At 39.7% G+C, this 144,179-nt stretch overlaps 3 protein-coding genes across 4 annotated transcripts in view; 1 reads left to right on the forward strand and 2 right to left on the reverse strand.

Annotated features, from left to right (window-relative positions):
* Positions 1 to 5,161: 5,161 nt before the first annotated feature.
* PRDM6 (PR/SET domain 6) lies at positions 5,162 to 80,223 on the reverse strand. The gene is made up of 8 exons (XM_069001197.1): positions 80,078 to 80,223; positions 78,897 to 79,430; positions 69,469 to 69,776; positions 30,279 to 30,406; positions 26,547 to 26,671; positions 23,088 to 23,430; positions 13,593 to 13,769; positions 5,162 to 6,646 (listed from the first exon to the last, which is right to left on the reverse strand). The coding sequence occupies exons 2-8, from the start codon at positions 79,420 to 79,422 to the stop codon at positions 6,532 to 6,534; spliced, it is 1,722 nt and encodes a 573-aa protein (XP_068857298.1). The 5' UTR covers positions 79,423 to 79,430; positions 80,078 to 80,223; the 3' UTR covers positions 5,162 to 6,531.
* Positions 80,224 to 111,912: 31,689 nt separating this feature from the next.
* Positions 111,913 to 120,425, forward strand: PPIC (peptidylprolyl isomerase C). Its single transcript, XM_069002082.1, has 5 exons — positions 111,913 to 112,047; positions 116,095 to 116,208; positions 116,694 to 116,787; positions 118,448 to 118,632; positions 119,860 to 120,425. Exons 1-5 carry the CDS (start codon positions 111,949 to 111,951, stop codon positions 119,986 to 119,988), a joined length of 621 nt encoding a protein of 206 aa, XP_068858183.1. The 5' UTR covers positions 111,913 to 111,948; the 3' UTR covers positions 119,989 to 120,425.
* Positions 120,426 to 122,020: 1,595 nt separating this feature from the next.
* Positions 122,021 to 144,179, reverse strand: part of SNX24 (sorting nexin 24) — an 88,998-nt gene continuing 66,839 nt past the window's right edge. For both annotated transcript variants that reach the window (XM_069002133.1, XM_069002134.1), the window contains exons 4-7: positions 129,613 to 129,707; positions 128,455 to 128,487; positions 127,525 to 127,589; positions 122,021 to 122,880 (exon numbers count right to left, since the gene is read on the reverse strand). In XM_069002133.1, the coding sequence (XP_068858234.1) occupies positions 122,810 to 122,880; positions 127,525 to 127,589; positions 128,455 to 128,487; positions 129,613 to 129,707 (264 nt within the window). In that variant the 3' untranslated portion in view covers positions 122,021 to 122,809. The remainder of the gene's footprint in view (positions 122,881 to 127,524; positions 127,590 to 128,454; positions 128,488 to 129,612; positions 129,708 to 144,179) is intronic.

Here is a 144,179-nt window from a genome sequence, read left to right on the forward strand (position 1 = left end):
TGCAGTAATGTCAGAGGGGAAAAGAAAAATAGAAGTAAAATAGATGAAAATTATAACAGGCAAAATGGGAGGGGGGAGAAGACTAAAGACTGGAAAAAGTTTAAATCCATGGAGAAGTATTAGTAACATTCATCTGCTGTGGTTGTTGGAGAAGACAACATTGGGGAGAAAGATAGTGATACAACTACAGTTATAATGGATGGCCTAGGCTTCACTAATATCCCTTTACAAGACTGTGGTTGTCCCTGAGGTTATGTTATCTGTAATAAAAATAGAAAAAATAACTTAAGTTTTGTCAATGTTTTTTTCAAAGATGAGACACAGTGAGTGCAAAGACTTTGATTTCTTTTGTGATAGACTCTATGTTCCTTTTCCCTCCCCGTGTCCTTGGACCAGTTCCAATTATATTTGGTTGTCTAGATCTTCTACACCTTTAGTTTTCTGATGTCCTTACTTACATGAATAGGAAAGCATCGGTGGCTGTGTTCAGGTATCTGTGGTCCTTGTTTTATGCCTACATAAGTGATTCAGATTTAGAGCAAAGAAGCTACCTGTGGTTATCCCTTGACTAGCTGGTCAGGGATCAACCTCAGGGTGGCCATCAGAAAATACTGAGAAGAAAAAGAAAACCCCCATCTGATGCACTGGTTTGTAGCACATCTAATTTTTAGGGACCTAATTTTTGTTGTACAATAGTTGGTGTCGTACTAGACATTTGGGTATGTTAAGTACCACCAGACATCTGGGTATGTTAAGTACCCGGCATTATATTGATTAGTCCAAAAGGCTGTCAGATCCCCTGCAGCCATGGAACATGAGGGTGGCCAATTTTGCTCTCAAAATGTTTTGCTGATTGTCTTTTAGCAAGTATGAAAAGAAGTCTGAGGATGGGGAAATTGATATTCAGTACACGGAGGTCAGGGTGCAACTTCAACATCTGTCTGTCATCACAGTGTAGCTTGGCTTTGTGGTGTTAAGAAGTCATTGGACTTGTTTTAACCTGCAGATGCCTCTTAGTGCCAAGGAGGCTACCTAAGTAGTGTTTGCAGTGACTTGGATGCTGCTGATGTCTTGTCTATATGTTTGGGAGCAAATGTCTTCTTTAGTTGGACAAAAAACCCAACAACAAAACATTAAAAACCAAAACATTAAAACTGATGCTATCTTGCTTTCACAGTCTTCTGCACTGTAATATTGGATTCATTCCTCCCCAGGTCTCAGTGAACACATTCAGAGACAAATGAAGGAAGCAGCACACTGCTGGTCCTCAGTGCCACTAAAAAAGTTCAGTAAATGAGTTAAAAGAAAAATATTAGCAGACCTGAGTCTCACCCCTTCTAAATCATGCACCCAAAGAGTTGCAAGATGGTGGACCCCAGGACTTTTTTATATCATGGGCTGGGCTGCCAGCCAAAGGACTCCTCCACCCGCCACCCCCTTTAGACATTTGTGTCTCATTAGCTCATGACAGATTATGTGGGCTGGGTGATATAATCTCATATAGCATGACTCAATTCAATTCTTGTTGGAAAGAACTTTCCTCGGATGTATAGAAACTTGCCTTGAATGATTGACTATCCCTGCTACTTGCAAATCAGCAGGCAGTCTGCTGGCCGATTTACCTGAGTATTTTCTCAAATACAGTAGTTTTGCACAATTATTCTACCATGGTGTTTCTTGCGCTTATGTAAAAGGTCATATAACATGAAAAATGACAGAAACTGACATATTTTTCACATACCCAAGTGATATTTTTTCAAGTGGAACAAGGGGTGACTTAGCAAACTAATTGCTGCTCTTTGACACACACAATGGCAGTGAAATAATGCTGAAAAAGGCACTGAAGGTCCTTTTGCAGTAGAACATGGTTACTGCTTTTAGATTGGCTTTGGAGTGACTTCTGAAGAATGAGTTCAGAGTTCACATTAACTGGAATTTTGAACTTCTTAGTCCACTAGATGGTGATCCTTTTAATCCGGATTCAGATAACCAAACATGACTCAAGCCATCAACCATAAAAAAAAAACCAAACTCGAGTAGGCAGAGTAGAAAAACTTGGTTATGATATGGCATGATTTACATAATAACCTATAGAAAAGTATTACAAAACATGGCTGAGAAATTGCTTGAGCACATGACTGTAGCATGCCTTCAGCAATATATCAATAGGAATTGTGAGACTCAGTGTTCAAGAAATCTAAACTTGATCTCACTGTCTTCTGACTGCAAGAGTTTGCAACTTCCAAGCTGCAAGCACCTTTTGGAAGCTGGTAATGACAACTACAGCCAGGTGTGTTGATTATTTGAGGCTGCCTTCAATGCACAATCATTCAAGCATATTTGATTTTCTGCAAAACACACACAAAATTCCATAAATAATATTAACATAAGACAAAGGCTTAGGGTACAGTAATAGAAATGTTTTATTAATCAAATATATTTACATTTCTTCATCTTCTTTTTAAATGTGTGCCTGTTATTTTCATTTAAACACAATGTAATCTTTACATTTGATATCACAAGAATACAGCTACATGCATGACTTAATTGGTCCTTTACCGTAAAAAAGAGGCAATTTTATGAAGTTTAAAAAATGCAAGCAAACTGTTGATCTTTCTAATAACAGTGTCATTATTATTTTTATTACAACACAGGACCCCTTCAGCATAATCTACATCTATAGGGTGGATTTATGGACTTTTTTAGATTGACTTGATGATGTCAAAACTTCCAAAATCAAGGAATAAAAAGAAATTTCACGCAGTCCCAGAATGTTTTATTTTCTGGAATCTTATCCACGGGAAGGACTTGCGTGGAACAGCATAGCATTCTAATTGTAATTTCTAAAAAAATTCAAAGCAAATTAACTACTCTTAAAAACAATGAGGACTTAATTTTGGACATTCACCTATTTATTTGTTTGAAATCACACCATTTTTTTCAGATATAAGACAACATCACATAATGCAATGGCACCATACAAAAAATAAATATGAATTTAAAGAACAGATGATGGTACCAAAAGTAAAAGATACACACATAATTTCTTCTAAGTTTCTAGTATGTAATGTGCTGTAATTTTTATATTATTCCAAATTCAGGTTTCTTTCATGGGAAGAAAATCAAATTGTATTTAAAACTATCATCTTTAGGGGCTATAACTGTAGGTTTATAAAGGACCTAAAGTCTTTCTGAAAGGCATAACTCCATGAACATATAAAATTTAATTCCACACTGAAAAAGAATCAGAACTAGGCACAGTTGTTAAATATGATTTCCAACATGTTCAGGGTTGGACAAAAACAATTCAAAACCCAAAAGCTTGTATTTTTTTACCAGACTACAAAACAGAGATGCCAAGTGCTTCAGAAATTCTGAAATGGCAGGCACATAATCACTACATTTAAAGATAATTGTATTACACTTACTGCTTTAGATTACTGTGTGCAAACACATATTGTATGCAGAATAGACCTAAATGTACATTGTTCTGCTGATAAACGAACTGAAACTCATTCAGCATTTGGGAAGTGTAGACAGGAACTGGATTCTGTTTAGTCCAAACTTAGAATATATTTTAGCTTGTTCATGTTGGTTTTGCATTTGTCGTACTGTAACAGAATGCCAAATGTCATATTTGAGAAAACACCACTCTGAAATCATGGGTTTTCACTGTATTGATTTTGTATACTACCAAAACTGTTGTAAAAATGCAATGTATAAAATAATACAATAATTGAAATTGTGTTTAGGCATAGGGAAGGACAGAGTGATTTACACTAGAAAGAATTATTTGGAAGGAAAATAAAATAATGTCTGCAGACATACTACTCTAGTGCGTTTTTTAAAAAATCCAGTACATTCTTGAAGTAATTGATCTTTACTTCACACCCATTCAGCAGAATATTTAGACATGTTTAAATGAAAACATACAAGTAAGCCTACCTGTAGTCAGCAGGGAACTTGCAATATCTGTAAGCACATACTTAGGTACTATTTGCACTACAGGATTTGAATACAGTGGAGTGCTCTTCACTGCCACTAACCTTGTCCCTGAACACCAGGGCATGGTTAGATAATGCAACAGCACAACTCACTGATCTAACAGAGCTCATGTTTGCTTTTCATGACACTTTCCCACTTACTCTATTTATAAATTTTCTGCTCTTTTGTTCTTTTTTTAACTGTTTGCTTGCAGAAATGATCTATAGATGCTGTTCGAATGTTAACTAAAAGTTGGTGCCTCCCCAGAATGTTACTTTACATTAAGTCACTTAAATAAGGGAAGATGTGAACTACCAGGCATGAGTGTCTGAAAGGTTTAGGATTCTTTTTGGTTTCTTCTGTTTCATTAGCCTTGCTAGGAACAAAACAATGTTCAAATAGTCACGTTTAAGTTAAAAGTCTTCCTACCCAGCTTCCCATGCTTTGAACCTAAAAACAAACAAACAAACACATTTATATAGTAGCAAAGAGTTTCTCATAGTTTTGAGGATAGAATCAGGCAGGTGACAGAATTGCTCACTCCCCATATCTCTGCACTGAGAAATAGAGCTGAAAACTCATAGGGATGAAGCTTCTGTATGAGATAATCTGGTACTTGCTAGAACAATGATAAAAAAATCTTTTTTTCCCAAGATGTTTTTTACATTTTAATGGCCAAACACAAATACTCCTGAAGTGATTCCCTGCAAAGTTTTGGAAACTCCAGATTCTGCAGTGTATTTTCTGCAATATAATAAATGAACATGATGCAGTACGGATGTCTTAGCTTTTAAACTCCTTTTAAATGCATTTGAATTTTATTGTAAGCTCTTCTTCTGCTTGAGCTCTTTGCAGAATTCATAAATGGTCTGAACCTGGTATTAAATTTGTAGCTGATTCTGTCTAGCCCTTTACAGAACTGGATACTTTATTCTCTACCTATTTAAAATCATCCCCATAAATGTGTTTAAAATATTTAATATAATCAACTGAGCCCTTATGAGCCACTCAGCACTTCAGTTTTGGTGCAAAACTGAATTATTCTGTTTTAATCCCCATAATCTCCACAATTTTATTTTGCAGTTTTACCTTATGATAAAGCATGACCTCAGACTGCTTAGGTTTTGCTTCTTGGTGATCGTGGTTTTCTTTCTTTTATTTTAATTTCTTTTTTTTTTTTTTTCTGTTTTTTTTTTTCCTTTTTTTTAAACATTTTTATCAATCTACAGCTCTAGCATTGAGACAACCAATATATAAACAAACACTGCTGGTCTCTAAAAGTGAAAACATAATTTGATTAGACAAAATCATGAAATCTGAAATACATCATGGATAAAAGCATGAAAAAAAGCCAATGCGGAAACTGTTAAATCAAACCACTGTAATGACATCTGAGCTTTTTACATTGATGTTGGGAATATTTTTGCTTTCTTCATTCACTGTACCAAGCAAATTTCCATTAAGTGAATACTATGAAGCCTCCAAGAAATTTACAAAGAATCTGTGTTCAGATTTATCTTTTGTTTTGAAACACAGCACCACTGTATTGAAAGCTTCATCTAATACAGGAGCACTTCCAATTTGATCCAAATAACCGACTAAAAATATTAATGGACTATAGCTTGGATTTCTGATTGGTTTTCCTAGAAATCAACATGATGTTAAATGAGTTACCCAAACTAAAAGTATCTTCTTGGTTTTCTGCTCTACATAATATGATTTACACATGGACTGGAATATTTAGTGTTTAAAATACTTTCTACCACCTCTGTCTTTCATAGCTATTAGACTGAATTTGAAAGCTCTATTAGTTTAACATAGTTTTCCTACTTGTTTCTTTATATAATGTATATTTGCAGATATGCAACATTCCATTTTTTTTTACTATTTTTTCTTTTTGTTTTTGTTTTGTGGTTTTTTATCACAGAATGCCAATGCCAATGCAAACTACTTGCATGAAAAAGTGCACACAGTGTGAGGCATGAGACTATGGAAATGGAATGCCCTTTGGTCTGAGGTGACTGACACTGACCCAGGTGTAGCTCTTGATCACTTCCCATCCCACACAGCAACTTCTATTACAGACATGTCAAGATCGACTTAGCCCAGCCCAGCCAACTGTACAGATTACATCTGGGTCCTTGGAGTCATGCTACAAAAAAAGGTGCAACAATAAACAAGTCCATGTGCATTCTCAGTCATAACTATGAGCAGAAGAACCCTTGAGATTCCTCACTTTGGCATTAAATAACAATTATAAAGGCTTTTAGAATTAAAGCAATACATGGAGGGACTTGAAATGTTAACAGCCCCAAGTAACTTGTCAATTGAAATAAGACTCATCCCTAGTCATAAATAAATAATCTCTTTCCTGGTCTCACTTCCATGCCAGGATCAATATCTTTTAACATCTTACTTATTTTATTACTGCTTTTGGTTTTCTGGGACTGATTGAAAGTTGCTCAGAGGAAATCTTTGGTTTTGCTTAAGTGTCCGTGACATTTAATCATGACTTTCCTTGCAGTTTAATTCCAACCAGTCAATCAGTTAATCCACTTCAATTGATTCTGTGCTCTCTGTTATTGGCTTGCACTCATTGGGCATCCTCTGGTGTCGACTCAGCTGGGTGGCTTGTGTGAAGCTCCTCTCACACCTCTCGCACCTGGTGAAGGCAAGAAAGAAAATTGAGACCAGGGAGCTGCTTTAGGGGGGGTGATGGGCTTTGTCTCATCCTGCCTAATCAGAACAGACACTCAAAAGTGGCTTCAGATTTTACTGGCTCAAGAGGTTTAATTGGTGGCTACTTCCAAGGCCTTGATGCCTATGATGGGACAAGGCCTGTCTGATTCAGAACAGAGGAATCTGTCAATAGACAGGGGGAAGGTGATTTCTCCAGGGGGGCCTGTCCTGCTGTAGCTCTGATCACTGTCAGTTCAAATAGATAAAGAACAAAAAGAGATTTTTAGGAGTGAGCCATCAAAGAAGCAGCTTGTCTGCAGTTTTCTGCTCTGTAACCCCTAAGAGAAATTGATGACAAATAGAATTTCACCTTCTGCTTTTTTAAAATCCAGGATTGCCTATTGGAGGATGAGAAATCACAAAGCAGTAATCATTCAGTCCTAGAAAAGAGAGAACTCTTTGTTTATCTGATCTATGTAGTGGGATTCATTTTAAATAGCAACATAAAGATAGTAGTTACTTAATTATCTGCGAACATCCACACTATTTGAGAAATCTGTGGGTTGAGCAAGAACTCGTAAGAGCCATCAGTGTTGCTTCACTGCCTTTTATATTGTCTCTGTCTCTAGGCTGTCCTCTCCTAGAGAACCATAATCTTCGAGAAAAATACTGTGTGAATGAATGAACAAAGCCATGGAATTTTGGAGAGGACAGACTAGGGGCTATTGTTACCTTGGAATTAATCCCTTATCCCTGCTCTTAAAGACAAACTACTGTATTTAATCTCCCAAATGCTGCCTCCTTGATTTGCATTCTGAACACTAGAGAGGGTTGTTTGATGAGTCACAAACATGGATGGAGCAGATCCTTCTTGTATGTTGCTCGTTCCAAAAGCCATCTTTGGTTTAACGGTACCCTGTGATGTTTTATCTTCAAATAAGATTATCATAAAAGTATCACTACAATGAATTCTTCACCTTCAAAGGAGATGTGAGGAAAACACAGGACTCAGCTAATTAATTTTAATCTTTCTCTCTTCATTGATGTGCATGATAGAAAGTGAACTGTCAGTGATCCGCTTATAAAAAAAAATATTTACACATACCCATAATTGTGGGTATTCTTCACATTAGTAATTTTTAGTGATAAAGTTCTGCTTCAGGACTATTTAGCACAGACATTAGAGAGTCATTCATCCAGGTTACCATACCAATCTAAAATGTCAACACTTTTAAGTTGTATTTCCTTGATTGTCTTTCATGGAATATTTTTAGCATCCTATGCCACTGTTAAAAACTGCACTGTGATCTTGACAAATGTAAAATGTCAGCTTTAATGTATCAGACCTATCAGCTCAATGAAAATAACTCAGAAGTATTGATTACTTAATGATTTTTGGGGTATTCATTAACGTCTATGTGCAGATCATCCACTCTCCAGAGCTCCTGAAGTGCTGATGACACATTAGTGTACTGCTGATTGTTTATTAGAAAACTGATTACTTACTGGATTAGTGTGTCAAAATATACTACCTTTCATTGCTTGACAAACTTGCAAATTATTGTATTATTTTTATATACATACATATATATCTATCACAGAGGCATTATAATCAATTTTAAGGCTGGGGGGTTAACTTAGTCTGTGTGAGATATTACTGTCTGCTTGAACTTGATAGTTTTGTTATTTTGATGTTTACAAAGACAAGTACTTTGCTCGCTGAGTAATAGGAGGCTTGGATCCTTGCCTAACTAAGCTGTAAGTGATACAGTTGCAAAATGACCTATAAAATCAGGTATGGGAGTGGGCAAGTAAATGAAATACAGGGTAACAGGATGCCTAGGTACCTGTAGTGACTTAGGCTATAAAGTGATCAAAAGACAATGTCACCCACTAAAATCATTTGCTGTGGCAGGCCTCCTTACCATTTCTGGAAGTTGTCTGGGAGGCTAGAACTGGGTACTGCATTCACTCAGCACCTTGCATTGCTCATGAAAGTGCAGAGCAAGGTTTACCATATTTCTTTAAAATGTAACTTCCCATCCTTTATCCACAAGATTCTTCTGTTGTGGGAGTGCTCTACCTTCCCAGATACAGGCTGATGCACTAACATAAAGGCATAGTAAAGAAGGATGCTAGAGAGAGAACAGAAAAAGAATAAATCTCTTACTACAAGAATCTACCCTTTGAACAGGAGGGCTGTGGATGCCATGTGTTGCTGCTGGTCAAACTGTGATGTCTGCATTTATACAGCCCTTGGGCAAAAGTCAGAATAAAGCTTCTGGCAAGGCACTTAATTCCCCTATCTTCCCCTTGTACCTGGATAATCTTCAGATAGTACCCAAGGTGCCTAGGATTTTTTAGGCACTTCCAAATGATGTGGCTTTTGGGACCATCGTTTTGGGTATATAAGTACCTGGCTTATGGGCAGAGAGATCTGTATTCGGCTCCTGATTCCTCTTTTCATTGTGTTCCAGAGAAGTTGTTACTGGATACAAACTGATAGAAAAGGTGAAGATAATAGTGTCACAGCAGTCAGGATTACTGTCTCACAGTAGGTAGGAATGGGAGGAAGGGCAGGAATATTTTTCTTCTGAGTTGTAATGTACTCTCTGTAGTCTCTCCTTCTATCAACCATTCTTTCCCAGACCATCATAGCAGAATAACCACTCCCATAAGCTCTCTCCATGAGTGACCATGTGTGTGTTTTTGTGTGCACATTCCTGTACCATAACCCATACATGTTTAATGTTGTGGTGGAAAGCTGAACAGTAGTCAAAAATGTCAGAAAGGAAAAAGAGTCCATATCCCTTGTGACCACCCGCCAAGCAACCATGGGGCTGAGCCCAAGCCTGACTGCTAGACATACCAAATTTTGGCTAAACCAATACTGTAGATACATGTATTGGCAATAATGACACTTACTAACTGAGATAAAATTTAATTTCCACTTAGGGCCATCTGATGGCATTCGAATGGAATTTAAGCAGCTCCAGACACATATAGGTCTCCAAAGCAATCTCAAAGTCCTCAAACAAGTAGACACCATCAGTGAAAACCGGATCCATATTATCTTCTTTTACAATGTGTGTGTACACTCTAATTGTAAGGAACAATATATTATAGCATTCAATCTACTCAGTCTCAAGACTTCACTCTACCACAGGGTTTCCTGGTATGATTTGCTTGGGTTGAGGTGGTAAGCAGAATTGTTCTTGAGTTCACAAAGTGCACCGATAGTTTAAGGATATTTCTACCATACTGGGGTTTCTGATTTTGTTTAGATAGCCCTCATTGTTACTGGTCTGCTTGTTTGCTTCACAGTGCTTTCAAAACATTGACATTGAGGATTATAGAGAGGATTGGTTTAATTTGCACATTTATATCAACCTCTGTGAAAGGCTTTGGGTGGAGAAAATGCTGAGGGTCTATTTTAGAGAAAAATATATTGATTTGATACTTTCAAAATAAACATTTTAAGATTTCATTCAACAAGTACATTTAACACTACATTTTAAACTCCTTTGAAAGGGTAACAAAAATCCAAGAAAAACAACCAACCAAAAAAAAACGCACTTGACAACACTGAGACATCACTGCAAGTACAACATATATATTCAACCTGAAATGAATGCACCTCAGTTTTGCATTTCAGTAAGAAACAGTGTAAAACATGTGAGCTACTGCAAGCTGAAAGAATCTTTCCTCTTAATTCTTTTGGGTTGATTCCTAAATATTAGATCTTCGCATAACCCCTATTCTGCAGGCAAGTCCCCTTAGCATTTTTTTTTTATTTTGCTGAAATGGAAGCAGGAAGAGGGTGAGAAAAATTTAAGGGAAGAGAGGTGACAAATAATTTTCCTTTTTTTCCTACATTTTAATTTACTTAAGAGCTTTGTTCCCAGACTACCAGCCATAGTGGAGTCTTCAGTAAGATAAGAATACACAAAAACTTTACAGTGGTGAGGCTGGCTTGATAGCTTGTGATGACATGAAAAGAAATCCCTCCTAACTGGACCTGCAGTCCAGGCAATTCAGCTAAAGCTTTGGCTACAGATAACCTCACTTAGCATTGTTATCTTAATGAAAAGCAAATAGAAAAGTCTTCCACCGTACATTCAAAGTTACATAGGACCTACAAAGAAAATGCCTTCTCACAGAAAACGCTTTTTAACCAATCCCAAACTTCCTCTTACAATTAATTTGAAATATTTTTTAAAATGCTGTCCTTGTGTGTTCATCATTTTAAAAACCAAGTTCTGGAAATAATATGCATACAAACATACTTAGTGTTTAACACTGCTGACTTAATCAATGCTCACTGTAATTTATCTGTATACCACTTATGAACAGAGTTGCCTTATTGCACTAGAAATCATGAGATTGCATTCACAGCAGAAGCACATTTAAAACTGAACTTAGTAACATATTCAAAATTATACCTGTTTTTTTTTAAATAAATTAGCTATAATTTGAGTAACTTATCACTATCTATGCATGACATTTCTTTATAATATTAAAAATATTAGTTAAATGAAGTGTGTACATCACCACAAATACCAGCTTCTCTGAGGTACAGAAACACCATCTCAGTGGACTTTTCCATCATACTTTTTTTTTTTTTTTATGTTAAGTTTAGATTCAAAATTGCTTCATAAACAAACATTTTAAACCTAAATTGTATGATCAAGATACAGATATCCTGTTTGTTCTCTTTATGGTTCTTGCTTACTAGAATTTGTTTAGAATCCTAAACTTTCTTAATATTGGATCTTGTGCAGCCCTTTTCCAAAGGAGGATCTAAATGGTGATGAGACATCAAGATGAGCTGCAGCTATCTCTTTTTTCTCCAGCAGAGATAGTAGATTGATTTCTGGATAAGTTTTCTGCCCCTCCTCTCTCAAATGCAAGCAGCCCTGTGTAAAAGACAAATCTGCCCTTTTGAACAGCTTGCAGGATCAAGGCTTATGTGTCCTCTTATCTGACTAGCAGGGATGGGAAGATCTGCAGCTCCAGTTTTAGCTTCATGTGAAGTTCCTAGTCAGCTTACTGCAAATACTTCAACAAGCCTTCCAGAGAGAATATGGTACTACTCTTTCTAAGGCTTAAGGAAGAAACTGAAGAAACATCTTGCAAGATTGAAATTAGGCCATACATCATAAAGAACCAGTACAAAGCATACACATTTTTTTTTGTTGCTCTGTCCTGCAACTTAAGGAATAGTCAGACACATCCTGGAATACTTAAATGCTTCCACATGATCAGGGCAAAACAAAAAATCCAACCAAACAAATCCCAGATCACTGGTTAGTTGTAGTACATACCTTAAGCTCTTTCACAAATGAAATTGTGCTGTAATCAAGCCCATTTTGGAAAAGGGGAAAAAAATTAGTAAACCAAAGGGGAAAAATAATGACTCTAAATGGGGCAAAATAGCAGATCTATTGGAAACATGACAAAAACAGGATGTTAACGAAAAAAATTAAGTGGAGTCAACAAGGTTACACATAAGTAACACCTTAACATTAAACGAAATCTATTTTCCATTTTGACCTGGAAACCTCTTCCATTAATTACTAAAATCTATTTACACAGCAGCTAGATAAAATCAATCTGATTGCTCACACCATTTTTGGCTCACTTTCTATAGGCTTTGAGCATTCAACAGAGGGGCTCAAGAGAAGCCAATATTTAGATGTTCTCAGTTTCCGTGTTTTGCCTCCTACAACATTATCCTAGCCATTATTTCTGGTATGCAAGTTCTTCTGTACTGGATATGCAGCATTTTGTTCCTGGCTCTGTCCCCTCACCCACAGCAAAGACATGTATGGAGGCCATGCTTCCTTCCAACCTTATATGGAGGCAAAGTGGGTTCACCAGTATCTCTGTCGGGCTTGTTATGAGGGGTCCTGACAGGCCCCAAGGCTGAGCTCTCTTACATTAACCAGATCAAAAGCAGAGTTTGGCAAAAGTAGAAAAAAAAGGCAAATAGAGAAAAGCAGAGAACAGACAGTACTCCTAGAACTGAGACACAAACCTTCTTCTACCCTTACTCCTCTTCCTCCTAGGAACACCCAGGAAGCTTCCAAAACAAGTGATATCAACACATTAGGTGGACTTGTTCCAGTTGCAACATATGTATACTCTGAGCCTGCCAGTTCAGCCAAGACAAAGACACAAGTATGGGAAATAGTTCTTCTGCCTTGGAGAACACTTCCTGTTAGGTAGGCAGTGTCTTGCACAACAGAAGGTAATATATACCTGGATCAGCTGTACTATGGCTGGAAATGGGCACTGCTGGAAGATTTCTGAGACAGGTATGTGCTTAGCTTTAATATCAGTAATTAGAAACCTCAGAAATTAACAAAGTCTGTTTAATGCAAAATCATCTTTATCTGATTACTTATTTTTTTCTTATATCTTGGCCAACTTAACACTCTCAATTTATTATTATGATCTTTCAAAACTTATGCTACAAGCCAGGGTTACATTTTCTATCCAGTGATTCTGAGACTAAAAGAAGGTGCATATTTCTCCCCCATATTTAACCAGAACCAAATTAGCTTTTAGATGAAGCTCCATCTACCTCAGCATATAGACATCAAAGAATTATATTAACGTTCTTACAGCATGGCCTGTCCCAGTCTTGATCATATTTTCAGCTATGGTTCTCTGGCAGCAGCTTGCCGCTTAATTAAAACAATCAAGATATCATTAGAGAACAGAAAATTGTACAAGGCTTTCAAGAAACCCAAAAACCAAACCCTTATAAATTCTGATTTTAACAGCACCACTAACTGTTTTACCTGATGGTCTGACCTTGGCTTTTAAGGGAACCTCTGCCGTGTGCTGGTGATGCTAGTGAGCAGCAGCAATGCATTTCTCCCTCTAATCACAGCTGGCAAAAGCTGTTGGCTTTAAGTACTTACTTGAAGGGCTTTTCCCCCGTGTGTGTCCGGATGTGATTGTTGAGTGTTGTGGCACCAGCAAAGGCACGCCCGCAGTAGCCACACTTGAAAGGCCTGTCGCTGGAGTGCGTAACGACGTGGTTCCTCAGCTCTGAGGGCTGGGAGAAAGACTGGGAGCAGTGACCGCACTGGTAGGGCCTGCAATGGGAAACAGAAACAGCATGCCATCAGTGCTTTCTGTTGGCATGAGCAGGAAACCATACGGGAGGAAGCCCTGATCTTCCTAGTGATTTCCAAAGAGAACTGTGGGTGGAGTTCTCTGGGTCTTTCTTGGGAGACGCATACCCAAAACTTCGTGACCTCTTTAACAAATGTGAAATTCTTGGGCAGGAATTAACTGAGAGTCTATGGGGCCCACAAACCACAATTCAGCAAACTCATGATCCTGCACTGCACATCATATGCCTACCTTAATTCTCTCAAACTCAATACAGTGCTACTTAGTCAAAAAAAACCAGATCCACACACATTGGAGGTAAGGGACTCACGAAATCCCCTGTCTGTCGGTGCCAGCTACAGTCTTACCTACAAAAGCATGTCTGATGGTTATGTGTATATCTTAGCTGTATCCTGCAGCTATTCACAATTAAACTCCTCATAATGCTTTGGAGGCTTTTAGAGATCACCTATTTCAATAAGAGACTTGGAAAAAATGACCACCGTATTACAATTATCTTTCGATTTTCTCACTTCTGTTGAAAATTTTTGCATTTTATTAACATTTTTCTCCCATCCAGATTGAAAACACCTTTTTTGTGGATCTTGAAAGGAAACCCAGAACTCAGCTTTTCAACAGCACATTTTGTTAAAAGTAAACATAACAAACAAACACACAAAACTGACCAATATGTTACAAATTCAGAATCATAACAAGCAGACTGCAAACACAGAAAAAAAAAAAGGATACAAGACAGCAATGTGAGACTAGTCTGCTGAAATACTAACTAAAATAAAATGCCAAGAAACCATGTCTGTATATTTCTCTTTGGTAAAAGTGACTTAATATCAACATCCTATGGGGGGATTTTCCATTTCATATTTGTTTTAAGTTACTGGCAGATTACTAAATGCTCATTAGACTTTTTGTTAAGAAAATTAAGATTTTTTTTTCTGGAGGGATAATAATGATTTTTACCCTACACAACATTTTAACTCTTGGTGTCTGCGTTTCCAGCACCAATGGCCAGCACAACCTAATTGCTCTCTCTGTAATAAATGTATATGTTTAAATGGCTAGAAACCAAAACTAAAGGGAAAGAGACAATGGTGACCAGGCATGTACAATTCAATTAAGTGCAAAATAAAGTGAACTATCTCATTTGTCAAGTGAACTGCTTAATTGTGGCTACTTGCATCACTGAACACAAATACTATTATTTTACGGTGCTTCAGAGCACTGAACCCTGATTGTAGAATTTTTTAGCTTGATTAATAGCTCAGTATTCATCAATAACTCAATACCTTACAATTTTAATTACTTGCATTTGAAAATCTAACTACTCTCCAACAAGTCTGAAAGTAATATATAAAAGCTCTAGAAAGGTAATTTAGATTATGTGTCCCTTAAAGATACACAGATATATGTAAAACAATATTTTAAAAAACCGAAAAAACAACAAACTGATTATCTATGTCTCTTACTGGAAGACAAGTAGTAACATGTTCACTTTTCTTGGAGTCCAAATTTAATTTGCATAGAAAATATTTATCAAATTTGGCATGAAATTTCAAGAGTTGGTAAAACAGAGATGATTGGTGAATGCAGACTTGCATGGATATTCTCAAATCAAACATTTTTAAGCAAAATAATGCGATAATATATGCTGTATCCAAGAAACATTGATTTTTTTAATAGTGAAGGAGGCCATTAACATCTATTAGCCTCTGGTTATCTATTTTTAACAGTGACCACGAAAAATGATACAATGCTACATAAAACCAATTAATCTTTTATCTTTTTAACAGTCAATGTGATTAATTTAATGCAGTGAAAATACACACTGTAACTTGTCTGTAAACAGTCAAAATTTCAAACCAGATATGAGTGAATATTGTGATACCAAAAAATATGGGTTCACCCCTTACACTGACTCAAAATAAATATCTTCTTCACAAAGTACTCAAAATATATTTCACTGGCTTATGCTGAAGAAAATAAGCCCTGTAAAGACCACCTATTGTTAGATCACTTTGACTGCATTTTTTTGATTCATCCACATCTTGGGAGAAAAACTATTAAAGGAGTAACCCTTCTCTTTGCAAAGGATGCGTTTATCCAGTTTATACCCAGGTAATTCTGATTAATACTAAAATGTGTAATTTTTTATAAAAGCTTAGATACATGACACACATTAAGCAAAATTAATTTTAAAAAGAGAGCCTAAAAATGCATTCAAATACTGTAACGGCTTTAAAAAGCTGTAGTTTGGAGAATTACAGATTTAAATATGCCAGCTTCTGACAACTTTGGATACTACTACGCTTCAAAGAGCAAAAAAAAATTGCATTCAATAAGTACAAAAGTTATCATTCTGTTCTCTGGTAACCATTTTACTGCGCTCAGAATTTTTTTCTTGGAATAAAATCAATATGTTATTTTTCAAAAAAAATGAAAGTGGTGCTGAAGTACTGAACACAAGCAATGCTCGGTTCAGTGAGTACATTGACATGAGCAGAGCACGCCTGCCTTTGATGTAGCAGTTATGTCTTCTGCCAGCACTTTTGTCTGCACTGGCACAATGAATTAAGATGGTGACCTCACTATAACAGAGTTTTGCAGGCAGAAGGAACAGGGACAAAGTGACAGAAGTGTTGGCCTTCATAGGCTGTACTTTCAAAAATCCACTGCTGGGCTGAATGCACTCCCAGCTCAGAAAAACTCATTTCCTTGGAATAACCAATATTGTACCTTCTTGAGCTTCACAGTATCCATGTGAATCAAAATCTTACCAGATTGTAATTTTTCACTACAGTTAAGAACAGCTAAACTGTTTACAGAAATGTACAGATGAGAATGATGTTCTGACAGCCATCAAAAGCAGTTCTAATATTTTTTATTAAACACCTAGTTATATGGGGGATTTTAGCTCCACATCTTTCTTTTTGGGCTCAAAGAAAGGAAATCTACTTACTCAGAAGAAAATTTTCCTGTTGGAAAAATTACGCTGTTGTCATTAATCACATGCATCATTGATAAGGTATCTAGGTTTACTGACACGTAGAATCCACTTTTTGGAGAGACCCTAATCCTACAGTCTCTGACTGCATGATGGCTCGCTATAGGAACACAGACCATCTAAAGAAACTCAGAGAGCAGATCTAATGTAATAGTTTTCAGGTTTCGTGGTAATTTATATTTTGAGCTTTTCCAAGTTGTGCAAGTCACATTTTTCAAAACAAAAACGCTGAGGAATAAATTTTGCTCTCTAAGCTAGACAATCTCTTAAATGATTTTGCTCTTTGGTGATGTCTTTTCCCATCTTAAAAATTTCTTACTTTTGCAGCTGATACTTTTCTGTGTGAAAATACATCATGTATGGGACCAGTTCAAAACTCATGTTCTGCTATAAGGCCTACTGAACCCCACCAAAGCTCATGCTTTGTGCAGGGGACGTAAAACCCTTAATGTGTACAAAGCATGTTAAGAGAATAGAAAAATCCATACCCTTTCATCTGGAATAGCTACTGACAGACAACTGTACATTTAGATTGATTCTTTTTAGATTTTCATTTAACAAAATTGACATAGCTTTATTTGTCTTTCACTATTCCTCTGCTATAACAATATATTTTCCAAATTCTTACTCCTAAGTATACCTAAGCCTTATAAATTTATTTTCTACATCTTAAATTATTAACTCTTTGAATTATTAGAATCTTGAAAAATCCAATCATTATTATCCAATGCATTTTTAAATTATTTCCATTATGATGAATAGGTTTTTAGTGTGGCCTCTTTGGAAGTGAATTTGCTCTTTTCAAGGGGCATATGGAATTCTAGTGCAATTCTTAAAAGAGAAATTCCTTGTGAGCTCCCAAATACTAGTAACTCTATCAGTGAAACACTCTCATCCCAGAGAGACAAAACAGCACAGCACAGTAATTCTTTTCCCTTAGAAAGAACTAGAAAACCACCAGTTGAAAGGAGAGGCTGGCATGTGGTTGAAAGTGCTTTTTTTCCTGTTGAGGACTAAGGAGTAGAAAACCAACATGATCATGGAATTACAGAATGGTCTGTGTTGAAAGGGGCCTTAAAGACCAGCTTGTTTCCATCTCCCTGCTATGGACAGGGACACCTTCCACTCAAGGCCCCATCCTATTTGGCCTTGATTATTCCCAGGATGGGGCATCAACAGCTTCTCTGGGAAAATTTCCAGTCTGTCTCACCACCCTCACACCAAAAAATTTCTTATGTCCAATCTAAGTTTACCCTCTTTAGGTTTAAAGCCATTTTCCCTTGTTCTATCACTAAATGTCCTCACAAAAAGTCTCTGTCTAGCTTTCTTGCAGGCCTCTGTGGGTACTGGGAGACTCATATATGATCTTCTACAGCGGGCAGTTTTTTGTTCTCTCAGTCCCTGCCTTTGGCTTCTGTGACATGGTGGTGTGACTGGAATACTTGCCAGTGAATTTATTGACTAGCTCAGTCAATAAATGCCCCGGGTCACCAGGCCTTCTGCTTCCTTTTAGAGAGGGTCCACGTTTTCCCTAGTCTTCCTTTTATCACCAATGTAACAACAGAAGCTTTTGTTGTCCTAGATGTCCCTGCCCACATTTAATCCTATCAGGGCTTTAGCTCTCCTAAAGAGATCTCTGACTGCTTAGAGAATCTGTCTGTATATCTCCCAGACTACCTGTCTGTGCTTCCATCCTTGATGGGCTTCCTTTTTGCCTTTGAATTCATCCAGGAATTCCCCATTCATCCATGCAGGCCTCCTGGTGATTTTGCCTGACTTCCTCTTTGCTCCTGAGCTTGGAAGACGTGATGGATCTCATGGTCTCGAAGAGTGGAACACAGGGCTCCCTTGAACCTAGGACAGCTTTCGACATTGTTATAGCAGAGAGGCTGCCCAACACAACCTCTGCATGGAACTCCAAAAGCAGGGCAGGTTGAAGTGGGGCCAGCATCAGCTTTCAGGACCAGGCCTTTGTACAATGCACATCTTTAAGAGCACAGCTGCAGTCAGAGGAGTTAGGTCACAGTTGTGCTCATAGGATGGTATTTTTGAGGAATGCCTTCTTCTAGCAAGTTGAATTAAGACTGGAGAACAAAGTGACGCTTCAGGATACTGCTAACTTGCACACAGAAACATCCCTGGCAGAGCCATGGGTGGCTACCTTCACTGCCTCTGAGCTCCACATCCCCTGCTGCCTCGGTGTTCCCCTTAGGCAGCACAGCTGCTCTTCCAAGCACCTCGGGCACCATGCAGCAGCAGGGATGGCAGAGACCTGCTGGGAGTTCTGCAATCATCTGTTACAAATGTTTGTGCAGAAACTAGCAAAAGCAGAAAGCCAGCACACTTGGAGCATCTGCAAGCTTCTCAAGCTGACAGGGAGAGCTGCTGCTCTGTACACCCATTATTGTTATTAGCTCTGAGTCCTGGATACTTGCAAACCTTTATGAAAAGGTTATGCACAAACCAGCATTAAATTCAGCATGAAGTTTATTTTAACTGAGCAATACTCAATAAACAGAAATAGACAATTCTTGTTCGACACACATACTTTTTCTAAGTCTGTTTTGGAGAGATTCAAATCAATTAGTGGACTTGGGGAGAGCATCAAGATCAAAGACACAGAACCTATAAAGAAAATATGAGTAGAAAATGGACTAAGCCATGATCTTAGAGAAAAAGATCTATTAATTTGGTAACTTCAACTTCCTGTTAAGAAAAACAAAACAAAACAAAACTTACTATTTAATATTGAGGTGATACAGCAAAACATGAGTAAAATAGTATCTTTTGAGTAAACAAGAATTGTGAGTGCCAGATCACACCCATAATCTATCATCCATGAACACATTTATGGAGTGTGCTTTCCCTCAGATTATCAACTTGAATACCTGGAAATCAATGAGAATATATATCACACAGATGTACAGGTTGTACATGAAAATATGCCACACAAAACTCTTGAGAACTGAAAACTTCTGCCTTCCCTCAACACCAATGTATCCTTAATCTGGTGATCATAGTGAGGTGGAACAGCGATGTCATTAAAAAAGACTGTGTCATTATCAGAAAAGTGGTTATGGTTAAAAAAACCCCAAACCAACTTCTCTAAAAATTGTTCACTATAACAAAGAGTTTTGGTTAGACCCTTTCTTTAGCCTTCCAATAGGATTTTTGGGAATTTCTGCAGCAGAAGGGAGGAAATAACTAAAAAACGAAATTTAAGAAAAATTCAACAAAACAAACAGAAAAACCTCAAAAAAATAGACTTTCAACTCTTGCTTACAGAAATATTTTCTCAAACAGCTTCCGTCTGGTCAAGGCTTGAAAAAGTCTCAAAGACTCAGAAGGTCCCAGAATTCAAGATTTTATGGATTTAAATTTCCACCTCCCACACCCACTTCAACCCCAATTACCATTAACTTCAAAGAGAAGCCCTAGAAAATGTAACAAGCTAAAAAAAAATTCAGGGGAAAGGGAGAAGTAAAATACAAGTAAACCAGTAATTAATTAAAAGTCAATTTAAATTAAAATCTTAAAATAAAACAAGAAACCCAGGAGATTATTTTAATAATTTCTCCTATTTGACATTCATAGTATTTTAAAATTATTTTTGTTTATTAAGTGATCTGTCCATTCAATAGGATCATTTATTTCTTACTACTTCATGGAATTATGTCTATTATGGCCTGTTTTATGTCTGCTCTCATTTAGATGTTCTCTTAATCTCAGTTGTTGTATTATCTTTGTTTGGATTTCTCAAGCTTCGAGTAGTCTGCTTTTCTCAAATTTCAGAGCATGAATTGGACTCCTGTATGGATTCAAAGGTGTTTTCCCTGCACAGCATATCTGAAAAACAAATACTAAACCAGAACAGATAGACTAAAGTCCATTTCCTAGAGATGACAGGCCCTCCTGCTTCAGTCACATCAAAGATGCAGTGACCGGTGTGCTCACAAATTGCTGACAACAAATGAAGAGCTGTTTATCAGCTGGAGAGGTGCTGCAGATGTCATTGAGAAAATAAAAACCAGAGAGTTGCATCCAGTACTTTGGGCTGGTATTCCTTCACAAATCATACCTTACTTTCATGTCTCCTGGAAATTTTGTACAACATTTCAAAAATTTTTCATCTAGAGATACACAGTATGTTTAAGAAACCAAAGGCAACATTTTCTAGATACTGTATCGCAAAATAACTGGTACCTGCTAAAAGACAAAAAGTTGCCTGTGATGTAAGCTCAAACTGTAATGATTTCTAAGCAGGGATATGAGAACCCTGGTCCCAGGGCAGTAACTGTTATTTATGATAATTTCAAACATAGAATGAATTGCAATGACCTTAAACATAGCAAGATGATTTCCTACTATACTCTAGGGTATTCTGAGCTGACAGTGCTCCACACTTTCCTGTGGAAGCTACTAGTTAGGTAGGCACAGGAGAGACTGAGAGGTGAGACATCATGAATCAGCCCCCTACTAATGAGGATGTTCGCTTTAAGAGTGAAGACCTGAAATCCAGTCTGTGTTTCAGAGAATATTTGACAGAAACTGCTTAAGAGAAAATAAATAAAAATAAATAAAAGTAAATAAAATTAATTTTAAAAACTGAATATCTAACCTCTGAAATTAAAGATCTAATGGTAAGACAAACTTATTTTCTTTCTCTGACAAAATGAGTATTTAACTGTCACCCAGAGTGCAGAATAGTACCATTAAAAAAGACTCTTCTTCATTAACTATTATCTGCAACTTGCTTCTTCATAAAGGGAGAGGGGTTCAAGTAAAGGATGAAATCTAGGTGTCACACCTGATTGGATCAATCACTGAAAAAGTATGTGGAACACCTCACAATGTGCCTTTTCTAGTCTCTAGGCTCTTCCAGACTGGTGCACCATTTTATGCTTTACAATATGCTTAGGGTGTTTTAACACTGTAAACATGAAAGTCCATGATATTTAGGAGCAGATGTTTCAGGACCAGTATTCTACACTGTGACACTTAAATGGCCAGTTGAGTCCTACAGCTTCCTTAGCAAGGCATATGCTTCTGCTAAAGCCAGCCTAAAATCCTGAAAATGTTGAAAGGGCTTGTTTTCTTTCACAATATTATAAATTCTTTAATTTCTATGGAGATTTGCTTAGAATCTAGTTAGCCCCTAGCATGTTTGACATTTCTTCTGGAAAAATGGACTTATTCTCTAATATCTCCATACCCACAGAATCACACAAGCATATGTGTACATGTAGATAGTACACAAAGTACACAAAGAGACACAGAAATGCACACAAACACATGCACAGACTCACTCTTTGCTATTTTTTGGTAGTGTTTTGTTAACTGTAATTCACAATTAAATGCTGCTTTTAGAACAACCTTCCAGGGATTCAGCTGTTCTGCTCAAACCTTCACAGCGGAAGAAGAGACAAAACACGGGCAGCCTTTTTTATTGAATTAATTTGATTTTTCTCTTTTGTCCTGCCAGCTATCAAAATTGTCAAATAAACCAGCTTTGATTCATAAATAATGGTTCCATTATATTTACTGTGCCACCGGTCAGAGTACCTGAAATTTTAATTCACTTGTTCAGCTAAATTTCATCCTCAGTTCACAGCCATAAAATTCTGTATTGACAAACTTTCAAACCAACTTTGACTCTGAGGTATCTAGTCAACATTTTTCTTCTGTGTGGATATTAGTTTATTGAATAAGTGGCATCTGTTTTCCTCCACATCACTGGTGGAGTAGGTATTTCCTTTTGACAGCTTTGTACGATTTATGGGTTTGCATGCTATGAAGAAAAATAGTACTAAGCAAAAAATTCCAATTCATTACCTCTTAGTACTTAATTAAGTTCATACGCATTGCACACTATAGCTGAACCCTGAAATGACTGTGACAGCCACTGAGCAGCAAGTTAGATTATGTTTGGAAGACAGAGAGACTTTTAATTTTCTTGACCTCATTTTTTCCATCTATGATATTCATAAATTTTCATTCTATTTTGTTGCTTCCATCAGATGTACCAAACCATTCTAAAAACAAGATTATATCCTTAGCTATTTCCTTTTATCTGCACATTTATGCACCGAATGTTTTTACAAATAGTGAAGGCAAGCAATAGTTTTTATCAGCTTACTTCACGCATCTGCAGATGAATTATGTCATACAGGCTCCCCATAATAATGGTTTGGGTTTGAAAATAATAACAGCTTGATAAAAGAAGAAAGCAGTGGATCTGGCTATCAGTAGATACAGAAAAAAAAGAGAGCCTGGGCTTTACCTGTCGGGGTTCTGCGTACACACATGCATCTGTAAGAGGATCCGCTGGGTGAAAGTCTTAAAGCATTGCCCACATTTCCAAAGATGCCAGTCACTGAACTCAGAATTTAGTTGGCTTGTTGAAGTTGGGCTTGCAAGAACTCGTTGGTTTTTGACACTGATCTGGTTAAATCCTGACTCGATGGACCCAGACTTATCCAGGAGAGAAAAATTTCTGCTACACGGAGTCTGTGGAAATACTACGGATCGCTGTGGAGTGGCAGGGGATAGTTTGCTACTTTTATTAAATGGCTGTAGGGTGTCTTGTCTGGACATGGCCTCCATTACAGTCGAAGGGACATTCACTGGGAGAAAACAAGAAAAGTAAATAAGATCCTTTTTATGCCTTTTTAAAGCTAGTACAATTTTGGGAGACACCAAAAAAAATCAACATCCATTTTCTTGACACTACAATGAAACAATTTTATTTTAACAATGTACAGAAAAAAAAGGGGGGTGGGGGAGAAAAGAAGGACTTGAGTGAGACAGTGATCTGAATGGATGGTGCTGATTCTGTGACACTGAAATGAAAATTCATGCAAGGGAGTGTCTGAGCCTGAAAGAACCCAGAGAAGCCTGACTGTGATATACACTTATTACACTATGGGTTTGTCATCTGAAAGAAAAAGCTGCACCACTTGTGATACCCTGACTCTGCATGTTGCAGTCAGCATGTCTGACTGCTATATCCCAGACAAGCATGAATTTTGAGAGCATGGAGAAAAAATCCCTGCTTGGACACTCCTCAAGATACAAGGGGGCTTAAATATCTACTGCAGCAATAGTTCCCTTATCCTACAAAAGGGTAGCCTCTAAGGATATTATACTATTACATCTCACAAATAGTCACACTGCCAAGGCAGTTAAGAAGCCAGGGACTTCACCATGCCTCTAATGCCTGAGTTTAATAGCAGGTAGGTCACCATGAAACACTGCAAAGTATAGGCAGAGAGGCCTTTGTGCATCAGTTTCCCACCTATAAAACAGGCATAAAAATTTTTTCAGGTCCCATGAAAATTGTTTCTAGTCATATGATCATCAATTAACTCCAGCTTCTGAGGCACTCAGATATTTCAGCAACAAATGCAATATGCTTTTCACAAAGAAGTGATTTAGTGCTGAATTTGAATGTTTCATGATAAGAAAAGCAGGAGGTCAAGCAAGTAGAAGAAATTGAACAACTGCCTCACACCTTGAGAACCGTGTAGATCATACAGTGAATAAGGCAAGGGTCCTGTGGAAAAATAGAGTCGACTGACAAAAACTTGCACCACAATGCAAAAATAAATATAATTTAGGCCATCTGGACCAAGTAACTTCTGATGCTTTCTAATTTTGGCCCACTCAGACTCATGAGATACTATTTTAATGGAGTTTTTTTAATTAAATATGTTATATATAAGTAAGTCTATGTATACAAATTTAGTTACTGTCACAAACTGTTTATGTCTACAAATAGGTACATAGCCTGTACTAAACTCTTGATTAGAAAGTAAAATTCTGTTTTGGTAAATCATGACATTTCTAAGAGCAAACATGAGAATTAAAGTTGTAGGCTGGCATCAGCAACATTATTTAATATACAAAAAAAAGCAGCAAATTAATATTTGGTAATATCTTAAATCCTGCCAGATGTTTTAGAGTTATATTCTAATATCTATGATCAATCACAATTATTCAAATATTATATTATTACAAGATATTTAGTTTATGTCCGTTGAGGGCCTTCCTAATCTATTCTTTTTTGTAGTATCTGAGAACATAATTTCTAAGTAGAGTTACATCCATAGAGCTCTCTATCACAAGTTTCCAGACATAAAATATGTCTTCTATGTCTCTTCAGTACCAGGAGCAATTTGTATACTATCATTTTGCCCCAATATGCTCAGAAGAAGGGGATCACTTTTTTTCTTTTTTCTCTTCTTTAAGTTGTACTCATAAAAGTCCATAGAAGCAATGAGATTAGGGTAATAAAGACCTAAGGAATGTAGGCAGAACTTGTGCTGGTGACAGCACCCCTGTGCAGAAGATAAGCAGAAGGTACACTCTGGGAGTTTAAGTGGGACTTAAGTCCTATACCAGTCTGCAGCTGGCTCCATGGTTAGAGATTAATTTCATCTACTCATGTCAGTGTCTCTCTGGATGAAACTCTGGTCTGTCTCACAGCAAAACAGCAAGTGACAATATTTACAGATTTTAGCCATAATGCTCTGTTTTTCAAATAAAATTTTTGTAGTCTTCAGCTCCTGAAAAAAGAAAATATTTCTATATCGTACACTGCAGAGCATGACTTTCATCAGCAAATATTTCTGCCAGTAACTAAATGTCTTTTAAACTTTTCTCAAGCCCAACAGATTTGAAAACTCAAGATGGGAAAGGATGTTTATTTTTGACAGTTTAATCCCTGCTATCTTGCTGTTTAATTGCTTCATGATTCAGTATTTGAGTTGCTACAAGACGCTAGTTCATCCTAGCAGTTCATCCTGTTTAAGTGTCCGAGCACAGGACCAAAACCATACATTTTATATTTATTAAGTGTGGGCGGTCACAGGGTTACCTTAAATCAAAGTCAATGAGTCCATTATTGTTTTCTTCCACCACATAGATACATACAGTTACCAAAATGCATGCAAGTTCTAAACAATTCTCACACACAAGCAGTAAAACTGAAGGGTGCACCTGAATCACCTATTTCCATCACAGACAAAAGTATCCAGCACTAGGTTGCTTTTGTATCATAAGTTGCATGCTTAGTTTTGTGAGGATTCCTAGCAAAATAAAAGTAAAATATTGAAAACAGGTAAAAGAATGGGTGAAAATGAGGATGGTCAGGATGGAACAGAGGTTTATTGTCATTTCAAGGTATTTACATTCAGTTGGTATTTTAAAAAGCTGGTTCTTATGTTGAACCACAAGGATCTAAACTCTTAAATCAGCCAGCCAAAGCTTTTCTCAACATGATCAGAGGTAATAGAAAAAAGAATCACTAACAGAGGGCCTGTGGGCTTGCAATGCATTACTGTTTTGGCAACACAGTGTTTTGTGATAGGTCTGGCAACAACAGGGAGAACCAAACAAACAGTTTGCAATAGATTAATTAATCACTTATATAGAAAAGTGATTCTAGCCATACCATGATTTTGCCCAGTTTAAACATATCAGCTTACCTTGAATATACTACCACTTCCATTAAATGCTGTAGAATCAGAGAATCATAGAAGGTTTTTAGTCAGAAGGGACCTTTAAAGACCCTCTAGTTCCAACTCCCCTGCCACGGAGAGGAGGCTGCTCAAAGCTTCATCAAGACTGGTCTTGAACTTCCAGGGACAGAGCACCCTCTAAAACACTCTATGGATATAGCTGACTAGGCATGAAAGAGGAATTATGACTTACAGAGGTAGAAATACAAGGAAGAACTTACAATTCTCATCTTGTGCAATGCACTGGAGAGGGATTCCAAAGAAAGATGTGTAGCTGTCATTGTACCACACCAACAGCTCAGTGCCCCTGGGGATATCTACACAAGCCCGGTAGAATATATTTGACCTAATCAAGAGAAAAAGAAAATATTGTATAATTTAGGAATAGAGCATTCTCCTCTTATATTACATGGTATTACAGTAGAAATTCATAGTTTTGGAAGCATTTCTGCAGATAACTAAATGAATAACCTACTGACTGTTTTAAAACCAAATCTGTCATTAGAGAAGGACTTTGTTCCTGTAGCATAGGCTAACAACAACATTACAGGCAAGTTTGCACCTAATATGTATTAAACACTAAGGTTTTAGAAGAACTGAGATTTTATGAAAATAGAGGTATTTTATGACAACATCTGTGTCAGGAGGATTTTAGAATGGTAGATTTTGCTTACACATTATAAACATCTGAGTGGTGAGCACAGATCAGCAAGTTCAGCCATTTAAACAGCCTTGCATTTGTCATCTAAGCTAATGTTAACATATTTGAGGGTAAATAGAAAACAGCTCTTTTATGTGAAAAAGTTCATTTAGCAAGACCATTGGAGTAGTGTGAAGTGACCTTTCATGACAGTAATATACCATCAAAAGAGAGATCTTGGATTCTTGAGAACAGACTTTGACTTAGGGGAAATAAAAAATTGGGGTTAATCAGATCATGAAGCCATTAAATCTTCCCCTGTATGGACCATGAGGGCAGTGCCAATGATCCTTTAGTATGTATAAATTAGTATTACCACAGTGATATCACATTGTTCCTGTGAGAAAAGACTGGGTATTTCTAGACCACTAAAGTGGGAACTGAGGGAGGAAAAAGGGAAAAATCCTAACGCCTTTAGCATAAAAACAAGAGCCTTATACTGATCTTGCACTGATGCAAATAGCTTCAGAGTGATACTTCTGCAGTTAACAGATTTACATGGCAGCAAAGACTGTGTAAGATTAGAATCAGGCACAAGATAAAAGACAAATGTTATCAGTTTGCAGTGGCTTTCCCCTTGTGCTTCACATGGAACAGTAAAACACACTCCTGTGAGATAGATAGAAATTCAATATACACAAGAAGAACAGTCCACTCTTGCTGAAGGATTACATACCAAAATGATACAGTCAAAGTACCAAGAAATGACCATTTTTTATAACAGCTTATGTTAGGCAGAAAAATATCTATAGACCAAAAAAAAAAAAAAAGAAAAAAAGTTAGGCCTCAACCAGTTTTCTGAGTGAAGAATTGCTACAAACATTATTCTGAAGTTCAAGATAAAAGTGTTTAGGGTTGGTAGGCCTTAAATTTAGACTTTCTATAAAGAATTGGCTGTAGCAATGCAATTTGTTCCTTGTATAACACTGCAGACATAAGGAGAATCTTCTACCACATTTTTCATGGCAGTGAGATATGCACTTGTCAACATATTTTGTCACCGCAAAGTGGCTCTTGGCAACAGGATCATAAAGATCAATAAAAAAGTGCAGATTCTCAATATTTTACTAGCAGCTGCAAAAATTTCATTTATCTTGTTATTTTCCTCGCTTACTGCCACCCTGTCTCAGGAGGGCACTGCTAGCTAAGCAGAACGGTTTTCTTAGCCTTCTATGAATATCTGACAAAAACTCTCCCCTTTTTGTCTCCCCTTCATCTTCCCTCCTCCTCCTTCTCCTCCTCTTCTTCTCTCTCTTTCTTCCCAGAGCTATGGATTTAGTTAGTTCTTTCCACTGTTACATAAAAATGAAAATTGGAGCCACACTATAAATTACCAGCATCTCTTAACTTGAGAAAAATTGAGTCTACTTTGTACTTCACCCTTGTAACATTTCATCTCTCAGTTTGGCTTCCCTTAACATAAACACAGCAGCCCAGCAAATGAATGTGCTAAAACCAAATGACACACTTTGCCGCTGAAAGAGCAGAACTGTTTTTGAGCAATGGGTGGTCTGTGGGGCTTGAAGTGGGCAGGGAAAAAAAAGTGTAAGTGTACACCGTCCCTTACAAGTGTGCAGAGCTTCCAAAACTCGCAGAAATCTCTGCATGTTGAAGTACATCAAAGGGATTTTTCCCTTTTCGGATAATATTTCCTTTGCTGACATGTATTTAGTATTGTGGTTGGATGACTCATAAAGATAGCTTCATGGCGTCCCAACGCAGTTGAAGCAGAACACATGCCAACAAACATTATTGTCAGCCTCAAAATAAAAACAAAACGTTCAGCTAAGGGTCAATCAATCAAGAGCACTTTGAAGAAAATTCCATTTAGATATTACAAATCATAACAGAATGAATTTAAACCAGCTGACTTTCTGTGAGGAGGACGTCCATGTACAATAAAAATTAGGCTGGTTTTTCAGTGTCCAACTTTTCTATTTTCTTACACTTGGATGCAGTCACTGGTGATGGATGCCAGTTTTTTAAATTGTGTTTTTGTAGTTCATTTTATAAAGATCTGAAGTAATCGAAAACAGATCAACAGAGGGAACTCTAAGTAAAAACTCCATCATGAAAGGAGAGTTGTAAAATCCACTTAATATTGACAGATGTGTAATGACTTTCTCATGCTCACTTTTATATATATATATATATATGTACGCATCTATTTTTTTCTTATTTTTATACGTATACGTGCACGCACATATCACCACATTGAGAAATAGTCCGCAAGATACCTACAAAAATACCCTTTCATCACAACTCTCTTTATTCATTATCCGGTGTGTTTATTTAAAATCCAATGGTATTTTAGCTATAGATAGCAAATATTTAAGTATATAATAAAATATTTGTAATGTATAAATAGGATAGTTATTTTTTTAACTGCAGCATTATTTAGACAACTGGCCAGAGAATAAAAAAGTTGAAAATGCAGTTGAACAATTTTACCATTGTTAAATTGGATCTCTATGGGATAATCAAACTTCATATATTTCATTTTAGCTTGCTTTTGTATGTTTTATTTTTAATTTTAAAGGTAGTTTAAATAAGATTAAGATTTTTCCTGAATAAAAGAAACTCTGCTTTCTAAAGCAACCAGCAAAATTCATTGCTCACTGTGACTGGCAAGCCTGGGGCATTCTTTGATGTGCTTCCTACCACGTTTAATAAGGCCAAGCAGTTGCTTCTGATTCTAAGGCAAAAGGTTTGTTTATAGCTGAGATCATGTATTTATGTAATGTGTTGTCTGGGTTTTCTGGATCCATTTGCAAGTACAAAGTAAAATGCACCAAAATTTCTTTACATTTTTCTCACATTTTGCCTTTCTCTAGCCAGCCAGATAAGAGGTACAAGCACTAGCAATCTTGGTTAGCAGGTGCACTCAACATAAAAGCTCACCTCATGACTGAACCTCAGGGTGCCTCTGGGTGCAAAACTCCTTTCCTGCCACTTTTCCCCCTCCCCTATCACACACATCTCTACTGAGGGTGGAGAACTGCTTGTGTTGGCTTGCCTCTGATGAGACTATTTGGAAAAGTGCAGAGAGCTCTGTGTGGCGTGGTGGTCACACAAGTGACACAGGGCTGCCCTCACTCCCTGGAGCTTCACCCTGCATGTGCTGCCCCACGTGAGCACATCCTCCAGAGCTCTGAAACTGTCTTTGCAATCAAAGGCAGCAGTACTTCTGACAGTTACAGTCTGATAAAACATTTTCATTTTGCGTCGTTGAGTGAATCAAAAACCACTTTACCTGTACTGAACCACTGTTAAGTTCTGTTCCCCACAGTGCCTTGCACATCGGATGTACCTCATCCAGCTTGACTTACTGGGTTCTCCACCATCGATAAAGTGCTGCAGTGTCCCATCTTGGTCATATATCTGGGAGAGATGTCACAAGGTCAAGTAGTTAGAACAAATCATCAGCAATCATTTTCACTGCTTTGCTGGTGTCTCTCTGTGGCTTTTCCAGGACTTTACTGCCATGAATTTTGTCATTTGTAAACTGATACTCTTAGAAACATACATGAAAAAGCAGAAAAGTATTTAGAGGGATGCAATTTTATCATGTTTCTCTTATCAAGCCAATCTTTTCATATTAAAAATATTTGTGGTGTCTCAAAGATGTGACCATGTTTCCCAAAGAATATTTAACCTATTTTGACAAGCTGGCATTAAATAATGAACTGCCAGATAAACAAGAAAATCTGAATGCAAAGCGTGCATTGAAATGGCTGGGACATCTGAGCAAGGGGCAGTAGTAATCCCTAAACAAGTATCCCTTCTTTCACATCTCAGCTGCAGCAAGAGCATGTACTTCAGAAGCCTCACGTGATATGTTAGGGAGTTGTAGGATTCGTAATATGAAAACAAATGAGACTAGAAGGAAAAATGGAGTTGATGATGCCTTTAGGAGCTCCCTTGAGACATATAATTTTTTGAAGTACTAAATGAGAAATCAGTCCTGAGGGAATCATCGTTTTCCTAAACATGACATCTCTGCTAAGGACATGAGAGCCAGTTATGGTAATTTAAAATAAAAGACAGTATTATGTTTCTATTTGGAAGTGGATGCTCTCTCTGAAGTCAAGAATAAAGTTGCTCTGGAGGTTCTAAAATGAAAAGATAAATGTTTCATGCACACCTGCCCTACTGACTGTTTTAAAAATGTTATCTAAGTAGGTCTAATCCTAATAAAAGCATGCTATCTCACAAGATTTTTACTTGTTACACAACTACTTTGTCAAAGTTCACAAATGCATCTGAACTGCCTGTCTGAAGTAAATCTCATTTTCATGCCTTTTTCCTCTCTATGAACACCATTTGCTTTAATATCCATATCCCAAAAATGTTACACCATTTGTAATTGTATGAGCTTAAACCAATGTCTTCTTAAAAGTATTAATTTTGCTAACTAAAGAGGATGCACATTTATTACATTGAATTGAACATTTCTAGTATATACAAATTAACAATCTTGAATGTCTATTTCAATATCAAGAGAATTGTCTTGAAAATTATGTGGCTATATTCAATATGTCCAATTTTTTAAAAGAGTGTTTCCCACGTTTCACAAAAAAATATACACAGGAATCGAGATCCAGTTTTTTCCTCCACCAAAGGAGAGTGGCAAATTCAGGAACCAGCCTTGCTTTTGTTGTTGGCCAAGAGGGACTGTGAGTAATCAGGAGCAATATGCCCATTGCAAGAGGATGAGTGACATAGAAATCAAGTGTCTATGGCAATCCTTATCATTTGTTCCTGAGTGTCTGTGACAAGCATCAGGTGGAACCTGGCCAAATACTCCTGTGTTGGATAAGCAAGATGCTACCCCAACATGCACTGAGTGAAATAAAGACAGAGAAATCAGGAGTCCTCAGAAGTAAACAAATACTCCAATATCAGGGATGAGTTTATTTTTTTATGTATGGTAGCATGTTGATTATCAGAATGGACCTATTCTTATGCAAATATCTTAATGTATGTTGAATATGTGAGCAAAATACGCTAAACAATAAAAATCCATGATGAAATCAGAAAAATTCTATAGGAAATCAGCCTATAAAAAGGAAGAGAAGGAAAAATTAATGACTAACAGTACTTGGCTGGAACCATTTTGGCAGTATCTATGCAAACATTCTCAGCAGTGTTTATTATCTATCCATTTACATGCTGCTTATTCACATAACAATATGGCTTAACATGAGGCAAAAACAATTCCCATAAAAGAAGAGCTGATAGCTTCCTAACCCCCAGATGATATGAAACAGGAAAGACAAACAGGTCTGCCATAATCAGTACTGACACTCATATCTTGACACACAGGGTCTTACTCAGAACTTTTTGTAAATAGACAGTCATTAACTGATATGAAAAATTAAAATCTGTCATGAAAATATAGGACTGGATCTTTCCTGGGCCTTGGTGAATTGGAAGGACTGTTCTAAGTACTTTCAAATACTTTTTTCTCGCAAGTAGTGATGCATCAAGTGACACTATGCCTTCCTTTCCTAGGAGAAATTACTGACATTCCTGCATAGTCATAATCTATCCAATATCACTCTTAGCCCTGTTCTTACAGGATTGTAAACCCATCTGTAAGGAAGCAGAAGCCCTAAGCTTAGAAGGGAAATAACAATGTGTTGAATCTGTTTATTTGTCAAATTGCACAATACAGGTCAAAATCTGGAAAAGACAACAAAAACTGGATACACTTATTATTTTTCATGTCACTATCATGCAAGAGTTCTTATTTATTTTACAGTTCCATAAATCAGGCAACCATCGAAGATATAACTGCCTGAAGAAATCCTCGTGATGGAGCAAACCACAACCTGCCATAACAGAAAAAGCAAACCTGTAGCACAAGCCGTGAATCCAGGCACTACAGTAAACTATGGATACACATATTCATCCACATTTCTATTACACATGCATACATCCTTAAACACTCATAGTACCTATTACAGAAAATACTGCAGAAACCTGTGATAAACTGATGTTACTGGAAGTCTTTGACTACCTCACTGGTTCATTACATCCATCTACACTGGCATAATTTTTAACACATTGCCAGAGTGCCACGGCAAAATAAAATACCATTTCTCCAAGTCCCTGCAGACACAGTATTTATTTTTTCTGTATCTCACATCAGTCACTAATCTAAGTAAGGGAAACACAGTTAGTTATTTCATTTTTCTACTTTGGTTACAAAGTAGTGTTGGAAGTGTTACCTAAGATTCTTACTGGACCTTTTCCTCTTCTGACACAAAGTACTTGATAACCTTTGGTTTTGCTGAGTTTTAAAGGTTTGGGTTTTGTTGTGAGTTTTTTGTTTGTTTGTTTTGTAATGGAATGAACCAGATTTGTGGAAGAGACTGGAATCTGAAAAAAGAGGACTGCACTCACCTCATTTGACATGCATTACAGTCCCCTTAACAGTTGCCATACAGTTATCTTCTTAATAGGTTCTTGACTATTTATGGATATTTTACTGGTATGTTGCAGATCAAGAGACTCAGAATGTGACACGTATTTTGACTCTGTGAATTTCATCCTTTGACTTCAGAATACAACAGAAATGGCTTTATTTTCCAAGAAAATGAGTCCAAAGCATAGTCATCAGAACACAAGTCTTCTCTTTGGTATTTCCTATTCTCTTCCTTGTAAATGCCACTTTATTAAATAATCAAGACATAAATAGAGGTCGTGTTCATCTTGTAATGGCATGCAAACATAAATTAGATATGAAGGACTGGAGGTATTACTTGCTGTATTGGTTGCTGACAATTATTTGGAGGACATAGATACAGTTACTTTAGTGACAATGATAAGAGCAATGTACAATGGCAATAATAATAACATAACGTTTAAAGCACACTGCATCTCATATAAGTGATGCTCTAAAATCTCTGAACACCCATAACTAAGTAAAATAAACAAGGACCATCTAAGATTTAAGCAGTATTAGAAGACATGGTGGAGTGCGAAAGAGCCTTTTGAGAACCTTCATTTCAGTATTGATAGTCAGTACTGCTCACTTGGATAAATGGGGTAAATCTAATTCCAATGCTAAAGATTGTTGCTCCAGTTTCTGGTATAGATGTCACAAAATTTTAGATTAAAGAAGTTCAAATGTAACAGCACAACTGCAGAGAATGCCAAGTTCTGAAACAATTAAAAACAATTTCATGGAAGAGGCGGCAAAACCAAAAATAGTTTGTTGAAGTTCTTTCCTCTCTATCTATTGACTTCCCTTGTTCTCTTTCCATGGTCTGATAAAGGATTATGTCTTTAGAAATTCTTCCTGCATTTTGTTTTTCCATTTAGTCAGATAAGAAAGATATTAACAGACAATTATTTGACCACTCATTTTCATTTCCGGCAATCAGAGAATAGATTAATCCTGAAAACAGAATTTTTCTTTGCACATACCATTCTCTTCTAAAAGTAACTATTAGAATATTTGTTTTATGTTGCAAGGCATCAAAAGAGATGTGAAGAAAACCACAAAATATGCAAGAATTAATTCTTACCATTAGTAGAGACTCCTGCATTTTGCTGTTCGCTGCTATTCTCATTGATACCATGTGCATAAAATCATAGAATTTTCAAATCAATTACTATGAGTCTTCTTCTCTCAAAAGAAGTTTTACTCTTGACTTCAGTGGGTAGGGTCAAGATAGCAAAAGTGTACCCAAAACTACTGGTAATATGGTGAAGAAGTTGTAACCAGACTGACATGTTAGATGAGGTAGCATTCATACAAGTTGTATTCTTTCTATAACAGTGCATGAACCTACAAGCCACAGTTACATTCAAAGTTTCTTCTTTGCTGACTTGGACATCAGAACTGAATAAGCTCTACATTATGTAAATCTTACTATTGTGAGACCTTGCTTTTGATGTAAAAACACAACAACATCTTCTACAGGTGTCTATCCTAAACAGAAGTTGAAAAAAATACCAAAAAGGGTAATGGTTACAAGCCTGGCTATGTAGCTGACAGTCTGTAAAAGGTGTGCAATTATAGAATCATAGAATTGTTTAGGTTGCAAAGACCTTTAAAATCATCCAACCCTTAACTGATCATAGCCAAGCCAAGCACTTAATGAAGTCCCTAAGTGCCACAGCTACACTTTTAAATACCTCCAGGGATGATGACTCTACCACTTCCCTGGACAGCCTGTTCCAGTGCTTGACAACCCTCCCAGTGAAGAACTTTTCCCTAACATCCAAGCTAAATCTCCCCTGGTGCAGTTTGAGGCTGCCTACTCTTCTCCTGTCACTTGTTACTTGGGAGAAAACACCAACTCCCATGCTGCTACACCCTCCTTTCAGGCAGTTGTGCAGAGCAATAAGGTCCCCTGATCCTCCTTTTCTCCAAGCTAAACACTCTCAGCTTCCTCACCTGCTCCTCACAGGACATGTACTCCAGACCCTTTCCCAGCTCCATTGCCCTTCTCTGGACATGCTGCAGCACATCAGTGTCCTTTTTGTAGTGAGGGGCCCAGAACTGGACACAGTTCTGGCCATGTGGCCTCACCAGTGGCAAGCACAGAGGGACAGTTGCTGCCCTGGTCCTGCTGGCCACACTATTGCTGATACAGGCCAGGATGCCGTTGCCCTTCTTGGCCACCTGGGCACAGCTGGCTCATGTTCAGCTGCTGTCAACCAGCATTCCCAAATCCTTTTCCACCAAGGCGTCTTTCCAGCCACTCTTCCCCCAACCTGTCCCATCATGTAGGATTGTTGTGACCAAAGTGCAGGACCTGGTGCTTGCCCTTGTTTGACCTCATCCCATCAATCCAGCCTGTCCAGATCCCTCTGCAGAGCCCTTTCACCCTCCAGTAGACCAACACTCCTGCATAAATTAGTGTAATCTGCAAACTGACAGAAGGTGCACTTGATCCCCTCATCCAGATCATGGATAAAGGTATTGAACAGGCCTGCTCTCCAACACGGAGCTGTGGGCAACAGCACTTGTGACCAGCCACCAACTGGGTTTAGCACCACTCACCTCTACTCTCTGGACACAGCCAGTTTCAGTTTTTTACTTGAAGAGTACAAGCCATCAGCATCCAGTTTCTCCAGCAGAATTCTGTGGGAAATGGTGTTAAAGACTTCACTGAAGACCAGACAGACAACATCCACAGCCTTTCCTTCATCTATGAAGTACGTCACACTTTCACAGAAGGAGACCAGGTCGGTCAAGCAGGACCTGCCTTTCTTAAACCTGTGTTGGCTGTGCCCAGTCCTGGTTGCCTGCATGCCAGCACTCAAGATGATTTGGTCCATGACCTCCCCTGGCACCAAGATCAGGCTTACAGGCCTGTTGTTCCCTGCATCCTTCTTCCTGCCCCTCTTGTAGCTTCATGTCTGCTGGCCTCTGGTCATCAGAAACCTCCCTGATGAGCCATGGCCACTTATAAATTATTGAAAGTGGTTTAGTGGGCTCTTCCACCACCTCCTCAACACCCTTGTGTCAATCTCATCTGACCCCATAGACGTGTGTGTCTAAATGGAGAAGCAGGTATCTTACAATTTTTCTCTTTATTACAGGGGCTTCATTCTGCTTCCCACACCTGTCTTACAGCTCAGAGGACTGGTTATTCAGAGAAGAACTGGTCTTACTATTAAGGACTGGGTATATGAGGGCATTAAGTTCCTCAGCCTTTTCCTCATCTTTTGTCACTGTTTCCTCATGTATCCACCAAAGGGTGGAGATTCTCCTTGGCCCCCCTTAAGTTGCTATGCAATTTATAGAAACATTTTTTATTTTCTTTTACAGCAGGTAAGTTCTACTCGGGCTTTGGCCCTTGTACTTTTCTCCCTGCATAACCTCATGACGTCCTTGCAGTGCTCTGGAGTTGTGTGCCCCTTCCTTCCAAAGATCACAAACTCTCTTCTTTTCCCTAACTAGCAGCTAAAGCTCTCTGTTTGACCAGGCTAATCGTCTTCCCCACCAATTCATCTTTTGGCATATGTGGACAGCCTGCTCCTGCTCCTTTAAGATTTCCTTCTTAAGGCACATCCAGTTTTCCTGGACTCCTTGCCATTTAAGACTGCCTCCCAAGGGACTCTGTCATCCAGTCCCCTAAACAGGCCAAAGTCTGCACTCTGGAAGTCCAAGATGGCAGCTCTGCTGATCCTCCTCCTTACATCTCCGAGATCTGAAAACTCAAATCATTTTGTGGCCATTGTGCTCAAGACCGCCTCTGACCACCACATAACCCTCAAGTCCTTCTCTGTTCACAAACAACAGGTCCAGCATGGCACATTCCATAGCTCACTCCCTCACCATCTATGTCAAGAAGTTATCTTCCGCACACTCCAGGATCATCCTGGATTTTTTCCCATCTGCTGTGCTCCATTTCCAACAAACATGGGTAAATTGAAGGGTTGACAATCATGAGAGTTCTCCCAGCTGCTAATAGAATATTTCACCCGCCTCTTCATCTTGGCTGGATGGTCTATAACAGACTTCCACCGTAATATCTGCTATATTGGCCTTCACCTTTGTTCTTACCCATAAACACTCAGTCCTGTCATCACCATCATCTTCTTTTAAAGGAAACTGCCGTATCTTCATTTAATTATCTTTTTTTTAAATTCACTTTGTGGCATTTTACTCATCCTCTGTAATAAACTAGTAGTGTAAGAGAAGTTGAATACATGTGTTCTTTCATAGAGGGGAGAAGAATGTTCAGTGGCATTACTGGTAGAAGAGAGCCAACAGAACAAACAGGAGGGAAGGCTACCTCTCCCATCAGGCTGAAGAAATAGCTGCCTCTTTCCTGAAAAGCTCTGAGACTCACACAGATAACTGAACAGTAAAATTCAGTTGTTTGACTTGCCCAAGGCAGTGGTTGTTAAGCAAAATGCCAATGAACTCTAGAGTTTATTATGACAAGAGTTTATTTGTTAGAGCTTCTAATCGTGTAAAACTGAAAGCAAACTGGGTTGTATACATGACTTGATAACTTATTCATTTAGGTTGGATTTTGTGTGATATACTGGTGCTTAGCTGTCTTTGAAATCAACACTCTGCCAAAGGACCTCATTAGATAGAATATCTGAAATGTTCAGAAGATTCTGCATGAACTGAAAGAGAGAATACTACTAGCAGAATTCCTTGAAAATATTACATTTAAGGAGCATAGTTTAGGCTGAAAATCAAACTACAGCTGGGTTCATATTGATAGCAACAAATGTTCAAAAATGAATGCTTTTAGACTTTAAATGCCTTAATATTAGGAGGTGGGCATCTGCTTCAGGACAGGAGAGCCCTTCCAAATGTGTGTCTTCTCCTTGTTACACACTGAATGAGAAAGGTGTGTAGAAACAATCATGCATTTAATTGTCACTTCCTTCTCACTTCTTTCATTAGCTTGATGACCAAGTAAGGATATTCAGCAAACTTTCTAAGAACCTTTTAGTCTCACTGTATAGAAGAAAAGTGAAATATAATGGAGCTCAGAGGAAAACTAAAATGCATGGAAAACTCTCCAAATACAGTTTAACTACAAGGAAAAACTGATGTTGATTTATGACAACAATAATATTTTATAATCACATAATTTGCAAAGACCACATCTCAGACATTGAAATATTTTGTAAATTACACACTATCTTTTAGATTACCTATACAGTGAGCAGGCAAATTATTCCCAGACAGAATAAAGAAAAGACCGTTCATCACATTGTGATAAATCCAATTTTGATACCTAATAAATATTACTGAATCTGTAATAATCAACTACACACATAAAACTGGTATGCAACAATAGTAGTATACATGTCATCAACCTCGTTCTACTATAAGTGGAAATGTTTGGACAGGTTCCCTTTCAATTGCATGGTCATTATTTCAGAAAGACATTAGCTATAAATACTTCTCATGCGTTCCACTGTTTCTTGATAAGACTAATTGATTTGCTTTACCAGTTAAAATATGCCTTCAGATTATTTATGGACAGATAGCAGAATCAAAAATATAAATATGTTACAGATAACATTCAAGCTGTTGTCTTAGGATGAGATAAGAAGACTTTGGTTTATTATTATGTGGAAAATTAAAGCCAGTTACTACAGTCTTTGTATCTATATGAAATAAATCCATGTCAATAACTAGTTACTTGCTTTGAAGTGCTTCTATTTTTAAAATAATAATTGATGGTATCTCCTTGCCATGTAGAAAATGCAACAGTCCATTCAAAGAATGATTTTTCTTTATTGAGATATTTGTATTACATGCCATTTGTTTATACTTAGAAATATCATCAAGTTTTCCAAAGCATTTTGAAGTGCTATAAGCAACTAACAGAATAGAAATCTGAAAAAATGAGCAAGGAGGAAATATCAGGAGGCCTCGCTGGTTAAAGTCAACCTAAAACTTTCGTCCAACTGGATGCAACCCCTCTGTGAAAATGCACAGAAATATATCCTAACAGCCAATGGTCTTCTTTGACTGCTCACACAATTCAAAGCAATTTTCTAAAATTAGCCACATCTGATATGGAGCATACATCTTGTAATATGTACTTAATGTTTTTCTCTTTAATCTAGCAGGCATCTTCTAACAAATTTTATAAAATAGAATACTTGCCAAATAATATTAAAAGCTATTTAATGTTTCTCAAAGGATTATGGCGTATGAAACTATAAACATTGGTTTGAACTGTCTGTGCTAGGTGAAAGGCTTCATCTCTCACTTAGACCCCAGTCCAGCAAACACTTATGCACATGTTGTAGCCCCATTGATCTCAACGGGAATACTCGTGTGTGAAATCAAGCATCTGTGTAAGCGGTTGGAGGATTGGGGCCTTATTCCAGAAAGTGTCGTGAAAGCAGTGCCCTGCTGATTATGTGGACTTCATAAAATTACTTCTTTTTTAAGTCAAGTCTCAGTGGTTTGTTTTGACATTAGCCCGTGGAGGTCCTGGAAGAGGAAAGAATTTCATGTAACACAACAGTGTTACTCAACACCAGGGCAATGAGAGGAAGACGCAGAGCAGAAAAAACACCACGCATGAAGCTGGAAACTTGCATGCATGTGAGCAGGTCTGTAAAGGACCAGTGCTTTTGCAGTATCCACTGACATCACAGGGCCTTCCCTGTGTGTAGTTTTGCACTCTCCTGACAGGTCCACTGATAGGACAAAAAAAGCTGTGGTGCTCCAGCCATGAGTAATTCTGCAATGGAGACATTTCTATTTAACATTGTTATTTCCACCCTGCTCACCACACTGTGTTCCTGTGCAGCCCTGGTAGCTGAACACCACGTGGAGGTGACAGATTGAAGTGGTTTTCTCCAGTCTTTTCTGTGTGGGACATGGAGCATGAAGAGAAAAAGTGTTGCCAATCTAGGCTCACAATTCAGAGAGAATATGAAAAAAAACCAAACTAAAAAGGAAAGGATTATTTAAAAACCGAGAGGGAAATTATCGAAACTGAAATAACCCGAAAAGAAGACTCTCACACCCATTGACTGGTAAATGCATATCCCAGCAAATACAACAGGGAAAGAGTTACAGATAAGGGCCCAATACTGAAAACTCTCATTCAACTGGAAAGAATCAATGAACTTACTCAGTAATAAAGCTCCTATTATTTTCTGAGACAGAGAAACAAGACAGTTACAGTGATTCTTTCTTGCTCCCAGTGCCTCTGAAAACAGAGCACTGTTTCCTTTGCAAGGTAATGACAGAGCTTTGGCTATTTTCTTGAAAGCTCTCAAAACTGTTAGACATTAAAAAGTGAAATTCAAAAGTGTTTGTCTCATATTTTTTCATTCCTTTACACAACCAAATATTCCAGAAGGATTTTGGCAGATTTTATCACTCAGCATCAAGCTAGACAATGCAGCTGAAGTAAGTGAACAGGTACACACTTACTGATGGCTCTAGATCTCAGAGAAATCACTCAGGACCAAAAGAAACTCATACATAGAAATCATTCTAATTTGCCCTGATTCTTAAATATGAGAAGGAACAAGAGTACAGAAGGACTGTTCTTCAAACTCAAGGCTTACCTTGCTTGTAAGAGGAAGCTGATGGCCCAAGAACAGCACAGCTTTTCATCCCTCAGTCCTATAATTTCTGTTAAGCACTTTTTCAAAACACTGTTCAAAACCACGTTTTCATAGTTTTATGCATGAATCAGCACTTCTAGAGAGGTAGCAGATCTTAGATGTGCAAATCCCAGACTCAGTGCTTAGGGATATTTTCAGACATGCTGAAATATGGCACATAGAACACATGGCACAATTATCGTTCCGTGAATGAGACTTGCTAGATTAGGAGTTTTGTTTTGTTTTAGTTTGCAGTGCCTGGGGCTTCTCATTCTTTTCTTTACCTTAAGGACTTTAAAAGCTCCAATACCATGTTCCTTTAAGCATTTTAAGAACTAGAATATAAAGATACTTATCTTTTCAAGCACAGAGTTCCTAGAGACTGTGAGGGATGTGCAGGTAGGGTGTCAAGAGGATGGAGTCACTCTTCTTGATGGCGCCAAGCAATAAGACAAGAGGCAATGGTCAGAAACTAATGCACAGGAAGTTCTACCTGAATACAAGGAAAAGCTTTACAGTGAGAGTGACTGACCATTAGAGCAGACAGCCCCAAGGATTTGCAGAGTCTCCTTCTCTGGAGATATTCAAAAGTTGTCTGAACACGAGCCTGAGCAGCATGCTCTAGGAAACCCTCCCTGTTCAGAGAGGTTGGACTATGTGACTCCAATGGTCCCATCCAACCTCATATATTCTCTGATTCTGTAGAGACATTCTCAATCCTGAAGCAGAACTGGCAAGAAATCCTTTAGCAAGTTAGACTTAAAACAGCCACTGAAGTCAATGGGACTCATGTTTTAACTTAGTTGGACCATTATGGGCCATACACACCTGTCTATTATTAGGCAGGTAAAAGATTACATAATTCACTCTAATTTTCTAACCAACACTACTTGCTTTGAGACAAGGAATTCTTCAATTTTCTTTGCATGTAGCGTAAGTGGCTATGGTCTCATTTAAGTAGGATACTTCAGGGAGCTGTGGAACCACAAGGTTGGAAGGAATCTCTGAAAATCACCTCATCAGCTCAGAAGATGGGGATGACTTCTACCACCTTCATTTTGAAATTCCTGACTCGTTGGTCTTGGGCATTCTATGAAAACAAGAAACCTGAAAAAAGATCTCAACCGTAATTCAGAACACACTTCACGTGAAAAAACCCTCTGAAAAGAAAGCCTGTCCACAAGTAGCCTTACATTCAAGAAATGTCAAGAACATTGCTTCGTTCTGCTGCCTAATATATTGGTTGTGATCCACTCATAAGTGTTTGTTATTGGGTTAGGGCAATAGCAGTTATATTCAGGTGTTTAAACTTAAGTTCCCACTAGTGTTTCTTGTGGGTTCAAGTAGCCCACTAAAGCACCAGTGACTGCTCCAGGAGACAGGCAATTATCCTTAAGTTCTGAGCATTACTTGTCAGCCCTGTCAGTATGTCTTAGATACTTTCCAGGATTTAAAATGCCACTAAACACCTCCATTCAGACACTCGAATTGCTCTGCAGATGCCTGGGTTTAGCTCCTGCCCTGAAAATGGTTTGTCACACGGCTTACAGTAAGTACTTAGAGTCTGTGTCTTTATCCTGTGGCTGTAGAAAACAGGGATTTTGATTACATTTTCTGTGCACTATTTGCTTATCTTCACTCTGAGTTTGTAAGTAAATATGGATAGGGACTGTGTTTACAGTGTATGTGTAGAACATCTATCACAGCAGAGCACCCATTTACTACTACAATACAGACTCCACATATAATTCTTTCAATCCTTTTTTAAACTTCTCATTAAGGCTTACCACAAATGAAGGATTTCAGTAAAAATTACATACCTTAGAAAATATAATTAATTCCTTTGTGAGTTTTAAATAATGAGGCACAGTGATATTTTTAGTTTGGAATATTTTGGAATGTCTGGAATGTCAAGTTCCCCAGATGATGATTAAAAGGTCAAGTAATAAAGTATATGATAAACTGTGCCTGAAAATCCTCATAAAACAAATGAGTAATGGCTGGACAAACTCTGTTGCCATGTTTTCATATCAAAAAATTCCTACAGTCTATTATTCCTTCAAATTTGTTAAATTATAGGATTGTCAGAAAAACAGCACAGGAATGGCTAGTTTGCAGCTTCTTTGGGGCTGAAGTCAGAGTCAAGAAGCAAATGAAGGAGTGCAGTAAGGAGTAGTGCCGATGTTGCTAGTGGACATCATAGTGGAGAATGTGGAAAAGGTTTTTTTCTTTCCAGAGTGCAAGTCTGGTGTTGGTAAGTATCATGCTAAGTTTCTTTAGAAGTGTGTTTGTTTCCATGAGGATTATAACATTAGATTGGAACATTGCTTGAGACACAATCACAGGAGCCCTCCAGACCTGTCAAGCATTTGGCATATCTCACTTATCTCTGAGGGTGGCAGGGGCCATCAATACAAAGTGGACCATCAATCAATATGGGGTCTTCTTCAGACATTGCCTGCCAGCTGATCAGAGGAAGACTTTAGGGAATCAGCTTTCCATTATCAGGATTTGGTCTGTGATCAGAACAAGCCACTAAACCTTTTACTTTTCACTTGGCAAAAACATACACACTGGAAAAAAGTCCTGACAGTTCATTCATTTTGCTCCATCACTGGAGCCAGATGATGTTTGACTGGGGAGACCCACCCTCTTTGATGTTGTACTCTTTTGAGGGTGCCCTGCTGTGAAAAAAATTTTCTCCTTCCAAATTAAAGAGAAATATTTCTGTGTCCAGCTGTTAAATGTGACATTTGCCATTTTTCAGTGCACTGGCTTTGTGCCATCTTGCAGGCTGTGTTTCAAGCCTATCTTTTTCCTTTCCCCTTCTCAGCAGCAATATCCACAATGTGTTAGTGTCTCCAACTTCTACATACATCAATACCAAAAGGGAAAATACAAGTAATACTGCATTTCTCTGAACTACAGCAGCAATATTTCTGTCTCTTCTGATTTTTTTTAATTAAAGCCAGCAATCCTTCATGCAATGAAGGATAAAACCCTTAAATATGATCTATGAAAAGCCGACTTCAGTTTCATTCTGATTGCAGTAGGCAAACCATGCTGAAGCAAAGCCTTAGTAGAAAACATTTACTGGTTAAATGAGTGTGGATATTACTAAAACTTGTTTCATGTCCACATCAAAAAAATGGCATCCATTCAGCAGCCCTAGCTCTGTTTAAATTAAGACAAACTTCTCATGAAATCTTGAATAAATATTTAGGTTTGTGTAATCAAGAAAATCTGTATCTTCTCGTATTTATTAAGTGTAATTTTTAGAGTTATAAAAACCACTGTCACAAACTGTGTATACAGTAAATAAAGGGTGAACTCATCATTACAACATTTTGCCTATCCATTGAGGTGGATAAAATGCAACAGGTTCCAACTATTCTTCAGTCTAAACTCTCCACAATCCTCTTCATTTCCATATTTGCTAATACAGAAGAGGATCAATGTTTGATGGAGTTTGGCAAGGTCATTATTATAAACCTATGTTCTGTAATTAATCTCAGACTATGACCAGAAAATCTGAATAACTGCTCATGCACTCATCACATCTTCATGCTGTGAAAATTAAAACCTGTCTGAGAACCTCAGCAGATGAGAATGGAAACACTTAATTTGGAAAATTACATGAATGATAAGAAAAAAAAGCACTTCCCCTTTAGGTATTTATTCACTTTGTAGATCCATGCCAAGAAAGACTATATTCAGTTAGATTTGATCTAGAAATAAACTGTAAAAATGCTCTTAATCTGGACTACAAGTAACTCATGGACACAGATTTTTAAATTTTAGAATGATAAAGGTTTACAAATAAATATAAATTATCCTCTCCCCAAAAGGCTAGCAGAGAGCCAAACTACATTCTGCAGGGGTGCAGGCAGTTCTCAAAAGCTCTCTGGTATCTAACAAAGGCAGTACTGGGACTGGAGAAGTCCAAGCAGCACAGAGACGCTGGCTGTGATGGTGTTGGCAATTCAACGGCAGACACGCTTACTTGTTCCTGGAAAAAATAAATCACTGCCACTCCTAAAATTGCAAGCAGCACATATATATGCTATATAAATGGTACATTTGGATCGCTACATTCTGCTGGTTCCATGACTCTGGTTCCAAAGGGATGACCTTCACATAAGAGTACAATTTATTCTGCTATGGTCCTCCTCTGTCTTTATTTCTAAATAGATGAAGAAATAATTTTCTTATTGATAATTATAACTTTCTCTTATTTAGATAACCAATGCTATTCAAAATTTTCTTTACTTGCCTCTAGTCTTCCATCAGCCACTGTTTCATCATGTTCATTTTTTTCTGTCCCTAAATCTATCAGGTGGCAGAGAAACACCTAAGAATACCTCATTAGTGTGAAAATGAAGGACTGATTCCAAAGAATTTTTTTTGTCTTTTTCTCTATTCTGCATTATTCTCTTTCACCTATATGCCTTACCTTTATCTTTCCAGCTTTTCTCAACTGTCCTCTCTGTGCCAAAATAATTTTGTCTAAAAGGGCAATTTTTTTTGTCCCAAACATGTATAAGTGAAAATGTATAGATGGCTTATGTAGGCCAACACAGATGAAGCAGGTCTATTTCAGAAACAGTAGAGTAGTTCAAGCAGCAATTCTGCTGGCCTCAAATGACCACTTTTTTACAAAGAAATTCGAGACAGATGAAATAATTTGAAAACAATAGAACCAGTGATTATAATCCATCTTGAATCTTTTAACAGTAAAGTGATTTATGCAAAGCAAGTTCTTTTTTTTTCTCAGACTAAATTTTAAAAAATTAAAATAAACTAATTATTTTGATGACTTTCCCACCATCCTCAACATTTAATACAAAGGGGAAATTAATCATTTTTTAGTAAGTCTGCATGTAAAATTATTTTGCTGGATGTATTCAAAACCTCACAATGGTTGTAAAGCAAGAACAATAACAAAACTCTTTGGAGCAAGAGTTTTTGTTTTGTTTTTTCTTTAATTCATATTACTTCAAGATTTTATAAACCAAAATACAACGTTTCATTGTAAGCTTACTGTGCCTTAAAAATTAAAGAATTTTGAACTGAGAAATACATTTTCTGTTTAGAAAAAGTAAGAACTTCATATTTAGATCATTTTGAACTACTTTTCAAGTATTTTCAAATTTTCAGATATTTTTCCCTAAGTTTTATTCATGTGAAATTTCCATTTCCAAACTGACATTTTTTTGCAAACAGTTTTATTTTCCAAACATTAACTTGGGAACAAAAAATTGTTTCCTTGGGAAACTCCAACAATTTGTTATCAGTTTTCTGTTGTACCCCAGTTAAAGACACACATAAAAACAGCCATGGCACCTAAGAGCTTGCAATCTAAAAGACACAGATAAGGATAAATGAATTGAGAGATCCAGAAAATGTGATGAAAACATAATATTTCTCCACTATCTTCCTGTATCTTTCTCCCTCATGCACAATCACAAAAATTCTCTGCTTAATTATAAAAAGAATAATAGGGAGTACGACTTCACAGTTTTCCCGAGTTAAGCAGGAATTGTCATCCCTCCCTTCAGACAGAAAAGCTGTGGTTTCCCAGTGGGGTACAGATCTCTACCAGCTCCCTCCATTTTATGGGAAGAATAAACCCTGAATGTATCTGCAGGCAGCTTAAAAATCCAAGCCCTTTCTTGGCCAGCAGGTACCCCCTGACTGCCAGCACATAGGAAAACAGGCAGTGTAAGTCAGATATATATTATTTCATACATTTGAGGGCAAAGAGGAGACATACTAAAGAAAGGGCAGAGAAACAATGTAGAAAACAACTATTTTTGCAAGGGGTTCCTCAAGAACCCCTTGCTGATAGTAAGCAAATGACTCCTTGTTCAGCTTCTTTTTAATGCCTCACTGACTGCATACTTACTGTACATGGCTGACTTTCCGAACTGGTTTGGCCACTATATTTGTAAGATGAGAGAATATTAAAAATAACTGTAAGCCAACTCTTAGCAATACATTGAGATTACTGTTTTGAAAGAATTTGATGAAGCTGTAATAAAAATCAATTTATCCACAGAAAGAAGCAATTCTTGTTCTCAAATGGTAGATTTATGATTTCATGCAAGCATGAATATCCTAGAGCTCACCCTTTTTAATAAGGAGTCTTTTAAAAGACATAAAATATTTGTCCTAATGAAGTAATGGTTTCCTAAGGTTTTGCTTCTTTTCTGTACTGCCTACAGTTTTATGTCTTTGTTGAAATGTGTCACTTCTTAAATTATGATGTTTTCCTAAGTCTACTATATTCTTTTTCTAACCCACACTAAGAAAGCACAATTGTCAGACATTATGTTTTGAGGGCGAACTGACCTCCAACATATTGTGGATAACGTAAATTTAATATTTTATAGTTATTCTGAAAACATTCCTAAATTCAAAATCCTTGGTTCCTTAGTATCTTTAACTCACTCCACCTAACAACAGTAAACTAAAGAGGCCAATATTTTCTGCAAAAAATCAAAGTAAAAGGTGAGAGGGAAAGATGAAAAAGTACTTTAACTTTTAGGGAGTCACTGCTATTGCAGAATCACGGCCAACTTTAGATAAGACACTGTACTGGGACAGCCCAAAGAGCTGCTGCAATCCCAGGACTGTCATCTTAGCCTGTTCAAATTTGTCTAAAACTTCTCCAAGAAACTGGGAGTATAGGATGAGTGAGACAGGAGAGGTTAATGCACTGTGATTCTAGCCTCTCTGCTGACTCATTCCATCAAAAAATACTGGGGTTCATCCAAGAGAATATGATAGTATGTCACTGTGGTAGATTTTACTTCTTTCTCTCAAACGCTTTTCATTCTCCAGTAGAGAGCAGAGAAGGCTCTGAGTTACTCCAGGCTTCAAAGGAAAGACATTTATTTTGTCCAGATAAGTAAATTGTCTAGTAATCCCATGTGGCATCTGGATAGGAAATATATTATACTTACTAGAAAATTGAGCAAATCCTTGGAATCAAGGATGAATAAACAAACTGACTGTGAGGAAAAGACACTCACCAGAGTCTTAATAATGAGGTACATTCAGGAGCATTCCATACTTTAAAGGGTAGTTGTGCAGTGAGCACGACTAATGAAGCCTGGTTTTAGTACGGATGTGTGTCTTTTGTCCCCAAAAGCTTCACTGCTCTAATAATCTCCACTTTGACAGCGACTCCAGTGTATGACACTGATATGTAAATACTTTTCAGTTATTTTCCGCTTAGTACTGCTGCTATCACTGGAAGCCCAGCACACAGATCAACATGTACAGCGAAGCTGTCACTGTGGGTGCAGCAGGAGTGGGGTGCTGGGACACTGTGCCTTGAAGTGTGTAAGTAGAGACAGGTAAAGTGGTGACCAAAATTGCTCACAAAAATACCCAGTAGCTTTTGCTCAGTGAGATATATATTGGGTCACTGAGCTTTGCTGATCCCCAAAGGTTTTTTTTTCCTTGAAGGCATCCCAAAAACCTGTAACTTCTTCTAGAAGTCACCTGGTTAAATGTGAAGTAGCAAGAAGGTGAAATCTGGAACCATGCAGGACAGAAAAGTCATGGTGCACAGTTTGCACATGCTCAACAAATCTTATGTTACAAATTGTGCAGGCAATAGGTCCAAATTGTAGCTGTTTTTTTCCCCAAATCTCTGGAAATTTAAGTGCTGCATATTTGGAAAAGTGCAGTTGCCATGACAATACCAAAAAGAGTGTGCCCTGTATGCTTTTCATATTTAACTTCACTATATATACAGGATATCCTGTACTATACACACTGTCTGGCAGTTCAAAAAGACAAAAACTACATTTCCTGTTTTCTTCTTTTTTTTTCCTACTTTTTCCGCATTTCAGGAGATATACCTTCTTACCTATGACATCAAATACAGTGAAAATGCAGAAGGGATTACTGTATTCCTACCACTGACTGTTCTGACTGTTAATTAAATCCATTTCAATCACTACAGGTAAATCATTAGCAATAACACACTTCAATTGCAGATACTTTCCATATTCATCAGATTTAAATGTCACATTTTGTGACATTTTCTCAATCTAAAATGTGTTTTACCTATAAGTGTTCAAAACCAACAGTCACCAAAACAAACACTCAGATTCTAACAGAGTTTTTAACATTGTAAATATGATCTGAAACAAACCCAAAATTGTACTAATATGAGCAGCTCTTTACACGAAAATTGCATGGAAGTTCTACAAAGTGTCAAGAGGCATCATGCTCCGTAACGCAGAGCGTCTGTGTTTTGGTTTTTTAATTAGAGTGTAAATCCTCTCAAAGGCAGTACAATAATAACCAGCAGGAGCAGATACCTAGCATATTTTTAAATTATGGTGGTGATGGGAGAAAAAGACCAGGAAGACCCTACAGCACTTAAAACAAATGATTGCAGCACTTTTCACCGGTAATATTACAAAGATATGTGTTGCAATTCCCATTTTACACCTGATGTAAACCATGCCATTAACTTTGCAATTCTGCTTAAACAGTTGGTCAACTTTAATGTTACATCTACATATACTGTTCACATAAATGAGAAAAAAATCCAAATCTCATCACATATGTTATTCACATACTGAATACAGAGAGTTCTGAGATTTGTATTGATTTAATATCCTTGAGAGAAAAAATAAACAGGACTCAAAAGATCCATCATGATGCAATTATCCAAAGTTTTCCTTTTAAAGTGCATCTCTGCTTGGTTCCTGACAAAATAACGTTAACTGTAAATTTGCAAATGTCTCAATTATAAAACTGCACAGATCTGAAGGATAAAGGTCAAAGCTCAACTGTTTTATAAATATATTTTAAATATGGCACTAATATAAAAATCCCACATCATACAACCAAAACAATTTAATATAACTTGCTATGGCAATAACCAGGTCATTTTTCAAAAAAAATAGATAAACTCCATCGTGTAATTTTGAACTTCTTCTGACCTTCTGATGGCTACGATTGGGAACAAATGTTATCCAATAAATACATTGAAAGCCTTTTATTTGCAAAACATAGGACACTTAATTTAAGCAGCCTTTGTTTTAGTAGTTATGTCAGATGCATTGCATAGGAAAAGATACCAATCTTTCATATATATCAATTATAATCACAGATTAAAAATCTTACTGATTTAGAGCATGCAATCAAAGTGACTGAGACTGGTACAGACAAGTCTGTTCTCTGGGTGTAAATTAGTTACCTAGGTCATGACAGCAGGGGATGTACTTACAGCTACTTCCTGTGCTTTACAGAGATTTTGGTATCCTGTGGTAAGCTAATTTTTTCTGAAATTACATTGTTTATAAGACTGAAATAATTACCCCGATTAAAATTATTTGGCTTGTATCTGCCCAGAGGTGCAGAAACATCTTTGGATGCAATGCAACAGGTTCTGAGTGAATTTGCCATAGGGGAACCTGATAATAAATATTGGGGCACTATTGGTGATTTCCTTTTTTCAAATGCAGGGTGAAATGAAGCTTGTTACACACTTGAGGGTAGGATTCACTTCACACAGCAGTAACCAACTATGGGGTGGGGTCAAGTACGTAACCTCACCCTATTGCCCAATGTCCTTGTAGAGACAACTGAGACAACTGAGAGAAACAGGCAACATCAGAGGGCAACACATCATAATCAAGGTCATCTCCCTTAGATCAGGTACTTACTGATATTGAATATTACTGGCTGATGCTCCAAGCACAACCTGCTACTAATTGCCACACCCTAGATGTGGATCCTAGTCTCTTACCAAGCCTAGTACTCAAAGAATTCAGTCATTTTTTGTACTGTTTTCATACTGGTAGCTTTCTCATGCACTTGAAGAAAAGGGTATCAACAATTTTTATCATCTTAACACTGAAGTGTGACTATTGTATATTTTTTACTAGGGAAAAAATATACCTTCTCTATATAAATGCATTTATTAGTAAATATATAGAATCATACCAGTCTTGAAACACTCAGCCACCATTATGACTATGAAAGCATGTTGTCAACCAATCTGGAGCTTGAGGTTTTTAAATTTGTTTTCAGTGTTCTTTCCAAAATATACTTCTCCCTTTTTTATTTTTTTTCTTTTTTTCTTTTTTTTTTTAATTGAGTACACAGCAACAACAGCAGTTTTTAAGAGAGCTGTGGTTTCTAAGGCTGCTGAAAGCTACTTCCCTAAAATGACCTTTCCTACCCAGTAAACGATTACAGCGGGGCAAAAGGAAAAACAGCAAAAGGAAAAAAAACACATTTTTTTGTCATACTGCTCCCAAAACTACTGTGCTGGTGAAGCTTTTCAGACACATGCTCAAAAGTAAAAACAAACAAACAAATAAATAAATAAATAAAAGTGTTCCACTTCCACTCAATTTTAATTTCAAGACTTAACAGGCTGGGATGTCTCAAGTCATCTTATGGAAGCATTGAGATAATATGTGGTGGCAAGACTATGAGAATGTCTGGAGCATGACAAGAACGGGATACCACTGCTTGAACTGCAGCAAAATCTTGACTTTATAAATGACAGCATAAAATAGTAAAGCCTGGTGAGTCTAACTATTTCAGCCTTATCAAATGAAAGAGAAAAAGTCTTTACTTAAGACAAGAGGCTCTAATTCCTCCATTGGGAGAAGGGCCAAGGGAAGACAGTTTCCACATGGAAGATGCAGTGGCTCCAAAGAGTCCGTCACTCCATGTCAGAACTGGGTTGAACTGGGAGGGCAGGTGGGATTCTAGTAAAGCAGCTGTGGCTCCCCTTGCTGACCTTTTCTCTCCAATAACACCATGCCAGATCACCCAGCAGGCCCTGTGTAAACACAGCCTTGTCCTGTGGTACACATGACCATCTTCTGAGCTCTCCAAAGGCAGAGGTCTTTGCAGGTCTTTTTCTTAGCAGTGCAGAAATCATTGCTGTCAAAATCAGGTCTTTGGGATGCAAACCATAATCAACCTTGTACAAAACAAAGTACCAACTCAGCCTTCCAGCAAAGTCTAATTAAAAGACTTAATCAAAGAGAAAATCATCCTGGTGCTTGCATTAGTATAAACTAACAGGAACTGAACTACAGGAGACAGTACAGCGTATCTACACAGGCAGTCAGAAAAACGATTGTGTGAAACTATGTAACAGTGTCATCTAGTGACTCTTGCCATAATCTTATTACCCAGACAGTGCAAACAGCTGCAGGAAAGGCCAGTTTTTACCCTGCTGAAGTGAGCTGTGCCCATACTCTCTACTGACACTTGGCATTCAGCTGCGACAAGACTTCACAAGCAAACCGAGTGCATGCACACACAAATACAACATTTGCAAACATTTGTCTGGTTAGTGCACAGATATCCTTAACTCTGTGTGTGGAAATCCTAGTGGAATGCCAATGCTAGGAATGGTATAGGTCCTGTCTTGTGTCAGGGAAAGCATCTGTCATGATGGTGCTGAAATACGGCCCATGATTTTACCACCTAGTGAGACTCCTTTGAACTCAGTCCTTTATGTAATCTGCAGGACACTTTGCAAGGTCCTGCAGACCACCAGTGAGCCATGGACAGCAGCTTAGTAGCCTGTGGTGAAAGCAGTCACAGCTACGAGCAAGCAACTTGGTTGTCTTCTTTTTCCTTTTTAACATGTGACCCTAACACCAAGGACTACCCTGGGAGTGCTCACAGGCAGGCCGGGTGGGGCTTTTGACCAGCCTGGTCTAGTGGGAGGTGTCCCTGCCTATGGCAGAGGGGTTGGAACCAGAGGGTCTTTAAGGCCCCTCCAGAACCAAACCATCCTATGATTATGTATCAATAACCAGTGGCTAAATCCCTTCCTTATTTCTAAGCACATTCACTGAATGCGAGCTAATCTGCCCGTAAGGCTCGTGAGAGCCCTTTAGCATGACACTAGAGAGTTCTTTCTTTGGTTCTTCCTTTTTTCATTCTTCTTGCCTGTAAGACTGCTTCCCACATGAGCAACCACATAACAAAGACCATCAATAAAAATGAAAAAGCTTAACTAATATATCGGATTCCTTCCTTTTTAGAGTTATGAAGTTCTTCACAAAGTGCAATACTTGCCAAAGAATACAGTTAAAGGCATGAGCATTTTGTTATATTTCCATCATAATTAATTAAACTGTCAGAAACACTGTCCAAAGAGCTTTCACTCTGACAAACTTGGAAAATCTGGAAAATGTAATGCAAGTGTGACGCTTGTCTATAATTCATGCTCCAGTTTACAGGGGTGTTAACTGCAGTGCAACTTTTATTACCTGTTTGTAAATAAAAATAAGATAGAGTAAAATGCAGTTTAAGTGAATTGGATTTTTTTTAGAGACTTTAATTTTCAAATCATATTCACCTCCTTCCTTTGCTTTACACTGTACTGCTTAGTGCTTTAAATTATATACATCAAAACTTAATGTAACATTCTAGAAAATTAAGGAGAAGTTTTGTCATTGGTTTAATAATTATTTTTTCTGATTCTGCTGTAAGCTTAATACAGGAAATTAAATTTAACACAAAAAAAAAAAAATTAAAAAGGGTTGTCATCTGTGTTCAGATTTTTCTTACTTGAGGTTTGTACTTACCATGCAGCTGAAGCATCTAGGGCATCATAATAATAGCTCAGAGCAACAGGCAAATTGGGACACCTTTTTTCTTCTTAGGGCATTTAAATCTTCTATTTGGTTTAATCACCAAGTTCTGCTCAGAGACCTGACCACTAATTCAGGTGCTTTCAGAATCTCAAGCCTTGCTAACCTGTGAATGCAGCTTAATGTGTCACACCCAGGCACCCTGAAAGGATGCATCCATGCTAGCAATGCTGAAAACTCACCTATATTGTGCCATAGAGGTGAAATAACTCATTTAGTAATAACTCAGCTCAACACCACATTGTAGAAAGTAGATATAACCCTAGTGACCAAAGGGCACTAACATCTGATGACCATGCATCTGGTTTTGGTGATACCAGCTCATCTCTCTCTGGGGAAGCGTCTGTACGCAGCAATCTCACAACTAGTTCTAAATGGTTCATTGTTGGCAATCCAAGAGAGAATAAATTTAAAACAAAACATGGGATGGGGGAAAGACAGAGGAAGATGTTTACAGTAATGAGTTTAGAGCAAGGTTAAGGCAAATTGAAGGAATAATGAGGAAAAAAGAAGGTTCCAGATATGTGAAGGAGTTTCTTGGCTTTCATTTTGAAACAAAGTTATAAGCACTTGGCTTTGCCAGAACAGTCTTAGAAATCTATACCAAAAAAAGAAGAAAAGGAAAAAACCTAGCAGTATTTCAGCTCAAAAAAGTCCTGAACCTCCTCTCTGTGCTATGAATAAAAGAACAGTCTGCTCTGCTTCCTTTCTCAGACCTGATCCAAGGGGCAGCTTACTGAGGGACCCCAGGGCCCAGGAATAAGCTGCCATCAAAGCCGAACTGGCACAGCCTGTTGCCTTTAGGAAATCTCAAGATTTCACAAGCTGTTCTTAGGTCCCTCTTCTCAAGGGGAACAGGAGGGCCAACACTACCACTTCTTCAGTACAGCATCTCAGGACAGCTCATGTCCAGCTGTCACCTGGTGTTTCTCATCCACGACATTGCTGACCCCTCCTTTCTCACAGTGCCTAGATCTTCATTCCTTCCCCTCCTCCTCCCTTTATCCACCTACTCTTTCTTTTTCACCTTCACACCATCTTCTTTCTCAGACTTTTCATCTCAACTCCACTCTGCATTCCAAATACATATTATATATATATACATACATACATACATACATGTATGTATGTATTTCAACATTCCTTTCTGAAACAGTGAAGCATTTGGATACCTCAACAATTTGACAACTTGCACACAACAAACCCAAGAAAACAGGATATTTTATGTTGCCTTGAAACTCATCTTTTTTATCTGCCCTCTTCCATTATTTCCTTTAGGGTACCAAAATGACCATGAGCTAGATTTATACTGGGACATGAATTATATATTTATCAGGCAGGTGACCCCAAGGTGCCAAAAAAAGCAAGCATTAAAAAGGTAAGATGGAAAGAGATTCTTCTACAGTAAGTTGCCTTAGCTCTTAGCCCACTTTATTGGAATAAAATGTAATAACAGTGCAATGAAGTTGAGAGAACGCTCTGGAATTCTTCAGCAAATGAATTTCAGGTCTAATTTCACACAGGTAGCACCCTCAATATAGCAACACTTGGAATGAGCAAGGCATATCTGCGAGAACCACTAGACTGAAATGATTGAATTTCAGACAGTATTTTCTTTGTTACTGCAAGGAAAAATCAAGCACATATGAATGATGTTCAAAGAAATAAAGCTAAATTTATAAAGCTAATTCTGACTTAGAATATATATAGCAAAATAGTGCAAGGTTTTGTATGTACTGCTGTATAGACTCATTAGTTAAAAATATATATTTAATAAGTGGCAAGCCCAAATGAAAAATTTTATGTGGTACTGAATACCCACCCAAGTAGCTAAATCAATTCCTTTCTGTTTAATTTTGCTATTTGTTTTTCTATCTGAGCTGCCAATTTTCTAACATATTAGGGACGAAGTAGGAAAGTCTTTTTGATTGATAACAAGTTCAGATTTTTGTGTCAGATCAGTAGAGATTTTTTTTTCAAAGTAAGAATTTCGTATGTTGCTTTTACATTCTTAGACAATTATTCTGCAAAAATTATTTAAATGCTCTTTTTTTAGCTGCTTTGACAAGAACACCAAAACAGTTCACATCACCCTTGACCTGCAGGGTGTACATCATCTTGTCAACATATAAACAAACACATGATGGGCTGTATTTTAATAGATTCTGTAAATATCAAGATCCAATTCATCAAAAGGTTTGCCAAAGTGACAGCTGTGGGGGTTGCAGTATACGGTTGCATGTCCATTCAGCGTTCTTGCAATAGGATCACTGCAACAAAACTCAGAGCTACTGTTGCTTTTTCTTCTACTTTATTTTTTTTCTGGAGCTGGGTTAAACTGCAGTCTGTATATGCCACTTCATGTATAAGAGAAATATGCAGAGCTCCGGGCAGAGCCACAGGGACAGCTTTTACAATAATCCCTCTCCTCTCTCCCCTTCTTTATCAGACAATTCCTCTGATGTGCTGCACTCTGTCATAAAAGGAGGCAGAGAGGAATTTATAAGCGCAGAAACTCTTACTTGGGAGAAGAGCAGAGCTCAGTTTTGATAAGGTTTACACAGACACAGTAACTTTTCTTGGTTGGCTTCATGGCTTTATGAATTTCAAAGCTAGAAGGAACTGTTAGATCATTGTTCCAGACTATACTTCATGGGCCATTAACTTCTGCACAGAAAAAGACACAGAAGAAAGGGAGAGGACCAGTACATGCTTGAGGACTGAGTGACATGAGTACCTGATACCACTATAATGCCAGGGAATTTTAAGGGAGTTAATGCTCTGAGGCCCAGAAAAAGCCAGGACAGCCACACCGGAAGCTGTAGAGATTGTGACTGCAAGGACACCGTCAGACAGCCTAGGGCACAAATGTACTGGCTGCAAAATGAAAGACTAACACCTCACACCCCTGACCCTGACCCTGATGCCATGGTGATTTTTTGACTTTTCTTTTATACCCCTGTTATACCTTTTTTTAGCTTTTGTGTTCTTAGTGCTTTTTGCCTACATTCTTGGACGTGTTTGTTCAGCTAGAAGACTAAACATCTTAGAAGCTTTGTAGCTAGGGATCAGTGTGCCCCAGACCCCAAGGTCCTCTCCAGAGCACATTCTGTAAACTAAGATAGAACCATCCAGGGGAAGCCTCCTTGGGGAGGGGGCTCATTCAAGCCTCTCATTGGGGAATTTTTGATAGATATGCTAATTACTAAAGACCTATAATATTATACCAGATCTTTTGAGGGTGGGCATTGCAGGGTGCATTTTGGTGCATTCTACCTGGACGTAGCGTACCTAAGGATCCTTAAAATAAATACAGAGGTAAAACCCCCTTTTTTCCTTCTAACTGTGTTTGATTCTTGATTTTAAGACCAGGAAAAGGCATCAACCCCAGTCCCTGCCACAATTCTCTGGCTCCCAAAAAAGCCACAGAGAAACCAGAATCTACCTGGGCAGCTGAGAGAAGACATAGACAGTCTTGCTCTCCTTGTGTATGGCCTGGGAGGTAAAGTAAAGATTTTGGAGTTTCACAGGCCGTGAAGGCAAAGGCTGAGATTGTTGAACCCAAAGATGCACAGCTGGACACATCTAATGACCTTTTAAAAGGCAAAGGTGCCAGACTCTTTTAGGAAGATACTCATATGTTTTACTGCTAAATGTATTTACCTTCCTCTTTTGAGATGCATTTTGTCTAACTTCAGCTTCTAGCCATGGTATTTTGTTTATCACGTCTCATCCATTAAATAGAAAATCCCTTCTGCCAGGTTGGATTTTCTTTTACATATGTAACTGTCTAAACCAAAAAGTCAAATCAACTCTAACCTCTTCTGTAATGAAGGCAATACATCACACTCCATTAAGAACCAAATTCAAAGACTTTTTTTTCCCGGAAGCTGATCACCTCCACAGCCACCTTGTAGTCTTTTACCACAGTACTCTGGTTGTGGTCTCTAGACACAAGGTAGCTTTTCAAAGACATTTCAGTCATATGATACTAGTCATATTATACAATTTATAGCTACCATGACCCTTTGCTGGAGAGTTAAATGCCGTAATGCTCATGGGCAACTCAAACATAAATTCCTGTGCTCATGCACAAAGCCAAGTTCTCTCTCCTCAGCCCCTGGTGCCTTTCCAACAGACTCCTCCAGGACAAAAAGTTTAAGAGACTGATGTATGAATTTAAAATATTTGTCTCTCTTTGAAACTCCTAGCATTTTTGGTTTTGCTTGAATGGAAAGTTACATTGGAGTCCTTTTACTAACTAGCAGAAACAAGCAGCATGAAACACAGAATGAAAATACCTAAAAAAATCCTGCAATCTGACAGCGGGGCAAAGCTCTGAAGTCCTCATTCTTCATACTTTCTGTAAACTCCTCAATTCCACCAGCTCCCAGCAAAGTTTAAAGGAAAAAATGAAATCTCAGAATTTTCGGTGAAATGTGCTTCAGCACTCAGGCTTCCATTGGTACTCTTTACAGCTGTCATGCACTCAAGAGAAGAGTCTTCTAACCCAATTGATTGTAGTTAGGCACAGCAACAGATTTTTGGTTTGCTTTGCTTTAAATATTGAAGTTTACTTGGAGTTCTCATGGCCTTAATATGAAACCATTCGACTTTGACCCATAAGATTTGTGAGCAGTTTGAGCTAATGTTAGAACTGACTCGGCTTGTGTGTATGTGCAAAACTGCTCTAATATAAAGCACACAAGACCTCCTCTGGCATTTGCAGCTGCGTCATTTGTTCTTGATTGACTTAATCCCACTGAGTAGCCCAGTCAGTGTAACTGGTAGGATAAATCCACTGCACCTGTAAGTGGAAGACCAAATGATCTTTCAGTTTTCAGAAAGTCTAGTAAGGTGTTGGTCAAATAATGACAATTTTTTTCCCAACAGGCACAGAGCAGAGTCATGTCAGGTCCAGCTCCCTCTTATCATAATAAACACTGTCTGGGCACACATAGGACAATTACCCTTTCTAGGACTTGCTCCCTTGGGCATGGCTCTCTGCTAGCAGACCCACTCCCACATGGCTTAGGTCCACATCAAGCTTCTGTCTGATCAGTTTAGACCAGAGACACAGAAGCTGGTGCCCAGGTGTGCCTGCCCATGGTCCACCCTTGGTGTGGTACCATAGTGCTGAGGAAAGATCTTTAAGAAAAGCCTTGCATGCTCAAGTATATTCATGAAGCTATCTTTTATAGTACTTGCAAGTTTTGAAACCTTGACCTAGATAAAATATTTAAATTCATCCGCAAGAGGGTAGGAAAAGAGCAGAACATGTGGGTGAAAGTCACTAATTCTGAATGCTATCATTTTTTTAATGTTTTGCCTCTGACTTTGTGTTGGGATATCCACTACTTATCATCAGACAGCACCAGCACAAAAACTGAGTAACAGATCAGCAGCGCAATGCTCATGAGACAAGTCTAGCCTGGTTTATGAGTCCTAAAATTACCTGTAATCTTTGAGAACAAAGAGAAGGAATAGCAGTGATCTTCAACAAGACTCATAGTCTGAGAAAGCCCTGGCTCCTTCTCCAAACTCATTGGCATTACTCTGCCTTGTTCTCCTATTCTCCATCTTCTTCAATCACATTGTTTTAGCTGCCTGTTGTCCCAGTTTTTCCTGTAATCTAAAGGTCTGTTTTTTCAGCCTATATAGATATTTGCATCTGTGGAGAAAAAGATATCTGACTCTCTGAATTTTATGTTGAGACATTCAAACGGTGTGAAGGACGGAGAAATTCAGTCAGACTTTCCGTCTATGGTGATCTGATCCTTGCATGCTGAACTACAACGTCTTTCTTATATAAAAACTTCTCAACATTAATTCTGATAAATATTTGCCAGATAACTTAGTATCAAGTTGCAATGAATGACTGTATCATTTTAATAAAGCAATGGAATTAACAGTAGAAATATTAATGTACATCCAGACCAGCTTTGCTTTTGAAAGAGAAAACTTTTTTTTCCATATTTAATGTCGGATGACAGCTAGGATAGATGCTCTCAACAGCCAGCCTATTGTTAATTCTTCAAATAAATCAGATCATCTTCCCCACAGAACGAAAAAGTCAAAATGTTCCCTTTGTAGGAAGCCCTAAGATAAAAGCATATCTTTTTGCACAAAAATCACAAGAATGATTTTTAATGCCAGATTTTTACAGTAACAAATAATAAAATAAATAAGAATTTAATAAAAATTTTAAATGAAAAATTAGAAGTTAATTAAATGAAAGTAAGAAAAGCTAAAAATGAGTAAAACAGATACAATGGTGATCTGTACCTTCACTAAGTTGGCTATAATCATAAATTATTGCCAAGAAAATGAATTGCCTTGTCTTAACTATCACTGTAGCCAGCTGTTTTCTCTGCAGATGCAGCAGCAATGTTAAATTCTTGATGTTTTCATCTCTTAAAACAGACGAATGAAAGCCAAACATGGCAGAGAAAGGAGCATTTCTCCTAACCTGCCTACCGACCAATGTCTGGGTGCACTACAGGAGCAGTGCTCTGCTCAGCTTCAGAGAGGGCAGGAGGCACTGCGCAAACTTCTTCAGTGGCTATCCTTGTTATTTCAAATCGTGATTGATAGCATCCTGAGAGGCACTGCTAACTATTTCTGATCATAAATACAGCCACTGTGACATGCAGGCCATAGAGTGTAAATGATTAGTGTAAAGTGTAATATGTGGACCTGTGAGATTTCAGAAGAGATAAGTAATAATGTGGAAGAAATATAAATTAAGAATGAAGGATTAAGGAGATTAAGACACTACCAAAGCCTTTAAAGTGATCCAAAATGGCAGTTACTATATCTTTGAAGGAGAGACCATCTGATTTGGCTTGGCAGCAAACTATAAAATTGCACACAAATTAGCCTTTCAAAAGTAAAAGAAAAATCAGTTTCAGACAATGAGGTAAAACTTCTGCAACATTATTGCCTCTGGGTCATGTCACTTTTGTATAATCTGGGCACAAAAATTAACATCTTATTGAATAAACAAAAACTCACAAAGGTTAAGAAAAGAGACAGACAAATATGGTCTTTGGAAGAAAGGGAGGCTACAGACCTCAGCCTGACCTTCAGCCATCTTTTGTTGGGAATGGCAGACCCCAAGGTCAAACAGCTACTCAGCCAGAGTTACAGTCTGAGCCCACCCAGGCTCAGATATATAGCCTTCTCTAATGCAGGCTCTGCCATATGGTGGGCTACAGGCACTCCTGAGCCCAGGCTGTGTGGTTTCTGCTGAAGAGCTCCCACCGCTCGAAATTCACCAAAACCCTAGACTGTGTGTTAGTACTGTCCAGGAGAACCCAGCAAAAAGGTTACTATTCCTAAAATACAACTTCTTATTCCAAGTAACTTGAACGTGATCGTGGTCTGATCGGAACAGAGAATGTATTGCAGATGAGACAACACTGATGCAAAGTGATCATCAATATGGTACACATTTTTTTCCTAGACATTTTAATGATTAATGTGTGTTCTAAGGAAATGTCAACGTTCATCTTCATTTTGCTTATTTTTGTGATAAAATTTCATCAGAAACTGAGCTTTCTAAACTCATTACCTGACTTTTAAACATGCTGAAAGACATACAGCAAATTAAATTCTACAGTGTTGGTCCATGAACAACAGAAGAGATTCAGTTGGGTGAAAAGCTTTGGTCCCCACAGGAATACAAGACCTCAGGAGGAAAAATGCCAGCATCAGGGCATGGTATCTAACAATGCACAGGACTGGGTCCATGGAAAAGAGAACACTGCGGAAAACACAGTTGAGGTCCCAGCTTGGTACACTTTGACAACTGCCCCAAAGGGTTACAACAGCTTCAAGTGATATTTCTAAGTTTGTGTAAATTTTTGTCCATTTCTGTTAGAACTGGTACAGTTTGCACTACTACACAGCCACTGGCAGCTCCTTTTCTTCACAGCTAAATATTGTCTTTAGGTCAAATGAATGCATTTATGCAAGGGTCCCTATACATTTACTGCCATACTGTTGCTATAGACAGCAGCAGACAATATGCAGGTGGTTCTGCCGATCTGAAAGAACCACTCATCTATCTTTGAAAAAAAGATTTAAGAATTGTGATTACACTGGTACTGTGCTATTCAGTCATGGCTGAACACCTCATTAAATCAAAGTTCCTAGTGACATCAGTGGCTGTCTTGTCTAGGCAAGGACTGATTAACAGCTGCAGGACATTAGTCTTGGAAACTCATGATATGCATATGATACAAAATAGTTTGTTGCCAGCTACAACTGGACCTCGTGTACAGTTTGAAAAAGAATCTCTGAAATCATCTGCATTTTAAGGTTTAACATTAATAGGTTTTTACCATGGACATTGTTTATTTCCATGCAAGTAGAAAGCACAGTGGTTTTGTGGTTGGTGGCTAGCATTTTGTGGCTTTATTGCATTTGTTTTAATATAGGAAAACTTCTAGAGCACATTTGTTTTGTGACATAATGTCTTGATTGTGTCTTGCAGAAATAATTGACCCAAATCAAGTTACTGTACACTATATCTATTGGTTAATTAGAACTTTAGGATGCAACAAATAAAACACACTATTGACTTTTAAATCTTCAATCAAATAAATATTTACAGCTGCAATTTGCCAAAATTATTTACCTTTCAATAACAGATCACAAAAAGTATATGTGCTACAGATTCAAGTGAATGCCTTGGCTGTCAAGAAACAAATTACAAACAGAAGAAAAAATAATTGTTCCAGCTATCATTACAGGCTGTAAATAGCTGATGTAGTTCTACTTTAAAGATGTGTGATCTTCTACATTGGTAGACTTTTTCAATGCATAATTGACCTTGAGATGGAGAATAACCTCACAGCAGAGTGGCTTTTCTTTTAGGAAACAATGAGTATAGATATTAGAGGATGTGCCTGTTGTCAATGATCATTGCTGAAATCTGCCTATACCACACTGGGACAATCAATTTTGTAAATGATTGCAATAATCAAGGAAATTGCCTAATTTATAAATCCTGGCATACAGCATTTTAATGGATTTCTACATTTTAATGCTGATGCTTTCAAAGCCAAATGAATTGTTGTCCAAGCTGTCACTACACAAAATGATAAAAACATTCAGTCTTGTGGGTAACTACATCTCATGGATATTTAGACCATCAGGTACATAATCACTCATTAGTGAAAGTTGTGATAGTTTCCAGTTACAAGCCAATGGCAAAAAAAGCCACATTTTCCTTATGAAGAAGCCTTCTGGGAACTGAGGACTAAAAATTGGTGAGAATTACTGAAATAAGACACTAAAAAATTTCCTAGCATCCTTTGTCCAGGTAAGACAGCCTACTGTTTTACCCCTGCCCCTTTTTTTTTCCATCCGAAAAAAAAAGAATAATTTTATTTCTATAAGTAAAAGGCTGGTCTAACAACTTTTTGACCATGGATTCTGTCAGCACAGACATTGCTCAAACAGAAGGAGAACAAAAGCAGGACATGCTGCCGCAGTTATGGCTGGTGGGTAATTCTACCTAAACCACCCTCCAACTCACTCTCTGCCCTCAAGCTGGTTCTGCAGACGTAGTCATACACGGGTTGCTATTCTCAGTTAAACCCTAAGCAATTGATTTCAGCCAATAGTGGGCTGGCAGTGCTTTACTTACTGCTCAATCTCACTAACCTGACATTTATGGTGTACTGATTGGCCTATGTCAGTGGTGGTGGTTGTAAATTCACTTTGAAAAGCTTTGTGTTAACAGCCTTCAACCAGGCTCCGAGACGAGTATGAGCAGGCAAGCTGACAATTGCTCGACCTCCTGCCCTTATTACAGTGAGTAAATCAGGCTTTGAGCCATTAGGCTGGAGCCCGAGGCCTACGCAAAAAGGATTGACATGACTAAAGGTCAACCTCTGTCACACATGTGTAACAATTTGGATAATGGAATTCTGTAACTTATCTGGAAAAGGTGCCAAATGCGTGGAGGGAAGGTATAGCCTGGGCTGAATTTTCCAGCTTTTATGTTTACCGATTACTTAAAAGTCTGCACTTTAAAGTCCATGTGCCTTTGCTACCACGGAATCTGGGGGACCAACCCGCCTAGAGCAGTGACCGAGGCAGTTCTGCAGAACACTGAGTATCATCACCACCTGGAAAGGTTTCTCTTTGTCAAATCTGTAATAAACACGTTATGGGCATCAGGCACACAACACACTTTGGATATTGTATAGGTCATTTAAGTACTGCCTTTATTTACCAATTCTGAATCAAAAGTCAGTAGAAAAAATTAACTGTTAATGGTATCGTAATTTAATTGCAATTTCAGGCCTTACAAACTAGCCTCATCCAATAGTGGAAATTACCTTTATAATTATTTAAATAAAAAGTTCAAATGTTTCCATAACACTGGTGCCTAGTCAGCAATGCAGAAAGGTAGTGGTCAAATAAGGATAGAATTGAGCTTTTATATTTATTTGTGTTCCCCTTCATTATTTTTGCATATTACATAACGAAATCTCCAAGGTGAGATTATGTGCCATGGAAAAACAGATAGTCCCTGCATGATCTAGCAATTTAGAAAATATTTTTTTTCTGGGAATAGTGTGTGTCCAGACGCATGCATGTTCCATGCAGTCCACGGAATTACTGTTTTCAGTAACACTGTTAAAATTCTGGGGCTGTATCCAACTCCAAACACCAAAGTTTATTCCAAACTTCACTTTGTTCAATAGGAAGAGAATCTGTCTCCATACCAAATTCAATTTATTTTGTAGCACGTGTGCTTAGGCTTATTTATCTACTCAGGCATAAAATACATAGTGTAGATGGAAAGAACATACCAAAGACATGGAGATACATGAAGATAATGCATGAGAAAGTCTTGTAAAAGTCACAAGTCTTCTAAAAGAAACACCAATGTTTAGTTTAGTTTTTCTAATAACAAAAGTTTTAAAGTACCTTCCACATTTGGGATCACACTAACTTTTGATGGACCTTATGAAAGGAATTTGTAACTTACAGAAGTTACCTGCAAAAATGGGTTGGTAGGTGATAGAGAAATACTAATGACAGATGGCTGCTTTGTAGATGCTTAGGGCAGTTTTCTTCTAAGGTACACAAATGATGGAAGCTGTGGCACTGAATGTTTTCTTACTGAGCTTACAGCTTAGCATGCTACTGACCACAACATCAGCAATATTTTCCCACAGTACAGGAACTTAAAATCCATGTAAAAATAAAAACTATTGGGCTTTTTCAATGGAAAATAAATGCAAGGGTCATACATCACACAAAACCCTCAGAAATGGCAAAACAAAAAAATAACAGAATGGCACAAGCTGTTACTCTGAGTAATTTAAGATACAATAGTAAAGTAACTAAGGAGGTTTTTCAAGACAAAATTACTTGAATTTTAGGAACATGACAAATTTGAAACAGAGCTGACAAGCAGTCTGGAATACTAGATGACGGATTGCTGAAAAACATAATTTTCACTTTAATAGAACGACAGCATGCACATAATTCTATCCCCCAGTGCTTTTCTGTAACAGCAAATTCAGTCCAAAACTGCAGCCTCGAGAATCTGAATACGAATCTATCACCATAACTGGAATGAGTGCTTCATTTGAAGGGTGAGGATTCTCTGTGCATATTAATTTGTTCAGAAATGTCCAATATAGCTGCATGGGCCCTGGCCAGCATGCATCCCAGCAAAATGCTTTTCTTGGTCCAGATGAAGGCAAAGCCAATGTTTTCTTTTACTGCCGTTGAGATGCAAGAAGGCCAATAAGTACCCATATGAGACTTTATTAAGATGACATCCACACTTTCTTATGCCAGGTAATTCAGGGGGCAGGGAGGGGAAAGAAAGCAGGGGAAGAGGGGAAGTTTTTAGGGGGAAAATAAATTACACAGGTTTAGCATATTGTATTTACTAATGAACACCCTGATACATGTATATATTTTTTTAATATTTATGTTTAATATTCATGTTTATGCTTATGTTTATGTTTATACATATAATTTTTCTCATCCCTGAAAAAAAGTTGCATATGATGAAGCATTATGTCCAAAAATGCTAAACTTCAATTGAGTCAAGTTGAAATGAAGTGAATAATATATTAGATATTCTTCAGCTATTGCAAGAAAAGAAAATAACTATTTGACCTCTCATGGAGGAAAAAAAAAAGAGACAGCAAACTCTTTATCAGGCACAAGAAGAACAGGAAACTATAAGACTGTATCCTTTGATATGTCTGTCAGTAAAAGTTTTTTCATCTAAGCTGCATTTGAAGGGAAAAGATCATTTACAAATTAGCTGCTTCCAGAATTCACAGTTTAAAGTTTGGAGCCTGAAAAACTTTGACTACTAAAATGAATATGCCTTTTAAACTTCTGTGTTTTATTCCAATAGAAATTAAGTGTGTATCATATACATTCCTTAAGTCTACTCTTATTAAATTTTGATGTTAAACAGAAAGGGGAAACCATGTGCAACTAGATTAATTTATCTCCAGGGAGTAAGGACACATTAATAATTGAGATAATGTTTTCATATATGTTGGAATCAAGTGTGCCTTTCCACTTCTTTATTAGAAAACACATTAGCGGAAAATTATCTCATTCTCATCAGTAAGACCTAATTGCTTAGAAAGTCTCTGTTTTCTTTGCAATAACAAAAGGATTATTCTCTCTACTTCAAAATAAAAAAAAGGGATCAAAAATATTATCAAGCACTGCTGGAATAAATGCCTGTATGACCAAAGAGAGTGTTTACTTAATACACCCAGTCCTGTTTTTGTTTTAAACAAATCAGAGTTTATTGTATTTTTATAAAATACAAGCAAACTCTAGTTATAGAAGTGGGCCAAAGGGGAAGAAAAAAAGCACTACAACTGAAAATGAGTAATATTTTTGGCTTTCTGAAAGACTGATCTTTCTGTAAGTTATAAAAAATTATCTTGGCTGATTGTGAGAGAACTCTATAATTTCCCATGAACACCCATAGGTGTCAAGGCCTGTTGTGAGGTAATGGAATGGTATGTAATTTACTCTGAGTCGTTGTACATTATGCTGTGTGGATTACATACAAAGCAAACATCGAGTGCATGGTGGGAATACTTGTGCAGACAGACTGAAGCATATTTCCATAGCATTGAACCATACATCAAATGCAGTGCTTCTGATGTTTCCCACAACAAAGAGTATAAAAAAAAAGAGCCACCAAAACAATAACTATGCTTAAAAGCATTTGCAATAGCCCTTCTATTTGTCTGGTGTACACTGAAAACAAAGAACTGTAAACTAAAACAAATATTTATCAACTTTACAGTGCTGAGAGTAAAATATTAAAATGCTATTTACGATACTAAAAGAGTGAAGTTCTCTCCATAAGGTCCATCAAGACCTAATGTTGAACAGCTGATTTTTAGACAGACTTGCATTTGCAGCTGTCTGGAAAATATTGGTGGAAGAGAATTGACTGAAGTTACAACTTTATAAAGGGACTGTGGTGAGGCATTCCTTTATCGTTTACAGTGATTTAATCCACACTCCTATATCATGTAGACTAAATGAATACAAACTATTCAGATAAATACTTTCATTTGCTTTTATTTATTTTCATAGACCAAGTTTTGTAACATCACACACACTTCCTGATTACTTTCTTTTACTATATTTTTCTTTAATAACATTGGTTTTCTGATAGATAAAGTATGCCAAATTGAATGACAAAGCAAATGAGAAGCAGCAAAATTTTAGCTGGAGCTTGGAGTATGTGTGATAACAGTTTTTGTCATTAACAGAAATAATTCAAGACCATGAGCTGCCCAGCAATACATTAATATTAAATTTAATTTAATTCCTATTCTTAAGATAATTCAATTAAAATATCACTCATTTTGCTAGACAACAGGAAATCTGTGTTGCGTGTTAAGAGCACAAGAGTAATACCACACAAAAACTCAGCTGACAACCACTGATGGGCTGAATCTGGCACAAAATGTAGTACTGGGTTTTGTTTTTTTCCTTAATATCTTTTTGGTTTTTCCTTTTAATTTTTTTTAAAAAAGCCCTAGCTTCTTTCATTGCTTCAAATTTTTTTAAGTTAACCTGAAATACAACCAAAAATTCTCGCTTACTTAAAAAGATATTGTCAAGATTTACAACTAGCATAAAACTAATTCATAATTTTTAAAAAATTTAATTGATAATGTAAATATTTATGGAAAAAATATCTGACTCTATTTGTTTTATCTAAATTTCAGTATTTTATGTAATTTGTGGATCTGGCAATCTCATTTTACTATTATATATTCTGTTAATTAGAATAGTCTAGACCATACTACCCTTCTTAACAATTAGAGCCTTCAACATCATTATAAAGTGTCACATAAAAAATATTTGATTAGTAACATATCCCAAAATACTTTCATTACAATCACTGGGCTTTGGTAGGAACAGATTTAAATCCAAATTATCAATATCTGCTATGTAAGAAAAATTCCATCTCCACTGGAGGCAGCAGCAAAACTGCCAATCATTGCAATTTATCCAGTCTTACTGATCACATTCAGGCGTGTTTTGAGACTGATCTTTTTAATGTGAACATCTCCTTCTTGCCACAATTACTTTTTTGCATAAATACCTTGAGACAAAGACCCTGATGTGTTATTTATTATTTGTTTGCATGTAGGAAAAGCACAGGAGCTCCGACTCTTCCACACCCCCAAGTATCTTTCAAAGATCCATTCACTTTCACTGTACACACACTGAAGACAGCAGAAACACTATTTGCATCTTCATGGATTCCTTATATTCTGAAGACTTGGATTTGATCTAGATGAGCAAATACCACCCTCAGATCTATGGGCATACTTCTACTGACTGCCTGTAGCACTTAGTCTCGAGTCAAGCAGGGATTGCAGCTACAGAGGATGACACAGAACTAAAAAATTACTCCTTCCAGTACAAACCAAAGAAGAAATGAATGGCAAAATACTAGGAAGAGAGTAAGATGTTTCCGACACACAGGGATTATAGGTTTTCCCTTAGAGATATCGCTGTTACCCACTCTAAGACAGTGACAAATAAATTTAAAAAAAAATCTTGAGGTGTCTGAAAGTGGCTTTCACATAAAAGTACTGGAAACATTGTTAGGGGAATGCACAGTTGGTGCAGGACCAGAGCTGAACTAAACTGAACAGGCACTAACTCCTTCACTGCGCAAAGAGCCAGGCTGCAGGGTATGGTCCTGTGCTTGTTTCAGCAGCTTTTTTGGACTGGCTGGGGCCACTGTGATGGTGCAGCACTCCATCTCAACCCATATGTGCTACTCTAAAGTGATACTGCAAGTGCTGTGACCTGAGAGCTCCATCAGCTCTTGTAACTCAGGTCAAAACGTAGAAAGTACTGGGTGTTGTAAAAGCTTCAGCCTTCTCTAGTCAAGTCTCTCTACCCCATATTACAGCACCTGCAACAGTCAGCTCTTCTTCTGCAAACAAATTGGAGCTCTGTGGTGTCCACTGGTTTCCTGGCTACTTTTGGCACAGCAAGTCTTTTGCTTGCACTGACTACCATTTCAAACCTGCTAGCTCAGTTTATTTGAATTCATGGTTTGTTTGCTTATTTTCATGGCTAGTTATGGTACTAGTACTGCATACAGCTACACTCCACATTTACTTCAAAATGATCAAATTTGACACAGAAGGAAAGATGATAACTTACTTCCCAGAGATGCTGAGTGTTCCTGATGGCACCTGCTTGAACCTTCTCTGGCAAGAGCAAAATTCCCTGGAAGGGCCCAATCCAGGTGCCCTGCTGGATCCGTTGTGCCGCACAAATGCCATAGGCCAGGCCAGGCACTGTGCTGGTGCACAGACACACTTCCCGGGGCAGGTCCCGGAGCCACTCCGGGATCTCAGGCGGAGGGGCTGCCGCGGCCGCGCTGCTGGTGCCCACCAGCCGGCGCAGGGAGTGCAGGGGCCCATGCATAGGGCACTCGCCGTTGCGGTTATCAGCACACATGTCACACCCTGAGGGACAAAGAGGGAAAAACACTATCAGTACGGTGCTGCTGGCCACCACCATCACCACTGCCACAGGCCACATCACGCAGATTCCTACACTTTTCCTGTCATTTCTTGGCAGTCCAGCACTCCTGCACACCGTGCCCTTCGTGTGTTGCTCAGGCTGGTTTCTCAAATCTTACCAAAGCCCTAAAGAAGAAATTCCAAAGGCTGAGCAGAAATCCTGCAGACAATTTGCAAGCCTGGTGTATTCACAAACCTGCCAAGACTCATTTACTTTAACAATATTTTTTAAGATGAATTTTTGACTAATATAAATAGCCTAGTTAAACCATCCCAGTGTGTTTCAGTAAGACATTTTAAAACACAGTCATAGCGCCTTACAAGTCCCTCTCAATTGCCTTACCACAGCTCAGCCCAAGGGCTTAATTGGAACAAGATTTAATTTAATCCTTATTTTCAATGAACATTTACTCTGCTTTTTACATTAACATGTGTGTGCATGCCTGTCTGTTTGGAAAATAAAATAAATAAACCAGAACCTCATGAATGACAAATTGGAGCCTGCATGCACATTTACTTTCCTAAAGACAAATCTTATCTTAAAACTGAAATTATGAAATTATGTATTACTGGTTCCTAGCACATATTTGAAATTTTTTTAATTGAATGAGAACTCATGCTCTTTGCCTATTACATGTAACTCAAGCTAGGCAAAAAACCAAAACAGCATATATGGGTTTGTGAGCAATTCCTGTGAAAAAGTTCAGTTTTTAAAAATGTTGATTTCCCTAACTGTCATTAATAACGGATTATGTGTCTCTATTTTGGGAAGATCCTACCATGACTTTTCTTTTCTGACCCGAGAAAATTTTGGTGAAATGTTTCCACTGCACGCTATTCCACACACCACGAATGTACATCTTCCAGGAAAATGTTTCCTGTTCAAGAAATTAATTTCTCTGAAGATATGCTGAGTTAACATAACAATGAATCTCTTGAAATAAGTTGCCATCTTCTTCACATTTCATTTTTGTAGCACAATAAAGGTTTTCGTCTAAATTTATTCCAGAAATACAAAGAAAAAAACAATAATTATGGCATAGTACTCTTGTAGCAAATCCTACGTCTTTCCCCTAAAAATTTTATTTACCGCTCCTTATAGAAACAGAGCACAGCATTCACTACAGAAGTAGGAGTTTCTTGGTCTGTGCCACAGATTCAGACTTGCTAGATTGCCTGTAACCACAGTTTCAATTCTCAGGGGGCCTGACTCAGATGCTCTTCTTTCCAAAGTGGATGTACTGTGTATTAAGTAGGCCTCTTCCCTACAGATCCTTCAAAGGAAAACCCTCCCCTCATTTCAGCAAAAGCTGCTAAAGGATAATATAAGATGCATCTTCAAATTATGGCTTCTGTGTGTATTCTCCAGTTTTAGACATAAACATTCTTTCCTGTCATACTCTTTCAAATTTTACCATAAAAAAGTGGTGCATTCAGCAACATGGAAATATTAGTAAGTTACATGTGGAAGCCAATTTCCCTCAAAATCATTGCACCTTTGGGTCTTGCAGAAAAAGCATGTCTCCACCCGGTGCTCGTCTGTCCAAGTTCCCTGCCCGCAGCATCGGTTACAGATCTTAGCAGAAAGCAAGGAGACAAGCCCTGAGCTGTGCATTACTCTGGCGGGTGCCTCTGAAGACGGGCTGCGCACGAAACTGGCTCCAAGCCATCCATCCCTGACAGGTCCGGGCAGGAGACGGGAGGGAGAGGAGCGCCGGCCGGCACGGCAGGACAAAGCCACCTAGTGGGGACCGCGCTTACGTCGGCAAGAGCACGACTTTGGCGAGAGGATGCAATTTCGCCTTGCCCTAAAGACATAATAATCCCTGCCGCAAAACGACTTCTGTCGGGCTAAACCGCAACTGCAGAGCGGGTTTGCTCCTCAGCCGCGTCAGTTAGAGGTGGATGGAGGATGGGATTTGCAGGACTCCGGGGAAGACATTCCTGGCGAGTCCCAAGAGACGATTATCATGCAACAGATATTCCTACAACCGTTCTGAGGCATGATGAATAAAAGGCCTCAAGTATATGCTGGGGGGTGGGGGGAGGATTTCTTGGGGGTTTTTTTTGTTATTATTTCCACAGCTAATTTGGAAAGTGAGGTATTACCACAGCATCTTTTCTTCCCTTTCCTCTTCAAAACCAGTCAAGAAATCCTGTGGTTTTGGCATACCCGAAGATGTTAGGGGCAGCACTGTGGTTTGGCACTGGAGGTCACATAGGAACGGATCCCAAACAGGAAAAGGGAAGAAAAAAACCCAAACAACAAAAAACCAAACCCACAATCCAAAACAATTTGGCATGTGATACACTCTAAACAGATTATGGCTGAACTCTATGATCTACAGTTGGACTTGATGACTTCACAGATACTTTCCAACACAAATTGTTCTATGATTCTATAAAATCTGGCATCTACCCATGCAAGTTAGAAAGAAAACCTCTTACAGGAAAATAGAGGGCTTAAAGAAATGATGTCTAACCATGACGTCAATTAGCACCCAGAGGAGACCCTTGAATTCTACCTGTTTGCACTGCTTTAGGGTTTTCTAGATGTGCAACTCTCCTCACAACTAGCTTTTTATGTCTAGTTGTTACAATGGCTTTCTTAGAGGAACTGTATCTCTGGAGAAATTTGCATTAAACATGCTAAAGTATCTTCATTACTCCAGTCAGACAATTTCAGTGACAAGTTCCAGCATCCTGCCACCGGACATACATAACTTTTCATGCACAAAAATCTGAGTTCATGCCTAGAACAAGAATTTCTTAACTTCATCCTGACAATATGTGTGCATGAGTGTGGGTTAAACATTTTATTTCTACATTTCCAAGAAAAAGAAACTAAGAAATTGACAAGGAGTATAAACAAACCCTGTGTCACTGTCATTTACCCTTACAGAAAGTCACACATGGTGATATTTATTTTCCACTGTCCAAAAACAGTGGTAATGTCTTAATGCTTGGCAGTCACAGTATCTGATCCCCTGCTGTGTTCCTTTCCCTTTGTCCTGCCAAAGCTGAAAATTTGGAAAATGGAACATCTTCTGAAACTGTGTTGGCTAATGGCTTGTTGATGAGAAGGGAGGAATCTGTCTTTAATATTAAGCAGTACTGAAATTCTTCTTAGTTTCACGCTTTATACATTTAACTTTAGTTGTTATATAATTGTGCAAATAAAATCTTTAAAAATTCTCATGAATGTTATAAGGAGTGGAAGCCATCCTAGGTATATTTTACCATGGCTGGTGTAAAAATCTACTGAGCATCTTTTGCTCTTCTGTGACTAACTTTTATGTAATACGTGGAAGCATCCATTTAAGGACCATCACTTTAAGCAGTAGATTCCTTTGCCTCAGAGGACAACGGAAGGATTTCCTTCATATCAGATTGGGAAAAAAATCAAGAACTGCAAGACTTGCACACTATCCCGCCCCACAGCAGGATCAACAGCATAATATTCATGTGTACTGCAGAGTACAATGTGACACACTGCACCAACGTGCCTAATAAGACATGGAAAAGAAGCGGGGGCTTGAGAGGGAATGCTGTCCAATGAAATCACTGGAGTCTCCAAACTGGATGGTGGCCATTATGGCCCATGCTGGTGTGGGGAGTTGACATGAAAGTGATGCTTGTACAAATATGAAATTTCCAGAGGATGACCAGACAGGGTGACAAGGAGAGACGCGCTGTGCCCTTCCTCCAGTTTGGCCTCCAAGAGCAGCTGTGTGCAAGTACAGGCCTTCTCCGAGGACAGCTGAAATGGATACTTCCACTGTCTGTAACAGCATCAGTCAAACCCCAAGTCAAGTCAAGAAGAAGCAAGAAATGTGAGAAAATTGGAGGACTTGCTGAAAATGGGAAAAAAAAAAAAGGAGGACTGCAGCCAGGGCAGAGTATGTCCTGATAAAATCCAGAGATCTAGAAGGCAAAGTCATTGGGAATACTCCATTGCAGGCCCAGATACAGCCAAACACCTTGGAAGGAGATCAGTTTCTTACTTTATACCTTCATATTCTGAAGATAAGGAGGATTAGGGAAAGGAAGATGCAAGGAAAAGAAAATTAAAGGATTTCCTAGTGGAGCTGTTTGGCAAGGTTCTTATGGAAGGACTGCAGTATGTTACTGTTTATGTGCCTCCAGCAAAATGAACATAGTGTAATGCCAGTACCATAACTCCATGTGAGTACACTTAAAAGTACTAAACGTAAGCAAAAGGACATATCATTGCCCCCAAAATGTAATTTTAAATACTCACCAACATAAATAACACTACTACTGTATGCTTTAAAGCAAATTTGAAAGGAAAATGCTTTTGTCAGTTAAAACTACAGTTTAACACGGTGTTTTTACCAGCACACCAGCTGTAACAATAAATGAAAGAAATATATTTTTTCCTTAGCAATAATATGCTTCAAAGGTGCAGTTAGACTGGATACCTGCAGTTTGCTGGTATTAAAGAAGGGTGGCCTCTGACCCTCCGCTTCATAATTCACCTCAAGCATGCAGGTATCCAGTGTAAGTGGCCATCATTTCACATGGTATTACTCACTTGCAAGTATAAATCACTACGGCTGGCCCTGCATCCCTGTCTGGGCCCGAGTACCCAGCTAAGCAGGAGGGAGGGCTGGAAGAGGCAGTACTCTTTCGTTTCCTGAGGACTGGAGCTTTCCAGGGAAGCACGGTCTCCCTTGTACTTCAGTTTCCTCATCGATGAGCTGGTATCTGCCTCCTTCTGCCGAATTATTGGCAGCTTCTTGCAGACTGCCTGACTGGAGGCAGACCTTTGTGGGGACGAAGCACAGACGCACTTTCCCGTCGGGTGCCCTGTATTTATTTAGTTATTTAGTTATTTATTCTAAGTGCTCGTTGCAGAGAGCGGGACCAAGCTCAGCCCGCTGACCCACGGCCGTCACCGGGTTCCGGACGCCAGACCTCCTTCCTCTCTTGGCTTTTACGCCCCCGCTCTCCCTCGCCGTTCCCCGCGGGGCGCAGGGGAGGCGAGCGGAGCCCCGCCGGCTGCACGGGCGCTGTTTCCGCACCAGCGCATGAGCTGCCGCGGGGTCCGAGCCTCCCGGTCGGGGGTCAGGCACATCCCGCCCCAGCTCCTCTGTGGAAGATGTTCCAGGGCCCGCCTGGGTGCCCTGGGGTGGGTCAGGGGACCCGCCTCGCCTGCGGAGAGGCTTTCGGGTTATTCTTAAGAGGCGAGTGGGGGACGGCTTGGGAGGGGGTTTTCCCTGCCTTCTACCGTAGGTATGAATGAATTAAATTTCCGTGTCAGGTATGAGAAGGGTAGGAGAATATTGTGTGTAGATAAACCTTGCCACCCTCTGCCCCTGAGAGACCCCCATATACAATGTAGAGATGATGAATTGTCTCTAGGAGAGGAGATCGAAGTTCAGTCCGCACCGGCTCCACTCTCTCCTACAAAACTATAGGGCAATTAATTGTGGCTTGTCCCCTCATCCTTCATCTCCTGGTGGCACATATCGATGGAGATTACTGCTGATGGACCATTTTATCACCCTAAATAAACAGTCACCACCTTCTCTAACCTCAATCTAATGTATGGCTATCTGCTATGTTTAAGGGTGCTGGGTAACTAATGATGTAAAATAGCTAAATCATACAGGTTACCAGCAGTCTAGAGAAAAAAAAAAAAAGTCCAAATATTTTCCACACCGATCCACTTCACAGCAAGTTATATATACACTGTCTCCCCATAAATTGAATGGGAAAAGGCGTGCAAAGTGCTTGGTCGCGTGACACTTCAGTTTTACACAGCGTATTTATTACAGTGGCAGGTTGGTGCTTTCTGGCGAAGGTGGAGGAGTCTCAGAGTTCTCAGTGCAGAAGCGTCTCCCCAGAAGCTAGGGGCAAGCCTCCACGGGAACAAGCCGGCCCCCAGCCCCCGGACTCACCCTAGGAGATCTCCTCCTGGCCGCTCGAGCGCCCCTCCCCCAGCGCCCAGAAACACCCTCATCCTTCCAGATTCAAGGCTGGGAAGCAAGCGGTCCCCAGCCGCCTGCCACATTATCAGGGCTTTAACATAATCCCCTTTACTTCCCTGGGAGTAAAGACAACAGGGCCCTAATTAGGGTTTTGTCTCTTGATTGCTTTTTTAATTATTATTTTTGCCTAGCTAACCCCCTTTCAATTTAAAACAATTACATACAGACGCTTAACCCACAGCTCCTAGGCGGCCCTCGCCCCCCTCCCTCGCCCAAGACCGTGCCATACTCATTGATATTTGACGATCAAGGCGTGTGTCTGTGGGGAAACCGCCGCCCATCCATCTTCCCGCGGCGGCCGCCCGGCGCCGGGCCGGGCCGGGCGCTGGGGAGCGGGGCCGGGCGGGGTGGCGGGCGGCCGGGAGCGCCTCGGCCGCCGCTCGGGCTACCCCGGCGAGCCCGGCCGCCGCCCCTGCCCCACCGCGACCCAGCACAGGGGCCGGGACACACCCGAAGTTCGCCGGCCACTCTCCCGAGTGGGTCGGACCTGCCGCGGAGCGGCGACACGCGGAGAAGGGGATGCTCGAGGTGAAGAGAGGCGTAATATTTGGGAAAGTAGGAGAGACGGGGCACTCCCTCGGTTGGTGAAGGAGGTACAGCTAAGATTAGAGCCCGAGAAGCAGGCGGAGGCCTGCTGGGCCGGGCAGAAGAGGCAGCCGATCGCCCTCCGGGGAGGGGATTGATCCCGGCGGGTGGGTGTCTGTGGCAGGCTGGAGAGAGCCCGCCCGTCTCGGGGTCTCGGTGGGGCTGTCCAGCGATGGAAGTGCAGCAAGTAAGTACAACTCAAACTACAGTAGACGGCTCCTCATCTCACCCATAGCCCCCCCACTTTCTACCCCTCAAACGGACAGAGGGTGGGAGTGATGCGGAACGGGGAGTGAGGTTGCAAGGCAAGGCAGCTGGAAATCCAGTCTGCCCACGGACCCCTAGCGTGACCCCGGCGGCACTCGGGGAGCCGCGCAGGGGCAGCCAGGCCCGTGCCCTGCAGCTTGTTCCCTTGGTCGTGCGAGTGCTCGGAGTGCGTGGCACGGCACTGGCTGTAGTTGCGAACTCCTTCTTCACTTACAGTTTACTTTTTTCTTTTTTTTTTTTTTTTAAGCATGAGTTGCCCAAAGCCACCGCGCTTGGTCCCAGAAGACTGAAACACTCGCGTTGAAAGTTTCGCTCAGAGGCACCTAATAACCGCTGGAGCGAAAGCCGCCCTGTAAACAAGTAAATTATATGAATGTTTAGGTCTAACTGAAGAAAAACAAAACAAAAAAAAAAGGGCGAGACGGCGCTGGCTGTCCCCTGCCCGTCCTTCCGGCGGCGACGGCTGCCCTGTCACAGCCGGACGCGATTCAAAAGCGTCCTTCCCTCAATCGACACGTTTGTTTTCCCGAATCCACCTTTAATATCGCAGTCGGAAAGAAATTATTCAGGCTTCGCCTGCGACTCTGCGGGGTGCTATTATTCCACTCACTCCTTAAAAATGTTCCCCCCCTAAACCGCTTTTTAATATTCCTTTCTCATTTTAAAACCTTTACCCTTTAGATTTACAGAGCGGCCCCGAGCAGCAAAACATGTATTGTCTGAACGGTTCGGTTGTGGATTAGAAGTGCATTTCGGATTCCATTTTCTGCATGTAATTTATAACGTCACGTTTTCTTCACCCAAGAATACAAAATACTTGAACAGGTTTCATTACAGGGTAAAACTAAGCATGAGGAAGTCTCTCAAAATAAAGTCGACGTCCCGTATAGAAAGATTTGCAATGTTAAGAAGGCGGGAAAAATCTCCACCAAACTCCGACTCAACTTTCCTCTCGCACATATGCACAGCGCTTAAGACTATGCTAGCATCCATGCAGTTTAATTAATACACGACAGAGTGTCATGGAAACTTTCAAAACAAGCTCCACATCTGAAATTAAATTAAACGAACCCGCGTTTTTCTTGGGCGTGTGTTTATAGATTGCTGGTTTGGGGTATCGTTTGTCTGTTCAACAGCCTTCCTTAAATAGACATTTGGGGAGTGGTGGTTGAGAAGAACAACAAAAATAAAGAGTTTTAAAAAAACTTAGGATAAAAGAGAGTGTTTGAAACAATAATAGTAAAAAAAAAGTGCATGCGCTGAAGCCATGTGTTTTAACAGGGACAGATCCGTGTGCTCTGAATGTTAGTTATAAAACTGATAAACTAATAGGAGTTCATATAGTTCTTTTCATGCCGTGAATTTCCTCGGTGGGGCCGTATTGATAGATACAGGAAAAAAAGGACAGACAGAACCAGTTGCTAAAATTACAAACCTCTCATTCATACAGATGTTTAATAGGGGCGCCCCCTCCCCCCCCTCCAAAAAAAACCCCTCCCAACTGTGTAATTGGCAACAGCAGTATTAAACTCTTTCTAACCACCAAGTCCTAAATTAATTCTGACACTCAAGCAGACTTTTCGTCTAGAAAATCAGCTTTTCTCTCTAAATTACCATGTCCTGCTTTTCCGTAAGGGTGAAAACTAAAACCAGCGTAGTGTTAACGAGGTCTGAAAGGAAACGATACTCCGAGATAAGGAAGAGGAAAACTTTGCCCTAGACCATCTGATGAAAACTGCAACTTTTCCCCTTCCCAGCTCGGAGGAGTAATTGATTTCTGGGTATTCAGCGAAGCCTGGACTTTCCAGGAGGGAATGGAATGGGACACACAGGACGAGAAAGGACCAGCTTTGTAGCTAGTTGCCCTGAACCATTGCTGAATCCTTTCTTCCAAGCAACACTCCGAAAGAAATCTACCCCCACCACAGCCTTTCCGGTGAAGCGTGCCTTCCAGGGAAGGACCTGGTTTTCAGATGAGAAAAACTGCTACTGAAGGGTTGCCACCCGTCCCCTGAAACCACTGGTAAAACCGCAAAAACTAAAGGGAGGGAAGGGCAAGATTGAGGATGCTCCTGGTGGAGGGAGAGCGGCAGGCACCAACTGCGGTCCCCAGCCTGGAGCGTCCCCGGGCTGGCCCCGTGCGGGGAGAAGCGGAGGGTGAGGGGTGGAGGACTGCGAGAAGGGGCACGATACGTACGGTTGTTGGGGTCGCTGGTGTGCTGGTTCAGGGGGATGATCTCCATGCGCTGCTGCCCGTACAGGTAGTAGTCCAGCTCCTCGGCCGTGCATCGGTACCGAGCGGCACCACGGTCGCCGCATTTGCCGCCGCCGCTGCCGGCCCCGCACAAATCCTTGCCCTGCAGGGGAGCGGGCGCTCCCCCGGCCGGGAGCTCCGAGCTCTGCAGCGGGCCGAAGACAGGGAGCTGGGTCACAGGCAGGGAGGTCAGGCCAGCCAGGGAAGCGGCCGCAGCAGCCACGCACGAGGAGGTGGAGGAGGAAGACGGAGTGGACGAAGAAGAGGAGGAGGAGGCGGAGGAGAGGGAGGTCGGGCGCTGGCGGAGGCTGTCAGCCGAGGGCTCGGCTCTCTCGGGCGGCTGGAGCTGGGCGAGGGGCCCGCTGCTTTTTAGCTGGCTGCTCTGCGGGAAAAGCTGCTGCCAGTGCTGCAGATAGGCGGGATCCACCTTCAGGAACGCGGATCCGCCGGGGTCGCCGGGCTTCAGCATCGCTCTGCCTGTGGAGCGGGGAGGAAGGGGACAGAGGTGTGAGACCCCCGCCCCGCCCCGGCAGGGCCGCCCCGACCCCGCGGTCGGACACAGGCTCGGACACGGTGGGCCACGCGTGGGCTCTGTGCCGCGGCCGTGCGGGATCGGCGGCAGGACCGTGCGCCCGTCGCTTCCCCTGCCCGTGGCCAGGTTCGGCAGGAGAAAACCTCGTCCCGAAAAGCCCCAGGACGAGAAACGTGGTGGCCGGGGCGACAAGACTGTGCCCGGGTGCCCGCCCCGGAGCCCGGGCAGGAGGCGGGCGGTGGCGGGCAGCCCCTTACGCCGGCCCGCGGCCGGAGAGTCCCCCCCGCCGCCCCGCAGGGCGCACAGCTCACCCCGTCCCCGGCTCACGCACTGTCTTCCCCTTTCACTCCCTTCCCTCTCTCCGCGGAAGCAAACAACTCTCCGCTGACAACAGGGAGGAGGAGGAGGAGGAGGAGGCGGAGGAAAGTTCAGTCACACGCACACACGCGCGGGTCTCTCCTCTCCGGCCTCTGCTGCTTTCCACACGGGCGCTTACAGGCGGAGGGCGCGGGCCGGCAGTGCCCTGCCCCCGAGCGAAGGTGCCCCGTCCTGTCGGGCAAGTCGGAAGGGCCCCGGCCAGGGTCTGCCTTACCTGAGTGGGGTGAGCGCTACTGCGCGGGTGGCGTGCGAAAGTGTCGGCTGTCCCGGGAGCCTTCGAGCCGGACAACGGCTGGGACCAAAGATTTCTCTGGTCTTTGTCCACGCGGGAGCAGGGTGATCCTCCTCCAGGTGCCGGGGACCGGCGGGCCGGCTAGCTGCGAGCCGCCGGGCTCCCTCTGCCGTGGCTGCGCATCGCAGTCGCGGCCGGGCGCTCGGCTCGGCTCTGGCAGGCTCTGGGCGAGACACGTGGGTTTTACGACAGCGCAAAATACAAGTGTGTGTGGTGTGTACGAGAGGGAGGGGAGGGATCGGGAAGTTACCAGCGAGTCTGTGTGCAGAGCTCTTTTTTTGGCAACTTCCCCCACTTTGTTCCTTGCTCAACTTTTAAAGGTGCCCCTTTCTTCCTTCCCTCCTTCCCTCCCACCCTCCCACCCTCCAGCCTTCTACCTCTCTCCCTCTCCCCAATTTCTCTCCCTCCCTCCCTCCCTCCTTCCCTCCCACCCTCTCTCTCTCTCTCTCTCCCCCCCCTCCCTCCCCCCCTCCGTCCCCCCGCCCCAGCTCCAAGCACAATCGCCCCGGAAAGAGCTGGGCTTTTGGCTTTTATTCTGACGGGAGGGGAGCGATGGCCCGGCGCCCTCCCGAGCGGGATCCGCGCCGCTGCGCCGACCCCAGTGCCGAGCTGCGGGAGCTCCCGGCCCAAGCGCCTTGCGCCCCGCCAGCCTCCCGTTAGCTCTGCTCTTGCCTCACTTGCTTCTTACCGCTCGGGGGTTAGAGTGGATTTTAGACACCTTCCCGACCTGTCCTCATACTGTTTCAGCTAGTTTACTCAACATGTCTGCTAGGATGACATGCCTCCCTTTCCCCTCGGCTACCTGAAACCAGTCCTAGCACAGCTGAGGGAACCCACAGCCCCAGAGTTTCTCCTTCCTCAGACCTTGCACCCTCGAGCACCACTAGGACGCCGCACGCCTGCTCTTTGTACAAGGTTACAGCGCAGTGCAAGAAGTATGCCAGTGGGAGATGCAACCTGTGGCGAGAAACTCCTCATCTCTAGCGACTTGTCGTCCCCACTTTGCTTAGAAATTTGCGTTTCCCGCCCCTCTGCTCAGTTGCTGAGCTCACGTATCAGTGAGTATTTAACAGGTTTGGGGCTGTTTTTCAGTTTCTTTCCTACACCTTATGAAAAAGCAGACGAGAAGTATAATCTCTTAGGTATATCGCACTTACATAGCATGCCTTGCGTTTAGGATAAAATACACAAACTGTTTATCTTACCAAAACATCTCTCTAGTGTCAGAAGAGCCCTCGTAGACAGGTGTTATGCTTACACTGAATGCACAATTGCATGCAAACATAAGTGTGAGCGTGTAAAATGTTTTCACCATTCTCCACACCCTATTTCTAGGTTTTTTTCTTTCCCACCCTTCATTCTCGCAGAGCCTGGGAAAGCTGCTGCTGTTTAGACTTTGTCTGCGTCTAAGGCAGGACATTTTAACACAAATTTGAACAGGGTTGGGGCAAAAAATGTTTTGACTGGCGTCATTTTGACAAGGTCATCCGTCATCTGCGCTATAGATTGATAACACCTAAATTAAAGGCAAACATGAGTAGGAACCCCCCCAACTGCCATTTCTAGGGGTTATAAAGTTGGGGATAAAAACCTTCTTTAGGTCTTTGATCAATTCCATTGTGCAATATGTAATAATTTTCATCCCTCTAGCTCTAATAATCCTCTTTCTGAAGTTCTGCAGCGCTACCGCAGAGGGACGGAGGTGCGAGCTGGGAGTCTGTTCGCACCGTCGCTGGCGGGCGCACAGCGCGGTGTTGGGTACACTGACAGTGGGCGCGCTTGGTTTTCTCTGTTTTCACTGCATTAATACAATGTCTCGTCCCTACCCAGCTCCTTCCTGGTCAGGATTTTATTCCGCCCCATCCGACTCTTTCAATTTTTTATTTTTTTTTTTTTTAACGTGCTCATCTGTGCTATGGGTTATTTTCCTTACTGGGCTTCTTTTGAAAATACTGAATTGCTTTTAGTGGTAGCAATCTCTAAAAATTCGTTTCGCCCTAGAAAACGTGATGAAGTAGAGGAATGATCCTAACTAATGGACTTAAGTACATTGTCAGTACCCGCATTTGCTTCGAGTTGTTAACAGAAGTATTCCATGCGGGTTCATATTCAAGAGTACTTCAATCTGTTGCTTTTGGCATTTTTTTAACACACAGAAAAGTAGCGCTTTGAGCGATCAAGGTGGCAGAATGAAATGTGTAGGCTCCCTTGACACCTCGGGACCCTGCCGAACCGGAGGAAAGGAAGAAAGAAGGCTCGTCGTCTCCGTCGGTCCTCAGGCCGGCCGGGCAGCAGGGAGGGAGCCGGTCCCCTCAGCAGCCTGGGTCCGCGCCCCTGGCTCTGCCCGCGGGTCCGGTCGGTCACTCACTCGGGCGGGGGCGGCGGGGGCCGGCGGACACACTGCCCCTTGTCATTTCGCTTTCTTCCTCAGCGACAAGAACTCCCGCTGCGCCGGGTCCCCTCGACCTAGGGCGGGAAAGGAGGAGAGCGCCCGCGGGAAGGTCGGTGAGCAGCGGGTCAGAGCGGGTGCCGAGCGGCGGGCGAGCAGAGCGGGGCTCCCCGCGCCGGGCCAGCGGGAGAGGGAGCGGCTTGTCTCGCCAAGGCAGAGGACGGCTTCTCGCCCAGCCTCACCAAAACATCGCCGCTCCCGGCCCCCTCACTCCCTCGGGAAGAGTAGAGCAGGCACATCCGCCAGCAGGGCTTCCAGCCCTGAACCTGCGCCTCTCCGGGGTGACTTTAGCCAACCCTGACCTCTGGTCTCTCTTCCCCAGGCAGAGCGGTTTGTGCGCGTCCCTTCTGTCTCTCCCGAGTCGGTCTATTTGTCACTATTTCTTGGGTTTGCTTTTGATGTGATAATTTTTTAAAATGATTTTATTTTTTGATTCTGGATGCAAAGATGAGAGGGAAAAAAGAAAGGAGGCTTTAACTACTGCCATCTCCTTCCTCTTCTCTCTGGCTTTTTCCATTATTTAGAGGACGAGTGCTGAAACAAATCACATTGACCGTTTAGAAGGCGATCAAACCTTTATAAAAATCCATCGCCTACGGATCGATTGGTGAATATTTGCTAGGAATTTGTTCAAAAGAAATAAATAAGGAGGGTAAGTGTATTAAATGCAAAGGGGGAACACGGTGGTGTTTTTCTTCATTGATTAATGACCTCTAAAATAAAACAAGTGGGAAGAGGAGCCAAGATCGATAAATTAACTACCCAAATTCATCATTTCCCCTGCGATTGTTTTTGTTTTGTTTTGTTTTTTCCTTTTAGGTTGTTTGGTTGGGGTTTTGTGTGGGGCTTTGTGGGTTTTTTTGGTTGGTTGGGTTTTGTTCTGTAAACAACACTTATGAAGGATGCCCTTCTCTTTGGAAACTCGAAGGCTTTATTTTAGACTTGGGTTATAAAAGGGAACTAAACCCCTTTTAGAAAGGGATTGAATCGGGGACACCTTATCTGATTTCGTTTGACACACAATTAAAAAGTTTGCCTTTCATATTAATTAATTCTCCTGATCTGGGGAAGACAAATGGTCGGTTACCTCTGACAGGAGTCCGATAAAGGATTCAGCAGCTTTCCTTCTTGCCCTAGGCGTCTCCTCATTCCAGTTTTAAGGTCACGAGCGGCCGAGTTAATAATTCATTAATATAGACATTTATTCAGATGGGATTCACGGGGAATCGCTCTCCCCTACATCTCACCGTTCAGATTCCAGATCCTCTCGAAGAGGAAGAGGGGGAGGAGAAGGGATGGAGGAAGGCTCTACACAATGACTCTACACGGACCTATTCCTACACACGTGTTTAAAACGTGGGGCTCCCACCGCGAGCCTTGCCGGGGCTCAGGCGGGCGCCGCTCCCCAGGCCCCAGCGGCGGCCGCGGCCAGGCCGGCCTGGCGGCACCCGCCGCCTCCCGAGCCTTTCCCGAGCTGAAGCCAGGTACTGCCCTCCCCCTTCTACTTCCCCGGAACCGGCAAGCGGCCGAAGCGCGGCAAGAGTCGGTGAAATTGCCCGAAAAAGCCGCCGGCAGCACGCCCCGGGGCCGGGCACGGGGCGCGGCGCAGAGAGGGCTGCGCGGGAGCCGGGGGTCTCAGCCGGGGTCTCGGCAGGGCTCTCTGCCGGGGCTCTCTGAGGAGCTCTCGGCAGGGCTCTCTGCCGGGGCTCTCTGAGGAGCTCTCGGCAGGGCTCTCTGCCGGGGCTCTCTGAGGAGCTCTCGGCAGGGCTCTCTGCCGGGGTCGCTGCCGGGAGCCGCGCCCGGCGCGTCCGCGGGCGCTGCAGAGGCCGGGAGGAGCCCCCGGGGGGCGCTGCCGAGGCCGCGGCAGGGCGGGGCGGGATGGGGCCGCCGCCGCCGCAGCGAGAGCCCCCCGGGCCCTGCGCTGTCCGTCCGAGCGGCTCGGGACCGGCGCCCGGCCCCGCCGGGTGACACGGGCGGCACCGCCCCGCTGCCCTCCCCGCGGCGTGCGGAGCTGCGGCGGGCGCGGGAGCTGCCGGTGCCCGGCGGCGCCGGGGGGCTGAAGGGGCTCCTCCACGACACGGAACTGTGTCGCTGCCTTGGGAGCAGGTAGTGAGAGGCTGGCCGAGGGGGTCTGCTGCGGGGAAGAAAGGAAAACACCTGGCCACGTGGAACTGGACAGCGATTGTTAAATGATTTGGCAATGGCCACGAGGCAGATGCCAGCCAGATCCATAATGACTTTCTGCCACTATTGACCTGATACGGATGTGAACTAGTGACCCTTGGGGCGAAATGCGCTATAGTCTATTACCAATTCCCCCCAGCCACCAAATCCTCCCCACAGACAGATTCAAATACTTATGCCCATCAACAAAACAAACTCTGCTCCATGCAAGGCACACTGCAGATGGGATGAGAAAAGGAATTCTCAGTTGTAAAGACCAAGTAAAAATAAATCAAGTCATGGCATGAAGAAGGTTGCCACAACAAATTTGGGTTAAATTCATTCCTGCTTTCACACAGAACCCATCTGACATAATTCTCAATTATTTGAGAATTATATAGCAGTTTTTTGTTGGTTTTGTTTGGGGATGTTTTTCCTTTTTTTTTTCCTTTTAAAACCCAGTGTTCAATCTATAATGTAGTACCTCAGTGGGGTTTTCCAGATAGGATTCTAGAACTTAAAATCTATTCTATGCGTAATAACAGGATTAATAGGCAGAATACTTTAATCACCTCTGACATCTTTAAGCCCAACTTTTGTGTTTTTTTTTATTTTTGCAGCCTGAGTGCACACTCTCGCATGTACTTCAATCAACAATTTCAAAAAAAAAGTGTAAGGGAGCAGCCTGAAAGGCAGACCTCCTTTAAAATCCCTGATGTCAAACCTTCCAAAACAAAGTGAGTCAACATTTTGAATGCAACTCTGGGTGGCTGCTTCAAGCAGCAAAACAGTCTAGAGAGTCTAGAGCAAAACAGTCTTTACCTAAAAATAGCTCCCAGAAATACAGAATCTATTAAATATGATTCTTTGCATGTGACATAAGAATGATAAGGTCTGGAAAAAACTGGCATAATATTTGCAGAAATAAATGGATATTATGGGGTTTCTTTCCAATTTTGGCGTAGGATTGTAATTGTGACTCAATGTTTTGAACAGAAAAATCTCACATTTTATGTTTTCCATTTAAGTGCTTTTTCAAAACTTATACTTTTCTAACTGATTTCTCTAGGCCTGAACTCTAGTAGTTTGTTTTGGTGGGGGTTTTTTGGGGGTGGAGAGGGGTTGGTTTTTTTCATTTGGTTTGGTTTTTCTTGCTTTGTTTTGTTGTGTGAGTTTTTTTTTTATAAATCACCAGTGAAACTACTGATGGGGAAAGGAAAAGACTGACAGTCCCAGGGAAAAAAAGTTCAAAGCAGGGATTGTGTCTTCCTTTGCTTTGTGTACCATGTGGTAAAAGGCTGCAGGTATAATTCTGAAATATCTGCCCTGCCAATGTTCACTGGATGTTCTTACTGGATTATGTCTGGTAGATTACCTTTTGCTTAAAATAAGACCATGTGTCAAACTAACTTCAGTAAGTCAGATTCTTGAATATAAGAATTGTTCATTCTGACACCATTATTCAGGAATAGCCCTCTTGTTTTTTATGGTTTAATCCCAGACAGCAGCCACTCGGGCTTCCCTCACCAGCGGGATCAAGAGAGAACGGGAAGGGTAAAAGCCACAAAACTCATAGTTTGAGATAAAGACAGTTTAATAGGGAAAGCAAAAGCCATGCACAGAAGCCAAGCAAAACAAGGAATTATCTCACTGCTTCCCATGGGCAGCCATCTGCAGGAGAGCAGGACACATAAAGGTGACTTTGGAAGATAAATGCCATCACTGCAAGTATGCACCCTTTCTGCCTTCTTCCCCTACACTTTATATACTGAGCACGATGTCAAATGGTCTGTAATGTCCCTTTGATCAGTTGGGGTCACCTGTCCCAGCTGTGTCTCCTCCCAGCCTCCCATGCACCCCCAACTTCCTCACAAGCGTGGCAGCACAAACAGCAGAAAAGGCCTTGGCTCTGTGTAAGCCCTGCTCAGCAATAATAAATACAACTCTATATTATCAATCCTGTGTTCAGCACAAATCCAAAATACAGCCCTATATTAGCCACTGTGAAGAAAATTTACACTACCCCAGCCAAACCCAGAACACTGGTAAACTTTTGTGTGTAGAGAAGGAACTGGGGAGAGGGAAATTCTGGAAGAATTCTGGAAGAACTGTTAGTGAGTACCATGAGGTGTACCATGCGTATTGTGAGAAATGTCTGGTTACAGCTTTAACACCAAGTAGAAAATTTTAGCTGCTACAGCAGTATTGCTAGATAGTACCTCATGAGCAAATGAGGTTTCTAGGTAAATGAATAAAACTGAACATTGTATGAAGACAAATTCTCAAGGACCAATATCTAAATCAAGAACTGAAATACCTAAGTAACTACAGTAGAGTACTTGCCATTGCGAAACAGTTGCTCTAGATCAGTTTCCAATGCTTTACCAGACAAATGTTTGTTTCAGTTCTTCATGTGGTTAAACACTTCCCAGAAAGTTATCTAGAACTAAAGAAGTCCAAAACTGAATCCAGAAATACAGATGTTCAAAAATAAATGACATAGATTAAACATCTGGCTTTTCAATAGAGAGCAAGCATATGGAAGTTGGCAATTTTCTACAGCAAGGCTTACTTTCTGACATTCTCTAGTGTGAATTACTCAAAGAAGGGAGCCAAAACCAAAACAGCTGATGTATGGAAATATATGAAATGACCACACACTTCAGGTGCTGCCTGAGCACCTCATTGTGAAATCCTGCACTCTTACCTTCTGACTAACAAGAATCAGTTTTTCTAGATTCCTGTTTGCCTTCTGACAACCAGACTGGCCTTGTTATTTCACTTTGAGCACCTGAGCTAAATCTACACTGGGAGCTAACCCTTAGTTTGAAAAAAACAAGTAAGCTTTCTGTAGCCTGTCACAGGTACTTAGCCTCCATCCAGCTGAACTGATATTAAAATAAATAGACAACCCTAAAAGGTGAAGCTCTAGAGATACATGATTTTGTGTGCTACTCCACATTTGGGCTGGAACAGTTTAGGTATTCTGCTACACTGTCAATGCAAGTACAGATTTTGGGTTTAGAAATAAGAGAAAGCATAGACTGAGAAGAAACACTTTGGTCACTGAGTTCAGTACATTGGCACTGCAGTCAACTATGGTATAGCTGTTAAGTCCAAAAAAGTTTAAAAATAAATAATTTCTTTCTACTGTATGCTGTAAGAGGTCTACCCTCTCCTTCTTCTCCTGAAAATATCCAATAATAATCTCGAGGTTTTCAATAGAAAAGACAGGAAAAAAAAAAAACTCCATAAAACTCCAAAATACAATGCACCATAGGTAAAGAAATGGAAAGACAAGTGATGCTATGGACCTCTGCACTGAGACAAGAGTTGGTCAAGTGAAAATGCCCAAGGGAGCTTAGAAAGTGAATACGCCACTGAGAACAGAGGAAATAAAAATGTCAAACAGAAATGGTCAGGTTTAATTTATACACATAAAAAACCCCTTGACCAGTTAAAACTATAAACCCTCGAAGACATTAAGCATATCAGTGCACTTTTATGAATTCCTGATATTTGAAAGAAAGACAAACACTAATAATTTATCAGAACATGATTTTGTATCAAGAAAAAATGGAAAAAACCTGGTGCCAACGACCCCATTATGGAATATAAAGATCCAATTAAAGGAGATGGGAGTCAGCCTATAGCAGCTGGTATCAGGCAACACCTGTCCTGGCATTTTGGGGTAACCACTGAGGAAAATGAAGGGCTAAGAGTCAAGCAACAAGCAGTAAAACTCCATCTAACTTCTTGACAACAAACTATGCAGGAAAGCATCAGAGACTTAGGCAGTGATTATCTGCCCTCCTGCTGGGCACTCTGTCTACAGAACAGTTAGTGGCCAGGAGGGCAGGAGGGACTTGCCCAGAATGTGAGGACTCAGATGACATGCTGCTCCATGTGGAGCCTGGGTGAATCAGCGTGGACAAAAGTTTCAGCTTTGCCTGACAACCACTATAGACAAATCTCACTTAGAGCCACTGGCTAAACCATGTTCCTTTGCAAGAACATGACGCATCCCTTGCACCACTGCTGTGATCACAAGACTTCAGTTCCACCCTAAAGCCAAGAGCCTAACTTGGAATGCTGTTCCTCCCGCACTACAGTTCTGGCATGCAAACAGTTCGTCTAGGAGCATGTATGGGATATCTCCTTCCACTTCATCCCAAAAGGATCACCACTGCTTCTTTTGTTCCAGTGAAAGAAACCCATCACAGATATGTTGTTCTGACCTTCATGACAGCAGAGCCTGAGGTTCTTGGAGTTTGCAAACTATGAAATTTGTTTTTCTGAAGCTCTTTTATGTTGGTTGTTTAATTTAAAGTATGAGAAAGTGCACTTTAAGACAGGTTCAACAGTTATTACAGGGCACTTATAGGACAACACATGCGTAGTAAGTTACAGGTGTTTCATATGTTGGTAACTTAACCAAAGTATTATACTTTCACTTTGAATTTTGTTCTTAGAGCAGAAGAGGCTATTGTCCTGAAATAACTTACCACATTCCTGCTGCAGCTTACAATCTTCAGACAGCATTATGAAAAGCAATCACATCCTTATTCAGTGCGTGTCAACCAGACGAGTGCAAAAACCCTCAGAGGTAGTTTAATGTAAGTCTTGTGCTGAATGGAAGGGACCTCCCACATTGTTTGTTCTGCTGGTTGAACATGTTGTAATTTTTAGCTGTCAGGAGAAAAAAATAAACTGTAAAAAGCTGGTAAATCCTTCTTAGCTTTCTGGAAAACAGAGTCTCTGTCTACGGTTTTTGTGTGACACTGAAGGCTATGAGAACTAGCAAAATGACCTCTACTGCTATACAGAAAGGCATTTGGGATAAATTTAAGATTTTCTTGTCTACTAAATGGTCTACTAAAGAGAATGTGCTTAGTGCTAAACTTGAAAATTTGTTTACTGTTACCATATTTTAAGCTAATTAGTCATATAAATGCTTTTTTTTTGTAAAGTCCCTAGTAGGACTATTTTTTCCACTAGAACCTTTATATATTTTGAATTTTCCAAAAGTTAATAATTTCAACCTATTACATTTCTATTTCCAGGGAATATAAAATAATCAAAGTCATGCTGTCAATATCATGTATGATTAGGAACTTAAGGGACAAGCAGAATATGCAGCTCAGCAGAATTCTCGCACAAGTCATTACTTGTGTTGCCTCTTTTTAGACATACAAACCCAAAATACACTTCTTAAATATCAATGGATTACTGGAGTATTAACTGAAACAGATTTACAAAATTCTGGAGTGTTTTCACTACTTTTGATATGGAACAACCCATTTCCCTGGTGGAATAGACTTACAATGCATGCCAGGAAAGTTAATTGACCTAGTGTCCTCCAACATTCAAAACCTTCTATATTTCAGAATAATTTCCTGTCTATTCTGCACCTGCACAGATTATTAAAACATGCCACACAATTCAATACAATGGCTCTACTTAAGATAAAATGCACTAAAACCCACAGATAACATAAAAATATTAAGCTTTAGCTAATAGTGTTTGTACTATACTATATTTACACTAATACTACATCACTTAACATACAAGTGATCTTCATTATAGAGAGGAAACAAATGCAGCCACCACACAAATCCAACCTAATCTAAACCATGACATGTCCCAGGACATCTAGACTAAACCTGCAGTATTCTAAAAGCTCAGGCTGATTCTAGCAAGAAATTGATTTTACATCTCTGTTGCTGGATTGCTGTCCTTCCTGTTCCTGAACAGCAGATTCTAGTTACATCTCCAGGAGGTGAGGTGAGTACACTGCTGCTCTTACTCTTCTGCTCTGTTAAACTTCAGATTCCCTGAACAACCCTGGCATGTACCTTGTCAAATGTGTTCTTCCTGCCATTTTCACTGTTAATTTGGTTGTCCAACATGTAATCTTCTCCTCATGGAACTTCCAGAGAGTTCTTCAGATTTGTAAAACCATTTGAAGAGCAGAGGTGGGAAACTTGAGTAGCTAACAGGAGAGCCAGAGATACTACTTTCAGAAATCAGCATCAGGAAATGTAAAGATTCAGAAGTGGTGCTCAGAAAAAAAAGAAAAAAAAGGAAAGAAAAAAAAAATACAGATGATGTTTTCCCGCATACCTCCTGTTTCTTTCAGGCTGTGAAGCCTCAAAATAAAGGCTTCACACATTTAACATAGGACCACAATATTAGACTCCCTTCAGTGAATTCAGAGCAATGTAAGTAGTACAGACCATAACAAAATGTTATATTAAAGCATTCCTTTTATGATTATATTTATAATTCCAAAGCAAAAAAATAATAGGGCTGGAAGGGGGAAAATATACTGAGCAAAGACAAAGCATGCATTTTGAGAAGCTCCCTTATATACCATATATAATTTCTACTTTTCTATTTTAGCTTTTGCTAATCAAGAGTAAAGAGTAATAAGAACGGGAAAATTTTGATGGCATCAGTGCATTCCAAGTCTCACTGATTTCAGCAGGACAAGTGCTATAAACACTACCAGGCACTCAGAGTACAAAGCTTGCATTTTTAAATCAAGCACCCATTGCCTGTCTTATTCCTAGAAAAGACTGAAGATTTGCAAGATGTGGCTTTGATCCCATGCTTTAGACAAAAGAAGTAAGAATCATTTTAATATTATTTTAAATTCAATAGATTTATGCCATAACTAAAGACTGCAGTAATTGTCTTGAGTAGTCACTTGGAGGGAAAATGATTCCTCAACTAAAACCACATGACTTGAAGAAATTACAGAATCATCATTACTTCTTTTGAAATTTGCCTACTCATTTACAAAGGGAGACAACATTCACAGACTAATTCAGAATAACCTAAGAACCTCTTTCAGGTTCAGCATGAGAACTGGGCCTTTCAACAAAGTCTGTTTAGTCTTCGAACAAGACAGCTTTCAAAGACATTTTTCAGAGTGTATCTTCCATGGAGTGTGCTCAGGGGGTATTTTCTGCAATTATTTTTATTAAAGGGAGTTTTCTAGAATGGTGAATGGTATGTCGATGTGTGCGTAGGCAATATAGCGCACCCTGAGTACAGTTTGAACTTGAGCCACAACACATTCATCTCCATGCATTTCTGTTAAAATCTGCACATACAGACAGATATAGAACTCTGGAAATTAATCTGACAGCTATGCATTATGTTACCTTTGTATCCTAAGAAGCAGATTGCAAATCAATAGGGGTTCAGTCAGAAGGAATAGACTCTACATAAAACAGAGTATGATACTGGATTTATTAGATCTGGTTTACTAATCAGCAGAATCTTGGAACATATCTTCACTTGCAAAATGAACAAAGTATATACTTACACCTATATATATAGTTATATATATATATTTAAAAGTACATAAAAATATATAAAGTATATATAGAAGACTAGTTTTTTATATGTAGTCATCTCCTAGCTTGAATAGACATGCGGAAGTTGCCATTCCAAAGAAAATTATTACTGTTAAGTGTACCTAATTTCAGCTTATTTAATGGGAACTTGACACTGTGCTGGAAGCTGTCCCTAAGCCTTTTACACTAAGACTGGTACAATTGTATCTGTTTGAAATCAAAATTTGACTGTGGTCAGCAAAGTGGCCATATAAAAATGACATCTTCCAACAGCCTTACTCCTTGTCTTCACTGAGTCATAGCTGTTTTTTCCTCTTCAGTTTTTCTGTGATTAAAATATATTTTTCCCCCACTTTTAATTTCTGGCAATTGTGTAGAATGAACCCAGTGGTGAGAGAATTAGCTAGTTAGTTTTCCATTTATAGAAGATAAGCAGATTTATTAGTTAACCTCTGATTCTTTAATCTTTATTATCTGTGATATGGTGTGATCAGAAGAAAAAACAGCTTTGATTTTTGAGCCCAGGTTGCATTTTCAGGAGCAGCTGCATTAAAACAATTTTGAATTTCTTAAAATAACAAATGCAGTGTAGAAAATCTAAGAGACAGTGAAAAACATAACCTTCAGTACTGTATAGTTACAGTCACTTAAAATGCATATTTTAAGGATTTTCCCACATAAATTCTGTTACAAAACATCACCAATATTGGAAACCTGGGGTGTTCTATTACTGGACTAATCTCAAATATATTTTTTTATTAAATAAATCCATAATAGTTCATATAGTCTTACAAATCATGGAAACAATGACCCAAGAAGAATGGAATTATGCTTTCCTTTTTCTAAAATTTTCTACTTTTTCTACTTGAAGAAAGTCAGATCACTTACTAAATATCCCAGATACTTTCAAAACAATCTGAAGAATCGATGCTGACACTAAGAGGACTTGGTTATATAAAAACTTTAAAATAATGTCATCTATAAAGAGAAATGGACCAGTATTTTGGTAGCCTTTTTGAGAAATACAATGTATTGGATCTGCTGCACACAAGAAATACCAAGCATAACCTAAAAAAACCAGGCTGGGAATAATACTAGCTAGAAGACAAGAGCTGGTCAAATAGAGCATTTGATTTATAAGGCAGGAATACCTTGAGTACCAATACAGAATGCAATCAAGGCAGCTACAGGCAGCCTTTGAACCAATGACCGATGATTTCACTTTACATGTCTTTGTTTTCCATCTCCAGAAAAGCTGAGAAAAAGCCCAGTGCTAATAGACACTGTGTTGCAAAAAGAAGGGATCTAGCACCTGAAGACCTAAGTAGATGTGACAGACTGTATAGAATTAAATTATATCTGGGCAGATGGATTCCCAGTTGACAGTGCTGTCCACATAAAATGGCGTGGAAACTAACAAAATTCCACACAAGATTTGCACTGAGACATAAATGAAAAAAAACCCAGGACCTAAACCTGTTTATATCCTGAATAGTGTGCACAAAACTGTGTCAAATAAATAGCTTGAGACAGGATGGCTGAAAAACCATGAGACCTCCGTAATGATCCTCCTTTCTTCATGATCCTCTATGCTGAGAACTTGGTTTTTGTGCCGAGGCCGACTACTTTCCCCAATAATGTAATAGGCAAACCTTCCTGTCTGCAACAATGTCTCTACAGAGATACTAGCTCTTACTGATCTGTAAAAGGCTTTGATATCTCCTGGTGAAAAATGGCGTACATGCTAGGTATATAATCTTCTTATAGAGTGACAGTGAATGAACCCACGCATTAACCAGGAGAGCTGGTTATTAACCATCAGACCACCTTTTCTTGCCTGCTTTGTGATAGGTGTGAAATACTCCAGTTCGTGTGTCCGTGAATACATGCATGAGAGAGAGGGACAGAAAGAGAAAGGCAAAATGACTATGTGCATAAGACATCTCAATGAAAACTACAACAAAATCAATCTGAGTTGCCAAGAGACCTAATGTTCTATTATGATCAAAATAATGTCAAAGTAAATCGAGAGGTCAAGCAGCAGCAGCAAAAATTCATCACCAGTCAGGGTACAAAGACCAAAAATTAACTCTTGAGAATACTGAGAATACTGTTTCCCAGTGCAGAGGACATGGACCAGACTGAGATGAAGCCAAGAGATGTTCTTTGAAAGATACTGCCACATTAACAGTGTTACAATCACCAAAAAAAAAAAAAAAAGAAAAAAAGACAAAAAGACAAAAAGAAAAGATTGAATATTACATGGCCACATGCTAGATCTTCTACTAGTAGCAGATTTTTTTCTTAAAACTGGACTGATAATTGTTTTACTTTGTGTCATTATTAAGACGTTCCCCACCATCAAAGAAAGATTAACAATGTGAGAACCAAGTGGGATTAGAGAACGAAGAAAAACTGTAACTGTTTAGACCAAAGATTTGGCAAAACATAATAGTGCTCTGAGGTGTTGGAACATAAAATGCCAAAAGTATTTGCAGCTTGAGAATTTTGACAGGCTCAAGATTTGGAATTAGAGAATTGTTAATGTTGGCAGCTGTTTTAGGGGGCAACTAACTCACAATGATCCTAATTTTGTTCTCAAAGTGGGATGAGAACAGTTCACAAAGTTCTGTTGATGGAGGAAGAGCCAGATTAGTCAGCTTCCCTGCAATAAAAAGTTACAAGAAAGCAGGGCAGTCTGCCCGTTCAGCAATTAAGTTGGAATAATAAGCAGATCTGGCTTGTTTCAAAACATCTCTGTACACATTTATATAGTACAAACTTGCAAGTGTACATGCAGACAAGAAGTCCTCAAACAGCATCTAACTTACATCCCAGAACACTCACTTTTGAGTACATCTTCCAAAATGAAGTGTACAGAATTGGTATGCCCTTTAGGACATTATGAAAATGGTTAAGTTATTTTATATTTAAGAGAAAATCTGGAACATCCTGAAGCAATCAGTAGTATAAAAGGAAGCTGCTTTGGTCTGGCAGACAACTATAGTCAGCTAAAAATTAGTGGAAAGCAAAGCTATCACAAACCTTATTTAAGTTTTACTCAGGTTTTATTTCATTAAGTGGTTGAGAGGCGGGGTATTGTTTGTTTTGGGGTTGTCTTTTCTTGTGTGAGTGTGCATGGGTTTTGTTTTTTTTTGTTTGTGGGGGGTTTTTTATTTGTCTAAGAATAAATGGCAGTAATAAGTAAAAAAGAAGTAGTGGCAATTAGCACTGCCTTCAGAATTTTTATCTACAAAGCCTCTAATCAGTTATCATTAACTGCAGATGGCTATCCTCCAGGTGAAGACACCAAGTCAGTGAAAATTAGGTCTTGATCCTACATGTATTAAGTATGGCTTTAGACTTCACACACAAAATTATAGTCTTTGAAGCCAATGGAGTAAGTGTGATGTGAACAGCTAAACATTCAGAGGAAAGTGGTCCAGAAGTGAGCATATTTCCTTTGCCTCCATGTTTAAATTTGATGAATGCAGCCTTTGGTAAAGCTACTGAAAGTTGTATTCATGGCAGATAGATCACAGAGTACAATGTTGTTCTTGGAGTTAAGTCTTAGAACGGGACATTTAAGATTTGGGGTTTAACTGTATAGTCCAAGATCTTTCCTAAACTGCCTTCACATTCATACAGGTTTTGTCTTGTTTCTCTTACATTTTTAATATATTAATTACTAACAGAGAATTCTTCAGTGATTTCTGCATGATGAAGAAGAGGATAAGATGGTGCAGTTTGTTCTATTTTAGGGAACTGAGCAATTTGCTTCACCCTCAATGCCTTCAGTGTTTATTTTGGTAAGATTAAAGACAGAGTGCATATGGCAGTAATTCTGGTATTCCTTCTTGTGGATGAATCATACAGAACATTCGGAAATCATATTACTGTGTAATTTATTATCAGAAAGGGTCATAAGCAGCAAGTGATAGAAGTTCAAACTCTCAGTAAAAGCAGGAGATTATATGGTATTGTGGAACAGATATGATGGGGGTCATCAGGTGCAACACCATGCTCAAGCAGGGACACCTACAGTCAGTTGCCCAGGACTGTGGCCCATCAGGTTTTTCATATCTCCAAGGATGGAGACTTCCCCACCATCCTGGGCTACCTGTGCCAGTGCTCTGTAGCCCTCACAGTAACAAAGAGTTTCTGGGTGTTTAGATGAAGGCTCCTGTATTTCAGCATGTGCCCATTGCCTCTGGTCACTGGGCACCACTGAAAAGAACCTGTGCCTCTTTGCACTGTCCTTTCAAGTATGTACATATACGAGTGAGATCCCCCTGAGCTTCCTCCTCTCCAGGAGGAACAGTCTTTTAGTCTTTCTTCATGTTCTTCTTGGCTGGATTATCTCTAGTATGTCCATCTCTCTTTTACTGGGGAGTCCTGAACTGAAGTCCAATCAGTTTTTAAAATAAAATTATGCCAAATAGTAGCTGGTTTTCTGTTAATTAACAGAAATTGATAATGTAACTTTAAGTGATGTTACAGAGAAGAGTTCTGAGGAAAAAAAGCGAGAGCAGCAAGAAAGCTGTTATCAGGGACTGTGCATGAGTGAGCACAGCTGCATTCCTTAGCTCAGCTACCTGAATATTTTGATCAAACCAAACCCAACTGCATAATTTACCATCTATATAACTCTCAACTTTTTGTAAGAGTGTCAGTGCTCACTTGTGTGAGAAAGAGGAATTAAAGCCAACTGCAACCAGCCCCACTCTGCAGGTCTAACAGGATACCAGAAGTGGTATATAAGCAGACAAGAGGAAGATGGCAACAGCCAGTGGGCAAGTCAACACCAGAATCTACAACAAATTGTGAGAGGAGCTGTGTGTTGAATTAATCAGTTGTTTTTGCAATGCTTTGGAAGGAAAAATACAAAATCATTTGTGTATCTGTTGAGTGGAAAGAAAGTGAGTACAGAAGGGTCCAACAGACTATGAGATCCTAGAACTGAGTCTGTCCTAGAGAGTTGCCTGCTATTTTTTAGAATACATCTACATGTCCTATATAATCTTACATAACTAAACCACTTCTCTTCTCTCTTTCTTTCACCAGTATAAAACCGGATCTATTAATTATGAGGCTTTCGAGGAAGGTGTTCTGGTTCCGTGATCCACCGAATAACTGAACTACAAAGAAGAAAGGTACATTCTCTATCAGATCAGCAGGTTTACATGACCTGCTGCACAGCTGTATTAATATTACTCCATGTGGCATAAGGACCAGATAGAGTCTGTCACTTGTGAGGCACAGGAAGAGAGAAGGAGGAATGGGATCACTGTTGGCAATAGCCCACGATTGAGTCAGATTAGGTACAATGCAAAAGGCCATCTTCAAAATAAATGTGTAATATATGTGGTTTCTGATCCTGGCTTGTCCCGTTGCACCCATAAGCACTCCCAGCAGTTTGGATTTTTTATGCTGCATCACAGACCCTGCCTTCCTCAGACAGGTTTATCACAGACAGTTCCATGTTTTGGGCTATGTATTAGCTCCTGCACCACCTCGTATTCTTACACACATATCAGTTCCCCTTTTCAATGACTGGGGAAAACACCTTGGGATAAAAGCAGATTAAGGAAAGAAGACTATGAAACAACAAAAAATAATGTGTAGCTGCAGTTACAGAGAAAAAGGATGATGTCACCAACGTTATTATTAATTGCCTATCCCTCAATAACCTACAGCAATATGCAGAGACACAATCCAAAATGGGGGGCTAGTATTATCATTAATGAGTGAGTTACTCAGACTTGTTACCTTTTCCTCTCCAATCCTAACTACTGAAGAGATCATCTGTTGAAAAGTACTGAGTAATTAGGAGTAAACACAAAGGTCTTGATCTTGCAATGCCCCTTTCCCCTCTTCTGAAACTCAGTAGGAAAACTCCTTTGATGACCTTTAGATGTAATGATGCAATGACAGCCTCATAGCCTTACAGCTATGCTAAAGTTACCTGTTGGGCTGGTGACGTCATGAAAACTTGCTGAACGATCATGGTTCTTGGCCACTAGACATTACACTCAGGAAGGAAAAAAGGGGTCAGTAAAAGCAGCTGAAATCTATCTACAACACTCATCTCTCAGGCTCCTGTTGCACCATTTTGAAAGAAGAGGAAGATACCTTTGTCATTAGGTTTCAGGTATTGACTGGCAACTTCTGAAACACCTACTTCATTCCTTCTGCAGAAAAAAAATCCTTTAGTATCAAAAGGGTCACTCTAAGTGACTTCTCCCTATATCTCTTCATTTTTCCCAAAGCCCAGTTGTGCTACTCCTGTTTCCTATGTGGTTGAACCCAGGTAGGAAAAAGGAATAAATACAACTTAACATAATGCAATTAAGCAATCTACGACAACATTCCCCAAAAAAGGTAATGCTTTCATGATTCATACCAGCAATTCTTGAGCATTAATCTGTGAAACAGTATGAACCTGTTTTTCCTAAAACAAAGAACCCCAGATGTATTCTATAAACTAGAATTTTACTAAAGACTTCATTTTATGTCATCCCTTCTGATTCTTACTCCTTTCAGAGTCAATGGTAGTAGCCACTAGGGATATATGTTGTCAATGGGAAAATTTAAAAACACTTTCCTTTTGCATTCAAATGAAAATGGAAATAGAAGGCAGGGCTGAAAATATGTATTCCTTAGTGTACTTTGGTCTTGTTCTTATTACTTTTGTCTGTCCTTCTCTTTTTGTGCTGCTGGTAATTCTTAGGGGAAAAAAGGCATGCAAAATAAACATGAACTACTTGTCTTTTCACTGACTCTTCTCTTCACATTTATGCCTTATTTTCAGGATAAACAAGAATAAGTCTGTTCTCCAAGTCCTATTGAATTTACCACACTGATCATGATACGGGGATAAAAATGTTGGTAAGTGTCTAAGCACCCAAGATTTGATGTATACTGGTGTTGTGGTGATATTAGTCTGATCTAGGTCACTGTGCAGTTCTTGACACCAGACTTTTATTGCTGAGTCAAGGCCTTCTGAAGTCAGCTTTGTATGAAGGCAGCATTGATGACACCTGAATTTAGGCACTCATGACTTCTGTTAGGTCACTCACTCTACTCCCATGGGCATCTCCTGGCTACATTTTTTGGACAATTTCTTTCAGAATTTCTTGCAGCACTTTCTAGGCTGATATATAAAATTCCAAGTCTGTTTTGAAAGGCAAATCCTCAGAATATGAAACTTTTTTTCAACAGCCAGTGTTTTTTATGAGAGAAATGGAACTGCCACTGCAACTTCTGAGGTTTTATAAGTAGTTGAGTCTGGGTCAGAGATGGATGTGACAGTGTGCAAAGCCTTTTTCCTGCTTCTCAGTCTAAGAGTCCTCTTACATGGATTATTATAATTTCTGCTGCTCCAGGACTGGCAGCTGCCAACAAGTAAGGTCTGGTGCTCTTTAAAGTTTGTAGAGATAATGTTCCTAATAAAAGAGCAAATAATAATTATCTGTAGCTATCTGTGATCATTTCTCCTGAGAAGGGACCTGTAGCTGATTCTGTAACAGACATCTTCTTCCACACCCAAGGCAATTTTGAAAAACACTTCCTTAGGAAGCCCAGAGTTCTATTAACAAACTATTCTATTAATCCGAAGTACAATGCCTTCCAAACTCCTCTGTTGTTCAGAAAGCAAAACACAGATAACTTGCAATTGGTTAGTAGATGACAATTTTAGAATCAAGAAAGTAATTTAAATGAATTCAACTATTTGCCCAGAATACTGAGCATGTGCTCAGTCTTAAAACCATTATCTGCATAATATTAGTGACAGCAAGTGATATTACTCATAGCAGCCAGGATCGTTCATGCCAAAAAAATTGGTTTATTTTGTTGTTTCCCCCTGCTTTCCCTCACAAGGCATCGCTTTAGCTTCTGCAACTCTGAATGCCTGTGAAGACCCTTTGAAAGTTTACTTTCTATTAAATTTACTTGTCTTACTGACATTACTTCTAGGTAGATACATAAACGCAATTAGCAGGCGAGAGAAGCAGTTTAGGGAAGGACAACTGCTTTCTACCTCATTCCACTCACTCAGGCAATTAATGACTTTGAAGATGATTCTGTTGAAAAAGTGATGCAAAACTGGATAGGAGTTCAGTGACTGATGGTCTCCTCAAAGCCTTAGGAAGTCAGCTTCAACAGAAGCAGCTGAGATTGTTCAAGATCTCAGCAAATTCACTGTTTGCTTTATCAGGTACGTTACCCAGCAGGGAGAAACACAGTTTCCAGGCAAGATAAATGTTAAATAAAGCAGTTGTAGATACTGACACTATCTGGTTATCCAATTTCAGACAGGTTGCCAACACTTCACTGAGTGACACAGAGCTCTGTATACTACTGCAAACAGTATCTCAAGACAGGTAGTCAAGGCATCATCTCACAGCACAGTTTTGCCCTTACTGTGATTCAGGATGAGCTTGTTGCTCAGCAACTTTCTTGTCAGCATCCTGATGTCTTAATAGAGGAGGCAATAGCATCCACTGGAAGATAGAGACACAGTTGTCATTGTGCTGCTGGAAGCTGCTTCAGAGGCGGCTCACCATTTTCTCTCCCAACTTTTGAAAAATACAGATGGGGTCTGAAACTGAGCCACTGATGTGTGTGTAGCAATGAGGTAGACAGATGAGCTAAATCTTTTTGTAAATCTCTGAAAAAGTCAGTGGGAAAAGAAGGCAAAGGGAATGTGAACTCCTAACTTCATGTTTATCCCAGTTTGCCACAGTGTGAACTTGTGCCTGTCTTCTTAGCTGTTCTTCGTAGATGGTCTGCTCCTGTTCCAGCTTTCACAGAGGAATTCTTTCTAATTATTTGATCTGAAAGCCATGGTCATCTTCTTTTCCTCCAGAAACCAGGATTGGGACACCTCATAGTTTTTCTTATTCAGTTCATGGCTAAAATACAACTTGTGATAGTATCTGCAATCACACAGTCCTATTCCAGGTCTGAAGGAAGAAGCATGAATCACACCTCTATCTTTGAACTGGTAAGACAGACACAACTGTGGATAAGCTTCATTTAATCAGATCATAGCTGTGTAATGTCTCTTCTACCACTCATATCTTCTGGCAGAAAAGACCGCATGTGGACATTCTTAGTCTCACTAGAAAAACATCCTTAGCCAAGTCAATCCTTAAAGGCTGCCAAATATATAAATCTTACACCAGCAAATGTAAAAATCCTACTCAGACAGAAAATGCAATTAATGGGGAAGCATCACAGACAGAAGACAGAGAGAAGAGAAGGTCAGCCAACAAGGACACTCCTGCTGGAATGCTTCACCAGTGTGCTGTTCCTGTGCTCTGGAATATCCTGCTCTGACAGAGGCAAACACTACTTTGTTAGAACTGAGTTTACACTGACGCTAAAGAGGCAGAATAAAGATCCAAGTTCTAATTTACATTTCACTCACTTTTGTGGTGAACTTATTTCGCTTCTGTAAATAGTTTGAATTTAATTTTTTAATGACATTGTAATTTATGAACCATGCCATTAAAAGACAACACTTTAGCTGTGGATGACATTGTTTATCCTTTAGGGGAACATTTGTTGCATTAGCAATAATATACATAGCCAATGTGTTTATGAAACAAGTACCAACTTTGTCTTCATGTTCAGGAAGATTTACTGGTTCAAATTTACAGATTGTTGTCCTAAGTGTGAAAACAGTAGTTTGCACGTCACATGATATATCCATCTGCTTTTACAGCAACGTATAAGCACAACAGTTGTGAATATACTCCGGATTTACAACACTACTGAGGTCTTCTACAAAGAGATACATATAAAGCTGTCACTTCCCTGACTATGTTGTCTCAAGTTAGAGAATTTTGACGCAGAACATTGCTAAGTCTAAAAAAGTCCTGGTTTTCTGTCAATGGGGAGAGACATAGGGCCCCAAATAGGAAAAAGCTTTCCTGGAACTGAATTTTAAGTATTCATTATAATCCCTTGTCTTCAGCAGCAGCTACAACTGGCAGTCTTAGGGCTGACTTTTTTCTCGCTTGTCAGATTGATGGAAGGAAAGATGTGAAGGAAGAGATCCGTAAAAAGTGAGTTTCCTAGAAGCCTGCAATGCCAGTGAAATCATAAGAATGCTAATGTTTAAAGAAGCCTGAACATTTTGGAACAAAGCAGTACATGGACTTTATCAATTTGATGTTTTAATGAGAACAAAAATGCCACCACTAGTTTGCCAAGCCAAAATTTCTCTATTTCTAAGAATACCATTGACATATCCTTAGATACAATCAAAGAAACATCTGCTTTGTTTCTACTCTGATGCTGCTTCTGCTAGAAACCAGGGCTGTATTTTAAGATATGTAAAAACTGACATAAAACTAAGTCAGCTTCCAGGTAGCTTTTGTGAGATTACATTTAAATCCACCAAGGTCTATTTTGAACTGAAACCAATAATCAATGTAAGTCTTTGGGGCCTCTAATGAAGATTATCTAGAATTCAATGGATTAAATAAGGGGGACTCTCCAATCTGTTTCACCATCCAAATCATTAATTTGTCAACCAAAACCGTGGGATATGCCATCCAAAACATTGTAATATTAATGTATGCTTCCAGACACAGACAAAATATGGCATCCAGCAAAGTATAAGCAATCTAAGGACTGAAGGAAACAATGCTTTCAATGGTGTTAACAATTACACTAAGTATTTTGGCACAAAAAAACACAATGTGAAGTTACATTTCTGAGAGCATTTCCCAGTAAAATGCTATTAACACATCTGATCCTTGAGCTATTTATCCCAGGTTCCTTTGCTGGAAGCCACAGATTTGATCATTTTCATAGAATCATAGAATAGTTTGGGTTGTAAGGGGCCTTCAAAGGTCAGCTAGACCAACTGCCTGCCATGAACAGGGACATCTTAGACTAGACCAGGTTGCTCGGAGACCTGCTCTGTCTACTCAGACATTTCCCAGAATGTTCCCACTTTTTCTTACAGTCCTTCATACCAGTGGGTGACAAAAATGAAAATCAGTAAAACATTTAATGACAATATACTAAGCAAAAATACTTGCACTTAAGTCTTAGCACTCTTGTTTCATAGAAAATACAGAGAACACAAGTGGCAAGTGGTAAATATGGCATCAGCATCAGTTCCTGATGAATTAAATATTGAGAAGTGACAGCAGTATGAGCAAATTTTCATTCCAGACAATTGCATTTACATGCATTATGCATATTCTATGCATTTTGTAAGAAATTCTTGTTTTAAAATGCTTTGTGCAGTGTTCAGGGCTTAGGGGGTTGATGACACTTAAAAAAAATCATTAAAACACTGTCTTTTTCACTAGCCTAACTGTGAAATCTAAAAGCAGTACTGTAAAGTTCCACCATGGCTGAAAGCTCCTTTCCCAAAAATGAACAAGGTGTTTAAAATCCCCAACTTTTCATGTCAGACCTCTGGGTTCCTCCTATGAGAGTGGGAATTCAATGCTGAGATCCTTCGCGTACCTCTGAACACCAGAACTGCGAATATAGAGGTGTACTGGGTCTGGCTGGGATGGGTTCTTTCCCCACAGCAGCCTCACCTTGCTGTGCTGTTGGTGACTGGTGAGGTGCTGGTGGTGCTTTGGCTGCCTCTGAGCAGCCCTGGCACAGCACCAGCACTGTCTCCCCAACATTCTGCCTCCTCCCTCACACCAGCAACTGGTAGGTGTACTGAAGCCCTAATTCCTGGGAAGTGGTTGGATATCACCCGCATATGCATCTTTTGCTTTCCTTTGCTTCCATGCACAACCTTTGCTTTTGTTTTATTAGACTTCCTTCTTAAACCCATGGGTGTTTTCTCCATCTTATTTTCTTCCTGCTGAGGAGAAGAGTGATAGAGAAGCTTGGTGGGCATCTTGTATCCAGCCAAGGCCATCCCACCACAGAAAGGTCCTGCTGCCATCAGTGCAGCTCTCAAAAACTGTGAATCAGAATTATTTCCAAACTATCTAGAATTCCTTTCTCAAAAATAACACACTCACACTACCATTAATTACAGGCACTACAATGATTAAATGTAAGGGTGACTGCTGGAATAAGTTACCATCCAGAAAACATAGAATTTACAAAGCTCTTGAGAGTAGGATTTTTATTGAAAAAATCACTTAGAAAAGAGACAATCAACTTAGCATGGACAACAGTAAGAGAAAGAAGAGTAGTTTTGATGGTATTTGAACATAGACAACAAATGCCACTAAAATGTCAATACATGCAGAGTTATTGTATTGCGCTCATCAGAATATCACTTTTTATTTCAAGTGTAAAAAATCATTACATTTTCCTAGATATTGTGACATCAAAATTCTCAGTGAGGATCAGTGTTGAGAATTTCACCTGTGACTGACTTTAACACTGTTCAAAAAAAAGGTACTAAGTAAAAACACCGACTACATGTATTTGCTAACAGTTGACCATTTAATGCTCACCTTGCATGCAGGGCCATTGTCCTTTCCTTGATCCTTACACAATATTGGCAGAGTTCCTCTAGCTGTTGCACAGGTTTAATGTACAAAAATGTATACAAAATTATTTCATATAGACAAAGGACTATGCTAGGTGTTTCTCAGAAACTTGATCTCTGATTGGCAAGATGTCCAAGCTCTAATAAAATACTTTGTTCACTTCAGTGTATATTTTCTTAAAGACCAGAAAGACGCAACAAGGAGGGTGGTATCTAAGTCAAGTGTATGCAGTTACCTGCATATGCATGAGAGTAAATCTTAGTCAAAGTTAAAGTAAATATAGGGTGAAGAACTGGACACAAATCTTTTTGAAGGTAGATTAAGAAATCTTTTCTACATAGTGTAATGTCAGATAGCAAATTAATATATGCTTTCAGAAACACTTAATAGAAATTAGAAAGAAACTAGATAGATGAGGTTCTTGATCAGGCACTACTTTTAACATGCAGAACTTCAGGGGCACTGAAATTACACATATCTTTTTTCGCTGTATCTTCTAATCCATATTTCCTGTACTAATGAGGCCACCTTTGTACTTTTGTCAGCACAGCAGGCTCCAGAGTGAGTTGGAGAGAGAAATATCGTGTATCCTCGCCTTTCACTCATCTTGAAACAAACCACCAACATGTTTTTCTCCATTTAAAACCATCTTGGCAGCAGATTTCTCCTTTGTTCTAGATGTTCAAGTCTTTTCTAAAATTACCAGTTTTCATACAAAATCTCTCTAAATATTTGATGCTTTCTTTGATTTGCAAAGGAAAAACTCTTGTACTTGTCATTGTCACTTTCCTTTTGAACAGCTTCAGGTTTCATTTTCCCTTTTGATTACTACAACCTAATCTGATATTTGGAAGGTGAGGGCCAAACCCATTCACATGCCTTAGCACTGCTGATTATGTTCTTTGTCTCCTGAGTGTTACTCCTGGGTTGCCACGTACCTCCTAGACAATTAATGAGCTTTCACTCTTTCGCTCTTCCTACGTCCTTCTTTCCCTACCTTTCCCTTTCTCCCCTCTTCCACCAAGAACAACTACAACACTAATTGAAAATCTCACATGAAAAGAAGAAATCTGTACTTACTCTTCACCATAGGCATTTGATGGAATGCTACTTTTTCAGTTTCCCTTTTCCATACTTGAGGAAGGAATTCTTTTCTTAAGAGCCTAGGGACACAGACTCTATATTCTGATTTGCACCTCTGGGCATTACCAGGCTGGAAGTATCGATTATTGGAACTTAAATTATTGACAAAGTCATACTTTTCAAACACCTATGTACCTACCTCTAGGTGTAAGTACTTCTGGGGAAGAGACCATGGCCCTAATTTAGGGATAAGCAATAGTTTTTGGAGAACTGGAATCAACAGCTTTCTAGAACTGGAAGCAATATTTGGAGAAAGAAAAAAAATAGGATCCTATGCAGTTTTAGGGGTTTTTTTTCACAAGTTTTAGCTTTTTTGTCTTGAAAACAAAGAAATCTTACTGTACATTTCCTCACAGCTAGGCTTTACTGAAAAAAAAGTTTCTCAGTTTTCCCCTAAGGGATCTTATGCAACCACAGATGCTATGAAAAACAGAATCTAAATGAATGACTACGTGCTAAATGAGATGTGCAATTACAGATAGCTCTGATATCCTGTAAACATATAGGCTCAAAATGGTTCTGGCTCCAGCTGCACTATTTTGAAAACACATTCCCGGTATCACCTAAATAAATGCTTTGACCATTAGAGTGGAAAGGGTGACACTTCAAATCGTGTTTGGATACAAAATTTAAAAAGCTTAAAAACTGCTCACCAGAAGGAAGACACTTATCCGGAGCATAGGACACATTTATTTTGCATAAGTGCACCAGATGACAGGAGCAGTCTAAGGCATTTTACAAGTGGTTTAATAGAAGAGACAGCACATACGATACACTCCATCATTCTGAACTCACATAAAGGAAAAGACAAAAAAACACAAACAAAACTTCCCATAAACCTCTTTCTTCATTATTCATGAGGGCCATATACAGTGACTTACAATTTGCAGACATTAAGTTGTTTTTTTTTTTTTAACTGTGGCATCTTAGAATCACTTGTCAGGTCACAATGGCTCTGATCTTTTAGCGCTTTTAACCATTTTATAATTCAGCTGGTATATAAGATGCAGTGGGGCATTTCTTAGTCTTTATGGGATTAAAGTTTGGCTTTAAACCTATGATTTTATTCTGCCAGTGATACAATAAATGAACAAGACAGGTAACATGATAGCAGTGGGAAACTTTATGGACAAAGATCAGTCCTGGAAAGGATGACACACTTTCAGTGATTCAGCCCTGAGAATCAAAAACCCTTTTCAAAGTGAGAAAATAAAAATAAAAGCTCAGTTACAGTGGTCTTACAGGATGGAGTGCTTACTCCAAGCTTTATCCTGGCAGCTGTCAAGCTGTCATCAATTAACATTGATGAAAATGCCTACAGAACCATAAAGTATTATTATGTGTACCAGAATTCTTTTACCTGTATAACATGATATATTAGAGCAATTTGGATATGAAATATTTCTATATCACTACAATAAATCAATCTCACATCATGAAGTGATGAAGGGAAGTGCTAGAATTACTGCCAATGCTAGTACTACTAGAAATCAAAATGTCAGATTCTATACGCTCAATAGCTCTCTCTTCTGTACCCATTTAAAATTGTAAAGAGCCCATAAGAACCAATGAAACATCCATTACAGACACTATTACTTAAATTGAAGATTGTCAAACAGTAGCAAACTATTCTTTTAAAAGGTTGGTGACTTCAAGAGACAAGAACCAAAATAACACGTCTGCTAGCTCTAAAATGCAACATGTCCTGTGCACCATATTACAAACACAAGATAGCCTAAACATATTTTTTGAATGGGCTACATACTTTTTGTCACAATAGCCTTATGTCACTCGAACAACTTAAAAATAAAGGAAAAAAAAAAAGCAAGAAATGACAAAATGTGCTTTTCTGTGGCTTCTACTCATGTAAGGACAAAGGTAGTATTTCAACAAAAATCTATACATCCAGATGCCGCCTGCTCTAATACTTGACCCATGTGGAAAGATAGAGGAATTGGGGTTGTTTAGTCTACAGAAAAGAAAACTGAGGGAAGAAATGATAACAGTTTTCAAATCAGCTTCACTGAAGAGGTGAACAAATTGTTCATGGCTAGGGAAGATGGAACAGGAAAGAATAGTTTCTGCTGTACATTTCTGTTGCACATCAGGACCCTCTCCTGACGTTGCACCTTTTTATTTTTTTAATAGAGACGTTGTCTCTGTGCAAAGCCACAGTGCGTTCAGTGCAGTTCTCAGCACGCTGTATCCAGTTGGTGCAAAGAGCTTGCAAAGACCTCCAAATTCTTCAAGATAGCTATGAATAATTAAAGCAGAAAAATAAAGCATTCATAACAGGTTTTTACATATCCCCTAGTTTCATTGCAAGGATTTCTTCCTTCTCACAGCTAGCACAAAGTTTACTGTTTGTTTGGCTTTTGTGTACTTCCAGTTTGATAGTCATGGCATCAAACTCCTACAAAAAGAACATGTACTTCTTTTAGCATCAGGAAGAGATTTTCTGTGTAAAATTGACTTTTCACTGAACATATTAAGTTTCTGCCTCTTTTCAAGATTTCCTCTTTAAACATTGTTTTATCTTCTTCCAAAAATTATTTAGCAGCATCACCAGTATGCATAAACTTTCCAAGATAATGTAAACCAGATCCCGTCTCATCTTCTCATCTTGCTGTTTTTAAATATCTTCAGTGCTATCAAGCACTCCTTTCATTCTTCCTGCCTCATACTGCCATCTTGTACATGGATGAAACATATTTACAATTCAATAAACAGGGAAGTCATCCTTGCAAACACCAGCATGTTTACTGCGAGAGAGAGAAAGGGAACTCTTGGGAGTACTGTGGACAGATAGTGTTGTTCAGCATGCCTACACCTTCATACACTGGGTATTAAGGAGTATTAAATTAAGCAGCCTCTCAGCCAGATCATCTATTTTGCATCTTCCCAGCTCCTTGCTCATTCTTCTGCACCTCCTGGTTTGAATCAGTGTACTACTCTGACTGAATTGCTCTGAGACAATACAGTCTCCTCAGCCAGCCTTGGTCTTCTTTCAAACTCAAAACTTTGAATTAGCCTTGGCTCCACCTTTTTCCTTATTTCTTTCTACATTCACCTAGTGACCCACATGCATTTGAAGTATCAAAAATGTTCTGTCCCACGCATGCCAAATCTAAAAATACTTCAAATTAAAAAACTAAAAGATTTAGGTTAGATATTAGGAAGAATTCTTTATGGTGGGGGTGGTGAGGCACTGGAGCAAGCTGCCCAGAGAAGCTGTGGCTGCCCTGTCCCTGGAAGGGTTCATGCCCAGCACTGGCTGCCAGCACTCTTGTGTTGTAGGCATTGGTCAGCTGGACAGACCACCTGAAAAGCACACAGTGAAGACATTGTCTGTTCATGGACAGGTGCACTCTTTGCTGCCCAAAACCAGCTGGACAGCCAGGCCCAGAGAGTGGAGGTGAATGGAGTTACATCCAGCTCGTGGCCAGTCACAAGTGCTGTTCTCCAGGGCTCAGTGTTGGGGACAGCCCTGTTTAAAATCTTTATCATGGTCTGGATGAGGGGATCAAGTGCACCCTCTGTCAGTTTGCAGATGACACTAAGTTGGGCAGGAGTGTTGATCTGCTGAGGGTTGGAAGGCTCTGCAGAGGGATCTGGGCAGGCTGGATTCACTGGCTGAAGCCAAGTTGATGAAGTTCAACAGAGGAAATGCCAGGTCCTGCACTTGGGGTCACGACTTCAAGCAGTGCTACAGGCTGGGGGCAGAGTGGCTGGAAAGTGGCCCAGCAGAAAAGGACCTGGGGGTCCTGGTCAACAGAGGCTAAATATAAGCCAGCTGTGCCCAGGTGGCCAGAAAGGTCAGTCACATCCTAGCCTGTATCAAAAATCATGTGGCCAGCAGGACCAAGAGATCGTCACCCTGTACTGGGCACTGGTGAGGCTGCACCTCAAATTCTGGGTTCAGTTTTGGGCCCCTCACTATAAGAAAGACATTGAGGTGCTGGAGTATGTACAGAGAATGTCAACAAAGGCAGGGAACAGTCTGATGCACGGGTCTGATGAGGAACAGCTGAGGGAGCTGGGGATGTTCAGCCTGGAGAGAATGATAACCAAGGGGAGACCCAATCACGCTTTACAACAACCTGAAAGGAGGCTCTAGCAGGTGGGGGTCAGCATCTTCTCTCAAGTAACAAGCCTTAGGACAAGAGGAAACATCCCTAAACTGTTTCAGGGGAGACTTAAGTTGGATACTATGAAAAATTCTTTCATGAAAAGGGCTGTTAAGCACTGGAACTGGTTCTCCAGGGAAGTGGTAGAATCACCACCTCTGGAGGTATTTAAAAGACATGTAGATGTGGTGCTTAGGGACATGGTTTAGTGCTGGGCTTGGCAGTGCCGGACTAATGGTTGGCCTCAATCACCTTAAATGTCTTTTCTCACCTGAACAATTCTATGACTCTGTGGCTACTGTGTCTACTACTTGCCAGCTGAGGCACAGTCTGAAGCTGAGCGGTTCGGCAGCCATGCAGTGCACATGCGGCAGTGCAGAGCACACTCTCCCTTGGGCACTGCACCTGAGCTCTGGGCTGGCTCTGCAATTCTCTGTGCAAGCACTATGCCACACACCCAGAACCACAGCGCTGCTGAGTTTAAGCTCGAGTTTGTTTACATAAGCCACTGACAGCCTCCTGCTTGCAGTTTATTGGCATCTATTACAACTTTCATATGCTGGCACCCGAGAGGTCACAAAATTTCAGTGTGTGCTACAATTTGCAAATTTTCTAGGGACTGCAGCAGCAACACCATTTGAGACAGGTCCTGAATACAAATGATTTTCTAGCAGAGAAAGTAACAGGTAATTTGCTAGACTGGGATCTCTCTTTCCCATCTTGGTAGATAATGGCTTGGGAGAAATGTTTGTGTTTGATGAAATCCTTTAATGCTGTTGTTTTTTATTCAAAGTCCTGGGTGCAAGCCGATGTGGGTGCCAAGCACCTCCACTGCTGACACAAACGAACCCAAAAGTGTTACAGGTGCCTCACAGGCTCTTGTTTCTACTCAGTACATTAAATACAGCAGAGATCCAACGATGCACTCCCAAAATCACAGAATCAGAGAACTGGTCAGGTTGGAAGGGAGCACAGCAGGTCATGTGGGTAGTCCTAGAGCACATGGAACAAGACTGTGTACAGATGGTTCTTGAGTACCTCCAAGGAGGGAGACTCTACAGTCTCTCTGGGCAATCTATTCCAGTGCTCAGTCACTCACACAGTAAAGAAGTTCTTCCTTGTAATTAGGTGGAACTTCCTGTGCATCAATTTCTGCCTGTTGCCTCTTGTCCTATTGCTGGGCACCACTCAGCAGAGCCTGGATCCATCCTCTTGACACCTTTCCATCACATACTCATAGACAATGACATGGTCCATCTCAGTCATCTTTTCTCTAGTCTGAACATCTCTCTCAGCCTTTCCTCATAAAAGAGATGCTCCAGTCCCTTTCTTGCACTCTGCTGGACCCACTCCGGGAGCTCCACACCTCTCTTATGCTGAGGAGCCCAGAACTGGACAGAGCGCTCCAGATGTGCTCTCACCAGGGCTGAATAGCAGGATCACCTCGGTCGACCTGCTGGCAATGCTGTTCCGAATGCAGCCCAGGATAGCATTGCCCTTTCCCACAATGGCACACTGCTGGCTCAACCCCTTGCACGTTTACTGTTTTGGCTACTTCACCCGCACGTGGGACCTTCCTGGGCACACGGCCTGGCCGAAGCCGAAGGCTGGGCGGCCGGGCCCCTCTCAGGCACTGCGGCTCCCGGTGGGCGAGGCTGACCCCGGGGAGGGCACAGGGCTTCCCACCGCCCATCGGGAACGTGCGCCGCGACCCCCCCGCACTGGCACCCGCCCCACATCCAGCCTGGGGCCGGGCCTGTCCTGGCAGCCCCCGCACCCGGGCAGCGCCGGGACCGCAGCTCAGCAGGGACCGCAGCTCAGCAGGGCCCGCGCCCGCCGCCCCGGGCAGGTCACCGCTCCTGCCGGGATGGGTGACGGCTTCTCCAGGATAGGTGACCGCTCCCCGGGATGTGAGCAATCCGCTCATGGGATGGATGAGCCATCCCTGCGATGCTGACCGCCCCCCGGCACTGATGACCGCTCCCCGGAGCCCCCCGCCCCGGCGCGGGAGGAGCCGCCCTTGGCGGCGCAGGCGCCGCAGCGCTCGGCCGGCGCCATGGCCCGCGGGGCGCTGCTCGGTGCCGTGGCCTGCCTGTGCTTCCTGGCCCCGGCGGCCGAGGCCTTCAAGAGGAGGGGACCCAGCGTGACAGCCAAGGTGACTCTTGCCCGCCGGGAAGGCTCGGGCCGGGCCGGGCGGGGCCCTCGGCGGGGGTGTCCCGCGGCCGTGCAGGGGGAGCCGGCCGCCCTCTGCCCTGCCCCGCTTCCACAGCCGGCCCCGCGCCGCATCCCGGGCACAGACGGCTTGGGGCGGGCTTGGGCAAACGCCAGAAATTCACCGTTTTATTAGATTTTTTTTTTGTTGGTTGGTTGGTTACTTTTAACCCCTTTGGGCATGCCGCCTTTCTGTAGGCGCTGGCATACCGCAGAGTTCGGGCCAGCACAGCCTGCCCCTGGCTTGCAGAAGTGGAAACTTTTACATTCCTCACCCCACCAGCGCTGCTGCGGCCTCTCCTGCTGCCAGAGCAGCTTGGGGCTGCTGGTGCTGCCAGCCTGCCCCGAGCAGGCGGGGTTTGACTGCGCTGGGGCTCGTCTGTGCCTTGGGGTGTATTCACTCTCCCCTGCCCTCTTTGCTGAAACTCCTGGAGAGGATCCAGCAGAGGGCTACAAAGTTGATCAAGGGAGTGGAGCATCTCTCTTGCCAGGAAAGGCCGGGGGAGCTGGGCCTGTTCAGCCTGGGGAAGGGCCTGAGAAAGTACCTTATCAATGTCTATGAGTAGCTGAAGGGAGGGTGCCCAGAGGATGGACCGGGCCCTGCTCGGTGGTGCCAAGCTGATGCACAGAAGTTCTGCCTAAATATGAGGAAGAACTTCTTTACTGTGCAAGTGACTGAGCACTGGAACAGGTTGCCCAGAGAGGTTGTGGAGTGACCGTCACAGGAGATATTCAGGAACCACCTGGACACAATTCTGTGCCATATGCTCTGGGCTGGCCCTTTTTGAACAGGGAGGTTGGCCCAGATGACTCGCTGTGTTCTTTCTACTCTGACCCATTCCGTCTTTGCGTGAAGCTCTTGGTACTGAGAGCAGTTTGCTGCTCCTTGTTTCCCACTGCCTTGTGCCCGGAGGAGCGGTGCATGCGGTGCCTGCGAGGCACTGCCAGCAGAGCTGCGGGCCGGGATCCCTTGGGGCTCAGTGCTGCAGGGCCCCTGGGCAGGCATGATAAATGGGCTGTGTGCCTGTGGCACGCGTGGCCACTGCAGATGGCACTGCCCAAGAGATGGACTTATGGGCTGTGGTGCCTGATGATGGGATGGGGATGCACCTAGTTACTGCAGCATGCCAGCATCTCTTTCCAAAAATTGTTTGTTTGGTGCAGGAGGTGGGATGTTTAGTGCAACTTTGGATAAAGCAGGAATTCCATGTTTCAGCCCCCAAGTGTCTTTCCACCTGCAGTTAAGAGAGAGTGTGTCCATGCTGGGAAAGACACACTCATTAAAGTGTGACAGGGAAGGGCAGGGGCAGAATTGCTTCCTCTTCTGCATGGCTTCAGCAGCCTAAGCCATGGACTGTGCCTTTTTCTCTGTACTTCATTGCCACTGTTGTCTGCAACTGCTTACAGTTTCATTGCCATGGGTTTCTAGACCACAGATTTGATTTTTTTGGGGGGGGTAAATTTGACCTCCAAATAATCTTCTAGCAATACATTCCCATTAAATTATGCATAAAGTACTTTCCTTCTTCATTCCTTCTGCCTGGGCTATAATTTTATGCCATTTTCTTATTGTTGTGGCACCTAAAGAATTGCAGTGCCAATCTTCCGTGTCCTAGGCAGTGGTAACTTCACAAAGCTCATCAAATCACACCAGTCTCCTCTCTTCCAGTTTAAGTAACTTTCTGTAATTTTTCTTCATATAAAAGGTATAAATAGGTATTCTGTACCTATTGAGCATCTGTGCTGCCCATTTTTCTACATTTTTTTAGGTTGGTTTTATCATTCTGTGATAGAGAAGCCAGAATTACATGCAGCACTCGGGGTGTGAACTCACAATACACATGTAATTATGGTGTAATTATGGCCCATCTCTTTTCTGTTTCTATTTTAATTATTTCTAGTATTTGTTTGCCTTCTCTGACCTTCACAAACCCAAAACCAAACCTTTCACTAAACTGCTCAGGAGGACACCAGATGTATTTTGGCCCCCTTGTTGTGGCTCTACACCATAGTCAGTATTTTTGCATTTATGAGGTTATTACATTATCTGGTCTCCAAGAATAGTGAGATCTTCCTTTCAAAGTCCGCTTTTGTTTCCCTGAATAATTGAATGCTCTTGTCCGTTTTTTCAATTAGCTGTACACCATCTTGTGTAAATTATATATGAATATTTTTATGAGAACCAGCCACTCATACTTTCTTTTTTCATTTCAGTCTTGAAATACTTAAGTTCAAATTGTAAATAAGATTAGATATTTATAAAAATATTAATAAGACTGAAAATTTATAATATTTATTTTCTTTCAGAGTTTTTAGTGAAGAATTTGGTCAGGTGCTTTCTGGGATTCGAAAGTGCTGTATTGACCAGCTCAGTAGTGTCTACATGCTCACTGAATTTCCAGAGAACCTGAGGAAATACACTCACAATGACATGGCTTTTCTATGCAAAAATAGTTTCTAGGGCTACCAGATATTTCCATACTTGGTTTTGTGGCCAAAAATATGTGCAGACACATTTTTAGAAGTACTGGGTTTGCTGCTTAGGTGAGCAGCAGTGCCACATATGAAGCCTTGTGGCTGGACTAGGTTTACAGCATATGATGAACTTGTCTCCGTGTGCTCTGTCAAAGTGTTTGATGTTCCTGCTCTGTGGGATGATTGTTTGGTAGCCTTGGTCGTGTTACTTACATATGCCAATGTATTTCAGGCAGTCCTAGCAGAACATTTCCAAACAAAATGGACAGACAATGGGTTTAGAAAACATAGGAGGGCAATACCCCTTACTTAGATAACACTGGAGGCACAATTCAGAGAGGTTTGTTTATAAAACTCCTAAAGAGTTAGTGAAAGTGTGTTGTTAATACTTTGGGAGCCACACATCTAAGAAGCATGTTATTCAGTGCCAAGGAAATGAATGAGGTGTATCAAAAGGAATTTTATTTCCTTTATAGCGCTTTTATAGCATTAGCCAAAAGTTCAACAGTCAAAACCACATGGAAGATCAAGAAACGGTAGAAATGTTTAGTAGGAGAGCGTGAAAGAGGCATTCATGTTGGAGAGACTGTGGTCATTTATTATCATTATTGGACTAATTTCTTAGCATTACAGACAAGTAATACTTGGTTGAGTGCCACAAGGAACAGCAAATACCACATCATAGGAATACACATTGCTGTTTCCTAGAAGTTGTAATAGCCTTTATGTAACTTTTTCAGAACTTCAAAATGCCTCATTTCCTGACAGCTGTTCCTACTTTCCGTAATTATTGGAACATTTTTGCACGTTCAAATATGCATTCATAGATTCTGAAGTACATTAAAATGCCTTATAATTCATTTGCCTTTTTGAAGTTACCGTTCAGCAACATATACATGGACATTTTTAGGCAATCAGCTGAATCATCTGGCCAGGTTATTTCTCTGTTGGGTTTGAATTCATGTTTAGGAAGGCAGCTGCTTGCTTGAGCCATAGGATTTTCTTCCCACTGTTTGTCAATTCAATGGAATTCAGGCTTTTGTCTGTACATACTGATGCATGGAACAGTGAAGATTATGAGTGGATAGCAAACTGTCATTTGTAGGGAGTGTCAGTACTATAGTTATAGTTCCTTGTTATTTTCCCCCACATTGGAATAGCATTGTTGTTCTTCCTTACTTTCATATTTCATCTTCTCCATTCAGCTTTAAAGACTTAGATGTCTGGGAAAAATCTTCTTGAACATTATCTTCAAACTTGAGATACAGCAGTCCCGCTGAGCCATTAAAAGCAATAAGAATCAAAACATAGTCACCAGTTCTCAAACAGTTCTCTGCATAAGCTGATTTTGGTGGCTCTGAAAGGATTTCTCTGAAACAGCACCCTTAGGAATTGCAGGACACTATTAATACAGGCCAGGCAGAAGCAATTTCTTACCACCTTACTCTTTGAAAAGCTTGGCCGTTTGTTGCGCTCACATCTGTATCACTTTTGTTCCCTTCACAAAAATATTCAGGTGTTCTTTGATGTGAAGATTGGAGACAAAGATGTTGGCAGAATTGTAATTGGATTGTTTGGAAAAGTTGTCCCAAAGACCGTGGAGAACTTCATTGCGTTGGCGACTGGAGAAGTATGTTTGTGGTTTTCTTCCACCATGTACTCAAGTTTGGCTTGGGAAGGCAATGTTTGTTTAATGCTGTTTCAGTTGTGAGCTGTCGATCTTCATTCACTGGAGCCTGTGCAAAAGTGCCATCCCCAAGGCTGTGCACTGGTGTGTGTCTTCTCAGGTCCTCAGTTCACAAGACGTAATTACGAGATGCTGGATATGACCACCTCAGTCTGTCCCTGCCTTGCAGATCTAGCATGTGGAGTTAACAGTGGTCAGATACCAGTCAAATAAAGACAATGCCTTTGATCATCTGAATAATACCTTCTTTGTGGCAGTGCAGTCCAGCTGTGTTTACCTGCACCTCAGTTTAATGTATTTCTTGACAGTATTACATCTCTTGTTGATATATTCTGTGAAATCTAGCCATTCACAACTTGTGTATTTCCATATGATTATATATAGACCTGGGTGTTATATTCATTTAAAGAATTATTTCATTTTCTTAGAGAGGATATGGATACAAAGGAAGTAAATTTCATCGTGTGATCAAAGACTTCATGATTCAAGGAGGAGACTTTACAGCTGGAGATGGATCAGGAGGTAAAATACTTAGTATATTCCAGGTTCCCTTTTCTTTGTTCAAATGTCTGCTGAAAGTATTGGCAAAACAGCATATTCCTTCATTGTTTCTGCTCACATAAATGAGAAAAACCCCAAACCAGCCCACATTTGTTTCAGAGCATCTAGTACTTTTCCAAGCATCTTGTATCCTAAGATGCAGCTGTTTGGATTATCTGATTTATAAGTATGTGTAGCTCTTCCTTTGTCCTCAATTTTTGCAGATAGCTCTTTTCTGTCTGACTTGTCCCCATTCAAGAAGCATGGCTTTGCGCGCTGGGCTGGAGCCGCGTGACCAGCTGAGCTGCTCCTACAACTTACCGTCTCCAAAAGATGGATGTCTCCACCCTTCCCCTGCTCTGGCTTTGTGACAGCGCTCCTTCCCTGAGGCACTCACTGATTGCATGAATAGGTGAACCTATTCAAGTCATCCAGCAGAAGTCTAATCCGTGATGAAACAGTGAAAGCGCGTAGAGGGAAGGCAGGTAGGGAAGGAGGAGGCTGTCCTCTCTGCCCTCAGCTCAGGCTGTTCCCAGGAACCTCTGAAATGTGCTGTGAGAGGGAATTTCATAGCAGGGAGAGAGAAAGAAATTAGAAGATGAGGGTCTTGCCCTCTCCCCTTTTTTCTCTTGCTAAAACTGAAACCATAAACTTGCTGGTGCTGTGAGTCCTGGCTGTGTGTATCACTCCTCACTCCTGAGCCTCCGGAAGAACAGTTCAGTCCACTCAGGAGGGCATTGCCAGCGCAGCATCTCTTGCACTGCACTCATTCTGGCTGCAGATTTCTTCTTTTCCTTTACATGCACATTCTTCACATGCTAGGATTTGAACTGTCTGCCTGAAATGTTAGTGATTTCCCTGCTGGGAGAGAATGGAAAACACAAATTCCTTTTCCTAGCAGTGAACAGTGGGCAAGACCATAATACCAAAGACATAATTTTAGCATTAAGGGTAGGCAGCATTTACTTGCTTGCTGATGTTGTTTATCAGGATAGCATCTGGTGGTGTTGAGAGCAGTGTCCCCATTGTGCTAGGCACTGCTCAAGTAAAGAGTGAGACAGACAGCCTTCTCTTTTCAGAGTGATGGTGGTTTAAATGTGACTGACGTGTTTTCTCTCTGAACAGTTCTAGAAACATCAAAATCTTTATGTTGTGGTTGTACAAATCCACACCAAGTATTTTAGGCTCACTTCCATTTGGTCTTTATATGTTTGTAAACCTGCCTAAAGCAATTTCTTAGTATAAGGGAAAGGTTTAAATACTGAAATGGTCACAAAACATGACAGCCTTATTGTTAATTGCCATAAGTATGTACTTTTTTTAAGCCGAACAGGATGAAGCATACTATTGTTCAGTGGTGTCTGTAAACCAGACCTTTGAAGGTATTCAGCTTGCTTAAATTCAAAGGATAAAGCATCATCAGCTTTAACTATTCTCTCCTTACGTGTGGTGGTTTAGCTTACCTTTACACACAAAATGATTTTAGTTATGGAGTCGCTGATGGTTGAACAGTGATGCTGCTGTGTTTACTCAAACAATGAACCTTCAAGTCCTGAATTCATACTTTGTTTTTCCCATTTCTGAAAAAGGGCTTTTGTTTGGTATTTTTTTTAATGTTTGCTTTCTTATTTTTTTGTCATAGGAAGAAGCATCTATGGAGAAAAGTTTCCTGATGAGAACTTCAAGCTCAAACACTATGGAATTGGATGGGTTAGCATGGCTAATTCTGGCCCAGACACCAACGGATCCCAATTCTTCATCAGTGTGACAAAGCCTTCCTGGTTAGATGGAAAACATGTAGTATTTGGCAAAGTCCTTGATGGAATGGTAAGTGTAAAGCAGTGGTTGACGTGGACAAATTGTGACACATCATATCCCTGTTACCACGGTTCAGAAACAGTTGAGTATTCATCTAATACGTACATGGTAGAAAATGATTGTGAAGAGCTCCAGCTGGATGATTTAGAACTGAAATAGCAGAAATGGAAACCTGTATCATGCTTTTGGCTTTCACAGCCCTTATTTCAGACTGCTAACCACTGAAAACAACACTGACACCTTTGCAGATTACAGATGGAGAAAGTTCAGCTCCTCCTGTCAGCAACACTGTCACCCATTAAATAATTCTGTTTCTACAGGCTAAAATCAAATATTAGTGCATGCTAGTTATGGGTAACACTTTCACTGTTAAGGTCTTTAGAAGCATGTGAATGATATTGATGGAAGGCCAAATAGAATTTTAAGTTAACAAATTGTATTTTCAAGTGATTATACTTTTATTAGTCTGGTTTTCCTTACAGATTATTCCTTTTTAATCTGTGTCTTGAAATTAATGGGGAAAACACGAGCTGCTGGATGGACCAGTTCTTTGAGGAGTTTGAAAATCTAATCAGAACTCTTGCCCCTCACTCCCACATTCATACTGAATTCCGTGTTCATGATCTACAGTAGTAGCTGGAAATTTTTGAGAAGGTATTTAGATTTAAGTTTCAGTTTAGTCAGATTAATGGACAAATATCCAAACCCAAATTGTCAATAGAACTAACTGAATGTAATTAAAAAATATTGATGGCATGGTACCACACTGAAAATCTGTATGTGTGTATTACATGCTAAAGGTAAAAGCAGTAACCAGATTTCTGGAAGCACAGCTATGCTGTACAATTAGAAGAATAATAATGCTTGTCTTTTCTGATCTCTGGACTCACCTTCTGCACAGAGGCCACAGATAGAATCCTGTATGTGCTATCTTAATCACCTGAATGTACATTTTCAGTTGCCCCTTCAAAATGTTTTTGTTGGCTGAAAGATCTTCTAGGAGGACAGGCAGCCTTTCTTGTGCTTCTGTCAACTGTGAGTTACAGAATGGTGTAACTGCTAATGTGGAAAAAAAAGGATGTGGGAAGTCAACAGGGTAAAGGTCTTTGTTCACAAGCTGATTAATAAGCAGTGACATTAGGCGTACTTCGTTGTTTCTGTGGCACCAGACTTCAGTGACTGGAGTTTCTTTGGCTAAATGGAACCTTTCTGTTTGTTTGTTTTTTTGTTTAACAGTCTGTGGTGCACTCGATAGAACTCCAGCCAACAGATGAACATGACCGGCCCCTTCAAGACTGTGTGATTGTGAACAGTGGCAAAATAGCTGTAAAGGAACCATTTGTAGTTGAAGTTGGTGACTGGTGAGACCAACAGTCAGAATGAAAAGTAAATCTTAAATAACTTTCCTTTAATGCCTGTTTTTGACTGATCTCAATTATCCATTGAGTTTTCTCCTCGAAACATATGAGGCTACATTTAGGCAATACTTACCATTTGCCAGATACATAAAAGATATGACCATTTCTATAACAACATGTTGGAGCTGTCACTGCTTGAAATTCAAGACATATCCCACTAAATTCTAGATCTTGCAGAAAAAGTCTTTAATGAAAAATTATAGCAGTAATTCTATTTTTTCAAGATTTAAAATACAGTAATTTTATTCTGTTTGGAAACTTTAGCAATGTTTGTTTTTGTCTTTCCAGCTGAAAATATTTACTATAACAGTACCAGCATTTTTAAAAATTAATAAAAAAAACTAAAAAAAACCTTAAAAAAGACTAAAATACAGAAATGTTTTGAATAAATAAACTTTGATTTCAAATAAATACTTGAGAGCATTTTTTACTCCACCCCCACAAGGTCTTTTTTCTCACCTCAGCTGATTCCACATAATATGCAGGGGGTTTTGCTTTATAGGAGGTAAGGTTGTAAGGTTAGAGTAGAGATGGTAAATTTTCCTAATCTTAACCTGTCAGATGAAGTCCCTGCTGTCTTTCAGAGAACCACAGTATTCAGATACCATCCTGTGATCAAGGACATGCAGCTTTTCTGTCTATTATTAAGATAATCACTTAGAAACTGATTAAAACAAAAGAATCCTTGTTTTACAGCACGGTGAATTTTGTAACACCTAACTGATGTTATTTATTGTAAAGCTCAAATGCTTTTTCTTTAAGTTTTGCTGTAAGTTTGAGAACTTTAGGTTCATTATTTTTGTGATGCTTCGTAAATAACTCTTAAGCTGACAATGGGTAGCTTTCAGAGAAGGTCAGTGTAGGGTAACACTTAAGAGACGGGTACCCGTGTTAAGTTTTTACAGTACTCCCCAGGACAGAGATGTGGATTTTTTCCTGTTGACAGTGTTTTAGGACTCAATATGGAAGAAGCAATGCCAAGATCTGATGAAGGACGCATCCACCTGTACAAGAGGCAGCACACCACTCCTCCCTTTAGTGACTTGTTTCCTGAAGGGTGTCCTGGAACTCATGAGAGGTATCTAGGGCTGAAGTGATTCAGGGTAGGAGAGGCTACTACAGCACAGAGCTTGTAGGTACCTACTGGCATTCTACTTAAAAGGGAACAGGAAAAAGCTGTGGGCAGGGATTTACCCCAGGTTCTCCTGACATGTCATTTGCAGTTACAGGATGCTTCTGCTGGTTCTTCATCCATAGCTCGGGGGTCTCTCCTGAGGATAAATACTGACATTTATTTTCAGAGACCTGTGAAAGGATTACTGTCCTCTTTAAACAGAACTTGAGGAGAACTTGGCAAGGGCCTCTAAATTTGCCTAGTGCTAGGCAATCAAGATCACTTCTCTTTCTACTGGCACTTTAAAGTAAAATTCTCTGAAAAGCAGCACCGGAAAGGCAGGGTTAGCAAGCAGGAGTGAGAATGCTTCAGACTGCCTTGCCCAACCACCCAGCCAGCCTTCTGCCAGTAGCTGAAAGCTTTCCTGGAGGCTGAGCCTGTAGACCTCATACAGTTATGCTACCTGAACAAGTGCTGCAGTCACAGGCCTACCTTTTGTCCAAGTCCCAGCTTTCCGTTCCCCAAACGGCTTCCAAACACATTTAGTAGCTAGAGCAGGCTCCCCATGTGTCTCCAGGATCAGACTGCTGTTTGTGCCCAGCTTTGCCATTGCTGCTTCTGTGCAAAACTCCCTTCTGTTGATGAGCCCAGTGACTTACTAGCTATTCAATTACCCTGATTTTTTTCACCAAGACATACACTTCTGTAAGCCTACCATGTTCAGCTGAGCTAAGAGCTTTAAATGAGCAGACACACAGGTATTTTCTCACACTTCATGGGGAGACATCTATGAGACCCATCTCAGATGACAGAATCTCAGAAAAATTTCAACAGAAAAGCACAAAAAACCCACTGAAGTGGTACATTCATGTCCTAGTAATTTATTTTGTAATGTCCAGTAGCACACATACAAATTTCCAGTTAAATCTGAACATACATATATATGTATCAGTTTTAGTTTGATCATAATCTTAATAATAGTCTTGCTTTAGTTTACCACAGAGTTGTATGTTTTGTGACTTATAAAATGTTAATATATGGAATACAGTCAGCAAGTTGATGTGGAGAGTAAACAAACACACGAGTTAGGTGTTAAAACTGAATGGAGATGTATAAAAGCCACATAAAAGCTCCTGGTAAGTAAAATAATTTCAACTGAAATCTAGAAAATTTCCTCAGAGAGTGCTATGTGTTTCAGAATGTGAAAGCATGCTTTCCAATTCCACACACACTCTCTTCAGCACTTTTAATCCGTTCAGTGCCAGCAGTGGGTAATGTGCTGGGAAAAATCCTGGTGCAAAAAGGTTTAGTGTTTGCTTTAATAAAAATTATAGAAATAATTAGTAAAACTTTTCTCTTCAAAGGTTAGCATAATTCAGTGTAAGACCTAGAACATTTAGTGTTAAATAGCTAGAGCATGTCAATATATAGAAGGTATAAATTACTTCAATACTGTTGTTTCTGTATCTTTTTTAAAAGCAGCAACTGTAATGACAGTGATTTTAGTTAAGAAGACATAATGCTTGAACTTAATCTGACATTCTGCCTCTTGCTTCTGAGCATAATTTTCACATCACAGAATTTTATTCCTGTTAGTTCTATTAACCATGACTCAGAGACTTTTGCTTCAGCTTCTTCTTGCCTTGTATCACTTCTACCTGGGCAGTAGATGAGGATAAAATATTCCATGTAGAATGCCGTCTATAACTACGTTTGGAAAGTCATCTGAAAAAAAAAAGAAAAAAAATAAGAAAGAAACTTACTTTCTTATCCATGTCAGAACAATATAAATGTTTTTGTGAAACTTAACTAGGTAAGGCCTCGTTTACTTTGGGTTACTGCATCACTCAACTGTTTTTCCATGTTGGGGATGTGCTATTAGTAATGCTGTTTCAGCACTAAAGCCACTTTAGGGTAGCACTGGGCATTGCATGAATGCGCTGCCAGATTTCTAGCTTATTGATTTAAAGGGATGTTCTAATACTTAATGCTGCTAGGCTCCAGCTCTTTATCTGAATCTTTTCTCACAAGGAAGATGGATTACACTGGCAATTCAATTTCTAACAAAATCTCAATATACTTGAAGAAATTTCAAGATTGCTACTGGGAATACTTCAAAGCTGTTTTTTGTATTGTGGCTTACAGCAATGTTTAGACTGAGAAGACTTGAGGATGCCTGTACAAAGATGATTATTTGAGTCAAGAAATTTTCAGGTTGTCCAGTTGACATAAAATGTCCCATGTTACAAAATGTCATCCTACAGTATTTGAAGGAAAAATTCCCCATAACTTTGTTATCACAGATGCAGAGGAAACTGCCAGTTAATTTTCATGTTCAATTTGGCTTGAAGGATTACCTGATAGAACACAGTAATAGATCTAGGATGTGCATTGTTGAATTGAAAAGATTTTTGAAATGCACCAACACCTGAGGTTTTAATGAAGGGTTTATTTAAATCACCAGGCATTAAAACTAAGAATTTCTGATCACATCTTACAACCTTAAAATTGTTAGTATGCTAGAAATGGATTTGCTACTAAGAGCTGACTGTTTCTGATACAGAACTTTCCACACTAATCAAACCTTCAACTATCAGCCTACAGGATATTCACAGAGGAAATGCAGCTTTTATAAAAATCACTAGTGCTTGATAAATTAGATCACTGAATGTGGGTGGGAATTAGGGTTTGTCCCTAATTCTTTCACAGAAATAATTTTGGATGTAAAAATATTGAGCAGAAGTAGATTTGGAATCTATAAAAACAATCCTTAGTGTCTTAAATGTGTTATTTCATTTTTATTAATAAAGTGATTTCAGAATATTAAAGATGTTACAAACAGAGATATTTTAGGATGTTTTCATGAACTGTAACCTCCTAACTTGACTATATAAACAATATATGCATAATTCTACCCAGCTCATAGTAAGTCATAATTAAAAATGACTTGTTAATATTTTGAATCCAGTAATGCTTCCTCCATTTCTCTAAGTTCATCTGTACCAAATTACCCTGGTAGAATAACCCTGTGCAGTTGTCATTAATGTTATCAAAAATACACTTGTAAAGGCAACCTGAAGCTTTCCTTCTAGATTAAATGCTGCAGTTCCAGAAACCACTTTTTATTGTTTCTTTTATAACATACAGTGTATATAGGAAAATAAGGATTGATTTTCAAAATTATTCTACCTCACAATGTTAGATTTAATGTGAGCTGTTTCTGCTTAAAAAAATCAAGCATACCAATTTCAGTTAAATACAACTGGAGTATATATACATAAGTATAAACACAACAAAGCACAGTTGCAGATCTGTGATATTTGCATGGCTTAAAAGAATCAACACAACAATTTTCAAACAAGTGACACTAAATCTAAGATCCCATTTTTTTTAGCTTACAAGATATTGTCTCCAATTTAAGCATATTAGGTTTTTCCTTTATTTTTCTTGAGAACATTAAGTTTGTTTTTTTTCCCATACCCTTACACAAAAAGTGATGCACACCTGGGCACTCATACTATTAGATACATAATGAAAAAGGGAATCTAAAAATCAGTGAGGTTTGTAACTGCAGATCTTGTTTCTGGAAAGTTGTCTTGTACCTCAACAGTGCTTGAAGCCCAGTCATTGGAATAATGGCAAGATTATATTTTATAAAGACAAGTAACAGTGCAATGACAGGGTAAAAAAAATTCTTTTAGTATTATATTCCAGAATTAGTTATTTATTTTGTTTAAAACTCACACTACTTCCTATTTATTGAAATATGTTAACACAGGCATTCCCGTATCCAGGAAAGAGTTCTGATTGAAATTCACCTTCTTCAACGAAAACGTACAACAAGTAGTTGTTTGTTAATGGACACTTACTTTTGGTCATAGGTTGAACAACCTTGGCTGTTTTTACAAAGGAATCAGAGTCTATCAAAGTAAGAACTGATCTGAGAGGGAACATTTTAGAAAGCTCATCTACATTTTCTCTGTGCTGCAAACTAAAAACAAAGAAGAATTAAAGGCAATGGTAGTTGTGTAAAAACTTTGTTTCTTTCTAACTAGACTTGAGTAAACTAGTAGAGCCTCTGGACTCAGGACTTGGTTTTCTTCTTCCTTTTTTAAACCACAAGTCACATTCTAATTTGTGTTTTAATTCATTAAGTTAAAGAATGACTTGCAGTGAATTTGATGTTTTAGGGTTTTCAAATAAAAAGCATTTTTCACTGGCCATGTAAAATTCTAAATACTGTGGGTCAAGGCCAGAAAATGCCTTGAAAAGGCAAAAGTCTGAAATGTCCTTTGTTTCAGATGTCATTAATGATGCCTACTCAATATTTAAACATATTACTCATTAAAAGAGGCCTTCATATTAATGCTTTTTTGCACTGCTTAAAAGAATAGTTACAAAATTAATTTGAAAGTTCCTAATGATTTCACAAAAAGGAAGGTTAGCCTTACTCAGAGTACACATTATGGAAGGGAGGTAAATACCATCACAGAACTGCAAAATCTTGAAGTCTTATGGCAAAATGTTACATGTGGGCTGCAAATACTAAGCACATCTCAATATTTTTGGGATAACTACATGAAATCTATTTTCTCCCTTCAGAATGGTATGGAATTACATGATGTTCATAATTTATGCTGGGCTCTTGAGGAATCAAATATGCAATTAGGAGGAGCATTAAACAGTAAGATTAAGACATGCAATGTGGCTCCCTCTAAATAGTATAGGCAGCATCTGGCCCAACTTTTAAACAGAGGTTACTCTGTGGGTGATTCTTCATTACTGTTGTCACTTGGGTCAGACATGACCTGTGCAGTGACCCCCCCCCCCCCCTTACCATGCTTCAGTTCATTGATTTTGTGATTTGCACTCCAGCCTCAAATGAACATTCAGTCCGTGGGATCAGACTAGTGCTAAGTCAAAGTAAAAGCTAAACAACCTTGTGATGTGTATTCTGATGTGGACCTGAGTCACACTGGACCTCTGCTGTCTTGTTTTGCTCTAGTTACACTTTTGAGTTCAGTAAGACTTCAGAGGGTCAATACTGTTTGGCTGCACTATTAGCTAGAGTGGACATTGCCTGCAAGAGAGACTACTTAATCCTCTCAAAATCCATGCACATGTCCCTGTGGTTTTGATAAACAGCTTGAAAAAACCAAGAACCATAGAATAGCTGCAGCTGGAAGAGATGACTGGAGGTGATCTGGTCCAACCCCCTCTTCAAGCAGGAGCACCTGCAGGCAGTGACCCAGGACCATGACCAGGCAGCTTCCGAGTGTCTCCAAGAGTGGAGACCCAACACCACTCTGGGTAACCTGTGTCTGGGCCTGGGAAAATTTTCCTGATGTTCTAGTCCTATTACTGGGTATCACTGGAAAGAGATTGGCTTTGTCTTTCTTATGCCCTTCCCTCAAGTATTTATAAACATCTTGAGAAAATCTCAAGGAAGTACACTACATTGTCTAGGAAACTACGAGCAAAAATGTATTATTTCCTAAATTTATTCTTAAAAATTTAATGATTTTCAAGGCAGTGTGAGAATTTGACTTCTACACAGTATTTTATAAAATGAAACAAAATGCCACATTAAAAAAGATTCCTTATGTGCAGCTCAGGGAGAAAATTCCCTCCTAAAAGCATATTACATTTTTTAATAAAATATTTAGTAGAAACAACAAGTTCCAACAAGTAAAATGACAAAGCCAAGAGGAACACACTTGGAAAATGGTCCTTTTTTCCCTGCACACATTTAATTTAAGACAGGGTGAATTCTCTGAATTACTAATTCAAAGAAATTTTTATATTAAAACAAAGAGTTTATAACAAACTATTTCAAACACTCTTTTGAACTGCACGTTATGAGATGAAGTCTAATGTAAATGTCCTGTGAAATACATCACTTACACTTAAAGTACACTTTTTTTTTCCCCCCATAAAGAGCTCCAGAGGTTATAAATGATAAGAAATAATAATAATCCAAATGGAAATACAAACATGCTTGCAGTAGATCGACTGGTGTTTAGGGAAAAAGCACTTACAAAGGACTGGGCCTCCAAGTTCAAATCCTTCAGGCAAAACAGCCAAAGGGTCAACAACAAGAAAAGAAAAGCAGTGTTCTTCATCTTTTGATTTGAATTCTCAGTAGGTTTGCCTGAGAGAACAACTGGGGGAGAAAATTCCACTCTTTTATAAATCACCCACCCCGCTTAGTGTTTTAATGGTTTCTTACACAAGAACTATCGTTTTATTGGCAGGTTATTAGATGTTGGACCACTGTCATTTGACTAGGCCAGTATTAATAATAATGTGGTTTATGCAGTGCAGGGTCAGATCAGTAAAGTGCTGTTAACAGATGACATGTTTGATTACCGTTGGCTTTAGGCAAGACATATGGATCCCTTAGGAACAGCAGCACAGGCTGGTGGGACAGTTTGCTGGAAAGGTCAAGAACAGGGATGTCAGTATCAAGGGACAGCAAACAGACTATTCTACAAACTAGCTTTGATAAAGTGAGGTGGTCGAGCTGCCAGGAGCCATGCGGTGTGGCTCTGCACCGCAGCGCTGCTCAGAGGGCAGGCTCTATCTCCTGGAAGCAAAGCTTGCTGCTCCTCAGCCATACAGTGAAACCCTCAATGTCAAGCTGGAGTGAAGGGGCTCCATCCAGGAGGAGTGGCTTGCAGCTGGCTCTGAGACCTCCTGCTCCCTGGCACGCAGTGTCATGCAGGCTACAAGACCATCTACAACCAGGCTCCATGTCTACAGGCTCTCCAGGCCACAAAGCAGACTCAAAATGTCACCATGTTCTTACAGCCCCCAGAGCAGTTGCTGTACCCATCATCCATGGAGAGAAGTCCTTGGAAGCCCCCCAGGCCTGACTCCCGCCCTCGGTCGTGGCATGGACAGCCTCCCCCAGCTCTCTCCACTTTGCTCTGTACACATACATTCCAAGTAGTGCACCCTGATGCATATGAAGCTCTATCAAATTCATACAGAAGAACCCAAACCTCTAATTTCTTCTGATAAGTCTTCTTGCTACAAAAAATATATTCCCCAATATACTTCAGAGCTGGCAGTATTCAGTCAGTTTTGTAAGGAATTTCTCAACAGTAGCATAAGGATGTCCAAATCACACTATAAATAGACAGATATAGCACAGCTGATGGTAATATTTAAAATACATCTAATTTTAAAGCTAAACTACTGCTAGTTTGTTAACTGCAAGGAACAAATAAAGTAAATGCAAATAATTTAAGTAGTTTATTAATCAGGTGTCCTATAAAGAGTAGAAATCAAGCTCACCTTGATTCTTCAGATTCTGTTTCATCAAAAGAGCTGCAAGTAAAGTGACAGAAAACTTTGGTTACAACAAAACTAAGTTTAAAATTAAAACTCCCAAATCCTTTAAGAATCAAAGAAGGGAGCAATCTTTTGCTGGTCAGTGGCCACATAATGCCACATAAGGAAATGAATGTAGGAGATTGTATCATTTTATAACCACCACTACTTGAAAATGACAGCATCCATTTTACCATAACAGATTAATTTCTATCTCTCTTTCTCTCTATCTATCTATGAAGTGTTGGGATACAGTTCCACTGAGGATACTGGCTGATGTGATTAACTGCAAGTGAAAACTGCAAGTCTGCTAGCTTCTCAATGACCCTGGACACCACCCTGGGCCATAGAGACCTCCAAGCCTAACAGGTCCTCAAAATTATCTTCAGGTAAACTTGCCTTCTTGCCACTGCAGATCCAAACATCCTGCCCTGAAGTGGAAAAGGGCCATGTGGCTTTCTGGAGAGCACATCCTGGTAATGCTTCTGGACTGTCAACCACATCATCTTACACAGCAAAAGAAATTCTCCCTACTAAGCTCACAGCTGCAGAGGGTATCAGAGCTTCCAGTTACACTGTTTTGGCTATTTCTGTAGTCATTACACTCATCGTACTAAGATTCCCTTCTGCCACTCTAGTTAGGAACCCTTCCCAGGGGATGGGCAATTGGTTCACTGGAGTAATGTCATTGGAAAGGTGGAAGACCTCATTCTTGAACACACAGAGGGAGATCATAAAATGATCACGGAATGAGCTTCTATTTTGTGCAGTTACTATGACCATAAAACACATGCAAAGGCTTTCTATGCAATTTTAGTGAGTGCTTAAGAATATCTTACATTTCAGTAGCTACTTCAAGATCTACAAGAAAATTGTATTTTTCTCATCTAAGCTCTCCTTTGCTTTCCAAGAATATTACATGAAACTTCCCGTCTGAACATGCTGGATTTATTTTACGACCTTTTGGGGATATATAAACATACTTAACATGAACCTAATGCCCATTTATTTTACAGTGTTAGAGTTGGCAGCAAGACCATTTTAAGTCAATGGAATTGCATCAGCACTGAGTGGATATGGGCCTTCTGGCCTCCATATATTTTTCAGTAAATGAGAGCTTACCCACAGCTTTCTGCTTTTGGCAAGGTAGGTACATGACGAACATTCAGAAAATCAAGAAATATCTTAGGGAGCTCTTCATTTTCTAAAATGACTGTCTGTAAAAAAAAAGGCACAATAGAAACCCACATTTTAAAAGTATTTTAGATATTGCACATTTCCATTCAAGCTACTAAAACATTTCTCTCTTGCAACATTTTTCAATTCTCCATTTTTTTACACCTATTATGGAATGCCACATTTCAATAGGAAAACCACAGTTCTTGATGAATCACTTACGCTACTTACATTCTTTTTCACCTGCCATCACTGGTGCCAAGTTATATGCCTCTCAAGCAGAGATGTCTGATTCTGGAACTAAGTTACTGGCATGCTCATTTGTGAATAAAGTTCTGTTTATTTAAAATATAAAATAAAACAGCCTCAGCTCAGTGCTTTCATGTTCACCTCACAGCAGACTCCCATCTGGCATATGAGCAGAAGAAGGAAGTCCCCACTTTGTGCAGTTTTATTAATGCACGTCTTGGTAAATGAAAAGAAGGGGAACTCCTTGCTTGGCTTGACAGGTCAGCTTACAACATGCTCCATTGTATCTGCACTATGGCTCCAAATGACAAAGCTCTGACCACACAGCTGCTGCCCAGACTTATCACATTCTTCACAACCGTGATACAATGGCCACATAATGGCCAGACTACATCCTATGTTTTTTCCTGGAGATGATTTACAGTTTTCACAAGGCAAAGAAAAACAGTTCATAAATTAAATCAGTGTCTCACCTGAAAGATTAAAACCCTATTTCTTTACTGTTCATACTGACATATATTCTGAAAACGTGTACTTCACAAGAAAAAGGAAGCCACAAGCTCTTTCTCAAAGAGATTTCCTACGTAAAGGCCTGGTCTGAAGTGAATGTATGTATGGAAGAAACTTCACTGTATTTAATATTAAACTGCCTCCTAGAAGCAAAGCTATCCATGTTCAACCTGTTCACTTCCCCAACCTATGATACAAGAAATAAATATAGAGAAGAAACAAGTCTGGTGATGGAAAGAAACATTAGTCTTACATTCAGAAGGTAACTTACTCCTGTGTGTATATTCTTTTACATTACAGTATCACAAGGGAGACACAATGGCATATAGAGGATAGCAGGATCACAAAAAAAAGTTGGAAGAGATATCTAGAAGTCATCTAGATTTTATAGCAGCTTTTATAGCAAATGGTTTGGTTATTTGTGTTAGGAAAACCTGCTTAATGTTAAAATTACATAAGATGTAATTTTCAAAAGCTTTAAAAAAGCTTTTGAAAACAAAGATATTTGAGAACTGGATCTTTTTTTATGTTACATCTACAAGTCTCAATTCAGAGGCTACACTTTCTCAACAGCTGAGGCCATTGCTAAAATGTTTGAAGAAAAGAACAGGGAAAAATGTAGTTGAACTTTTCCGTTGTAGATTTTAAGGGGTGTAACAAGCAAGGAGGTCTAAGATGCTGGCAAGTGTTAAGCCTTTCAGTTCACCTCTATATGAAGATGCTGCATTAAAAAATGGCACTTTGCATTCTGCAAAATCAGCACTCTGCTGCTGCAAAATGTATCCCATTCTGCATTCAGGTTGTGCACAAAAGGTGTGGAGGGGATGCATATTCAGAGGGTGCGTGAATTGCATAGAAATGTGTATGACTGGCTCAAATAAAACCATCTTACTAATTATATGCAATGAGGAACTGCAAAAAGTTGTAGAAAGATGTTTAAGGGCATCCAGTGCTTATATGCAACTTCATACTTACAACTCTTGACAGCTTTTTCTAAAACTGGAGCTGCCTGCTGAGGCTGATGAATGGAACAGGGAAGAAGAGAAGGATACACCATTTTATAAAAGGAAAACTACTGACAGCTCTTACAAACTAATGTGCTTCTACTTTCACTCATTTGAGATTAATATCTCCTTCTGTTTTTTTCCCACAACATATATCAAGTCAACCCAAGCCCTCCTAATCCTGGCCTGACCAAACACCTTTCGCCATACAGTTTGTTAGTTGTTAATAACTCTGCTTTGGTGATCACTAAACTTGAAAATGTATAATTTGCAGAGAAGCAAACGCAATTTTGCACTGCCCTGTATTTGTACACCACCTCTGCTGACTGGAAATTTTGTCATTTCCAGAATTTTATGAAGGCAGGAATGACTGCATTGACCAACGGAGGATTTTTCAACTGATGTAATGTGACATGGATTTTTAAGCATTAAAAATAAAAATATTAAGCTTACAAGTTAATTATATTAATAGGGGGAAATTATCTTCTGGCTTGACTTTGTTGGCTTTGATTCAATAAGGGTCAAGGACATAATCTTGCCATTTAAAATAGATGGTGGAAACCAAAGGAAAGGAGAAAAAAAAAAGCCTGATAACAACAACGACCAAACCAAACCAAACCCAACAAAAAACACACAACCAAAAACCACCAACCAACACCAAAACAAAACTCCCACAAGCACCGACCAGCCACACCAGATTAGGTGTGTCTGTCTAAATACATTTCCTAACTCTGCTGGTGGCCCAAAGTGGATGTCTTGAAAAAAATCTAAGCATTCTCAGCTTCCTATTTAAGTTTAAAAAAATACCCTTAAATCATAAATGTTATTATAATTGGCTTAATTTACCTGGAACAACCCTTAACACAACAGATTTTTTACTTCTGTCTGAAAACTTGTAAGAAATCCGTCTTTTGCAAACCTGATGATCTTTAATGATAGGTGTGCAGAAAAGGAACCAGCAGGTAAAGTTTCTCAACCACTACCTATACATTGTGATGTAATATGCTCAACTGTAGCATTTGTTAAGTATGACATTGGCTTGTAAGCATGACTAGCTACTTTGTTTGCTCTGTCATCAGAAACTGAAGGATAAATATTTTCAAAGAAATAAAAACTCACACTTTAGTTTCTTTGTAATGTGAATTTCTGTTGCATCCAAAATCTGTCAAGATCATAGCAATGAGTTTCAAATATGGGTCCCAGAGTGCTAAGTAGGCCAGTTTAAGAACAAAACCCAGCACGTGTATTTCCTTCCTAAAGTAATTACAATGCCCTCTTCTCCCAAAACTAAACCAGCTAACACAACCTCTAGCAAGTGATTTGGGAAGTGACTCCAGAAATACATTTTTCAACTCATTGATTTCAGCTGAACTAAAAGTGCCATATTTTCTTGGAAAATTGTAAAGGGTGTTTATCTGTTACTGTCACACTTTAATGAATTACTCTGTGCTTCAGGAGAAAAACCCACAACACAACACAAGGGAAAGTCTGATGTTTACATCAGCAGAAATGTCTTTTTCACTGGAAGGGTGCAATTATTATTATGTAACACATCATAAAATCCCCGATTTTTCTACCTTATCAGTTTCATAAAATCATGTTCCCTAAGGATGTAATTGATTAGTTGCACATGTTCTTTCAGTGACATCTGAAATACTTAATTGTCGGTTATCTTTTCTCCTTCAGTAAGTAAAATATAGTCACAAAATTGCAAAGGGACTTGTTCTGCCTTAACCTTAGCTAGATGCCATCATGCAGTGGAAAACAGTGCTAAAATATCACAGGATAATGCTCTCCAACAAGGGAGACATATAAACAGCATAATGATTTCCCACGAGTTTCCTTTTTAGAAAATTGTCACTAAAGCCAGGGTAAATGGTGACATATCTTCACAGAGGACACAGTGAAATCGAACACTGGCATTCTAGTTAGGTCCAAACCTACTCATCAGCCAATTATAACAGTAACTGAACATCTTGCTGAAAACCTGAACAAGACCACTTCGCTAACCTTCAGAGATCATGCCACAGAAATGCATCATCTTCTAGAATTATTATTATTATTATTATTATTATTATTATTGTTAGTATTATTGTTAGTATTATTATTGCTGGTTTTAATGAAGAAAGATTTAAAAATCAATTTCTTACAGTCATCTATCATACTTTATTGAGGTTGCTGGAAGAGCTGTTGGAAAGGGAGAAAAGCGAGTGGGGAGCTGAGTTACAGGGTTTTTACAGACTTTTCCATTCAATCGGGTTTAGTTTGAAAGGCTGTACTGTTAGGGTGAAAAAGTTCATGACAGTTTTTCCTCTCTTCAGAGGGAAAGATGCTTCACAATACCTAATTCAGTGGTGCAGCTAAAATGGGGGAAAAGAAAATCAATACATTCCAGCTACAGTAAGTAGGCTGGAGTGTCAGTCTCCACTGGGACCAAAATCCACATCTTTTAGAACATTTTAGAGTCTATCTTCTTCTATTAACCTGCTTTTCCTGAACTTACACAGTCCCATGAAATGATAAAAAGGTTATCAAAAAACACATTAGCTAAAAACCAAGTAGATAAAGGAACCAGACTTCTAAGAGTAAGCTTTTCTTTTTTAAAGCAATAGCAGATACAATCATGTTTTATATTATCCATTGCGAAGAACTATGATGAAACTCACTCTCTTGTTCAGTGAGGCTGTTGTTAGAGGTTATTAACTGGGATTAATTCTAAAAAGAATTTCCACTTTTCACTGCTACCAGAAGTATTCACATTTGTGAGAATGGAAGGAGGCTATCAACCACGCTTAAAAACCTGTATAAAGATACAAGAAGCGTGAAAACACGTGTACAACAACACAGAAGTGATGCTCCATAGGGAAGCACCAGCTAGTTAACACTCCCACACTGTGTATCAAAGGGAAGTCAACAGTAAGAGTGACATCCATGCAGCGGAGCTTGAAAGGGAACAAATAGTGACTATAGGTATTACAAGAGAAAATACATCCAATGAAGATCCAGAAGTTCCAACTGAGCTATCTGAAAGATAATGTAAAGTCACAAGCGTTAAAAAAAAGGAGGACAGAGGGGAATTGCACGTATGAACCTCAAGACTGGAGAATACTTCCAGGGAGCTTAAAACTCTCCCGATATCTCATGAGTGACATATCTATCTATCATAGTAATCTCAAGCTATGCAAAGGATAAATTAGATGAAAGGGGAGGCCAATAGGTTAAACGACTACTGGATCATCACTGAAAATGTGTACGCAGAACTTCATGACAGTGTCTATACCTTACACTGAAAAGCAGTTTACTCATTTTGATTAAAAATACTGCCACATAGGTCTTAAGGTAGAGAGCACTTTAATTAGAAAGCTAGTTAAAAACACAGTTACTGTTCCAATTAATATTTAACTACTAAGTGCAGAGCAGATACACTTGTAGTTAAGTCTACAAATACAACCCATTTGATGTAAAAAATAAAATACTGAATTTTTTTTGGAAAACTGGGAACATAATTTAGTGGGGGCAAACAGTGAACTTCTCTTCAGTGAAACAGGAGACTAGTCCTTGAAAGATTAGAAACAAAGTGCAAGAACAGTTCCTTTGAAAAATAAAAATGAAAGGAAGCGGTCAATATAATTTCCTGAGACACTGCTCAAAGGACTGGAGGTTAAGACAAAGCTGGATGACAAATGAAAAAATCAACAGAGCAAAAGGAAAAGAAGCAGAAGGGCAGGCCAAGTTAATGATATTATAAAAACTTAGCAGGAACAAGAACGGCTTTTAAAAATAAGTAACAGGAAAAAATAATACAAAGAGTGAGTAGATCCATTAATGACAGACACAAAATTAGATGCTGATTTCAAAATGCCTAAATTGAAATATTTTTCAGAAGTCAATGGGCCACTAGGATCATGAAAAATTAACAAGTAATTAAGACGATGTCAATACTGGTGGTGATGACAAACAGGTGCAGGAATACCTTAGATAATAATATATGTATCAATCAATCCAGAAATTACATGTTCTAGGAAGATACAGAAATTAGGTAGTCAGGTTTGAAAAAGTCTTCTCAAGAGTACAGGGGAAGAAGGTTTGTAAATACACAGTAGATTGCAGTACTGTTTTCTAAAAGCTTAAAAGAACTAAACACAAATATGCTATAGTGAAAAAAACACTGAACATTCAGGGAAAGCAAGGTGCCTCATTTACCTCGCCCTCTGCCAGGGAAAGCTCCAACAGGCAGTGCCATGGAGCACCAGGACGCTCACCTGAGACAGGCAGCATCTGAGTCCTCTTACAGAACCCCTCAGACCAACACAGCCACTGGTGAATGCCAGAATTTCCTCATAAAACACTCCAAGTACAAATCAGCTGTGAGAACTGCACGTAGCACAATTAATGTCACCAGAAACTCATGCATTTTCCCTGTTCATGATGTTTCTGCAGTCCACTACCACAGCCTTATGAGACACCAATTATCTAAAAATTACATTTTGAGAAACATTAAGGATAGAGACCACTAAGACAAATAGAAAAAAAAGAAAAAGAAAGGGAAGAAGAAGTGGAAGAAATGTAGTCAAGTGGAAGAAATGTAGTTACAAACTACAACACCTTGAAAATTTCAAAATCAATAGGTTTTTGTTTTCTGTCAGTCAGGTACTGCCCTCCTTCTATGGTGATCCTTGTGCATCAGGGAGAAAGTTGCATGGGAAAAAGAAGCAATACCTTGCAACAGGATCTGATCAGGTAATTATATACTATCATAAATACATAATCTACTTTAAGGTGAAAATGTCAAGTCCTCTTCCTCTAAATATCAGGGTTTAGTGTACATTCCTGTCTTCTTAGTGCGTGACAACTCTTTCTTAGAATTGTAGGATCATTTAGATGGGAAAAGGCCTTTAAGATCCACCCTTAAGCCAGTACTGCCACATTCATCACTAAATCAAGTCCCTAAGTAAAGGGACTATATGTCTATATGTCTTTTAAATACCTCCAGGGATGGTGATTCAACTAGTTCCCTGGACAGACTGTTCCAATGCTTGACAACCTTTTCCTTGAAGGAATTTTCCCTCACATCTGATCTCAACCTCCCCTGGCCCAACCAGAGGCCATTTCCTCTCATCCTGCCACTTCTCACCTGAGAGAAGAGACCAACCCCCACTCTGCCTTAACCTCCTTTCATGTAGCTGTAGAGAGAGATAAGAGAATAGTTTTCTCCAGGCTAAACACCCCCAGCTCCCTCAGCTGCTCCCCACAGGACCTGTGCTCCAGACCCTTCCCCAGCTCCACTGCCCTTCCCTGGACATGCTCCAGCACCTCAATGCCCTTCCTGAACTGAGGGGCCCAGATCTGAACCCAGGATTCAAGGTGTGGCCTCACCAGTTCTGATTACTATCACTGCCCTGGTCCTGCTGGCCACACTATTGCTGATACAGGCCAGGATGCCATTGGCCTTTCTGGCCACCTGGGCACAGCTGGCTCATGTTCAGCCACTGTCAACCAGCACCTCCAGGTCCTTTTCTGCTGGGCAGCTTCCCTTCTGCCCAGCCACTCTGCTCCTAGCCGGTAGCAGTGCAGGGGGCTGTTAGGACTCAAGGGCAGGACACAGCTCTTCGCCTTATTAACCCTCACCCAGCCGGCCTTGCCCCATCAATCCAGCCTATCCAAATCCCTCTGCAGAGCCTTCCAACCCTCAGCAGATCAACACTCCTGCCCAACTTAGTGCCATCTGCAAACTGACAGAGGGTGCACTTGATCCCCTCATCCAGACCATGATAAAGATTTTAAACAGGGCTGTCCCCAACACTGAGCCCTGGAGAACAGCACTTGTGACTGGTCACGAGCTGGATGTAACTCCATTCACCTCCACTCTCTGGGCCTGGCTGTCCAGCAAAGAGTATTTCCATCCATGACATGAGCAGCCATTGTGAAGCCATCAGCATTCATCACTGTCAAGATTTGAAATCAGAATACTCAGCATATACTTCAATTTTCCCTTTTTTTTGTTTAACTCCTCATCAAGCATTTCTCTCATTGAGGTAATAAAACACACAGAAATTACTTGCTTGTTACAGTAACAAGTCAGCAGGAGCACAGTATTCCTTCAAAGAGAACTCAAATTATTCATTTTCTGATTAACAGTGGTGTATAATATATTGTTTATAGCTCCTTTAGAACCAGACAACTAAAAAAATTGCAATAATAGTAAAGATGATGATAACAAAAACAACAAAAATAATAATGACAATATGAGAGAACTAATATTAATAACTATTAATAAAGTGATATGCCTGTACCAGGGAAGTTACCCCACAATAAGGAGTAGAATTACTGGGAACAAGGATAAAGAGATCTGAATAGAAATGTATCACAGAACTGCTGTGATTGAAACAGAGAGTTTGGTTAGATGGTTACTGACCAGATATTACAACAGAGGAAAGAGACTCTGTTTCAATACTTACTGCAACTCCTAAAAGGATAGAACCTACTTTCATTTCCAAAAGGCTTTCGACAACCTGCGCCCCCCAACCAAAGGTCTTAAGGCAAACTCAGCAAAGATAAATAAATTGCTACAAGATCCTTACATAAGTAAGTTGTTACAAGAGAGGTTAGGAGAACACAGCTCTGAGTGATGCCTATTGGAAAAAATGTAACAAAACAATGATGGACTTTAGAATGACCATTGGTGACTGGGGGAGTGAGTTGCGGATGGCTGTAATAGCATTTTCACTTCTTTTTAGCTTCAAGAAGTCTCCCACAGCTCTAACTCATTTTGCTGGCTTTGCTGAGAACAAGGCAAGAGACAGATGTTTGATAAGGTCTGAGGAACTTATCTATGAAAACAAGTCTTGCTTTCCACAAGAATGACAATTTCATGCAAATGTCAGATCAAAAATTTAGAAGTCATCTGAGCATGGTTTCCTCATCTGCACTGTTTCCACCAGATACTGTAACAAAAATGCTATTCAACTCTACAATAACTTCTTATTTTGTCTCTCTGACATTTCTTGTCAGATGTTTTGGGTCAGAGTAAACTCTTGAGAAATGATTCTACATTCCCTTTGAAACTAATTAGACTAAGCAGCAGGTACCCACTCTGATGCCCAAACAAGAGAATGTAGAAAGCCCAGGGAATTCACTGCACCTGGGGTTAATGAACTCAATTGTGCCATTTTTGCAGAGGTAAAGCAGGGGTAACATAGCTGACAAAATATATTTAGATTTATATGGTGGTTTTTTGGGGGTTTTGTTTGTTAGTTTTGAGTGTTGGTAGCTCTTTCAGCACAAAATACAATGTTGAATAAATACTCTAAGCTATTTTGTAGTGTTGGAAGTGTAGCTGCAAGGAAATTGGCAAGCTTTATTTTAAAAACTCTGAAGCTTACTTAAATTTTAATCAGCTTAACAAGAAAATACATGTTGTGTTCGCAAGACATTTACTTACCTTTATCATCAAAAGAAAGGTAAAAATCTGTATGTGGGACTGGTTTTTTTGGCTGGGTTTTTTTTTTTTTCCCAGAATAGTTAATACATTAACAATTTGCTTTGATATCTTGATTCTGTACTTGAGGAGGTGGTTGCTTACACAATGGCAAAGAAGCACAAAGTATGTTTTGACCACTGACAAACTCAGAAATTGAGAAAATGAAGAAAACTGGAGACAGTCATAACAGTACAGATAGACCACAGGTATAGAACAAGAATATGAACGTATTGGTTGAAATTTGTGAAAGCAAAGGGCTTTCTTGTAGCAAGAGAAAACCCTGTTTTAAAACACAGACTTATCCATGTTCTATTACATTAACTTCTGTTTGTAAACATTCTTACGTTTAAAACATTTCCTTAGCCCCACAAGAGAGCAAGACTAGATCAACTTGGAACAATGTGATAAGTGCTGTGCTCACAGCATTAGCTGTTGATTAAAAAGCATCTGTTTTCTGAAAAAAATCACAAAGGTTTGCTTTGAAAAACATTCATAAGAAATGTCTACTCTGTATTGGAACCAACAGGTTAACGTCAAAGATTCAGACAATGTCTTCTTGCCTGCTTATGCTATAGAAGCAGCATAACAAATGGTCAAGATGTAGTGACACATAACCATATGGATATTAAAAAAGCTTAGACAGCATTTCATAAATTACACAAGCAAATTGAAATCAATGTCAGAGAAGAGAAATTTGAATAGATGAAGTAGGACATTTTTCAACAGATACTAACATGCATGTTTAAGTTAAATTCTTGATAAATAACTAGCTACTAACTATGCTGTGACAATGTTTTCCATGGGGTCATAACTCAGTCATTATTTTCATTAAAAAGAAACACAATACAAAGTAAATGGAGGACAGTAGAGCAGTCACAATGGGATAAATATTTTAATTTTATTTTCCTAAATAACATAAGAACAGGAAGATGCTCAAGACTGTCCAAAAGCAACAGTACACATTTCCAGCAGTAAGTAACTGCAAAACAATCAGGTGGGCAAGAAAGGCTTTAATATGTGCTGTCAAAACACTTAAATGGCCCAGTTTTGTCACCAAGAGTCTATACTACAACACTTGTGGATCTTGACAGATGGGTTATTTCTATGTTAAAACAGATTGATCAAGGACTGTACCCTGCTCCTCAGTAGCACCTACTGAACTACTCTTTCAGGAATAAGACTACAAATTAACTAAAATGTGTTGTCTTAGAACATGCCTATAGACTATTTGTTGACTCTCTCTTCTATCACATATCTTCATTTTGTTAAAATCTGCCAAAGAATTCGAGATCTCATTCGTGCCAAAATTCTGCATTAAATATCCTTCCACATAAATTTTCAGAGAAAGCTGACTTTGTCATGTATGTGTGTCCTCCATTACAGGAGAGGTCCAGCAAAAAATTATTAAATTCTGCATTCTTCAGTGAAATTAACTGTTTGCAGAATCAAGCCCAGCATATTGCAGTATGATTTTGTCTTGCTAATGAATCAACAGTCTTTACACAAGTAGGACAAAACATGAATAAATAAAAAAACATAGCAGTTAAGACTTGTGGTGTAGAGCTCATGACACTAAATTCTGCCTATTTTAAAAATCCTAAGTATGCTTGCTCATGGATTCAATCTGCATCAGGAATTAATGTCACCAGAAGTGCTAGAACTGGACAAAGTAACTCCCTTCCTCTGAAAACACAGAAATCCTGCTTTTTGTTTGCACAGAGCTTCAACATTTTTCTTGTTTTTTCTTGAAAAAAAACCCTACAACACCAAAACAATCCTCAAAACCCCCATTCTTCCTTTTTCACTCCTGCCACCCTGGCAAAAAACCTCACCTCTTCTTTCAGAGAAATGAGCATGCCTTGTTACATGCTGCTCTGTAACTATAGGAGCAAATCAATAGCAGCTGAATGCCATCTGCTTCGGGCAGCAGAACAGCACCAAAAGTGTGAGCAATGCATCTTCCCTTATTGAAAGGTTATTTTATGCAAGTAAACAATTCATCGTCTTCTTGCACGCTTGATGCTCATTTACCACTTTTGATCAATAAAATATGCAAAACAACAAAAAAATTGAATCCTAAGAGTAGTTCTGATGCCAGTGTGATAGGTAATCAATACCAGGTCTCTGTTCAGTAAGGCAGCCAGTAGGGTAACTCCTTTATTGTACAAACCCAGGAGAAAGTGTGGAAATGTGTCTTGTTATCTCTAAAATGCAATAAGAGAGTGAGAAACACAACTTCTATCCTGGAAATTAAAAGAAAAAAAAAAAAAAAGGAAAGGAGAGCCACTATTTTAATTGTATTTTTTCCCTAACTATGCAAAGGTTTCTAATGTCAACTTGCTTGATCACTTCTTGCAAAGGCTCTGCTGTTACATTGTTGATAGAGCTTCATTCACCATCATTAACACAGGTTTTTGGTTAAATTGTAGTCATTACAAGACATACTTTGGACAACAATCCCTCTTCCTTCTGAAGCTGCTCTACCTTATTAAGCCTCAGTTTTCAATGTATTTATGGTTCAGGTGAACTCAGTTTTTCTGTTAAAAACAAACTGCTATGGGAATTCTTTTGCACAGTGTTTCTTTTAGTCAGACCACAAACTGCCTTATTACATTAAGCCTCCTGACAATTGATTCAAGTAGAATACTTCTCTCCCAACAAAGAAAACAACATCATTTTTACAGATCCTGCAGAACAAAACCTCCAATTTAAACAGTTTCCTAAAATAACATAAAATACTTGAACTAACAGTTGCTACCGGCAACTAGATCTCTACTCTAGTGTACCATATATCCTAATATTTACAAAAAAAATTAAAACTACTACTCTCTCATTTGAACAGCAATTTTGCAGATTATATCACAAACCCACAAATTAAGCTGCACACTCTATATTCTGATCTGCACTTAATACAGAATTTTCTTCAATCTTCTTTCCTGCATGTTTCTAGAAACGCAATTACTTGCATATGTGGCCTTTACATTCTTTTGGTTATCTGAACTGCAAAAAAGCTTGATATTCTTCTATAGGATCGTATGTAGGGCTTCCACTTAAGAGAACTCATCAGTACAAAACGTTTCTAAAAAAACCACAAACCCCCCAAAACTTGTTTGTTTTTAATATTTGCAATGCAAAGACATTTTCCAGTGCACTGCTCATAGATTTTGAGAAAAGTTTTATTAAAGTGAAACCAAGAAATACTGAAAAAAACTCAATTTCACTATAAGATTACAGCCAAACACTAACTTGTAGACAAGCAGTGGCACTTCTACACAGCAAAGCCAAAAAAAAATCTTCTTAGCAGCTCAGTTCTCATAATTTTTGCAAGAAGAAGACAACTGGAAGAACTTATCTGTAAATCAACTTACATAGAATTTTTAAGGTAATTACTGGCAATTAAAAAAGAACATATTTGCACATGTGGAAAAAGTGTTTCTGACCAATCAATGAAACTTATTGAATGTAAGAGAGATTTGGGTTTGGGATTTATTTAAATCTGTAAATTAGAGGCATGTTTGTAAGCAACAGTTCAAAATTTTTCTTTTATAACCTTTTAAGACGCCAAACATTTGTAGTTGTAACAGGCAACTACCCCTTCTATATAATGTAGCTTGGATCATGCTCCTCCTGCATCCCTTCCTCAAAAATGCTTATGAGTTTATATGAACTTCAATATATGGCTTGAACACTTTTACAGAAGCCAAAACAATTCTGATCAAATTAATAATACAGAACATAGTAGTGAAAGTGCAGTAGCTTGGAGTCAATGACCCAACTAGCAGCAAGGGTATAATTTAAAGTCAGAAATTTCCAGTGCATGCACCGTTAGCCACAGTGAACCTGTTACTGCTCTAAAGGGAATTGTTTGCCTCTTATTAGATTTTCTACAGCACAGCCATAAGTGATAAATGTACTGCTGTACTCACTGTCAAGTTAATCAATGCTGCCAAAGTTTTGTTGACCTAACAGTAATCCATAAAGTGAGCGGCATTTTCTCTATCCCTATGACATCTTGGTCCTCAGTGGGGATACAAATCTTACAAGAGCTTCTCAAAAAAACCCCCAACAAACAAACAAAAAAAAAAAACCAAAAAACCAACAAACAAACAAAAAAAATCCAAAAAAACCAAAGCAAAGCAGAGGGGAGAAAAAAGATATTTTCAAAATTCTGTCTTTAAATTAGCAGACTGTGAGAATGCCTTGCTTCTCTGACAAATTGCCTAAAAATGATGGCCATACAATGGAATCAGTTTGATGGCTAAAATACTAGCAAATGGATAACTTAATGGAGGATAAAGCCTTGCCTACTAAAAAGAAGATAAAAAACAGCTTCATGAGTCTTTCAAGGAAACAGTTGTGAACACGATTTACATGTAACTATAGATTAGTGCACTGGTTGAAACAGAACACATTGCAGCAATTCTGAAGACAGTAATGTGAAAACAATAATAAAAAATCACCACCAATAAAACTTGTCTACTGCTGTGTCTAGCTGTGATTCACAGTCCATGAGAGGCATCACCACTGGAAAGAAGAAAAAGTCAGGAAACAATCCCTGGTAGAACAAGCTGTTCTATAAACAAACTGCTGCCATGCTCTCACAAGCAATTATAGACATATGAAATATGAATTGCCATTGATTTTTCTTCTAGAGGTCACTCTGCTCCATGTTTTACGCAGTCTAGGCATTTATTTGGGTGGCAAACTGACAAGTTTTTACAGAATTAACAGAGCAATGTAATCCTTGCTCAATCGCAGGTACTTCATTATGGCTCTGTTTCTTGACACTTGTCCCTCCCAAAACTCACCAGCAAGGGAGTCCTTGATAAAGGTGAGGAACGATGCAATTACTTGTGAAAAGAGACCATCCTAACTTGGTCAGTGAATGTTTATTTACTTTTTCTGGCAGACAAGCAGCATCAGCTGGAAGGCTGCATTTGTCACACCATAGCAATTCTGTGGACAATGTTCTGATTTGGCTAAAAATTCTCCACATACTTGTTAATGAAAGAGGGATGACTTCTCCAAAATGGAGAAAAAATATTGCAATTTAGCCTGCTAGCAGAACCAGAAGAGCTATCTATATTTCTGTTAAAAATTATCATAACATTAGAATGCTGCAAGAATGCCAAGATGTTCTCTATAAATCCCATATTTTTGATATATTCACACTTAGCAATTACTTGATGTTCCTCACTCAGCAACCAGAGACCTACTTAATTATGGTCAGTAAACTCCACAAATTAGGTTGAAATTGAGTATCACTCAAT

This window comes from Aphelocoma coerulescens (genome assembly GCF_041296385.1).
Source record: "Aphelocoma coerulescens isolate FSJ_1873_10779 chromosome Z unlocalized genomic scaffold, UR_Acoe_1.0 ChrZ, whole genome shotgun sequence".
Lineage (NCBI taxonomy): Eukaryota > Metazoa > Chordata > Aves > Passeriformes > Corvidae > Aphelocoma > Aphelocoma coerulescens.

Bases quoted from the DNA above. Each gene is read 5' to 3' on its own strand.
- PRDM6 (XM_069001197.1), bottom strand. From the start codon at position 79,422: ATGCTGAAGCCCGGCGACCCCGGCGGATCCGCGTTCCTGAAGGTGGAT. The intron at 26,672-30,278 runs GTAAAGTGGTTT...TCTCTTGATTAG, and splicing joins TTAACAGTGGTTCAGTACAG to GTCAAATATATTCTACCGGG. The intron at 6,647-13,592 runs GTAAGTACTTAA...TGCCTTCACCAG, and splicing joins ACGGGGGAAAAGCCCTTCAA to GTGCGAGAGGTGTGAGAGGA.
- PPIC (XM_069002082.1), top strand. From the start codon at position 111,949: ATGGCCCGCGGGGCGCTGCTCGGTGCCGTGGCCTGCCTGTGCTTCCTG. The intron at 112,048-116,094 runs GTGACTCTTGCC...AAAAATATTCAG, and splicing joins GACCCAGCGTGACAGCCAAG to GTGTTCTTTGATGTGAAGAT. The intron at 116,209-116,693 runs GTATGTTTGTGG...TCATTTTCTTAG, and splicing joins TTGCGTTGGCGACTGGAGAA to AGAGGATATGGATACAAAGG.